The 144,179-nt window shown below is 39.8% G+C and overlaps 5 protein-coding genes and 2 non-coding genes across 10 annotated transcripts in view; 2 read left to right on the top strand and 5 right to left on the bottom strand.

Moving 5' to 3' along the window:
• Nucleotides 1-21,992, bottom strand: part of maml3 (mastermind-like transcriptional coactivator 3) — a 112,989-nt gene extending 90,997 nt beyond the window's left edge. Inside the window, exon 1 of the mRNA XM_042430477.1 lies at nt 20,289-21,992. Coding sequence (XP_042286411.1) covers nt 20,289-20,666 — 378 coding nt within the window. The 5' untranslated portion in view covers nt 20,667-21,992. The remainder of the gene's footprint in view (nt 1-20,288) is intronic.
• A 28,721-nt stretch (nt 21,993-50,713) lies between these two features.
• scoca (short coiled-coil protein a) lies at nt 50,714-55,679 on the top strand. Its single transcript, XM_042432946.1, has 4 exons — nt 50,714-50,844; nt 52,536-52,607; nt 52,723-52,803; nt 53,782-55,679. The coding sequence occupies exons 2-4, from the start codon at nt 52,589-52,591 to the stop codon at nt 53,922-53,924; spliced, it is 243 nt and encodes an 80-aa protein (XP_042288880.1). The 5' UTR covers nt 50,714-50,844; nt 52,536-52,588; the 3' UTR covers nt 53,925-55,679.
• On the bottom strand, nt 54,682-65,604 carry clgn (calmegin). 2 transcript variants are annotated; one of them, XM_042432926.1, is made up of 15 exons: nt 65,341-65,604; nt 62,482-62,754; nt 62,316-62,389; nt 62,105-62,163; nt 61,598-61,739; nt 61,341-61,422; nt 60,900-61,092; nt 60,596-60,785; nt 60,387-60,500; nt 60,149-60,305; nt 59,542-59,757; nt 59,292-59,408; nt 59,052-59,205; nt 58,808-58,965; nt 54,682-57,265 (listed from the first exon to the last, which is right to left on the bottom strand). In XM_042432926.1, exons 1-15 carry the CDS (start codon nt 65,587-65,589, stop codon nt 57,191-57,193), a joined length of 2,253 nt encoding a protein of 750 aa, XP_042288860.1. In that variant the 5' UTR covers nt 65,590-65,604; the 3' UTR covers nt 54,682-57,190. The 2 variants fall into 2 exon arrangements, with proteins under 2 accessions (XP_042288860.1, XP_042288867.1); XM_042432933.1 differs by having other exon boundaries at nt 58,808-58,959.
• Nucleotides 65,605-66,196: 592 nt separating this feature from the next.
• On the top strand, nt 66,197-71,515 carry exosc9 (exosome component 9). Its single transcript, XM_042436593.1, has 12 exons — nt 66,197-66,369; nt 67,044-67,138; nt 67,652-67,771; nt 67,992-68,094; nt 68,194-68,331; nt 68,548-68,630; nt 69,766-69,898; nt 70,046-70,134; nt 70,234-70,380; nt 70,487-70,668; nt 70,780-70,858; nt 70,991-71,515. The coding sequence occupies exons 1-12, from the start codon at nt 66,304-66,306 to the stop codon at nt 71,052-71,054; spliced, it is 1,299 nt and encodes a 432-aa protein (XP_042292527.1). The 5' UTR covers nt 66,197-66,303; the 3' UTR covers nt 71,055-71,515.
• Nucleotides 71,516-71,794: 279 nt separating this feature from the next.
• trnaq-cug lies at nt 71,795-71,866 on the bottom strand. Its single transcript has one exon. It is a non-coding gene; the product is annotated as a tRNA-Gln (tRNA).
• An 856-nt stretch (nt 71,867-72,722) lies between these two features.
• On the bottom strand, nt 72,723-72,796 carry trnai-aau. The gene has a single exon. It is a non-coding gene; the product is annotated as a tRNA-Ile (tRNA).
• An 18,997-nt stretch (nt 72,797-91,793) lies between these two features.
• On the bottom strand, nt 91,794-126,031 carry LOC121914004 (high affinity choline transporter 1-like). Of its 3 annotated transcripts, none has more exons than XM_042436935.1 (9): nt 125,973-126,031; nt 105,372-105,580; nt 104,999-105,112; nt 103,594-103,749; nt 99,159-99,307; nt 98,048-98,191; nt 97,642-97,795; nt 97,245-97,462; nt 91,794-95,693 (listed from the first exon to the last, which is right to left on the bottom strand). In XM_042436935.1, exons 2-9 carry the CDS (start codon nt 105,553-105,555, stop codon nt 95,148-95,150), a joined length of 1,665 nt encoding a protein of 554 aa, XP_042292869.1. In that variant the 5' UTR covers nt 105,556-105,580; nt 125,973-126,031; the 3' UTR covers nt 91,794-95,147. The 3 variants fall into 3 exon arrangements, with proteins under 3 accessions (XP_042292869.1, XP_042292861.1, XP_042292879.1); XM_042436927.1 differs by lacking the exon at nt 125,973-126,031 and adding an exon at nt 113,501-113,864; XM_042436945.1 differs by lacking the exon at nt 125,973-126,031 and adding an exon at nt 106,150-111,991.
• Between the last annotated feature and the right edge of the window lie 18,148 nt (nt 126,032-144,179).

The following is a 144,179-nucleotide window of genomic DNA, read 5'->3' as shown; positions in this document are numbered from 1 at the left end:
CTGGTGCCTTAGTGTAAACTTCACATGTGCTTAATTATTATTTAATGTTCAACTGATTAGTTGCTTCTTACAGTCTGTAGGAAGAAGCAAATACAATCATTGAATCAAATTGTGTTTGTGGGAACAATGAGATGTGTCATCTTTCTTCCAATCTAAATCAAAAGAATTCATTTTTAGTCCCCTACTGAGAATGCATCTGACTCTCAATAAGAAAGCGGAGCTTCCTTGAATGCACCACCAAGCAAGAGTTTTCAAACAGTCTGTTTGCAACTGCATACTCACATGACAATCATGTAACTTTAACCAAAAAATAAAGGACACTAAATACTCACATAATGATTTTGTTACTGCCATAGCATGGTACGCCAATTATTTTGAAGACTTATGGGATGTTTTAAAAAATGGCAGGTAGTACAGTATTCAGTATTCACTTTAAAACACATGGTTTAACCGGTCTCTCATGGTGACAATGGGTCTGAAGTTTATCAAGACCAAACAACTTTTATTGTTTTCTGATCTAACTTTCCAGAGTCTTGATGCAGTTCTTCTAGACATTTTTTGCACATTTTTGCCAGACTTTTCAAAACTTTTTCACTTTCTTTGCAACTCTATATCATGAAACTGCTCATCACTACCTCTCTTGATCCCCCTCTTGCATCTCTCTATCTCTATTTTTAGCTCTCTCTTTTGCAGATTAGGGGTCTATTTATAGCCCCCCTTATGTTGTCCAATAAGAGGGCTCTCTGCAGGAGAATGGCAGCGTCACAAGGATTCACACACCTCCCACTTGGCATCGGGCCCAACCTCCCTCCCTCTCCCCCGTCAGGTTCATCCCACCCTCTCCCTCTACTCTTTTGCTTTCCCCTCCCATCCCATCCCTCTGTTCTCCTCCTCCTCCTCCTTTCTGCCCCTGTTCCCCTCCCTCCTCTCCCCCTCCATCTATACAGGGTGGCTGCTGGCACTGAGCCCACAGCTTCAGTGGAAACTTTACACACAGGAAAGAGCCTTGCGTCAATCCCCCACAGCCTGCCAGAGAGTGTGTGTTTAAAAACTGCATCCTACTTACAAAAGGGGACAGTAAAGATTCAGTTAAGATAAAATATTCTCCACTTAATTTTGCACATACTAAAATAATTATTCCTCCAAATTGCATGGCATTCATAAACACTTTCTTCCACTCTCCCCTGGTAAACTGAGAAACATACAGACAGAGATGGACAGATAGGATTTGTTCTTCTTCTTCTTGACTTTTTTCCCCCTTTAAAAAAAGAGGACATTACATAATTCTCCAAACACTTCCTCTCTAAGCCGAGAGCACTCTGGCGTTTTATCAGACACACACACACACACACACACTCACACACACACTTGACATATCCAAGCAGACAGGCAGCCTGTTCGGGCTGTCTGCATCACAGTCGCTATGACAACGGCAGGAGAACAATCCACAAAAACAGCCACTCGGGAGGGGGGAGACAGAGAGAGAGACAGACAGACAGACAAAGACAGAGAGTGGGGGGTGGGAGGGGTGGGGAGGGGCTAATGGAAAGCTCATGTGTACGTGCAGCTGTACCAGCTCGGGCTCCATGCCATTTCTTTGCTAGATTCCTAAGTCTGTTTCCTTTACCTGCCCTCTTCAGGAAAGAAAAAAATCTCACAAACAGCAGAGTCACATTTCTTTTTCCCTTCCTTTGTGACTTTGTCTAAGTGCGAGTCACAGATAAACATGGTCAGAGGAAAAAAAAAAAATCATACTCATGACTTTTCTTCCTTTCTTCCAACACTTCTGGATCATTTTGATGCTTGGGGCATTCACATCTGATAATCAGTGCAGATTAGGCTGCAGAATGAAAAGACTCCAGACCAGAGATTATTGTGGCCGTCTTGACTACTCAGGTCCAAAGCAGTCAAAGCCCATGGAGACATTTTCAAATGTATGATATCACTGCAGGAGATAAAGCCAAAGAGTCACAATACAGCACCTACACTGTGGGGTAGTGTGGCCACATAAAGGGCTATACTGTAGTTTACTGTACATGCACTTCTTCAGAAATTCATCTCTGCACGTTCAGTTACTTTTTTCTTCCAGCATCATCTTCTCCACTTCCATTGCAATCCCACTGCCAGCATTTTTGCTCCACATCACAGAGTGAATGTAAATGTGATAATTCACTTACCAGATGAATGTACAACACAGGTAAGCTAGTTTTGCAGTGATGCTGTGACAGACAACTGTAAAGCTTATGCAGAACTAAAAATGAGCTACAATATTGATCTACTAGATTATTTGGAAAAATCAACTGAGAAACTGTAGATAAAATCACCAACCAGGAACATTTGATTTGGGCTAATGTGGCAAATTAAATACCGTATTTCATCAAACAAAAGACGGTAGTCAACTAAAAGTCGAGTCTGTGGCTGTGGGCGACACAAACAAATAAAGGCCAGCCCCAAAAACAGGCCAGGGAAAAACACAAGGGTGGATAAACTCCTGGTGCCTGTTACATAATGTGCATGCCAATTAAGCATTAATAGTAGTTACCTGGCTGTAACTCCAGTTCTATGAGTCTATGCGTAGCCCTCTGGCTGACCATCATGGAGATGGGAGGGGGATGGAGGAGATGCAATATCTTTTAAATATGAGGATAACGGCACATATTTTAATAATGACAGCAGCAACACTACATGAGTATGGGTAACCAGGGTAACTGGGCTAAGCCAGCCGGCACGCATCCATGAGCATGCTACCTATATGCTACAGCTAAATGGTGCACTGCTAAAACGTTCCAGGTGGAACTCAAGCGCCAGAATTATTGTTCCGCACGTCATAGTAAGTGGATTACCAGTAATGCAGTCACAAAAATTTAACAGAGCAAACGGAAGCAGATTGGAATACAAGGAGGCTTTGTACTAAAATATGAGCGAATATACTTATCAAACAGAGGGAATGAGAAATAAAGGCCTCTCTCTAATATAAGCCTGCTTCCAATAAAGGCCTGGTACCCTCTGCAGTTGAGGTCACTATTTGAGGAAAAACGGTAGCAAAGAAAAATCATCATACTTCAACACATAGGTGCAAAATCATATAAAAATCCAATAATCCAATAATGCTATAAAGCAGTCCTGTATAGTTCACAGTATAACCAATCAATCATTTGTGCTGTCTTTGATCCGAAGGTTGGCTTTCATTGTCCTCCAACTGTTTCTCTTCTCAGCCTTTCTCTTGAGTCGTTCATATCTTCTTTCTCCACTCCATCTCTTTATGTCATCAAGCCACGTTATGCATTCTCTTCCCACTCCTCATTTCCCTTCAATCATCCCTTCCAAAACCCTCGTCATCAGCCTCCTACTGGACCCTCTCAGAATGTGCCCCGCAAACTCAAACTTTCTCTCTGCAATCTTCTTCATAAAACACTTTTCTTCTCCCACCAGGTGCAGAATCTTATTACTTCACATAAGTATTCCCTAGCTGATCAAGCATTCTCCTGTAGCAGTATCTCAAATGCATTTATCCTTCTTTTTGCTTCCTCTGTCAATGTCCAGATCTCTGATCCATATGTAAGAACAGAAAGGATATCGGTTTCAATGATCTTTTTCTTTACTATAATACTGATGTTGTGCTTCACAGAAGTTCTTTATTTTCCAAAAAAGCCATTTTTACTTGTCAAATTCTGCATTTAATTTCCTTCAGACATCTTGGTAGATCCAACTTCCCAGGTATCTGCATTTGCTCTAGAGCATTTGCTCTAATTCTGAATCCTCCAATTTAATTTTGATCTTCTCAATTTCACCTTTTCCCATAATCATTGATTTGGTCTTTTTGCTGTTCATTACCATTCTGTATCTCTTGATAAAAACCTGATTTACAGCTTCTAACATTTCTTAGAGTTCCTGCTCATCTTCTTCCAGAAGAACTGTATCGTCAGCATACCTGATATTTGTCAAATAGACTGCATGGACTACATTTATATAGCTTTTCTACCAATCACTCAAAGCACTTTACAACACATGCCAACATTCACCCATTCACACACACATTCATACACTGATGGCAGAGGCTGCCATGCAAGGTGCCTGCTCATTAGGCACCATATAGCACTTTTTATCCAAGGCACTTTACAATGTTTTTAATACTCACTCACCCATTCACACATATACTCACACATCGAGTGAACAATTTGGGGTTCAGTATCTTGCCCAAGGACACTTTGACATGCGGCCTGGAGGAGCCAGGGATTGAACCACTGACCCTCTGATTAGTGGACGACCCGCTCTACCTCCTGAGCCACAGCCGCCCCAAGCTCTCCCCATTTTTTCTGCATAATTCTCTTCTCTTGTAGTGCTTCTTCGATCATCCTTTCCATGTACAAATTAATGAGAATTGGAGATAAGATACTTCCTTGTTTTACACCTCTTAAGATGTCTACTTCTTCTGTCTCTCCATTTCCTGTAAAGACGGCTGCTTTCTGGTTCCAATATAGATTTTCTATTATTCTTATTTCATGTGCTGGAATCCCTTCTTCTTTCAGTATCTCAATTAGTCGCTCATGGTTTACCCGATCAAAAGCCTTTTGATAGTCTATGAACACCATGTTAAGTTTTTTGTTCTTTTATATCATCCTCTCTCCAATTGTTTTTAATATGAAGATCTCTTGTTCCTTTTCCTTTTCTATAGCCCAGCTGGCATTCTGAAATCCTGCTTTCAATGACATTGGTGATTCTGCTCTTGATTATATGCAACAGTATCGTTGACCCATGACTTATAATACCTATCAGCCTGTGCTCTTCACACACATAAGTATTTTTCACTTTCTGCAGAGGAATGAGATTGCTCTTCAGAAATTCTTCTGGTATTTTTCCTGATTTGTAGATCTTGTTTATGACATTTTTGATGTTTCTTATTCCTTCTGGTCCTAGACTTTGAAGTAGTTCCACTGGGATACCATCTGCTCCCCATGCTTTTCTTTTGGGTAGCTTCTTTATCACTTCCTGAATTTCTTCCTCTGTGATTTCATTTATTTCTATGCCGGTTGTGTAATCTGTTTCTCGATTTGTCAGTGTTTCTGTCCTTTGATCTACATATAGTTCCCTTATATACTCAGCCCATCTTTTACACACGTTTTTCTCAATGAGCTGTCTATGAAATTCTTCCATTTCTTTACACAGGTTGTTGAAATGTTCTTTTTTTGCTTTTCTGCACATATGTTGTATCTCCTTTAGGTTTTGATACTTTCTTTTCTACATTTATTTTTTGCATTCTCGTCTTTGTTTCTTTTTTCAAGATAATAACTTTCATTCATTTTTGTTTGCATTCTGTCTTTTTATTACCACATATCTCATCTGCCATTTCTTTTGTGCATTTCACTGTCTTTCCATTCAGGTTGGTTATCAGTTTTAGTTTGTCATTTGTCATTTCTGTAAATTAGTTTCCACTTTCTTCCTGTTTTAATTCATCCAAGTTCCATTTTTTTTGTGACTTTTTTTTAACTTAAGAGTTACTATGACTGGGTTATGGTCTGCTCCAGGCCTTGCTTTTGCATTGCTTAATGAATATCTGTATCTTTCACTGACTAGTACAAAGTCTGTTTGATTTTTTGCTCTTCCATGATGTTGGTAATGATCAATTTTTGCTCTTTACAAAAGGATATTAAATTTCAGACTTTCGTTTCTGTCATCCAGACCAAAAGGTCCCACGATCTTTCCCTCTCAGCCTTCCCATTACTATGACATTTTCACTGAAGGTCTTTTTGCTTTTAATGTCTTCTGTTAGTTGTTCATAGCTTCTTTTACAGCTGATTCTTTATCAGCTGTTGGAGCATATGTTTTGAACATATTATGGTTTACTGGTGTTGATTTTATTTTTTATGCACATATTTCTATCACTGATGTTGTCCCATTCCATTACTGTATTTCTTGCTTTGTTATTCATGATAACTGCTACTTCACTGCCTTCAACTGTTGGTATGTCTGTCAAGTAGACTCTGTCTCCTTTCAACTGTGTCTCTGCGACTCCAAGGATGTCAACTTCCATTTTGTCCATTTCTTGCAATATGTTTGGCAATTTGCCTGTAGACATTGCTAATCCTTGTACATTTCATGTTCCAGGTTTCAAACAATCACCTGATGGCGGTGCAGAGCCGCCTGTTTACTCACAACTGTTCCACCAGGCTGGATTAGTATGGATGGTGTCCACCCTACCCCGTTTGCCAAGATCTGAAAAACTTTGTTGAACTTTCACCATGTTTTATACCAAGCTGCTTGATAACAGAGGAAGGCCGCAAGAACTACCTCTGCATACAGCGTCTAATTTAAGACAGCTGACCCCAGCCATTGTTCTTCTTTTTGAAGAATCTACTGCCTAGTGTCTATAACCACACAGCCATGAATTGAAACTTCCTCAAGTTGCCTGTAAAGTCATTCACTGCCTGCATTCCATGGATTCACATAATACTGATTGGAGGGCTGACAAGTACTACACCTTGCCCAAGGGTGATCTGAAGGCTAGCGGACGGCAGGAGCCTTACTTTCCTTTGGTACTGTCTGTAATCATGACACTATATTACTACTCATAAAGACTATAACATGTTACAGTATAACATGTATGGCAAATACATTTGTAACAGTTGACAAATTAACATCACCACATGGTATATTGTCATATCGCCCAACCCTAACCTCAGCAGAGATTATCAACTCGCACCACTCTTAACAACTTATAATACAATTCTAATATCTAAAAGAAGAAAAATGTCACATCCATAACTATAAAATGCCAGTGTGCCATTACTAGCACCACTATACTTTTAATAGTCCATCCTGTTGACTACAAATACATTTTGGGCAAGTATAGCCACCTGGGTATGTTCTGACCCATAACAGTGGCAAAGGTTCATGAAGACAATTTGACTAAGAATCTCCCGACCAATCCCACTGAACAACGCACATCTACACCAACATCCACTCTTGGTAATTCAAACAGAAATATGGTGCCGGTGTTTCTGGATGACAGTGAGGCAAATGAATCTGCAGACTGAACATCAGTCTGTCCGGCAGATAGTCACTTAAGTAAATAGGTGGTTCTGTTGTCAGCAGGCCAACACTGTTGGTACCAAACCACAACTCATCAAAAGGTAATACAAGTTGTCTGTCTTAAAGTTGGCTAGTCAGCTAACTCAAAAGCTTGATCTTAATTTTTGTGTTATTGTGATGTAAACTGATTGGGAGATTACATAAGCTTTGGAAGAAAACATCCACTATGAACAGAATAACTACCAATATGATCAGCGGTGATGATTATTCCCACCATGTCCTATATCAGAGCTAATCACTTGGTAGCCAGCATGTCAGCAGAAATATTTTGGTAACATAACATTATCCACTTTTAAACACTGAGGACAAGAAGCAAATCTTCCCCTTCATCAGCTGTGATCCAAAGTATACAGAGTATACATCTGAACACTGACACCTTGTCTTTACTGTGTCTCAAACCACAGCAAGTATTTAGCGTTTGGTCTGAGCTGCCCTCACTGGGTAGGTGTTGAACAGTCCTGTCATCTCAGGAAAAGGGTCCATTCCCAGAGTCTGCTTCCAGCAAAGCTTTAGACATTTAAAATAAGAGCATCTCTTTTTGCCTGTGTCTGTCTGCATACTGAAAGCAGCTTACATTTGCAGGGACCACATTGGGTTTTTCCAAACCCGTTTGCTTAGCACACAGGTGTAATGAACCGGAAAGGCAATGGTGTGGAAAATATACTGTTAATGTTCCAAAATATTTAGTGTATGTGCACAACAAAGAGGGACCTCCGCTGGCTGACAGTTAGGGTCCTCAGGGGCTTTCTTTGTTATGTTTTGTGCAGCAGTCATTAAGTATCCATTAAAAAACTCATTGGCTCCTTAACTGTCAACAAGCCAAAAATAAAACTAAAATCCTGCTGTTTTCTTGAAAAGGGAAAAGTGACAATTACAAAGCTTGAAAACGGCATAATCATTGCTCTTGCCTGTGTTCAGTGGAAGTGCTGCATTTTGAAACTGTTACAACTTTTTAAAGACTAAAGGGCATTATCACTGAAGAGTTTCAGCTGAGCTTTAAGCTGCTAACTCCACAAAGCTCGCATGACAAAATTCATACCACGTCTGACCCAAATCTGCTCAAATTCTTCAGGGAGATGTAGTTTTCCTTGGCTATTTTTGCTACACCACACTCATCTTGTGAGTTCCAGTGCTTTGCGTGGAACAACTGACGTGAACAGCTTGTGACAGCAAAGATCGGGGTAAACATCTGCCCATTTTGTCTCCTCAGTAGAGTCCACAGTCTCTGCCAGAGGAGACCGGAAGGTGGAGAGAGTCAGAACAAGAGAAAGAGGGGAACAGAGAGTAGGGGGTGAGAAGACAGTGTAAAGACTGACAAGCTGAAGAGGAAGGTGAAAAAGTAAGAGTAAAAGGTGAATGAAAAAAACAGGAAAAGATGAGGCACTGGAGAAAAACAAGAGGTAGTGTAAAGTGAGGGCAACGGAGAATATAGGAGATAACAATGAAGGACACAAAGAGAGAGAAAAAAAAACATTGAGGTGGAGGGTGTTCAGTAGGTTTGGGTTTCAAGAGCAATTCTTACTAAGTCTGAACTTAAATTAAAAAAAATCATGATAAACTATATTACTAGCAGTTCATATTCGTCATATTCATGATTATTGAACCTCACAAAAACATCTTGGGAATCTCCACTATGGTTCAGCATGGTCACTATTTCTAGAAGGAATGCAGTGACGCAGCAGTCAACGTTGTCTGTTTACATTCTCTGCATCACAATCATGACAAGGCAGTTCAAAGCATTAAAAGGTCTGGGTAAAGTCTATTCAAGCAGGTGAAAAATGTATAAAAAACAGAACAGACAAATGTGATTTATGTTTAAAATGTGGCATCACCTGTAAGGCAAATACAGTATATTGTACAGTATTTTTACTTCCAATAAAATATTCACAGACTTTCTCAGTCCACTTATACCTGTTACCTAAATGTTCTAATTTAATTACTCAATAGTAGTATAGCTATTGGTAAAACCCTGATAATACCCAACCATAGGAAGAGAGGGCAGAAAGTGAGTGTGGCTTTGAAAAGACCAGCTGGTGTGTTTCCTTGGTTGTGATCGTTGTTGCTGCTATTTTAGGAACATTCAGGAAGTGATGTACAGGCGGGCTGCTGACAGAGTATTCAGCACAAGCAAACACAGCTCAACTCATCACGAAACAAAACAAGTAGAGCTGAATGTTATACTAGAGCGAAGGTGCCCATAGGCTGGAAGAAAAAGGAGTGAAGGAGTCTTTATGGATATACATCTCTATTTGCTTTTTCTATTACACAACTTTCTTGAGTTTACTTTGGTGCAGTTATTTGAGCAAGGCAGCACTGTAGCTGCTTATCACAAGAGGTACCAACATTGAAGACACATTGTATTTGATCCTGTGAAAGTAACAGTAACAACTGTAACTGTCAGTTTCCCTGCTGCTACTTTTGATATGTGTCAAAGTCCAGCAGCCAGTTTTTATGAAGTCCTTCTGAAAGTCATTTCTGAACTTTTGAGCCTTCCTGTTCGATCACTCCATGTTGTTTGACAGCCCATTCTCAATCCTGGAGGAAACTGGGGGATGCACAAAGTTCAACAATAAAAAGGTCTTGATGGAAACCACCCACAGGATCACAACACCTTATACCTTCTATGATAGATTCGAGATACCCACATGCTAACAAAACACATCTCTGCCCAGGAAGGCTAAAACAGAATTAAGGATGTGTTTTGAGGGCAGGGTCTTGTGTCCACATCATGACCCAAAGTGAACCATCCAACATTATTAAAGTTTGACAAAAAAAACAAAAAAAAAACAAAAAACATTTTAACTCAAGGTCTACTTTAACTGAATCTCACGGTTTCAATGGATGGAGTTTGCTCAGTTGGTTGCTCATCTCAAGACTATAGTTGAAAGATTTGGAAAAAAGCTATTAAGTGGTCTCTGAGTTAGGATCTTTTTGGTCAAACTACTGTTTCCAAGGCCACGACTGAACCATGCGCAACCTTCTTACAGGGACAAAAAGGGGGCAGTGTTTCAAAAGCAGTGGTGCAATGATCGCCACTAGACGATTCATTTAGGCTTAGTATTAGGCAAAAAAAAAAAAAAAATCAGCTGACAATGGCTGCTGAAGTACCATAGAACTTCCAGCATGCAATCACCTGATGTAAATCAGTTATCAGACAGTAGCATAGCAACCATGTCGCTAACTGTCTGAACACAGTTAATATCCTCTCTCACACTGGCCTGCTCGGCCCCACTGTGTCCTCGCTCCATCTTTTTCCTCCATGTTGCCCACTGCAGTATTATCAGATAATGTGTTTTTCCCCCCCCTGCACTGCAGCCACTGTGGCACAATTACCCTGGCTGCTGCACTAATGGCTATTGATGCAGCTGAGGGCCACACACACACACACACACACACACACTTGCTCACGCAAACATTCATAAAAAATTCATGACACTGGCTCAGTAGGAAGGTGTGGGGGGTCTGGCCAGCCCTAGAAAGAACAACAAATGTCATTTAACAAAGGAGGAACGAGGCAGATGATACAGGTCTCGACATAGCATGCAGTATGACACATACACACGGAAATACACACAGATCTGTATGCCAACATGGAGAATCATTAGGTAATCTTAATATTGACCTGATACCTGCGACAGAACAGATCCGTAGGTACGTGTGCAGATCTGTGGGTATACAGTAACAGTCTGTGTGTGTTGCTGGAGTCTGTGAGGTAGGTAATTCCCTCTTAGCACAGGATTTCTCCCTGCCACCGACCTGCGCTGAGAGAGCTTTAGAGCACTAAGCCTGCTAGCTGAGACTGAACCAGGGATCACCGGAGACAAGGAGCAAGAGATGGAGGGAGGGATGGAGAGGGAGAGCAGAAGAAAAGCAAGGGTGGGTCTGAGTGATCTAGAGGAAAGAAGGGAGGGCAGATTATAAAGAGGGAAAATTAAAGGTCAAATGGAGGTAGGAATGGAAGGGTGAGGTGGGGAGAGAAGATGAACTGGAGAGGAAAACAAGAGAAGGGTCCTGGCTGGAAATTAGAAAAGGCTGATGTGTGAAGGGTGAAGGAAAACTGATAGATTTAGTGCTAGAAAATGATTTTTTTTTTTTACTGAATCTGAGTTTAAACAGACAAACTGGTAACAGGAAGGTCATGAGGTTGTTGCCTGACACCAACAGGAAACTGAAAAACACGCAGTAAAGAGGTGTTATTTCTCCACCACTACTGATGTACTATACATGCATTAGAGCTGAAAAAACAAAGTAGGGAATAAGGGAATCATGAGGATAAATAAAACATGTTATTGTAACTTTAGTATTAGTTTTATATTATTAATTTCATTCATTTTTTTTGTCTCAACCAAAATTATTAAACCAAGGCCTTGCTTAGAGGGTCATCAGTTGTGTGGAGCGAGGCCTTTTAAGGGGATAAATAAAGTTGCAATAATAATGTTCTTGACAAGCAAGGATACTAAAGATTTTATGTCATTTGGTAACATTTCTCATTAAATTCACCAATACACTGGACTCTTTAATTCCTTTAACAGCAAAATTAGTCAGATAGAGCTAAACAGCTGAATCTAGCAGTCACTGCCACAGCTTAGCAGCTGGCTGGTGGCAATTTCTGACATCTCACAGTGGACGATGCTGTGAACTAATGTCTGCTAACTACTACTTCAAAGTATGGTGCTACCACTTGACTGCAACTTTGAACAAACATGCTTAATACCCACATACAGTGTTCACATTTGCTGCAGACACACATGTTCATGTCAAGCCAGACATTAAACAAAACAAACAGTGTGTAGTCTCCATGTATCCAACTCAGGGGATCTCTTTGCATCCTCCTTCTTGTATTTCATAGTGTGTCTATGTGTGTGCACACATCCATAAAGGCATGATTCATTTTTTGTCCTCTTCAATTGTTGTACTATATACACTTATTATACAAATACAGACAATGGTGGTGCAGGGCGGGAAATTTGTTTTTGAGAAACCCTTCTTAGTTGTAATATTGTTTCCTCATTGTTGGTCACTAGGGCTGCAACTACCGATTATTTTCATCATAGATTAATTTCTTGATTAATCATTTCGTCTATAAAATGTCAGAAAATAGTGAAATATGCCTTTATGATTTCTTAGAGCTCATGGTGACGTCATCAAATGTCTTGTTTTGTCTGATCAACAGTTAAAATATAAAAATATTCAATTTACTACCATGTATGACAAAGACAAGCTTAAAATCCTCACATTTGTCAATCTGCAAATTCATTAGCACATTTTTTGCCTTTTTGCTTAAAAAAAAGACAAAAGCGATTACTATTACGATCAAAATAGTTGCCGATTAATTTTCTGAAAATTGGCTAATGGATTAATCAACTAATTGTTTTTTGTTCTTTTAATTCACTGGTATTCTGCAGTTACTTCACTATGACTAGTATTTAGGACTAAATCATATTTTCATCGCCATTGTGATGTGAACATGTGTGACAAACACATGGCGAAAGACTGCTAGAAACAGGATGAATAAGAAAAATCATTTTATTTAAATGTGCCATGTATTCACACTCAGCATGTGAATATTTGATCATCGGTTTAAGGTACAGACACTCCACCTCCGGCAAGGACGCACCAGGCCACTAAATGTGGTGACGTACTGCAAGTCGGGCAGTGCTTGGTTTTGGCTCGTCTGTTTTCAACATGACGTCTGGGTCAGAAACTTTCTCATATTAAAAGCTTAACAGAACACTAAAATATGTCTGAAAACATCTGAGGCAGGAAATAGGCAATGCAGTAACAGAAACTTGAGTCATATTTGATCAGCACTGCCCAGTTTGACCTGAGTTTAACGATTGTAATGGGAGACATAACGGTTATTTAATTTCCTTTATTTAATTGTTTAAGTTGTTTTCCCTCAGATATTTTTTTATTTCAACACTGTATGGTAAGAGATGTTTTTTTTAGTTTAGAAGAAAATATTTTAAAGGGAGCAGGGGAAATTAAACTTTAATCTCTTGTAGTTATAATGCCTTATTAAATTTAATATTCTGTTTAATTGGTTGGGTATTCATGTGTAATTTGTTTAATAAAAGCATGTTTGAAATAATTTATTTCATTTCTTTATATCTCATTCTATTCAGTTTTTGGGATCTATGTTAGCAGTGTACCTGTTAAAGCAGAAGGACATAGGAACTATACAGCTAATATGCACACTTCAATATTTAGCTATTTATTTATCGAAAGTCATCGCACTGAACAATGTTATTGCACATCAAAGATTTTCCTCCTATCGTGCAGGTCTACTAGTATTTAAAATATTTTTATCACCAGATGATCTGCTTAATGAAGTAGCTTAAGCAGAGGCTATAGGGAGGAAAAGTAAGGAAAGAGCAGGTGAGTAGGTGAGGATGGGCTGTGAATGGGCTCAAATGTGCAAAAAATAGAAATAGTAATTAATATCCAACATACATACATATAAAAAGTGTAAAAGAAAGTATATAAAAATTATAGTACCTTTACAGGAGTAGCCAATAAGACAACCCCCCCCCCAACAACAATATTATCAACACACACACACACACACACACACACACACACACACACACACACACACAAACTCTTGTGCTGGATCACAGTGAACCTTGGCATCTCTGATAACAACCTCATCCATATTTTACCATTTTGGTGTTTGTGTGCGTGTGTGAGTACATGAGGGGTGAAAGGAAATAAGGAACAAAGATGGCTTCCCACCATGCCAGTATCAATAATGTAAAGTGTAAACTGCCATTCAGATGAGTCTCTAATGGTGAGCTACCTATTGTACTCAAAAGAGCACGCTAGCGGCCTTATAAAAAAAAAATCCAAACAAAAAGGGCAGCACTAGCACACTGGCATCAAAGATAAGACAAAATAAGACACAACAGTCCTTCCAGTGGTTGTCTGTTTACTTGAGAACATTTTTTTTCCAGGCACTAAATTCTGTCAAGGATTAGCAAATGGCATTTTCTTGTAATTACTGAGGATATATTTTATATCATAATTGTGATGAACTACGGTCATTGTGGCTCATTCATATAATATTACCACTTGGCCACGGTATGATTGTGCTACTTCATGCACCACAACAACCAAAACTGATTCAAATATATATAAAATAACACTGAGAGGATTACCTGACAATTTACATGGATGGTACCTGGAAAAACAACACTGCCCTCTGAGAATGAGCAAAAGAACTGGCAGCTATAAAACATGTAAAACTGGAGCAAAAATGGCCTAAGAACTTACAACAAAATGAACTACAGGCAAGTCGATTAAAGGAGTAAGACAGTGGCTTTACCAGGCAGCTGCAGAGTGTGAACATGTGTAACGTATGTATAATCATGAAACACAGAGAAACACAAGCTGTAACAAAACAGTCCTTGATTGCTACAGCCAATCATTAATGGATACACACTCCCACTCAGGAGCTTTGACAATCAAGTGTTAGCAGGCAAATACAATGCAAGAAGTTGCCAAGAGATGAGAAGACTAAAAAACTAGTTGAGCAAATATTTGAGCACTGACACATGAACAAGGCTTTCTGCCATACCCTGTTAACCCATGGCTGATTATGTAAGTACAACTGTCTTAACATGTAGGGTGTAAGTATACATGTGTGCATGAGAGAGGTATTGCTAACTATTATTTAATACTAGTGTGATTAGCTTTGAGCTTTATTTAGAAGTAAGTAAAAATGTATAAATTGCACAGAAGTTGGTTGTTGCTCCAACAGGCTAAACGGAGGGAAAACGGCTCCCTCGCTTATTCAAGGGTCTGCGCTGAACGTGTGTGTGTTCCTGTAGAACATGTGAACAAGCGTGGGTGGAAGGGAATGTGGTCACAGCCGCCCCAAATCAAAAACATCCAGTGTGTGCGTGTGTGCAGGGACTGAGGAACAAGGGTGAGAAGAAATGAAGACATAAGAGTGATAGAAAATGGCACATAAAAAAGGACACAACAAGAGAGTGAAGATAAAGGGAACAGTTCGCAAGACACAGTCAATAAAAAACAGACGGAGACAGTTAAACAAATGTGTAATGAGTTGAAAACAGCATGTCTGTGATGTCACTGGTGTATGTCGACGTCACACTCTGCGTGTGTGCGTGTGCGTACTGGTGAGTGTCAGCTCCATGCCAGCTCAGTAGTTTAAATATAGTACTTGGGCAGCCGTCCCAGCTGACATTAACAATGCTATAGCCACCAAGACCATCTACGCTACATTAGCGCTTTACTAAAGCTGAAACCAGAGAAGTGGTGGTGGTGGTGGTGGTGGTGGTGGGGAGGGGAGAGAAGGGAGGGAAGAGGGAAGGCCTCGGATTCATGAAAACTCAGCCGCCCACACTCCGGCCTCTGCTGCCAAGAGTTGAGCAGGACAACAGTGAGTGAGTGTGTGTGTGTGTGTGTGTGTGTGTGTGCGTGTGTGTGTGTGTGAGAGAGACATTCCTTGGCGAGGTGGATGCCAAGGAGCGAGCAGAGCCGAAGACAGACTGTCCTGAGCTACTGTGTTTTAGTGGAACTAACGAGCCCCTCACTGTGCACGTTGGCCTCGCAGCTGTAAACTTGTTAGCGATTAGGTAATCAGATCTGACTGGATGTTTTGTCGAAAAGTACGGGTCACGATTCTGCTTTTAAGCAACATCGTGGCTTGTTGGTTCAGAGACACGTGCCAGAAACTAAAAGGTCACAGGTTTGAGCTTCGCTACAGCCCATGTGCTTCCATCTGTATCCTAACATACAAATCTGCCTGCTTATAAAATGCTGTTAAAACAACACAACTACTGGTGAACATGTTTGGTTGTTTGTCTATGCCCCTAGATACGTAGCGAAAAGTAGACAACATCGCATCATGTTAGGATACTGAGCACAGCCTCATTAAAGTCTGAGCAGAACTCTTGTGTCACTCTCTCAGTATCATTCAACAATTAAATGAGGAAAAAACAAGAATATGTACTTATTTCTCCACCAGCCGTAACCTCAACAGGTCAGAATGCAACACAGCCTGAGGATATGTGTTTTGTTTTGTGGTGAAACACTGTTACTGCAATCACTCATTCTCTCTCCACCAACACATGTAATGAACAAGTTCACACCTGCTCCCTGTGGGTTGTCAAATGTCATTCTGGGAAGATGAGCGCACCAAAAAAGTCAATTAGAGAGCAGCATCATCAAATAACCTTTGTAATGAAGCTAGCAGTATAAGATTATTGAAGAATGATTTTTCTATTTCTTTATGATTGGTGCTCCAATGGCTGAGTGGTCCAATTCACTTGTTAGCCATTAGAGTTGAGATTCAAACTCAGGCTGAGCTGTTGCACTGCTTTTCAAAAAGAGAACTATTAAAACCTTTAGGCAGAACTGTCTAAACCTTGATCCAACACCACATCCATTTCATGCTGATGTCCCCTGTTCAAATAGAGTCCAACAGACTTATCAATACACAAATATCAGTCTAGTTTTAAACACCGTGCAGTAATGGGTAATGGACAGGGAGTTAACAACACACCTTCAATTTCCCTCAAGGAACTATAATTATTGGCTTTTACAATGTGCCTGTAAGTTGGACACCGTCTGTTTGCTTCAAAACTATTATATCACCTTTCTTGCAACATTTGGGGGACAAATGTTGGAAGTTATGCAACATGCTAGTCTGTTCCAGGAGTTTTTAATATGGACATGAATCCTTTACTATCCTGGTGGTGTCAGTGCAACAGGATACACGGCTATTGGTAGAAAGCAAGAAGGTGGCCTGGTGTTTCCTGAGCAGCCCACTCATTATCAGACAGAGTTTGCAAGCGTTCATCTTGTGTGAGTGAATATCAATCGACAAGACATAACACCAATGCCTGCCTCCAAACTTACTTTCTGGCCTGTATGTAAAGCTTTCAGTGTTTTGAAGTTCCCTAACATACTCCTACTTGATGAGAACATCACTGTCCAAAAAAATGGTGGGAAAGACAGAATGGGCTCCCAGTATCTTTTCCTTTCTCAATAATAGTTAGGCTATAAACACAAACACACACTTTCCATAATTATAGGCTTGCCCCCGTCCCGATGTGGGTGTGTCTGAGAAACATTAGACCATGGCACAGTGTGCTGGGATGCATATGATGACAATACAAAATGTTCAAGAATATTATATTTTGGTCCATGAAATTGGTAATATATTATTTGCAAATTACAGGTATAATATGTCATAATTGGAGTACTATTTTCTTGTCATTTGGTTGAACACTGTATTACTGGTTCTACCTCCTAAAAACAGAAAGATTTTCACATTTTCCATATATTTATTTTTTGTTAGTTGAAGGTGTTCTTGAGACTCTCAAATCAACAGCTACCATATTGACACCAAGTACTACAGTGCGCAAATTTCAAAGTCACATCATGCAACGTGTTTCATTTCAGCCTTATAACCCTTAACCTCTTCATCTACAACTAAATCATGACATGTAGGGATGGTATCGTTAGGATCTCATCGATACTACTACTCTTATTGATACTCCTTATAGGTCCGGCTCTTGTGAGTGGAGTTTACCGCTGGTACAGAGGAGGGGCTGGTTTGGAGCGGGGGCTGCCATCTCAGCCAGTCATTGAGTGTACAAGAATTTGCCAAATTTGAATATATGTTACGAACTAAGATAAACAGTTCTGCTACATACAGACAGCTTTGGTTTTAGCTTGTTCGTAACACTTCGCTATTATCTTAACCAGCATGCTGTAGTTGTGAAAAACATACCAGCGGTGGACACTGCGGGCAAAACAGATGAAAATATCACTTTCCTACATGTTCACGCCTGTTGAACAGGTGGTTTGATAAAATACATAATAGATTTGTACTCGCAAAGCTTTCACAGTAATGAACGTAGCTGTTGTCAGCTCAAGAGAAACGTTATCTTTCACTTCACCTGGTTCACTGTGTCCACCACGGCCTCTCTGCTCTGCTGTCCGCTCTGTGTATGTGTGTGTGTGTGTGTGTAGGAGCACAGCCCCGCCCTCGGTCAAACACTAACACAGAGAGCAGAGGAGAGGACAGAGAGGAGAAGCTGCCTGCAGCGCTACCATAAGTTACAGCAAAACGTATAAAAGTACGAATAAAAGCACTGACATTAAAAATACCCTGGGTTCTTAACATTTTAGAATCGGTTCCGATTCAGGACCGGGTTTCAGGGGGCAACCCTAATGACATGAGCATGTTTGCCACTGCACTCATCTGTGAAACTGCATTCAAACACACCGTCTTCACACAGCATACTACTAAGTACAGTCTGTAACATAACCCCTACAGATTAAGGCCCTCTGGATATTTGTGTATGCGTGTGTGCATATGGTGTGTGTAGTTACATCAACAGCATACTTGGCTTTCCTAGAAACCCTGCTTCTGCAGTGACTACATACAGCCATCTAGCTGCAGCTCTGTTCTTCAGAGGGGAAGGAACAGGAGAGGGATGCTAGACTCTCATTTCCTTTCATCTCCTTTACAATTCATGTTTCAACAATACCAAGCACTTGAAATGTAGCATAAAAAAGGTATTAACACCCAGCTCTATGTATTTCAGCCACTGAATGCTGTGTGTTTGCATAGGAGGTGTCACCATCAGTGACTGGGAGAGGAGCAGAGGGATGCCACTGTGTCTTTAAGCAGTAATCCCTCCATTCTCGGAGCATTTGTTGCCGGCCATCTAATGGGCGGTTCAGTTTAATGTCCACAAGGGCCGCTGGGAGGTCCTGCACTATTAAAATCACTGCTGCTCTCTCAAGCTGTAGCTGGTCGGGCTTTCGTGGCTCTTAAATAACGACTGAGGCTGCCTCAGAAATTAAAGACATTCCGATTTTGCATTTCAAAAGGGGAGGAACTGGGCTCATTGCAGCAACAAAAGGGATAACAATGTTGACATTCCCGACATGTATCCTTTGGTCTTTTCTAAAGGAAACCGGAGCTTGCCCACAGGAGATGTGGTGTGAACAGGGGACTCTTCACAGTTTGCCGCTGTCTGATTCGTTCTCTCTCATGCAAACAATGACAGCCAAACATCAGGATATTTTCTTTGAAAATGACAAAATCATATCATTGTAAGAGCTGATCTGTAGACCTGCTCATCGATTTAAAAAACAACACAAACCAAGATCCTCATAGGACAGGCATCAGAAACCCAACAATCCTCCATATGATACCACTGCCCCCTACCAACAGGAAATCACTGTAGCATTCCTATAAATTCTACAGAGTTTACAGAGACTCAATTAGAAATATAGCATTTGTATTGGCTACGGTATCATTGCATCAATTTTGAAGGGACATACAGTGTTTGGTCATATTAAAGAAGCATCATTGTAAGCTTTATCATGTGATCAATGTATTATTTTGTGTTAAGCTTCACAGTTAATTAAAAAAAAGTTTCTCAGAGCATAAAAACATTCAGTAACTACTGTGGCAGCAATCTGAAGTAAAGTTCAGGCCTGGTGGCGGGTTACTTTCAGTGAGGAGGTGACTGTGATTAGGTTTTTGCAACACTGTGGGGACTGGATGTTGATTTTGACAGTGTGTTACAAAGGTTACAGATTAAGGCTGGACCATACACTGCTGCTGCTGAGAGCAAGGAAGCAATATTGCAACATTAATGGTGTCTTGCAGAACAATGTGCACCCAAAAACAAAGAACAAGAAAGGAGAAGTTGTTTGCATGCAAAAAAAAAAACAAAAAACGCCATCCTCCAGAAGTTAGTAAGAAGTTTCTGCGCTGAAAATCAAAACTTGACAATTAGAGGCGCCTTCAAAACTTCCAGCACCGATCTTGCAAAAGATCAAATATCAGCTGTCAGGCCTGTCATTTCCAAACACTGCAGCATTTAAGCTCTAGCAGCCTGTTTTCTACAACAAGGGGCTGGATTTCTTTGTAAACAAAAGCACTACTTGGCACCCTGGTTTGAAAAAGTGAAGTGTGTGTTTCTGAAGCAATTTCCAGCGCTCAGTGAACGTGTTTTCAACAAGTTTTCATAGTGGTGAACAAGTAGTAGTGACACAGCTTGCAGCTTGTTGGGTGTCCAAGAATACTGGGGACAGAGAAATGCAAGGGGGATGAAAGAGAGTATACTGAAGTGTGTGCCGTATTTAAGTGTGTGAGTGGGAGGGTTGTCTCGGGACTGTTTTGGCCGTGATTGAGAGCTCGTCCTTACCGCTATGAGCGTGTTATTCCTCTGTTCCGTGGAGGAGGCAGAGTCCGGGTCCGGTTGTTTGCTCTGCGGCTGCTTGCTGCTGCCGCTTCCGCCGGCTGACTTCTTGGCCCTCTGCTCCAGACTCCGCTGGTACAGGCTGACCGTGTCCCTCCGCTCTATCTCCAGCTGCTCGGCGTGGGCTTGCTGGTACCTGCTCTCACAGTTAACGTGGTGTCTCCGGCAGCCCTCTATCCGCTGCCTCAGCCTCTCCACCACGGTGCTGTGCTTAGGTATGCCCACCGCCCCGGCGGGCACCACGCTCCCGGCGGCCGGGTTCATGCTGTTGTTGATGCAGATACTGCCGTTGGGTCCGGCAGCGGGGGAGGCGAAGTCCCCCATCACTGGGCCGAGTGGCTGCTATTTTGGAGGAACTTTTCTCCCCGTCAAGCTCGTCTCCACCGCCACCACCTCCTCCTCCTCCGGCCACCTCCTCCTCCACCTCCACTACCTAGTGTCCTCTCCCTCTCTGTCCTCCTCGGTGAAGGGTCCCAAGCTGCCGGGCAGCGGACGGGAGGTACGACCGGGCAGAAGCCGCTGAAGTGAGCGACAACCGGGGAGGTTTAAAGGGCAGCGAGCCTAGCAGTCATACGGTTAGTTAGTGGCTCGCTTGTGACCGTTGCTTCTTCCCTCCTCGGTACTGTTTCAAAACAAACCGCTCCCGAAAACACAAATAACACCCGGCCAGAGTGAGACTCGAGCAAACCCCAAACTGAATTCAACAATAAAGCCGCTGCCACGCTGCTAACAACAACTCCGCTGGAAAAAACAACAACACCGTGAAGGTATGAACGTTAGCAGGCACTCAACGGTCATATACACACCAACCGTCCCGCGGAGGAGCAGCGGCGGCAGCAGCAACAGTCCACTCGCCGTTTTACGGTGTTGTCCTTTGAGAAAAAGTTTTGCTGCCTGAACCGAACGGGCTCCGGAGTTTCCCAGTGAACTTGCATCTCATATGGTTTTGGTTTGAAAGAAATCCCGGTGAAGATGTTGCTGAGTTGGGGGAAGAGCACAAGCGCCCTTGGTAGTCCGGTTGTGAGGCAACTAGAGTCACCCAGACGGCGTAAAACGCGGATATGGGAAGCAGTGGTGGAAGTCTGTAGTCACTGGCTGCCGCCTGCCACCATCACAACAATCAGGTCCTCTTCTCCACCATGCCAGCGGAGTGATATCAGGACAGGAGGTGAGTAAAAACCTGCTAGAGGCTGTGAGGAGCCCGCTAATGGACGGCAGGAAAACCCGGAGCGGAGTAATGTGGAGTATCCCGGAGAGGACCAGTCTAGTCCCACCTACGACCTGGCTTTAGTAACGTAAATAGGTTAGACTCATTTTACACCAAATCAGCAAACGAGGACAAAATAATCTGTTTGCTATTGGTGTAAATGGGTCAGCGCGGGTTATTTGTCCCATCTAGCTCCGCGACAAGCTGCTCATGTTTCTACAATAACCACGGAAGGAAAAGTTGTTTTTAAAATGTTTTTATTTAATGTGAACATGTTTCTTATTACATTTAACCAGTGGTGGAAGAAGTACTCCGATATTTTACTGAAGTAAAAGTAGCAATACCACACTGCGGAAGTAATCTGCTACAAGTACACTTTTGATGTTGCATATTTTAAAGGTGTAGTTCATTTTAATTACTTTATTTACTGCTGGGTAGCTTGTTATTTTCCTCCCAGGGATCAATAAAGTCTTATCTTATGTGAAGAGATTATTGATTATTCTTTGTATTATTGATCTGCAAAGTAACTAGTGAATAAAGTTATTAAATACATGTAGTGGAGTAAAAAGTATATTTGCTTCTGAATTGTAGTTGAGTTTAAGTATAAAGTGGCAGAAAATGTAAATATTCTACTAAATAACAAGTGCCTCATAATTGTACTTAAGTGCAGTGCTTGAGTACATGTACTTGGTTGCTTTCCACTACTGCATTTAACATAAAGATAGTGATGTACAGAGATGTATTTACAACGGATGGACAACACAATCACAATAATACATCACTAATAATAGTACAGATGGAATAACAGGCAGCACATGCAAGAGGTCAGGACAGGAAGTAGGGCAGTGATGTAGGCAGGGATGAACATGTTTCAATAACTGCTACAGAAGATAGTGTCGGTGACCTCATGAAGCTATCTTAAATCACTGGATAAACTGTTACACAACTGCACATCACATGAACTGATTATATAGTAAACTGACTATAGTAACCCTATGAAATGACACCATCATCTGCATGTCTGCCATGACACTGAAGCACAAATACCCTGTTTAATATTTTAATTTTAATAAAGTTTTAGTGGTTAAGCTATAAGGATATTATAGTAATACAATAAAATTAAATTAAAAACTGATTGCAGGATATTATTACCATGTTATTACTATGATTGAAGGCTATTATATTTATAGGTTTAGCAGTGAAGCGTACAAGCATACTACTTGTACATGACACACTAATGCACCCTTCACACACAAACTTAGAGGATTTCTTTAGCATTTAGTCAGCTCATGAGAAGTTAACGTGACAACTAAAATTTGTTGCATAACATGAACATTGATCATTTCTCCAGAATGTAGATAATTTTCCCAGAATTGTGAAAAAGATGACTCAAAAAAGATGCAAGAAATTAATCAGAGAATGCAAGGTTTGAATTTTTTTGTGGCGGATGAATCATAGCTGAAACAATTTAACCAGGAACTGATAGTAATGACATATTACAGTTTTTAAGTAGCCTCCCTGTGATGTCAGCTTTCATAGTTTCATGGTAATAAATCATCGCCAAGTGTTCATATAGAAGTCAATATGAGCATATGAGGAGAGATGCTACATAAACATTTTTTTGCATTTTTTAGCATTTTATCACTGAAGATGGACATTTTTGTCTGCCTCATAGCAAAGGTACAGTTACTTGGGTGTACATTTAGTCTCAAGGCTTTATTTTTAAAAGGTCTGGGGCAAGTGAGAAGAAGTTTATTGCATTTAGGTGTTTTTTTTTTCTATCAAGCATGACTGACAAAAGGTGCAACAGTAGAAAAAGTAGTTTCAATTCCTAGATCGCTACCATTAGACCTCAACAATAAGGAGAAGTACAGAACAACTGTGCTTTAATAATAGCTGTTAGAAATATACTTGCCACAGAGATGTACTAGGAAAGAAAATGAGAGATATGATTTTTATGTTTATTTCAGATGAAAGCACTTAAGAGCAAGTGGAGAGAGAAGATTATGGAGAAGGGGTCGCATTTGGTTTGGGACGGTGATGTTAGTTCCTGCTCGTTCTTCTATGACAACCATGTGATTCACCTTTTTATCCTCTTCTTCCAGGATCTGACATTTAGATAATAGTTTTCCATGGAATAATGATCTGCAATGCAGCGAACACGTGGCTGCTGATAGCTTGTAACATCGTGAATCACAGGCACTGCTACATTACACAGTGATTACACAATATTAAGTGACACTCCTCTTCCCAATTACAAAGTCAGCACCAATGAATGATCACAGGCATGCACACACACACACTTTCACATGCACACAAATAGACAACACTGTGAATCATATCCTCACAGCCATCAGCTCCTTCAAATTAAAATGACAAAATACATTGTTTGTTGATACCGTCAGAGCAACATATGTAAGCGTTTTCTGATCTGATGCCCCTATCGACAGGACATCATCATTTATCAGTGATTTCCAAATCTGTTACACGGTTGAAATAATGATCAGACTTTGGGCAGCTCCCTCTGGAGTCACAAACAGCTTTATACAACTCTTTTCACATATGCAGTGGTACTCCCCAACACCTGTAAACAGCCTTTGATGTGTAGAATTCCTCTATAAGTTCAGGGAAGTGTCGTAGTCATGGTTCAAAGAGACCAACGTTGACTGTCAGTAGGATACGGGAAACTAACAGCAATCTTTCATGTTGTCCATCCACCCTGACCTCCTCCCGCTGTGGTCTTTCTGGCTCTGTATTCATGTCACCTGACTTCCTCCTCTGCTTTCCCAGAGAAGAGTCATAATTCCTACGGCCGCTAGAAGACTTTGTCACTTGAACATAAACAAATGTCGTTTTAGGGCATTTGCTGAAATGACTGATGCTGTCATTTCTCTTGGGAGGAGGGTCTCTCACAAACGCATATGATTCATTTCAATGTTGTATCATAGTCTGGGCCAGTTCTCTCTCTCTCTCTTTTCAGCTCTCTATGTTTCTGTGTCTCTCTCTCTCCCTCCCATTTTTATTTTTATCTGCCATGTCATGTGGGAGTTCCACCCCCGACTGTTCAGGCCATATGTGCTCCCCTGTCTCTTTCGAACTATCCCTCCAACACACACATGCACACACATGTCCTCGCACACGCAGTCATTCAGCCCCACATGTACTTTGGACCAACAGAGACATAGTTACACACACACATGTACACAGTCTGCATGGCAATTAAAACATGAACAGCATGTGTGTCTGCTATCGCTCCATTGGGTGTTTTTCACTTATGTTTCTAGTTTTAATATTAGAAAGATGCTTTTCTTGCACCAGTGATCAAGATTACTTGTCAAACACAAATATGTGTCTGTGATAATGATGAGTGTTCACTTGATGGTTCACTTACAACTTTCTCCTTTTTGTTTAAGTGCTTCAGAACTTCTGCACCAAGTTTCTCCCATTTGACAATCTGGATGATCCACAAATGCTGCGTCTGCATTCAAAGACATTTTTACACCCCGTCTATGTGTTTTAAAGCCAGAAATCATTAATGTCATGTCAAGATAATCCAGTTAGAAATCTCTTACTTTGATGTCATTGACCAGTTGTTTCCAACCTTTTTTGCTTGCAACCCTTCGTCAGACTGATTTACCCCCATTGGTTGTTTAATTTGAATCATTTTAGAGGCCTAAAAGGGTAAAACTACAATATTTCACAAGAAATAAAACAAAGATTGGACAAAAAATATACATCATTGTGTGTATCAGAAATATGTTTTTTAGGAAAAACTGTCACAGACTAATAATGTATGTTCTCCAACTTCCATAACCACTGCTCAAACAATCAAGCTATGAACAACATTTTGAGGTACACAGGTGAAATGTTAAGTGAAGTGAGCCTCTCTTCCAATAATGTGCTTTTTAGATTTTTATATAAATGTCTCATCTGCAGATTTCTCTTGGTGACTATAACACATTAGTCATTCAGTGGCTGAGCACTGAAAGTCCCTTGACGAGTGCAGGAAGGGCTCAGCAGCAACAGTGGTTTGTTTAGAGTAAATAGAAGAAATAGAATAGAGATAAATAGAAGAAACTACTATGATTGGTTACCAAGAGCTGAATGGACAAAAATAAATGACTTACAGAAAATTAAACTTCATCATTTGAACATTCCAGGAAAAATGATTCATTGTACTAAATTTGTACTATTTGTCTGATTACCAAGTAAACTAAATCACAACAGCAGCAACAACTGCTTAAGATATCAACAAAATGTTAAAATAAGGGACCTCACATTCTCTTTTGATCGTGACATGACAGTGGCATGGAAAGAATAACAGTGGCAGAAGCAAGTTATTCCTACACTGTTTCTGACTGTTTCATCATTCCCCATCTGCCAGACCTGAAGCCATGAGGATTTTCTGGGAACATCTTGGCTTTCTCTTTGCTTTGTAGACGGAGCAAAGGCTTTGGTTCGCTTGTTGTTGTTCTGGGTTGAGCAAGGAGATGTCTCCACTGGCCCTGGGCAAAATATTGGCTCAAATGACTCTTGCTGGTGCTTCTTTTGACGTGCTTAGTGCACTACACCTACGAGAGAGTGATCCCTTGACTGAGAAAGTACCTTTTAGATTTCAGTAAGTGACTGAGGAATTGAAATTCAACAGTTGATTCTTCCACAGCAAACCAATGATTTTCATCTTTGGTTTATTACAAACACACTGGATGACTGGCTCTTTCACCAGTAAGTGAGAGCAACTAATTGGACATTTCTTCTTGACTTTCATTATGTATAAATCTATAAAATGTCAAATAAATTAGTATGGTAAGCCCGCAAACTACATAGTTGTCCACTTATGATAATATTTATAAACTGCTGGTAAGTTACATCTGGCAACATAAGTAAAAGTTTTGATATCTGGCTTACTACCACTAGTTATACAGCACTGCACTGTAGCAGCTGAAGCTAATGACGGACAAGCTCTGGCAAGGTTGAACAGCTCTGAATCCTGGAGGACCAGATTCAGAGCTCTTAAGGTGATAAGCTTAAAACAAAAGATATTGCAATTAAAAGTTAAAGTGGGAGATTCCAATTATCTGTTATTATCCACCAGCTGTGAGTCATTTGGTTACTAACTAGGTTGCTGCTAGCGTTAGCTGTCTGAAAATTAAAAGGCAATTAGTTACTCTCATCGCTCTGTTTCATTAAAAAGACACAATCCATTATTCATTTGTACAGAATTGACACAGAGTGGTGCTTACTTCTCAATGAAACCATCTTTGGCCAAGTGCAAAATAGTACCGACACCAGCGCATGCAGACAACCAGACAACAGTAAGGGTTTGGTTTTGACTCATTTAATGTTAATTAACTCCAGCTGTGTAAATCTGACAGTGACAGTTGTCATTACAGCAGGAGCGACAGTTGCAAAATAATTCTTTCACTTCTTGCAGCTTGTTAAGACATTTTTAATATTGTGTTATATCCTAATTAAAATGCGCTGTATGTTCTAGTTTAATATATAGTGCACTATATTCACCCTCCGCCATTTTATTTGTCTGAATTCCGAATGTGAAAATTCACCCAGAGACAAAGAGTGTCACCTGTGTGATTTGGATGAGGTTGAGAATTAAATGCATTTTATTGTCTACTGTCCATTTTATCACAATCTTAGAGTAAAAATCCTCCCCAGACATGTAAATACTCTGCTTGGAACAATAATAATGTGTGTCTGATGTGTTTTTTCACAAAAATAATTACCACTTAAAAATCCTTAAAATGACTTCTACTCCTTCTCCCTCATTAAACATCCCAAAGTCTATAAATATGTAAATATATTTCATTTGAAAAGTTTAACTGCTGGACACAAGATGTCTCCTACTTCATTGAAAAGTCACTTCTCAGTGTTTGTGCACTGAAGGCATCAGATCCTGCTTGTAGGCCCATCCCTAAAAATCTGATTTTCAGTGAGAACAGAGAAACTTTCCACTTTCAGCAGCTGAATGTGAAAACAGTCTTCTAGTGTCAAACTCTGCACATACATCATTCTGCACAGTCAAGCTCAAACATCTATCTGTAGGAGCAAGTATTTTTGAGTGGAGTGGGATTTTAAGCTTTTCCTGAAAATGTGTGCTGGACATCCATCTGTTTGACATGACAGATGAATGATTACAGTACATGTTTGACATAGCTGTAGTATGTAGTGATGTCTTGTAAGTCCATGTGGGCTGGACACCTTTTGGGTGTATGACACTTAATATAAAAATATTCATTCATTCATTCATTCATATAGTGCCCTCAAATATTTCCACAATGGAATGAAAGGTGGTGTCCATGGCATGTACACAACCCACAAGTCAATGCAATGCAAGGATAGATGTGAATATTAGCATTTAGCCACCAGTGATGATGTAAAATGATGATGGTAAGTATCAGAAAATCTCAATTCACTGCTCACTATAGATTAAATTACTTAGTGTCTATTATATAGGGGGTCCTTGAGGGACTTCCAGGGGGTCCCTAGAAAAATGGGTAATATTTTAATTTCACTATTATTTCATTGACTAGATGTTAGCCAAGTGAAAGTATAATGACAGAATGAATGACTGTTGTGGTGATGGGTTTCATACACCCTCTGTAATAAAACATCTAAAAGCAAAAATCTTACCATATTGGAGACCCTGGGACAAAATCTTATCCAATGGGGGTCCGTGGTCTAATTTGTGTCAGTTTAGGAGTCCTTGATGTGAAAAAGTTTGAGAACCATTGATATAGGGAGTAGTAAATAAGTGAAGGATTTTGAATACAACCACAGACAGATAATATTTGGTATAATCTATAGATTATGTAAGAACAAGACTAAAGGTCTTCAGAGAATATGACCTGTTGGTGGCGCTAGTAGAGAAAAATCAGAGGATCACCAAAGTTGTTAGGATTCATCCTCTGGGTGCCGTGGATATATTTACCAAATTTTATGGTAATCCACCCTATAGTTGTTGAGATTTTTCCGAATGACCGACCAACCGACCAACTGAGATTGCCATCCCTTGAGCCATGATGCTAGCATGGCCAAAAATGAACATTGCAGCTGTTAGGTGTACTAATTGGTTTACAATTTCTATTTGCAGTGGTTGTGCAGCATTATTCAGATTTCTTTGTGATCTAATCAGCTTTAGGCAATGCCCACATAAAAGAGGGAACTGCCATGGCTTAGCTTTTTCAGCGACAAACATCATGTTTTCCCAAGTAGCTTCCAAATCAATGGGATTTGCACTTTCATAATGAGAATAACTGTCGGCAATGAAACCAAACATATGTGAATCATGTTCAACTGGTTTGAACAACAACAGAAACGTAGTTTAAAGTTAATGTTATAACTTATTTTCCACTATTAAATTGTCCTTGTTCACTTTTTGCTCAGTTCAGATTTAAGACAAAATCAAAATCTGGTTTGCAAATATTTGACCTGACCTTAGTCTTACTTCCATTCTTTGACCAAAATCATTGTAACTTCCTCTTCTACTTCCCTGTGCGCCACAAACCATGACTACTTCTTCACATCACACTGACCAGATCCCCAAGCACAGGTTTGATAAAGAGACTCAGCTGTGTGTGCATGGATGTGTGGTGGTCGTGTATGTGTGTTTTTGTGTGTTTGAGTGTGTGGCTGTAACTGCTGCTCTGGTGCTGCTGCCCAGTCTGGTCAGCTTAGCGCTTTAGGAATGAATGGAATGTTGTTTTACACACACACACACACACACACACACACACACACACACACACACACACACACACACACACACACACACACACACAGCACAAATGAACCACATTCTCAATTACTTGCTTTTACCTATTTTTACTCTGTCTTCTCTGTTTCTCTCTCTCTTTCCCTGCTGCCATAATAGTGACAGATTTTCTTTTTTGTTTTATGTTTTAACATTAGATGGTTTCATTTTCCGCCCATTTTGGTTGTCAGCACTGACATTATGGGAGTGGGTGGTTGTGGATGTTTGCACGATTTCGGAGCGGGGGAGTGTCCAACTTCATTTTGACTCAGAAACAGCCATTGTTAAGTTAAAATGCAGGTTTCCCACCAGAAAAAAGCTACAGCCAGAGCTCTTTGTGATGCGCTAGGATCCTGTATACTTTAGTATCTGCCATCACAATTTAGATATATATACTACGCTGTGCAAAGGTATAATAGTGCTGCAGATGGCTTTTAACACTTGCAGTTAGCCAGTCATCCCTATTAAAGGAGAGAGTTGTTTTTGAGAAGGTAAAGTGATTATTAAGAGATGTTAATAACTGTTTTCACTGGATCTGCCTCTGCGTTGTGCACTTACACAAAAGCACAAAAGATCATTTGTTGTTAGCTCTTTCTTTTCTTTTCTCACTGTCATGCCGGTTTGTCTGCTCACGACTTCACGTGTGGGAGGTAAAGAATGAGTTTACACAAAAGGTACGGACGCACGCGCACACAGAGTCACACTCAGGTTTGAGAATGGAGAACTTGAAGGAAGTACGGAAGGCTGTGAAAATCAACAGGGCAAACAAAGATGTCTGTGTGTCTGTCTGGCTGCGTGTTTCTCTCTTTGTTACATCATAAACCAATCAAACAGATTCAGACCAAACACAAACATCCGCAAAGAAAATAAGGGAAATGTGTTCAATCTAATTTGAAGATTTCCTCCCACACTGACACCACACATCTCCTCTGCTCTCTCTTTCTCCCCTCCTCCTCCTCCTCCTCCTCATATTTTTCCATGTGGCCTTTCTGTCTTCCTCTGCGCTCACCACATCGACTTCCACAGCGTTTTGACATTCAGACCACGCTGTTCACCCTGTGATGACCCCCGACACACGCTCAGTGATACCCGTGGGGAGAAAGGGGCTCTCCTACCCTTCGGGCTCTTCCGGAGACTCCCCTGCTTGGAGTGACAGAGAGAAAAAGAAAGAGAGAGAGGATCCTACTTACTCTGGCTTTCTCTCTCTCTCTCTCAGCGGAGAGGTTGCCGGGCTGTTGCACTAGACCGTCTGTCTCTAAATATTTAATGCGCACAGGACTGCCTCTAAGAGTGAGATAAAGGGAGAATCAGGGTGGTTGATATATTGATGAGCCACAGTGAGGGTAGAAGATTGGATGGAGGTATGGAGGAAGGATGAGAAATGGAGGAATAAAAGAAGGAGGGAGGACAGAAGGATTTGAGAGACAACCTTGCTTAAGGGCACACTGACGGTAGTTAGTGAGGAAGTAGAGAGTTGCTTGTTTGCTGTCCATACCTAGATTTTTCCATCCTGTTCACAGGAACCTCTTAACTAGTCCACACTAATTAATCCTGATCAAATATTCCAATACTGTGTTTCCACATTGTTTTCTAAAACCTCACAGTCCAGACTCAAACGTGCCAGTTCATGAGCACTTCATCATGTAAGCATGTAAACACAAAATACAGCTGAGGAATGTCATTAGTTGTGCAGGTATTTGGTGATTAACCAAAGTTGGGCAATTTGAGCAATTTAAAATGTTGACCTGTGTGAGCAGATCACCAAGGTTATCCAATGGATCCTATGGGGGCCATGAATGTGGCCATCAACGCAAATGTTGAAGGCAATCCATGCAATATTTGGCAGAATATTCCAGCCAACAACACTCATCCCAAGTGCAATGCGGCTTGCATGACTAAAAATAGTGAGTAATATGTGGCCTCAGCAGTCTGAGTGACCCAAATCAAGTTGGTATGTTCTAAAAGTACCGTCTTTTTAAGATGAAATACTCTCTTTGTGTTTCCTTGCTGAGCTGTGGTGGAGGGATAGCAATGAAGGGGGAATATCGTACTAAAAAAACTGTAACTTGGGCTGATGCCCACTTGATTTGTCTAACACAGACTGCCACATGTTAGCTTCAGCTGAACTGTAGAATTCATTTTTAAACAGAACGAGGACTCTGCATTTTGTCCCCCATCATTTACATTTGTTTCCCCGGACACCGTTTCCTTGGCAAACTGAGGCGGAGGGATACATCCTGGTCATTGTATGTAGGTTGTTGCCGGGACACAACAGCAGCAATAAACTCATGCACTCAGGCCCAGACAAATATACCACTGAATGATCACAGTGACCAATATCTCTTTCAACATACATAAGGTGAGTACTTTGAACATGTTAGCATTGTGACTTGTTGAAATGTAACTTAGAAGTGTATCAATTGGGCCTCCAATTTATAGTGCTAAATTGGTTGTGCAAAATGAAATAGTGCACTTGGCAAGCTAGCTGGCTAGCTAGCTAACCAGTGTGTCAAAATTACTAGTTAATCTTTTGTAGTCTGAGCTGACTATAATACTGACCTGTATATATAGTCTGTTTCTATCCATGTACATATTTCCATTTTTACTGTATTTGCTATATTTGCTCATTTATGTTGTGAAGTTAATTGCCAGTTAATTAGAGACGAGTTGTCCGAGCATGTTGGATCTGAGGTGTGTGAGGGAAATGATTGTATGAATATGTATAAATGCTTGAGTGAACTTGTGAAAGGTTAAAATGCTTAGTGATCTTCATAAAAAATCAAATTTGTGCATCTGAACAGTATGTTACTGTGTGAAAGAGAAACAAAGAACATCTGTTTATTTTGAAACATATTCTGCCATGTCAGTTTGGGTAGAGTAGTCACAACAACTCCTAGAGGTTGGTGTGAAACAGATTAAGAAGTATGCACCCCACTGATGGAGGCTCACTCCTCTACAGCAGCTCGTATGTCTGTATTGAGTGTGAGTGAGCCATGCTCTGAGCATTAAAGAAAGTGTGACAATACTATATCAAGAGTTTTGTCTTTCCTCATTTAAGTCAAGTGCAAAAGGTGAATTGCACAATAAATGGGCTCGTCTGGGACGCCAGTCTCCTTTCACTCCTTTGACTATTCTCCAAACAGGCCAAATCTGCACAGCTGGTGAAGAGACTGCAAGTTGCCTAAGACCCAGGAAGTCAACCTCCCCTGAGAATAGACTGCCTGTGATGATTATACACAACGGATTGAATGACACAGCATCTTAAATAAGGATACAGTGTTGAAGACCACGAAAGACATCTGAGAGTTAAAAACATTCCATTAGCAGTGACGACCCATTGACAAAGGAATGAATGAATAATGTCAATTGAATGTCTAACTGAGTGAAATGAAAAGGTGAGATAGCTTGGGTCATGTATGATGAATGGGTTAAGGTCAAAGTTAAGAAATTCCTAAGTTCTCAGGATGTGTGATAATAAGGAGTGATAAACATGGACCAGAGACTTGTAGCTGTGGATTAAACACTGGGTTCCCTAAAAATGGCAGTTTTGGTTTGAGTCAAATTGAGAAATTACAGAAATGACTTGAAGAATGGGAACGGGAAAAAAAGAAAAAGAGAGCAAGGGTGGATTGGAAGGCATTTTTGCTGTGGAAAAATGAGGCAGAATATAGAGACAGACAATGAAAACAGATCTATGTTACAGCAGAACTTGAAACTAAAATGGGGGAGAGTTCAGGGAGACTTCCCTGATGAGGATTATCGTTATGACATGAGGGTTGGTGCCGAATACAGAACAGCTGTTGATGGATTGTGTGAGAGACACTTTCCAAAAGACCACGCACTGGGATGCTATGAAGGCATGTAAACAACAACAAACAGAGTCCGTCGCTGATTACCTTGTAATTCTGACTAAGGCTTTCACAGACAACAGTGGCATGCAGAAACCAGATAACCCACAGCAGGATACACCCTGTGAACAACAACTGAAGACTTGTTTCCGAGATGGCATGAATGCAGATATCAGCCATCAAGTACAGAAACACTGCACTGGGTGGGAGAGAGGTCACTTAAACACAATACAAGACCATGCTATCCATGCCAAAAAAATCCAGACATAAGCAGCAGCAAGAGTCTCTCAGAGCAAAGCAAGATTAACTGAGAGACTCCAAATAGCTCAGTTATAGGCCATCCACCCAACACAGCAGGGATGGGGTGGGGATCTTCCAGGGTCCACGCACTCTCCATAGGGCCTCATGGCAGAAATGAAGAGACTTGCTGGAATTGTGGAAGCCTAGATCACTGGGTCAGAAACTGTCCACAAGAATCGACAAAATCGACAGAGACACAGAGGCAGACAATGTCCCAGACAGGTGACGGTGAGCCACCCGCAGGGGGACTGGTACTACAATGATGAGGCATGATGGGCGGTGGAGCAAGAGGAGGCCATCACTTCTGGTGAACGCACTCCTAACACTACACACAATCATTTGGGATAGACAAACACATTCATATAACAAACATTTCAAAATTGCCTAGTTCTGAGGTAATGCCACACAAAACTTTGAAAATACGGGACAAAGATATCCCGTTTCTGGTAGATTCTGGGGCAACAGTGTCAGTAATAAAACAAAGTGAGTTTATAACTCCTACTAAATTGAGCGGTAGATGTTTTTATACTGTAGGAACACCAGTCACTGCAGTGAGAGATATACTACCACCACAAGTGACAGAGATACACTCAAACACTTTTCTATTCTCCAAATGCTGGATTTAATGTGTGCTCTAGGGTTAATTTTGTATTGCACCGAATAGAGCAAAAAGGTAACCAGGCAACAACCAAACATAGGCCAATTTATGCAAATGGCACAAAGCCAGCCCCTATACATCTACTAATGGGACCTGATATCAACTTGTCCGCGGTCTATTGCCTCAGAACTATTACCAACAGCACAAACACTGATGTCTGACTCCCACATGTTTATGAAACAGCAGACCTACGTTGCACGGCCAGGGTGAGCGAAACAGGGGAAACTGATTTTGAAAAGACTTAGTTCAGAAAGGCGCAGGAAAGTGATTTGTTAAGCAGTAGTATGTTATATTGGAATGATGAAATGTGTGCATTGCCAGTAAACATGACCACTGCAGTCAGTAAATTCTTCCACGTCCACTCGTCACACCCACACGTGTCACTGGCCAAATTTCCTCACAGGACATGGAAGGATTTAGGCCCATGGATGTTAAAGTGCTCATCAGGACTCAAATTTATAAAAAGAGAGGAGGAGTGCAATACTCCCCCTTACTAAAAACATACAGACACCCATTTGCGAGTTTGTTCACTGGGGTGAGATCTGTACATTTAACTTAGAGAAATAACCTCAAATTTGAATCTGTTTCCTCGGCTGATAATAAATTCACCTGAGTTAAAAGATGTACCAAACAGTCTGTGGGCTAACGGTAAATATGATGTGGGGTTAGTGAAGTGGGCATTGCCCCTCCAAGTGACACCTAAAAGCACTTACTGACTGTGTTAGCCACAATACCCACTAAAACCGGGGGCCGTTGAGGGGATCACCAGTGTTCAATAGCTTGCTATCAGCAGGAGTGTCAGAACCCTTATTTTTCCTGTCAGAAAGATACAACCGGAGGGTCAGTCTATTGAATGGCGGTTTGTGCAAGATTTACAAGCCTTGAATGCAGCAGTTCATGTGCGTGCCTCTGTTGTTCCTAATCCTCAGCCCATACTGTCACAGGTTCCTGCTGATAGCAAGTGGTTTTCAGTAGTAGATCTGTCTAATGCATTTTTCAGCGTTCCAGTACATCCAGACTCACAGCACTGGTTTGCATTCACATGGCAATGTAAAACCTATACAAGGTCTTGCATTCCTCAAGGTTTTATCGACTCTCCAACTGTATACTCACAAGTGTTACATCAGAACTCAGAAGATTTGGGTTTACCTGCAGGTAGTGTTTTCATACAGTATGTAGACGACATAATGATCTGTTCACCTACAGAGGAAACATGCAAAACTGACACAGTGACACTGCTGAAATATTTAGCAGAACATGGTCACAAGGCTAGCCTATCTAAATTGCAGTTTGTATCACCCACAGTGACTCTCCCTGGTCATGAGATCTCAGAGAAGGGCAAATTCCCGAGCCCTAAAAGAGTGGAGGCCATCCTTAAAATTCCAAGCCCAAAAACTAAATGTCAATTGATGTAAATTTTAGGCATGACAGGCTACTGCAGACAGTGATCCTCGCTCGAAGCTCCACTCCCAACCACAACACATGGCCTCAAACCGACTGACTGACTTGGACCCCAGACTCAGAGACAGCATTCACACGACTGAAGCAGACTCTCACGTCCACACCTACTTTAGGACTACCAGACCCAAACAAACCTTTTATCCAGACTGTTGACCAGAAAGGGAACTATATGACATCTGTACTGCTGCAAGAATTTGAATCAAAATTAGAGAGTCATAGTGGTTGAACTATTTTTCCCTGTGAGAAGAGGAACTCAGAAATTAAATGATAAAACCAGAGCCGATAAATGTGCAATTGAACTTATTTGCTCTCAAATCTTATCTTAATTAGTTAAAGACGTGAATGATTTGACAAATGTTATTGCAACTCTATATGGTATTTACCACCCACTCTTTGCACTGGAGTGAGCATTTGAATATCCTGAATCTTAACAATTAGGGTGTGAAGCTAGTCTACAGTTTTTGTGGAATGAATTGGATTATTTCTCTCTCATTCCTTTCAACCATCATGTAGCTGTCGAAACTGAAGATGATCTGCACAACCCAATCAGACGAGACTATTCTTTGTCTGTATGTACCGTTATGACAAGCTAGCAGGTCTCATTTTACGTTTGATGTCTCACTTCATGTTGCACACAGTCTCGTGGGAAACGGAGAAACATTCTGAGGAAAAAGAAAAAGAAATCCCTCAGAAATCAATGGGGCTACAACTCTGTGAGCTTTTCATGTCAAACTTTAAAAAGCTGAGTTCCAAAGTATCTTAGCAGAAAATATGTCCAATGCACATGATAGGAGCATTCTGTACGTGTGAATACAGTCCCTGCAGTGCTTCCATAGCCTGACATTAGACTCTGATGTGCTGCAATAACTGCTGCTGTTCATACAGGAATGCTATTGTTACTCACACATAAACACACATTACCACAGTGTTTACTCCCAGTGCATGGTGCCCGTGACGGCCTAAACCTCTGGCTGGGAAACAAGAAGTGGTGACCACACTCGCCGTGAAGGCTGGGGAGAAGAATCATATTGTTTTCTGCTGGAACAGCCGTTCAAGTAAAAAGCAACACATGCAGAGAGGATTTATGAAAACAGTTTGAAACCAGACTGAAAGATTTAAGAAATAAACCAAGATATTTTTAAAATTGCAACTGTTGTTTTTTTTTTTGTTTTTTTTTTAAGAGACAGACTTAATTTTCAAGAAAGAAGGTACTAATGAAGGAAAAAAACGAGTGTGAGAAAGGAAGACACACACAGAATGTGGGGGTGGACTGTTAATGACAGTAAAAAGGCAGAGAAAAATAATCTCCCCTGTAAACAATACAAACACACAAGCACACACACACATAGACGCACACTCACATGTGCGTGTCACGATCACAAAGGATGCTGGGTAATTATGCTAATGACGTTATAATGAAATGCATATGCCCTCTCTCATTAAGGAACGACATCTTCTTTCCTTTCAAAATATGTTAATTTCTTAAGTACCATGTACTCGCTGCTGAGACATACAAGGAAACACACACAGAGGTACACACACATGCACAATTATGACTGACATCACTCCTGTGCCTACAGTTGACTACATCTTTAACCTTACACACACACAAACACACACAGACACTGATATAACACAAGGCACTATTTGCATATGAGATTGATATACTGACGGACCTGTGGAAATGATGGGTTTTACATGGCTATGACATCAGACTTTACATAAAACAAACAAACACACACACATGCACACATACCTCACAAATCTACACAGAGGCCCATACTGGAAGTACATCTACTGTACAAGACCAACAAACACACATATGAGGGACGGACCTTAAAAATGAGAAGGTAAAGTTGAGGTTTATCAAACCAAGTGTGTTTTAATCTAATTATTCATGTCAATATTAAAAACAGCAAGGATTGAGGATACACGAACATTCTTGTACACACACACTGACAAATAACAATGTGACAGTCGTCTAAATTTAGAATATAATATGTGTTTATGACTTCATGGGTGCGTTTATGTCTTCGTGACACCATCGAGACATTCCGTGTCTACATAGGTCAGCTGAAAAGCTCACCCACTGACTGATGTCAATACCACAACCATGACCACACACACACACACACACACAGAGACACACACACACACACACACACACACACACACACACACGCTGATTCACCAAATATCCCTTAATGGTTGTTATTTGACACTTTCTTGCCATGTCATGGTGACGCAAGGCAAAGAGAAACATTAAATTCAACTGTTTTGTCTGTGCAAAAACAGAAAAACAGGAAGGTGGCCCACCTGCAGCTCTGATGAAAATCAGATCACTCATTTATCAAGATTTTTTAATCTAAATTCCTTGATTTGAAAGACTAATTTTAACAGTCTTGTAGCTTGCCTTCATCAGCACGGTAGAAAACTAATTGATGTACACAGGGGACTGTAAAATGTTTAGGAAGGTCGTCACAAAGATTAAGAGATCTTTGAGCCACTGAGGTTTGAAAGATTATTTTTGTGTTCTTGTGTGCTTCACTGTGAAATATGGAAAGTGGGTTGATAGAAAAGACAGTGGGATCAAAATGTAGCAAAGGGAGTAAGTTGCTACCTGCAAAAAACTTAAAGCAGCTATAATCAATATTTTTATAATAACAATGGATCAAATGACTTTGTGTGAAAGGTCGCCCTACTCTGCCCCCTCAAAGCATCTTTCCGCTCATTTTTTTTGGTTTTCCAGTTTCCAGTTTTTAGCTTTTTCAGCTTTAAAAAAAAGAAAGAAAAAAAGCTGTAAAACCCCACTGTACACTACATGCTCAACACCCAACAGTCGACAGACAAAGTTAGCAACTAGCTAATGATTATAGTGGCGCATTTAGCAGCTAAAGAGCTGAATATTTCATTCCACATGAATGCTAACGTTGCCCGGTCTTTGCTGGCTAGCTTACTCTAGCTAACTAGCTAACAAGTTCGCCAAATCAATGTAAAATGTGATATATCTGTGTTGTGTTCGCAACCTGTTTCCACTGCCCCCAAGTGGCCAAAGAAAGTAGTAATTGCAGGTATAAAGCCTCTATGTGTATAATTTTGATGTGATTATAGCATTCTTCAAATTATGGCATAGGTTGCATGAGTGTCCCTGGTTCAAATCCAGGGGACACTCAAGAGTTTTGAAGTCCTATACATAGAGCTTTAAATCGTGAAGTGAACCACTAACAAGATATTTGAAATGGCTTCAGCATGTCCCTTAAAACCTCTAACTCCATGGCTGGATTTGATGATTTTCAATATGCAAAACTATAAATAAAGCCCCTTCATGTTTAAAAACGCAGGCCAGTTCACTCAAGATCTTGGATTATAATTTAGTTGGCTGCTGTGTACTGCCATTGCCTCGCTTTGAAAAATAGGATATTTTTTGTTGTATGTGTATATACGCTGTTTCTTGTAATAGCGATCTCTGTCAGAGATGCAGGAAATGTCACTTAAGGATTCTTCCAGAGTGTGCATGTATCTCTGTGTACATATGTTGTAGGTGTGCATTTGTTTGTTTGTTTGTATCTAAGTGAACATTCATGTGTGTCAGTTTGTGTGTCTGAGCACATATTTTCTTAAAGAACAGGATGTGTATCCCCTAAAACTCAAAGCTCTTTTAGATAAGTTTATAGACAGATGAGTATCAGTTCAGTCACCCTAGGAGGTAAACTACTATTTGGTTGAAGTCATTCTACACCACGCAGCTAATGAGGGTGGGTGGATAAAGCCTCGGGCCCCTGACTCACAGAGGACCCTAAATGCATCCGTTGTCTATGTGCTGTGTTTAAAAAAAAAACCTTTGTACATTCAAAATGCCAGTTTTTCAAGTTGTGAGATGAACAGCCCTGTTTATGAGCTCAACAACCATGTCTTATTAAGTTTACTCCATGGTTTCCGAGGGAGTTCAATGAGCCAAGATATTATTAAATTGGTTTGATCCTTCTATCAAAGTAAAAATATGTAAATTAAAGTCAGATTAAGGTTTAACATGAGAAATACAGTGAGTGATGTTACAGTGGACGGAGAGATGTTGGTTATTCTGTACAAGGTTTGCTATCAAGCATTCAGGATTTTGCACTGTGTTGCGTGTGTCTCACTTGTACTTACATTAAAAACAAATGTGCATATAGAAGTTTTGTGAATTCTTTCACATCTGAACTTACATTTAAAGTACTGGATGTTATAGATAAAATAGAAGGGGAACTCCACTTTACACATTACAATAAGTTTACCTGTCATGGGGAGTAGTAGCTGTTGTATAATAGCTTCTGTGGCTCTGAAGGAAGCTTTCTAAAGTCTGAGAAAATTACCCTGATGATGTCATCAGGGTAATTTCATTTCAGACTTGGAGACTACAAATTTATAACACAAAACCTTGATACAAACTGGGGAGGTGGAGTTTGAAGGATATCGGCATTTACCAGGCAGGGAAGGTCTAGCAAAATCTCACTATCAAATTGCATTATGGCACGTGTAGGATCCAGGATTATTAGAGGTCGAGATGAACACGATGTCTACACCGAAAGTGTTTCAGAAGCATTTTTCACTCATCTGTGTCACATTCATCTGATGGAACATGTTGATATGTTTCTATTTTAATCAATACAGCCATGCACTGGCTCGTGTTTTTTGCACGTGTAACTGCAACCTGAGGCGTTTTTTTTTGCTAAGTCTATTTTCTTCCATTTTATGCAATTAACTACAATGATTGTGTGTAAAGTCAGGACATCCAGGACACTGTAGCATGGATTTTGGCTGGATTTTGCTCTGTCTGTTCCAAGTCTCCCAACACTAAATTGCTGGAGTACCCCTTTATTATAACTCTGAATTAATGCAATTACATTTGCAAACACTGGCAGTCAAATTTTGACATATTATTTTTCAAAGTAACATAAGACATTTTGCAGGTGCAGTGGTCAGAAAACTGCCAAATTGTTTATTAGGAGTAACAGTTTCATAAATCATGCCAAACATCTGCTAAATACAGACACATTGTACTGACGCTGTGATCATAATTTGATGTTAAGCACAAGAGATATGATGGGAATATATACATATATATTTCTTCATGTTCTATGTATTTTATCATGTAACAACAAAATAATCATTCATGCTAAAGAGTGCGTCCTGGTCTGGCAGACTCTGGAGCAGGTGAGGCTGATAGCAGCTGCAATCCTTCGCCGCTGATGAATCTCTGTCCTGTGGTTTCTGGCAGGCAGCAAGTCAAAAGAAATGGCAGTTCAGAGTGCAGACAACTACTCCACTCGCTCAAGTATTCTTAGTGTGTGTGTGTGTGTGTGTGTGTGTGTGTGTGTGTGTGTGTGTGTGTGTGTGTGTGTGTGTGTGTGTGTTCCCCCCGCAGAGCATGTGTGAGTGGGATGAGATTGAGGCAGGAAGAAAAGAGAGAGGGAGAAGGGGGAGAGGAGAGGAGGGGAGGAGCAGTGGGGGAAACATGTATGGTGGAGATCGTAAACTAACACTGTAGCCTTTCATGGCTGCTTGCAAACCCTGGAGTGGACTTCTACTGGAGCAGGACAGACAGATTTTACTCAAAAATTCACTGAATCTGTGTCATGTAAGTACATAAAAAAACTCAAGTATTTCCTGGAAGGTTTTTGCTCATTCCTTCAGTGAAACACTAAAGAAGAGAGAGAGGATGAGACAAAACACTGATAATCATTCAAATGCCTTGTTTGCTGGCGAGCTGCTGAATATTTTAGAGCAATTCAATTAGTCCATGGATAAAGCTACAAGGCGGGACAAACACACACACAGAGGCAAACACACACAAGCACACACATTTAGCATCACAAATGGACACCGTTTATAATGACTTGTACACACACACACACACACACACACAGGCACATTGAATGGGAAAGCTGATTAGTTCTATTAGTTGGAGGCTGGTGACCCCGTTTGTAGAGTTGCATAGTTTACGGACACATAGTGACATTGTGTGTGTGTGTGTGACAGTAAGCTTCACATACACCTATCATCTTCATCTCCACCTGTTGCAGTCAAGTCTGGAATAAGACCACAGTTCAGGGTGTTATTTCTTAATGGGAATAAAGTCAGAATTAATTTCTGTTGTCGAAAGTCTTACAACTGATTCTTTGTCTTTGTTGAGGTTTCTATCTTTGATGAAAGATTTTCCCAACTTGTTTTTTTTTTCAGATAGAGGGGAATGATTATGGCTTTATTTATTAACAAAGTTAGAAAGGAAAAGTTCAGCATTTTTGGGAAATCTGCTTATACATTTTCTTATCATTTCTAGAGTTAGATGAGAAGATTGATACCACTCGTACAGAAAGTATGTAGCAGGAGCCAGCAGCCGGTAAGCTTAGCTTAGCATAAAGACTGGAAACAGGGGGAAACAGCTAGCCAGGCTCTGTCCAAAGATAACAAAATCTGCCTCCCAGCACCTCTAAAGCTCACTGATTAATATGTCGTATCTCGTTTGTTCAATCCCAACAAAAACAATTTGCCGTTTTTTGTGAGCAGTTTCTGAGCAACCAGCAGAGACTTCAGGAAGTTACTGTGCCTGGCAAAGAAATTAGCACATGACCCCTGTAAAACGGCAATTTGTCATTTTACACTTTTACATTTACGGATTAAACAAATGAGACATAACGTGACATAATATCCAAAGTGTAAATGTCTTGGACTTTCCATCCATCTCACAATTGTATTAAATATCAACTTTACAGGTAAAATGTCAAAATCAGCCAATGGATTTTCTTTTTCAAGCCATACTGCTTGTAAGCAAAAAGGGGTTAAAGGTCAGATCTCAATGTTTACGTTGAACTGTGACTCTGCAGGCTAAAATTACACACAATTAAAACTTCTAACTTGTACACCTTCTGCACCTTGAGGTTTATTTACACCATATAAGTGTGTGTGTAAACTATGTGTTACATGTAAGTGAAAATTGATGACTTTTCTCGTTCTATCCTCAAAAGATTTTCCTAATTACTGTAAAAATATGAGCACACAGCAGTTTGTTTTGAAAATGTCATAAGCATGAAAAGTAGGTGAACAACTGACTCAACAAATGAATGAATGGAGGACCAAAAAATGTATTAGTTATACTTTTAGGACCCTTACAGAGACGTTCATACTTTTCATTGTAGAGATCAGAGGTCACGACACGGGTGAAACAGCCTGTTTAGTTCTTTACTGACACTGTGTCCCAATTCACACTGCAGAGTTATTCTAAGTTGGTTTGGAGTATGAAGTGTGTTGACTCTTGGAACGGGACAAAAGCAGCATGCAGACTAAATTAACTTCATTCTGACAACTGCTCCTTGCTAAGTTTAACTGGCTTTGTAAAGCTGCAGTTTGATTGATGTCAGTATACACACATCTTGTATGAATACTATAAATATCAGTATAAAGTACAGTGTTGGTATGTAGTTTGGGATTGGGGGTTATGTTCATGTTGCCATCGAGATCAAAAGAGCAAATCTAGTGAGGAGTAGAGATGAATGTAAGTGAATGATGAGATGTTCAAGTCAGAAGACCATTTGAGACATTTACTTTAACTTCAGTCACACAAGTTAAGATTCTTCTTATCAAACTGTCTAAACTCACAGGATTTGTTCTCCTGCTCATTCATCAGTCCCGCCAGGATTTTGGACATTTTCTCTTGAAAGATTAATGCAGCAAACTTGTCTTTTTTCATTACATTTTTTGCTTATTCCCAGAATAAAAACAACTAGAATATATTTTAAAGAATATGATTATTTTCAACAACCACCCATCTCTTTACAGCTGTTCTCAACTTAAAAAACTAAAATCTCAAAATCAACCAGTGGATTTTCTCTTTCCAACCATGTTGCCGTTATGTGCATCTCATCAGACACTGCAAAACTTGAAATCAATATCTCAATTTTTGGGTAGAGATGGAATTGTGCATGAGTGAAAGATTATATACATTTACATTAAAACATCTACATCTCCAACTGGTGGTTCAATTTACACAACGTGTGTGTGTGTGGTTGGGGGAGGGAGGATGGGGGTAACTGCATTGCAACTTGATTGTGTTTAGAGAATATTGGATGACAACAGTGCTGCTGAATTTAGCTTCCACACTGCAGATATTCACTGTAGGACTCATTCATAGACATGCTCACACACACACACGCACACACACACTGAGGACGCCGCATAGGGGGACACAAACATGCTGATGTGCTCACTACCGTAGTATCCGGGAGATGGACAGATGGACGAGCGCTCTTTTACAGCCTCTTCTCCTCCCTGTGTGCGAGTGTGTATGCATGCATGTGTGTGTGTGTGTGTTTGTGTGTATGTGGTATGCATAACACTGGCAGAGCATTGGTGCCAAAGTGGGCATCTGGTCTGTGGACTATCACAGGGGAGAGAGAGAGAGGAGCGGAGAGAACAGTCACACCAATACACACACCCTCCTCTCTCTCTCTGTCTCTCTCTCTCTCTCTCTCTCTCTCTAAAGCTGTGGAGGCTAAAGATGACACACAACACAGATCACACTCTGTTTCTACTATGTTGCACCGCAGGAACAATTTAATAAAAAACAAAAAAGAAGAGAAAGAACACACTGTTTGTACATTTTGACCAAATAAACAGTTGTGCATTTAATATACAAATAGAAAGGAAAGCAGACAGAAGACACACACACACACACACACACTGGGGCCAGAATAAAGGTCACACACACTTCGTCTCTCAGTGGCTTCATTTTTTGCCAGAAACAAGCTGTGGTGTGTTTGTGTGTGTATGTGAGTGTGTGTGAGTGTGTGTGTGTGTGTGTGTGTGTGGTGTGTATTTCAGTGGACTGCTTCCAGGTTGTGTAGGGGTCAAACTGTGACACCTGAAGTACCGCAGGTGTTAGAGTCTCACAATGGCCATGAGCACGCCACTAAACATTACATACACACACACATCGCCACACATCACCTGTGTAAGAAATATTCAGATCCTTTACTTAAGTAAAAGTACAATACAGAAATGTAAAAATACTCTTATCACAAGTAAAAATCCCACATGAAAAATCCTACTTACATATGTAAGTATTAGCAGCAAAATGTACTTTAAGTATCAGTATTAAGTACTCATTTCATCCCTCTGACTGATATATTATTATATATGACATCATTAGATTATTAATACTGAAGCATCAGTGTTAGAGCAGCATGTTACTGTTGTAGCTGCTGGAGGTGGAGCTAGTTTCAACTACTTTATATACAGTTAGCTAGTTTAGTCCAGTGGTTCCCAACATAGGAGTCGGGGCCCTCCAAAGGATCACCAGATAAATCTGAGGGGTCGTGGGATGATTAATGGGCTGTTAACAACTCATAGACATCTGAAATGTGACCCCGACTACACGCTGCTTTTTGTAAGACGTCAAAAGCCAAAAAGGTTGGAAACCACTGGTTTCATCTTTAACAATGTGTTTATTTTAAAAGCTTGTTATATTATCCATTGTGTCAAATCTTCATCTGAAAGTAACTAAAGCTGTAAAATAAATGTAGTGGAGTAGAAAGTACAATATTTCCCTCTGAAATGTAGTGGAGTGAAACTCTAAATGATGAAACATCATCCTCTACAAGCCTGTGAACTTTGGACCCTAAACCTTTGCTCTCTACTCGCCTCTGAGTGATAATCGAGTGTTTTGGGTGGAACCACAGTTCTAGTGTCACCAGCCATGTTTTTTTGGCCGTGTCATTTTTATACTGTCTGAGTGATAAAGCTGATCTGTGATCAGCTGCAAGGCTCAGAGGGAGCTGATCTGGCAGCAGTCTGAAGGTAAGGTTTGGATTATCAGCAAACTGTTGCGTGTTAATGGCTATCCCTTCCCCCTGAAATTGTTCCCATAAATGTCAGTTTCCTCCCAGCTTCATGGGGAAGGTGAGTCACCCACACATCATGTGAACACACACAGACATGCACAAAGAAATATAAGTAAAAACACACTCAAATATGATTGTCTTAATGGTAAAATGACTCACTAAATCACCAACAAATTTGAGCATGAACAGATATACACACAAACACATGAATACAGACACTCAACACACACACACACACACACACACACACACACACACACACACACACACACACACACACACACACACAAACACACACACACGCACACTCACACACACATATACAGAAAACACATTGTCTTACAGGCAACAAAACAAAACCACACACTGCTGTAATTCATACTATCTGCACAGTAAGTAAGTAGTTATTTTCAGCTGGCTAGACTTATACCTGACTTGACTTGGCTGCTAGAGTGTTGTTTTGTTCTTTGTATTATTATGTTATATTATTACATATTATTTTGAACCCTTCCCAATATTATTAGCACATAATGCTAAAGCAGCATTTCATTAGTAGGTTGCCGGGCGTATACAATGCAGGACTCGGACACTGGAGACTGGATTTCACATCCTGACTCTTACATGTGGTTAGTTTAAGGAAACAAAAGCACTTTGGTTATAGCTAGAAAAAGTTTTTCAAGTATTTATTCATAAACCAAAGTATTGGACAAATTTAAAATATAAATATATAATATATATAAAAATATAATTTCTAGTAGAAAGGGCTGGATTTACTATTACTGCTTCCAAAGTTGACACTGAACTTTCATGGTCAATTTATGAGCTGTTTTTGTGCTTTGTGATGGGACCTATTTCTTCTTTCTTCTATGGTACAACTATAAGACAGTTGCTGCGTGATATAATGAAGATAACCAAGGAAGTACCTCTAAAATAGGTCTAAGTCTAAGTAAGACTACATCTTAATTACTAAATCATTTTTTTCATAATCAAGCTGCCAGCGTCAGTGGTTTAATTTCAGCATACAGTGTGTGTGTGTGTGTGTGTGAGTGTGTGTGTGTGTGTGTGTGTGTGTGTGTGTGTGTCACTGCAGGCTGCTAGAAGCCGGATCTTGATGGAGTCTCTGTTGCTGCACTGATCTGCAGTGTTCAACATTAACCACCAGAGTGCAGGCTGCACCCACAGACCATTTGCACTGTGCTCTACATTTTTCTATTTTATTTCAAGTTATCTCTACTTATATAAACAATTCTTCTGTTTGTAACCTTGAGTTAATTTGACCTTTTCTTATTTGTATATTTGACTACAATGTTATAATGTGACATGTTCTGTTTACACATTTCTTTATTCTAGTATATACATTTTTTGTTTTTATTTCACACTTGCTTTTCTAATGTAAATGTATGTTTCCCATAAATAATAAAGCCCCTTTGAATCAAACTGAATTGAATCTAATGAAGCTAGTCTCCCATTCATGTCCTCTTCAGGCATTTTAGGTCACCACTGTATACAAGGCTTTGGTTTAAACTGGTTAAAATACACCAATTCTCATGACAAATTACTCAGATCCATGTTGTTCTGGGTTACAAATTTGCAAATTTATGAGAAAAGATGTAAGAAAAATGCAGGAACATTTGAGTGTACTCATGTGCCCTCATTAACAACACACACTTACTTTTCAGGTTAATGTGTGACCAGGTGTGTGTATGTTTGTGTGTGTGTGTGTGCACATGTGGTCTTTATGGCTCCCTTTCACATGAGGTTACTGGACCTCAAAGTTTGACCCACGATCGTTTTCCTGCGAGGGCTGTCTGTGTCATGTTTTGGTCCAGTTGTTGCCATGGTGACCCATTCCCATGACAACCCTGTAACCTGAGCCGCCAGTCAGGTTGAGCAGGTAACCGTGACGATGTGAATGATTCAAGCAGCAGGTGTGTGTGGAGGCAGGGCCAAAGGACAAGAAGAGAGAAAGAGTGAAGAAATAAGAGCAAAGTTGAAGAAAGAAAGAGACAAACGCTGGATGGCTCAGACACTAATGATTGACACTGTGAGATAAAAACAAAAAAAAAAGAAAGCAAGCTGGAGGAAGAAAAGGAAAGTCGGGCGATGGAGGCCGAGGTGGACGAGGATGATGGGACGTTCACTAACATCTCTCTGACAGACGACACAGGTAAAGCCTCAAGGGACACATCAGCCCTTTGATTTCTTTTTTTATGTGAACACAACAAAAGGCGGCAGAGTTTCATATGATCTGGAGCTTAAAATTAAGAGTTCCTTTTCTTAAATTCTTCTCAATATGTAAGTCTAAATCAAACCTGAACACATGTATACACTGTTCAAAGTTCAAATTTATCACTGCATTATTTTTTGCAGGAAATGTCAGTGCATGTGGCAGACCGTTAAAGTGACTGAACAAAGGGCAATGAGGCAGAAAGTAACAGCTTGTAAAACCAGAGCGGCTGGGACATGACTGAGGTGTGGCTCCCTACAAAGCTGCATTGCTTTGTTTTGATCTATACTACACAAAGACATGTGTGACTTATTTACTATATCTGCAATTAAGCTGCATTTATACCTCTTCCTAAGAAAACATATACTCTCCAGCTTTTTCTCACAATTGCAGCAGAGTATATAAAGTAGACGTAATGATAATCAATCTGCAAGCTATTAACTGAGGATGCACAGAGAAACATTTGTAAGCATTGAAGAAGTTTTCAGACCAAGTAAGACCAGAATCATGAGCGTAATCAACATTTGCAGGAGGAATTGTGCATCTAGACTTCCTTTCCTTTCTATAGTCAAAGTTGTGCACCTTCAGTTTTATCAGTTTGTATAGGAAAAAAGAGCAAAATCTGTCAGATTTGACCTGGAGTTTAAGTGTAATCCCACCACTGTGCCGTCAAAGACATATCAAGCTACTTCGCTGCGTGGTCCAACAGCATTTTTCGTTGTCTAAAAGACTTTAACAGCAACACATGTATCAGTCTACATAAATCTGTTGGGAGGCCTGAAAGAAAAATGTGCTTTTGGGCCCCTGTTGAACCCCCACCTCCTGCTGCCTTGTGTATGTAGGCTGTCGCCTCCAAGTTCCCATTAAGACCAGAGCACACAGCAGATTACACATGACAGTTAAATCATATGCCTGAAGATCCAGAAACAAATGGTGGAAGAATACTGCCAGGTTTTCTGCGTGTCAGTTAGTTTGTCGTTTCATTTGATTATACACAAATGTATACACCATGTGAGCGCAACATAAACTAAGATAATTCAAGTGTTAACGCTGGTCAGATGATGACCCGAACATGTGGAAGTCTGTTGTTGATAAGTGATCTTTTGCGTCCTTGAGAGCCTAGAAGCTGTTAGAAACACTGGAGAGTATCAGGAGAAGAGTTTTAAGTTGAAAACACACAAAAAACTAGAAAATTAGTCTTGCAAAGGCTCGACAGGCATTTGCTCAGAACACGTGTCGTTTCAATGTAAACTATGCAAGACATGATGAGAGCTCTGTCTTTCGTTCATCAAAAGCTAACCCTTCGTACACCAACACTGGACATCCACACACTGACTGGGTCATTATTTCACTTTGCTTCCAATTTTCAAAGAATAAGTGTGGTTGTTGTTGTTGTTGTGGAAATGTCAAGTTATCTCTCAAACTATCCATCAAAATTAGTAATGTTCAATTTAAAGTGAGACTATGTAACTTTTTAAAGAAGAAAAAATACATTACAGTGAATTTCATAAGCAATAAAAAATAAAACAATTTTACACATTTAGGAGTTTTGCCTCTGCAGCCGTACTTGCTCTGGTATGACCAGTAGCTTGTGGCAGCTAATGTTTGGCAAGCTTTAGATAGATATTGTTGTGTAACTGACCTTAATGTTTCAGCTTCCTGACTCTCTACAGTATTTTCAGCCTTTATCATAAACCCAGAATGTGTTGATTCCCATTAATTGTGAAAAGTTACATAGTGACGCTTTAAATAACTGTTCACAACTGAGTGTGGAAGTTGATTCTTGACTTTGGACATAGTAAAATAATCTTAACTCAAGTCCAACTGCTAGCATTTTCCAGAGCTTTCAATTGCTTCTCATGGTCTTCATCAATTCTAAGTTGACAATGTCACAATGGTAACTTTATTAATGGACGGTTGAAAGTTAACGTAAAGATTATTTTGTCAAACTGTTTACAAGCAACGGCTCTCTGATTAGTCTGACTTCTTGCGGCTCTGGTTCCAACGATTGTCATGATGCTTCTCTAAACTAAATGGTGAAAACTGAGCTGGTGAGACGTAGTCTGGACACTATACAAACCCAGGACTGAGTGCTCAAATCCTTTTTTCCCAGCCTCACAAATCTTGACTTGGAGATTGATTACAGCTTGGATTTATCATGTGTTCAATCATAGCTTTGTCATTGATATATTGTCATTCATAAAAGTCAGAAAGTACATCCTTAGAAATGGATGACTGGATGCGACAGATTGGGGGTTCAATGTCTGGGCACTTTCAGTCAGTGATAACTCACAGGGTTTGGGAAACACACACACACACACACCCAGCAAGAAAACAAACGAGAGATGAGAGTGAGAAAAAGATGGAGGGAGAGTAGACTGGTCATAGAAGGCTATTGGCTGAAGCAGCAGCGTCCCCGGGGTTTGGTTTGGCCAACAAGCAGCAGCATATGGGCTGCAAGGATACCACACACAGACATGTATATGCAGTATATTAATGTTCACACCGGCCGGAGACCTCTCCATGCATGCATAAACACAGATGGACAGACAGAGAGCTAGATGCACAAAAACAAACACACACAAAGGTCTGGTGGGAACGACATTGCTGGTCAGGTTTTCATTGCCAACTGTGCTATGACGGTCTGCTTATGTGTGTGATTTGCTACCAGGGGGAACGACTGAACGCCTGAGCATCTGTTAGTACTGCAGCAAGTGTGTGTGTGTGTGTATGTGTGTGTGTGTACCGGGTCTTCATCATGTTGTGGGGACTTGCCTCCCTTATGGGGACAAAAAAGCAAGTCCCATTAACGTGAATCATTCATTTTAAGGTGAAAACTCGGTTTAAAGTTAAGGTTAGTTTAGGGTTATGTTAAGGTTAGGATAAGTCTCCAGGAAATGAATGTAAATCAATGTAATGTCCTCTGAAGTGATGGAAACACGACTGTGTGTGTGTGTGTGTGTGCGTCTGTGTCTGTGTGCTTGTGCTCCCCCTGTCGGTCGGCGTGGTCACGTACACACAGTGAGCTCGTGATGACGTTGATGGGTGAAGTACAGCCACCACCACCTTCATCATCATCATCATCATCATCACAGAGCCTCTGTGTGTGTTTACAGTGAGACTCTCCGCTTAACGGAGGACACATTTTCTTGCTTTGGGTGAGTTTGAGCACTGACACATGTGGGCTGTTGTGTTATCGTGAAGAATCAGAGTCGCTAGATGTTCGGCAGCCTTTACAATTCAGTTGGAAGCTCAAGCTAGCGAGCAGCAGCAGTTAGCCTGTAATATTAGCAGCACTCAGTCTGTCCGGCGACACACTTTAAAATTAATTAATGCTGAAAATGAGACCAGCTAACCGGACTATTGAGTTTCAGTTGCTTTTGTGGAGAGACCAGCTGTTAACCTCCCAGTTGCTGTTGAAGCAGTTCGCGTTAACATGTATGTTGCAGCTCCGTTGGCGTAGTTAGCGAATTAGCTTTGTGGCTAACATAGCTAACGCGTCCATTATCGGACACGTCCCCGAGTGGTCTGCTTGCGCCGATTTTACCGGTAAACTTCTCTGACAGCCTTCACATTAAGCAACCTGCTGCATTATAGTGGGTGTAACAATTATTTGGATGTTCAGTAGCGACACATACAAGTTTTCGGACTCAGTTATGAAGTGGACATGATCTCTGTTTACGGACATTTGAGACACAGCTCTGTTTAGCCATGCTAGTAAAGTAGCTGCAATGGTTTGGTTTCCTGGTGTTGAAGACAGAAATGCAAGATGTCCTATCTACGAAAGACGAAATGACGAACAATGATGGGCCAGAATAAAAATAGTTGGACCTTAAACACCCTCAAACAAGGTGTCTTGTCCGATAATACAACCGATGCTCTAACCGTGAGATTTGGTGCGCTGACTTAGCACATCAGTCCGATTTTTTTTTTTACTGTGCGCTGCTGTTGTGTATTTGTGGCTGTGTTGGCAAAAATCACGAGATTCTTTGAAAGTAGACAGACCCAATAAAGTTTCTTATTTAAAGAATGTAAAGAGCTGTTGCGGGTTAGCAGCAGCAGCCAGGGTGCGGTGTCTGCTCCCACCCAGCTCAGTCAAGTTAATCACCATCATAACGAAGGGACAACACACCTGAACCTCTTAGCTGATAAAACATGATCTGACGTTGACTGGCACTATACATTACATATACACTTAGGGCTGCGCAATATATCGATAATATATCAATATCGTGAAATGAGACTCGATATCATCTTAGATTTTGGATATCTTAATATCATGATTTAGCATAAGTGTTGCTTTTTCCTGGTTGTAAAGGCTGCATTACAGTAAAGTGATGTCATTTTCTGAACTTACCAGACTGTTCTAGCTGCTCTATTATTTGCCTTTATCCACTTATATCCACATTACTGATGATTATTTATCAAACATATCATTGTGTAAATATTTCTTGTAAGGTCAAAAAATATTGTGATATTTGATTTTGTCCATATCGTCCAGACCTAGTTACACTGACATGAGGATAGTGTCTTAAGAGGGAGAAATAAGATCACTAAAAACAATTTAAATCTGAACTAAAGGCCACCTTGTTCACCTGGCATGTTTTGCAACATTTTATTTATAACATCTTTATGTATTAAATACCAGGAAGACAGTAATGTTTGGTCATTCTGTTGAAATTAATGAACACGTTTGGATTCATTATATGCTGCACACTGCACACATAGAGCTCTAGTATCTGCTCTTCTGTTTATGATCAGAACCATATATAATACCAGGAATCAGGGTCACTGTCATGTTATAACATGATACTGGCAGATGTCACCAGTGTCTCTCGTTCTTTTTCAGTGGACGGTGGATCTGCAGCCCTGTATACTAAACAGGAGAACGAGCTCTTCATCATGAACTGCGACATAGACGGTACGTCTGCTCATGTGTGACACTGTCAAAGAATTTGTGTTGCATCATGAAATAATGATTACACAATGTGTTGCAGTTGTGTGTAAATAGAGTCGCTGTTTTTTGTCAATTTCAGGAGACATGGAGAACCAGGTGGAGATGGAGGAGAAGACGAGGTTAATAAATCAGGTCTTGGAACTCCAGCACACCCTGGAAGGTAACACATACAACACTCTCACGCACAACTCATCTTCTTTACTGTTGGTGAGATAAGTTAAATAAGACATTTTCTTTTCACGTGTCATTTCTATCAGCTACACGTGTATTTTGTGATCTGGATGGTGAAGCAGTGCGAACCTTTCCATCGTCACTCCATCACAAAGTGAATGAAATAATGAAAAGTATATATTGAATACTCAAGGCTCATTTCTCTCTCCGTCTCTCCTTCACACACTCCAATATCCGCACATAAACCCAAGGCTTTGTTTTAGGCTGTGGCTGGCAGATTTTGGGCATTACATGTGATAATAATCTAAAGCATGAAAATCCCACATATTTTTTAGATGGAAAAAAAAAATCACTAAAACCGATGAGTGAAGTCAGATTTCTATGTGTAAAAGGTGCTATGAGTTACATTTAGTTACATTTAAGGCCTATCTATCATGTTGATTGTCTTTTATACTTTAAAAAACCTTTACTAAACACATTTTCTTTAAGAGTTTGAAACACAGATGTAAACAATGCAGGTTTCAGTCAGCCAGTGGAATATTGCACAAGAGACAAAAAAGGAGCCTGCTGATCACAACATTGCTCAGTAGCGCTACTAGTGGTCAAAATCTCCTCATGATAAACTCACTCTATCTTAATGATGTAATAAACTTGAGTGAAGCATTCAGTTGTTTATTGGGTAAATATTTTCAGTCACATTTAGCAGTGTGAGAAGAAAACAGACTGAGCTTCACAAGTGGCTGCTCACTTGCTGATTTTCTGCTGTTTTCCTTCTGCAGAGCTTATGTCGTTGTTTAGAAACTTGAAGTCTTTTATCACCTAGTCTTCAGTTTCTCAAAGATTTAGCAGTCACATTGTTAAATAAAAGCCAGAGGTGGAGGATTAAACCTAAGACATGACGAGTGGATATGATTGGTTTATTCAGCTGTGTTTTAGCTTTCCTTTCTCTTTTTTTTTTTTGCTCCAGATCTGTCAGCGCGGGTGGATGCAGTCAAAGAGGAGAACCTGAAGTTAAAGTCGGAGAACCAGGTCCTCGGCCAGTACATCGAGAACCTCATGTCAGCTTCCAGCGTCTTCCAGACCACCGACACCAAGAGCAAAAGGAAGTGAGGTTCCCTCAGGAAGAACCTGTAGTCCCAGGCCAGCAGCTGGGAGGGGAGATGCAGCGCACAGACGTGGAGAGGGGTTTGTTTTCTCAGCAGACTTGGGGTGTTTTCTGTAACCATTTGCACTCACATATCTGAGTCAAAACTAACAATTTAATCAAAAGCATAAACTGACTTTGACACTCAGAAATAGCTGATTAATGTAACGTTAGTCTGGCCCCAGGTCTGTTTTACAGCAGCTTCCTCTCCACACTACAGACGAGGTAGACATCACCCTTTAACCACTCACACTAAAACATAACCAGAATATGTAAATGAAGTGGTTAGGGGTCATTTGTACCTTGAGTCTCTTCTTAACGCTCGGTCAAAATAGAATCTGTAAAATAACTTCTTAGCTATTGTTTTACCTGCTTGGTTTTCTGTTTGAGGACAGTTCAGATTTTCTGTGGTTCTCCCGACCTCCTGACTCAGTGTTCCCGACTCAAACTCCAACCACCTGACATGCAAGTGGGCCAAAACAAACCATAATATATATATTATGTAATATTTCAAATACTGTTTAACTGTGAACCTCATTTTCAACACTGGTTTATTATTTATTTTTTGTAAAGTATTTTGTACGTCAGCTGGATCTGAGTTTTTTGGTCTTGGATGTCATCATGTGTCAAACAGCATGACTGTATCCCTTCACCTTTAAAGCTGGCAAACAGTATTACTGAAAATGGAAAAAAAAATGTATTTGAATGGCATGTATGGGTGTCTTTTTGTTGGACAGGTTTGCATATCTAATGAAATGTTATTAAATCAATAATACTGTATAAAGCTGCTGAGAACTTTTTAACAACAGTAGGTGGATACTAGATGCATTCAAGTACCATTGAGAGCTCAGCAACTATAGAAGTAAAAGCACAGAGAAACTACGAGTTGTGTCGACTAGAAGTTTAGATCTTAATTAACATCAGTGATGTTTTTATTGCTGACACAAGATTTTCTTTCTGTACTTAAAAGTATTTGTAATCATTTAAATGTATGAAGTCACAAATGAGTATTGTGGCCCAAAGCATAATTGAACACAACGACAGAGGAAACGGTGGGGTCATAAACGCAGCTCAGGTCTTTCCTGGTTGAATTGCAGGACGACAGACAAACACTGCATATTGCTTTTGGTGTCCTCATCCTGTAACAACCATGAGGGGGGGAGGGGGCTGAGCGGGCTAAAGAAGACAGACGAGGGAAGAATAAGACGCTCTCCCCTTTAACTGCAAGAACAAAAGCAGTTAAGAGGCCTTGAGTGCTATTGATCCACTCTGCCAGGCCTTCGCTACATCGCCTGCCAGAGGATGGTATGACCGTAAAATGTGCTCTACAGCAGAACGGAGGGTGTGTCCTCTAAGACCGCTGCTGCCTCAGAGAGAGGGAAAAAGAAAACAAGAAAATTTAAATTTGGAAAACGGTTTTATTCCCTTTAAAGTATCCAGTTGATGTCTGGAAAGTAGTAATTCATGTATAAACATTGAGTGACTTTGGTGCTGTTTAAAAAGGGAGGAATTGCTTATATTACAGGAGGCTATAAACACTGTATATGCTGTAATTTAATGGCGTTATTTTGATATTTTTAACAGTTGTACAGTATTTCATTAATTTCTGGCATGCTGTCTATGCCCAACCTACACACACCCTGGTACCATCTTGTCCTGTGTGTAGACACCCTGCACCTTTTGCTTTTAAATGTTTTTGTTTTAATAAAAACCTAATATCACTCTTTTCTCTGGGTCATTTTTCACCTATACAACCTAAACATGAGCATATCTGCATGGAGATTCTTCACAAAATGAGAAAAATGTGCCTTTGATCAGATGTCTGACAACAGTTTTTGTATTAAATAGTTTTATTTTCAAGAGCAATGTACAATTTGCAAACAAATGTAAACAGGGATATCTGCCAGCATCTGGCAAGAACGTGAACTACAAAAGCTTGAGACAATAATAATAATTAAAAAAAAAACAAAAACAAATAAATTAGCATCAACATTTTCCCCAGGCAACAATCTAGGGTCAGAACTCCAGCTAGTCTAGATATTTTGGGAAAGCACTGCTGTGTACTGACTGAGACATGTCCAGCTGTTTTGCTGCAGAAACCCACGTTTATTGTGTCTAACTGACAAATGATGGCCAAGGCGTTCAAAGTCAGTGCTTTGATCATAAACTTTACTCAGGTAAAACATTTCAAAACGGACCTAGGCTCAGAGTAAGCATATCATATTTGAGAAAACTGCTTCAAGTCACCCAAAACACTGCATTATTAAATCTTAATTCATACTGGCATAAAACAGATTTGAAACAAAACCAATAAATATGGTTATCAGTGCTAATCCTCAATCCTTAAATTGCTATAACTTAGTAAAAAACACACAGAAAAGTAACTAATACTCCTTACAAACTACCTAAAATCTAAACAGAACATCCATTTTTTTTAAAGAGGTAATCTTTTAAACCTAAGCTGAGGCGACTTTTCCCGCTGAAATGTCCCGACACGGCAGTAACATCTCACACAGCCTTTCCTCACAGCCTGGCATCCTCTCCTCCTGGCCTGTTCTTGAAACCCCAACAACTTCAAACAAGGAAGGAACTTTGTCAAACCGTGTCCTCGAACATGTTCTTTAAAACAAAGGACACAAGAATAAAGTCTAACTTCTGAGATGGAGCCCCTATGATATGCTGAAGTGGTATGAACGAGCGGAGTCGACAGCAGCGCAGACGCTCTCTGCTGCCTTCGCTCTCGGGAGACAGACTGACTGGTAGATCTACGATGGCGTATATTCAGAGAGAAGACTTGACAGCACAGACGGGGCGAACAGGAACAGAGGTGGAAGAGGCGGGGCTTTTCAGGCTGACAGGTATTTTGACAGCAATGGATAAGAGAGGGGAAAGAAGGATGCTTGAAAGCTGAGGATAAAGGAGGGAAAACAGCTAAATGCACAAAATCTCCAGGGGATTCATCTGACGGGTGAATGAACAGAGACGAGATGAGGGAGAAAGGAATGATACAGGAAGTGGTCGGGGGGAAGACTGCGGACCTGTGATGGGTGTAGCCGAGGGATGGAGGGAGACGTGTGGTGGGGCAGCCGGGGTGACTGCAGGCCACCAGGTGGTTTGGAGGAAACACATGCTGTTCTGCTCAGAGAGAGAGAGGGGGGAGCAGCAGAGACGGCCCTTCCACCTCCTCCCCGTCGGGGGAGAATGGAGACAGTAGGCGTGGGGGATCACCTCTTCAGTCTTTCCGTACCCTCCTCTTTCTCACGGCTTGTTTGTGGCTCTCTTCGGCGACGTCTCCTCCCTCCTTCGGCTGCAAAGCGGAACACAAGAGAAGAAGAGTGAAATTTAACGGTGGAAACATAAAACATCACTCTTGTGTTTAACACCATCACCAACATGTTTACAAAAGTGTCAACAGGTCAACCCCAGGTTGGAGGGTGTCTGGAAATTTCATCAAATCAAATTTTATTTTTTAAAATACTTTTTCACCATAATTTAAAGTGTAAGGACTGAAAATGAAAACAAGAAGAAGAAGAAGAGGTGCATTTCTCACTAGTACAAGGACACACAGTGTCAGAGACATCAAGTAGTCTAAACAGAAGGCAGTCTGCAGGCCGCAAGAGACGGGCTAAACTTGAATGTTTGAATAAAAATGAATGTACAATGTACAGTTGGTATGTTATTTATAAATACATGAGTTGCTTAAAACAGTACACCAAACAGCAGCATGTAAACAGCTCTTAATGAACAGAATGTATTCATTAAACCTGCATCAACTGATATTTTGGCCACTTGGGGGCAGCGGAAACAAGCTGTAAACACAACATTGACCTACCTTCCTCGTTAGCAGGCAGTTGCTTATTTACACAACCAGTAGAAAAGCAGCATTAGCATCCATTTGGAGTCGTGTTTATATCCACCTGATGAATGTACGTCAAAAATTCTCCACCAAACCCCTGAGGGAAATATCAGGCTTTTTAGCTGCTAAATGCTCCACTGTGTTCACCAGCTAGTCGCTAACTTTGTCTGCTGTTTGTTGCTGGGCAGGTCGGGTACAGGGGGTTTATCAAGAGATTTTTTTTGCTGGAAATGATGTTGATGAGAGCAGTGATAGTGCGGGCCGGAAAACCGAAACCATTTAATGAGGCTAAAACGATATGTAGAGCTGAGAGGAACTGCATAGTCGGGTGATCATTTTCTGTGGGTTTGTCATTTGATCCATTGTGTGCAGCTTTAAAGTCTTGCATTTAAATAATCTGAATATATTTTAAGAGCCTGCAGAGACCCTGTCATTAGGTTACATGAGGCAAACAGTACTTTTAAGTTCCTTCTAACAAGACAGTATGACGCAAACACATAAATCATGATAAACGTTGGGAAACTAAATACAAAAACATTCAATTTAAACCCAGAGCTTAGAAGCTAAGACCTCAGCATGAGAACAAACTGCAACCCTACCATGCAATTTAAAACAGGTGTGGCTGACTTTTTCCTTTCTTAATCAGGTATAAAGATTTTTATTTTCACTTAAGTTTCAGTAAACATATCAGTTGTCTTATTTTATAATCCAGTTTGTATCTATGAACTATGGCATGAACAAAAAATGGAAAAAGAATCAGAGTTTCTGCCTTCAATAAAAAGATTCTATTAATGTTATTTGATTTAACAATGAAGCTACAATGTGTCTAAACAGTGGAACTGTGTAAAGATTAAGGTAAAGTGAAGCGAGGAGAAAGTGGGTGGTGAAATCTGAGGATCTGGTTCCAGGTATTAAATCCCAGAGTGAGCAGGAGCCTCACATATCTCCAGACACCATCAGCTCATGCTGCTGTGCAGATTAAGTGCCACCAACCTCATCTTCTAATGTTCTCTCAGGAGCTTTGCTCTCCTCCTCTTCTTCCTCCTCCTCTTCCTCGTCTTCTTCTTCATCGTCATCATCTCCCCCTAGATTGTCTCCTCCTGCATCAACACCATTGTCGTCCTCCTCCTCCTCCTCAGCTTCCTCTGTTGCTTTTTAGAGAGGGAGAGTATCAGAAACAGCGCAACACTAAAAAGTACAACAGAAGTGTGTGTTGTCCTGCGTTTGACCTTCTAACCTGCAGCTGGTGCGCCTTCTGTAGCCTCAGCTGCTTTGTCTTCCTTATCTGCTGCTGCCTCCTCTTCTTCTTCCTCCTCCTCCTCCTCCTCTTCCTCCTCTTCTACATCGGCCCGGGGCAGATCCACCTTCTTGTAAACGTAGTCATCGGATTTCTGGGGCACAAATGTGGAGATGGGGGTTTAGAGGGGTTGCTGGGACGTGGTCAGAAACATAGAATAAAAAAGGAGGTTTGTGGTACCTTTGGCCAGCAGAAAAGCACAGCCAGTCCTACGGGCAGGCCTACTGTCAGTATGTAGATCACCCAGAGCCACGGTCGTTCCTCTGCTGCCAACATCAGCTGAGCAAAAATCCCCGGCTGGTGGAGTGAAGGACAAGAGACGCAGTGAGCATTGTCTAACAACTGAGGTAAATTATGCACATAGTGTTCATGTAAATGTGTGTGAAGGTGTTGTTTTATGTTCTTGTTGCCCTCACACGACATCACTGACCTCGTTGGCGCTGGCCACCAGTTTCTTCAGCCCCCAGCTGTCAGAGGCCCAGCGGTCGGCCACCTCCTTGTGAGAGGTGATAATGAAGTTGTCGAAGTAGATATCTGAGGTCATGGACCACAATTCCAAGCCCACGGCCTTGAACGGGGTCATCCTGAACGGCTGCAGGTCCTCAAAATAGTCAGGATTATCGATCTTACGCGGCTTCCAGACTCCCTTGGGAGAAGACAAAGAATGTGGGGGCAAAGTGATTAGAGGGAAGAAATCACGAGAGAGTTTCAGCTGCAGAAAAGCAGAAAACATCTTCAACAGGACACGTCACACAGCGTGTCACACGGTGAGTAAGCAGTGTTTTGGCTGAGTCATGTAGTGTGCACATGATCTTTTATACCAAAAAACAAGAATCTAAGAGTTACAGATACATCAAATATCAAAGTGTGTCAAAACAGACACCACAGCTCAAAATAACCACAAAGTGAAATAGAGAAGAACAGAAAACCCTCAAGTCCAATACTACTACTGCAGGTTTGCTATTAATAAGGATATTTTTCTATTTGTTTTTTTCCTGGATCCTTGTGGTAAAGTAAAACCTTTGAGCAGCTGTTACCTGGTAGTTGGGGTTGTCCACCAGAGGAGCTTTCCACTTGCCCTTGTACTGAGGGTTGTTGATCATGGGTCGCTTCCACTCCCCACAGCCAGGGGCCGTCTCACAGGCTGGGTTAGGAATCTGTGGGGCCTCCCATTCTCCGTCCATCTCCTCGTCCCTGCACACAGAGGAGAGCTGTCAGGCTGGATCATTCCTTGGTATAAATAACAATTCAAAGACTGCTTGTGTATTTGTTTACCAGTCTTCTGGTTTTTCTGCGTTTGGGTCAGGCACAAACTCTGCTTCGTCATCCAGCCAGCCATCTGGCTTCAACGCATCGGGATCCTCAATCTTTGCAGATGCATCTTCATCCCTGAGACACACACATTCAGGTGTCTTATTAATGTCTAGGTCAAATCTAAATCACACTTGCAACAAAATCTAGAAAAGTATGAAGTTTGTAGTCACCAGTCGTCAGGCTTGACAGCCTCGGGGTCAGGAATCTTGGCCCTCTCATCCCAGTCCTCCGGCTTGGAGTCATTTGGGTCATCTATCTCTTTGGGCGGGTTGACTGGTGGCACCATGTCATGCAGAAGGCTGCCACGGCTCACGCTGGACTGGTCGATGAACATCTCGTAGCTGTTGTCTGGGTTCAGCACTGAAGATTGAAATTAAAATTTATCACACTTCAATGAGGCATGTTTTGAGTAAAAACAATCACTATTAGACACAAACACACACAACATTCTCTCTTTCTAAACTGTCTCTGTACCCAAAGTATAAAGGTGAGTCTTTTTGTCGGTGTAGAACTTCTTGAGGTCCACGTCGGCCCTCTTTGCATGTTTCTCTTCCGTATCTTTGTTCAGAGGATTCAGGTGGCGGAAGATGAAGTGCAGCTTATAGTCCTCGCCACACTTGTCAGGTCCAAACATGATGGTGTAGGGTGTACGGTCGTGGAATTGTTCCTACAGGGCAGAACAACTCAGAGTAAATCTGACGTTTGTTTAGCTCTAATCCACACAAGCTGTTTACATTTCTACCAGACAAACACAGGTAGTCTCTGTGTAGACGGATGAGTAGTCGTGGGTTCTGTTTATGTCGATACTAATTCAGATAATGCACTGTATGCACTTGCTCTGATGTAAGCTATGCACAAGTAAAATTCCATTTTGCACCCGATAATTGACAGTAGGAGGGCAACATGTATACCCACCAGAGTGAGATCATCAGTGTCTGAAAGCAGTTTGATATAAGCTCCACCACAGTCGATACCATCCTGGAAATTTACCTCATACCTAGAATGGAAATACAACACAAACATGAAGATGCAACTGTTGATCATATTATTTTCAACAGTTTTGTTGCCTGTATGATAAAAGAAAACATACATCCACTAACCAGAGCAGCTGTTGGAAAAAAAATCAATTTGTATGAACACTTACAGGAGAGATTGTGTGTGTGTGAACTTACTGTACAACCAGAGGTTCATCCTGGAAGACAAAAGGTTTGTCCAGCAGGGCGGCGATGGCGTGGTGTTTGGCCCTGGACTTGAGCACCAGGCCCTGGTCTCCTGGAACCTTGTTCTCCTTCAGCTGCTCCACAGCCCACTTCCCTGCGATTAAACACACAAATAACAGCCATGAAGTCATATTTTCATGGTTAGAGCTATCATTCCTATGGGTTATGATAATATTTTACCTAGCAGCTGAATAGTTAGCTTGAAACAGCTTTAGTATTATCAAATAGGCATCACAAACACTGTCAACGTGTCTCAAGCTGAAGCGCTGTGACTGCATATCTCAGCGATCATACTGCCAAGTAAAATGTTGTCATAACTAATGACACTGGTGGCCAAATAAAGAATGCACAAATAAAAGCCAGGTTGTAAATATCTTGCTTTGAGCTTATGGGCATCATGTAAGAGATAAATTCCTCACACACATCTGTATCAGCAGATGTGGGGTAAAAGCTACAAACCATCATATTTGGCGATTTCATCATCTGCGTCCCCCTTCACTGTCTTGGACAGCTGCCATCTGTGGAGATCAACATGACAGAACGCTCAGCTTCCACATGACAAAAGTTGCACACAAACAATCACATCACAGCCACTGATTCTGTAAGTTTATCCTGCTCACTCGATACTGTTGGAGAGTCATGTATCTCAGCAAGCACCTCATCATCGTACCTGTCCAGCGATCCATCATCAAACGTCTCTGAAAAGTAGACATCTCCGGTGGGAACAGGAGTCTTGTATGTTACCTGGGGAATGAAAACATGAGATGCATTTAAATCTACATATTATATTCAAATCCCACTTTTGACCTTTACTTGACCTATGACTCATTCCTGACCTGGAAGGACACATTTGCATCAGTTCCAGCATTTCCGCTGGCCGTGCCCGTGCCGTCTGTCTCATCAGAATGCTCTTCATCCATCACTGTTGCATCCTCCTCCTCCTCCTCCTCCTCTTCTGCCATCAGAACCTTCATTTCCTCCTCGTCTAAGCCCATATCTTCATCCAGATCTGACACGTCCACCTCCGACTGCTTCTCCTGGGCAGCTACCGCTGCCACAGCCAGGGACAGGAGCAGCACGCGCCACACCCAACCCCTGTCCAACTTCATCTGTAGAGGGGGAGGCGAAAGCAGGAGGGTGAATGGTGTGTGAGATAAGAGAGTCAGGGATGAGCGTGGTGTGAGCAGAGCAGAGGACGAGGGTGTGGTGTGGGAGGACGAGGGAGGGGAGGGGGATGGGAACAAGAGGCAGGTGTGAGTGAGATAGATGTTATTTATGGAAAGCAACGTGTGTGTGTGTGTGTGTGTGGTGGTGGTGGGGGGGCGTCAATGATATAAATAGATACACAAGTGCATAAAAGGGACGAGAGATTGAGGGTAACAGAAAAAAAACAGAAGAGATGAAGGTCACATTAGTACAGAGTGCTACTTGAGATGGGACCTGCGTTATCAAATCACATCCTTATCTCACATTTTTCACACTATTTCCTTCTATAAAAAAAAAAGTCTGCCCCCTCTTTGCTATAAAGCATTCCCACCAGATAAACACACTGAGACAGACTCCCTCTGATGCCAGAAGCATCATGCCTCCAAAATCTAAAGCATACAACTAGCCGCTTTAGAGCCTTTTTTTCTCAAACATCTTTATTAATCCTAATTTATAGCAGTACATGCACAGGATTACAATCTTGGTGCGTGTCCTAATATGCTTTTGAAACCCTAAAAAGATAATCAGCTGGATAACGGTACAATTCAGAGATCGGTTACACCAAACAACAGCCTCAATGACCTCCTATTGATCAGGCCACATCAGCTCACTCTTCTTCAAAGCAGCAGGAAATGAAAAGCACGACTGGAGACGGCACAGCGGCACGCTTCCCTTAATTCCTAATCAACTTTAACTCCCATAGTGCTGCTCTTCTATTTGCTAACATCAGCGTGCAGGAGGATCAAAAGGATTCATGATGAACATAAGGGAGAGATTAAGAGCCGTGTTAGCTTTAAGATGTTGTTGCTCTATTTATTTGTATTAATTTGTTTGCATCTTTGGTCTGAATGCAACAATTTGTAAGAAATATGAGCTATGTAGCATGCAAGAAGAAAATGGATTCTGTTATGAGAATATACAAAACATGTATATAATAAAAAAACTCAGAAGCTTGATGCAGTTGTTCAAATCAACATGTCTCAGAAGTGGGAACAACACACTCCGTAATTCGACTGAGCAGCATCTTTTGGCCGAACAGAATGCAGTCAAGACATTATGTGGTCACATTCACAGCAGCAGAAGCATTGAGGGCCTTCAATGAATTGGCTTCTTGACATTAAAAAGAATGAGTCAGAGCTGATTCTCAACCATCCACATCAGGAGTCGAAGCCGAACAGACTGTTCTTTATTTGTGTCCATAAAAGAACTAACTCTTGACAAATGTTTAAACCACTCTGACGTGATCAGCCTTTAACCTTTACTTTAACTTCAGAGAAAAGGCCGTTGCCTTATGCGGTGTGCCCATCATGACAGCCTCAACAGAAGAATGAACTGTTTGAGGTGCACACTGTCTCAGCTGAGCACATCATACCCAGCAGCCTTCCTGTTCTACTGTACAATTTCATGTCTATAAAGCCTTCGAGAGATGGTGAATGAGTCAAGGGTTACAACTCTGTAGAGGGGATGGAGGCGGAAAAAGGTTAATTCATCCATTTCAGATAAACTGGAGCTAAAAATCAATATCGCTCTGACATAATTATTAGGAGGTTGGCCTTTCAGTGAGTCAGCTTTAGGCTATTCCTTCATGAAACCGACATCACAGCTTAGCCTGGCATCTGACTATACAAAGACAGCAAATCAACAACAGAAATGTGGAGCAGTACTCTCAGCAACCAGATAAAAACCTGAGTAAACTAAAAAGAACTGCAGTGGCATCTTAATAATATTTTCCTGTTGTCAATAAATAAAGGTAAAGTCTCCCTTTGATGAATTAAGCTAGTTGTGACTGATGTTCAACCAGGTTTCAGTTGCCACTGGCTTTAACTACACATCTCAACCCATCATCATTATCAGCCTAGTGTAGGTAAAAGGTGACTGTAGTTTCTTTAAAACACAATTTCACATCGTATCTATGTTTTGTGGATGCCATAGCCAGTACCATTTCCCGTTGAGCTTAACTTCTTAATGGTAAATATAATTGTCATGTTCTCCCAGCAGCAGAGTGCATCCAGAGCTCTTTAACACTGACACAGTTATGGTCCAGGTGTACTGAGATAGCAGCCCTGACCAGCCTCTGGTTAACATTTAGCAGTGCCAACAAGCTCTTATTTCATTTTCATCTGTCTGCCTGAAACGCTCAGCAGTCCAAAGAGCTGGAGAATACAAAGAAGAGGGTCCCAGGACAGGGCTGTGGAACTAACATGGCTGCCTCTGGACCCTGCAGATGAATATGCTCCGCTAAGCTAACCGTTAGCTGGCTGCTGAACCAATCACAAACAGCCAACGTGAGCAATAACATAAGCTTAGCTAGTAAACTAATGGGCTTATACAAGGGACCTGCTAATTAAACACGTCCTGGCATTGAAAATACAAACTGCAGCTATTAATTTTAAAACACAGGGTGACCGAAAATGTCTCGACTGCATAGCAACGGTTAGCTCGCTGCATTCGCGGCGGTGGAGGATGAATGAGCGCAAGTACAAACACACCTTGCGCAGAGAAAATCCTCGATAGAAGCTCCTTCTCCGCAGTGAAAAAAAAACACAGAGGGTTTTTCTTGCGTTTGACCCACTAAGAGTATCTCCGAGGCCTGTTGTTGCAATTGGAAAAAAACGCGGTTGACAGTTGGAGATGGTGGATGGTGGATGACAGCTCGGCCCGGGATAACGGAGCGCGGCTGATGAGAGCCAGAGAGAGTCCTGAAGCGTACATGCGCACTGCGAGCAGATGCGAGGCATGAATGGTGCCTTCACGAGCTTACCGATACAGCAGGAAATGTGAGCGAAAAGCCAGAGCGACGCGAAATACAGAGGTGTCAGATATACTGTACCCACAACATTAGCACACTTTTCGAGCATTTCACTTGAGTAAGTAAATGTGCAATACATTGTATTCATTACTGTAGATTTCAACAGGCGGTATATACTGTACATAACCACCTACTACATGTACATAAAGTAACATGTCACTAATTTAATTTTGATATTTATCTCAGCACTCTTCACTTCTTTGCACTATTTACATCCTGTTTACAGTTCACATAAATGGTTGGCAGTGACATGCGTTCACATATAAAATACAATAAATAAACAGTCAATATTTTAAGCGTTAAAAGTCCCGAATTACGAGCTTACAATGAGCACTTTAAAGCATCAGAAACTCGTAGGATTTCAGAGTAGAAGCATTTTCAGTAAATTATATTGAAAAGTACTGCACATGACGAACGACGGTCTGGCTCAAAATACATAAACACTAGTAGGTTCCTATAACAGACATTTTTTACAATAATTATAAATAAGACAAGTAAAGAAATCTTTCGCTCCTTTTACTATGACACGTTATTCGTTTCCGGGGTAGAGTTCACAAAATATTGATGGCGGCCACATGCTTGTGGCAGTGCGGTAGTGAATGAAATAGTTGAAATACTGCTTAAGAGATACAAAACCTGCAGTATGAAAGACACACCGCTGTCTAACTGTGAGCGGGATTTCTTGCTCAAAGCCATCGAAGAGAAAAAGGTGAGAGCAGCTTTCTGAACATGTCGCTTGTTTCTGCTGTTGTGTACTAACAACACTGATGCTCACCTCAGTCCTAACTGCACTTTAGACTGTATTTGTAAGAAACTCAACGACTCAACGATGGACTGTTCAACGTTAGAGTCCACTGAGGCAGTCTTCATAATGTTGTCAGTGGACTGGATGATTTTAGTTCATGAATTCCTGTTTTTAGAGAGACAGAGAGAGAGAGAGGGGAAAATACTTTATACACACACACAGACACGCACAAAAAGTCCTATGTTAAATAAAAAATAAGTAGAATAAAAAATAGATTTTTAAACTTAAAGGCAAGATATTGCTATTAATGTGCAGATTAAATGTAAAATGTCCATTGTGCATTGCCACTCAGTGGAGGAGTCTCATTGTAGATGCTATTGAGTTGGGCAAGAATGACCTCCTGTCACAGTCCTTATTGCAGCAGAGCAGAAGACACTCTGTTGTCTGACCAGTCAGTTGTGTAGGGGGTGTGTAGTGTTGTCCATTATGTTGAGCAACTTGTGCAACATCTTTCTCTCCACAACCAACTCAAGGGACTCCAGTGCAGATATTAGTTTATTATTAGATATTAACCAATTCTATATTATCTATATTAGTATCTACATAAAGTGCTGTTTTGTTTTGTCCTCTGTCTGCAGCGTCTGGATGGACGGCAGACCTATGACTACAGAAAGATAAAGATCACGTTTGGGACTGACTATGGATGCTGCTTTGTGGATCTGGGGAAAACCAGGTGAACCTGTGGTCAAATGTTTTAAAATATTTTTTATGCTTTCCCTTAAATTTACCCAGAACTAACCAAGGTTAGGTAAAAACACACTGTGCACTGTTGAAGAGGTTTATATACTGTGTTTTCAGTAACTATTTAGATACAATATGTAATTTGTATGGTGGTTCATTCTATATCAGATGGATAGAAGATTCCTTATTGTGAAATATTTAGAATCTTTGGAGTATCTTGACAATAATTTAAAATACTTTTTGGAGGGTTTGAACTATGCTTGTCTACTCAACATGATTTTGTAATGCTGGGTTAGTTGAGTTGAGGAGATTAAAGAGCATAAAGCCTTTCATACAAGACACTGATGCTGTGCAGAATTTTGGACATGCTGCATGCAAGAGAAAATCTTCCATGACCTTCAGAATGAGCACAATGCACCTAAATACATCAGCAAGTTTTGTATTCATTGAAACTATCAAGTTATATATGTTGTGATTTGTAAGATGAATGTGCTGTACTGTACAGGGTCATGGCTCAGGTGTCATGTGAGCTCGTGGCTCCTAAAGAGAATCGACCAAATGAGGGAATCATGTTCTTCAACATAGAGCTGTCGCCCATGGCCTCGCCAGCATTTGAACAGGGCAGGTGAGATAAAACTAAAGAGATTTTCTGCTAATGCCTCAGACAGATTAGATGTAACTTATTCCCTCTTGTTCGCTTATATTATGTCTCTTCACATTTGATCATTTTAAGCTTTTTTTTGATGGAGTTGAGGGACATATTAGACTAGAACTGTGTCTGAAACTTGGCTCATTTAGTTTGTGCAGAGAGTTTAAATCAGCTGTTGTTTTTTCTGCCTCTCCAGACAGTCTGAACTGTCAGTGAAGCTAAACAGACAGCTGGAGAGATGCTTGAGGAACTCCAAGTGCATTGATACAGAGTCCCTGTGTGTGGTGTCTGGAGAAAAGGTAAAACACACACACTCGCACACACACACACAAAAAAGAGAGAAAGGAGCCTTATCCACTGTGATGATGAAGATGATTATCATGTGTGTGTGTGATCAGGTGTGGCAGATCAGAGTGGATGTTCACATGTTGAATCATGATGGGAACCTGATGGATGCAGCCAGCATTGCTGCTATCACCGCTCTGTACCACTTCAGACGCCCAGATGTTGGCATCCAGGGAGATGAAGTCACTGTGGTGAGTCTGCAACGAGGCAGCAGGTGGTGTCTCTGCTTCACTGAATCTACTGGGAAATGTCTGTGCGCTGTTTTATCTGGGCGCCAAAACATCTTTTTATTATCAACACTAAATCGCCTTACTGTTATATTGCACCACAGATACCTCCCATAACAGCCATGTTCTGATATACTACGCTCATGTTGTAATTGTGTATTTATTCCTGTGCTCCTGTAGTACAGTCCAGAGGAGAGAGACCCTATTCCTCTGAGTATCTACCACATGCCCATCAGTGTCAGCTTCTCCTTCTTCCAGCAAGGGTGAGGAACTACATTTAAACACAAGACAATCATGTGCATGTGTACATATATGTTGTTTCTTCAGACAGTTTGAATCCACTATGTTCACCAATAGTATCAAGAATATACTGAGTATTAATATCTGTCCAGACTTCTGAACCTGCTGCACATATCTCCCATTTTTTAGGGAATTCAAATAATTATAGTATTATTATAATTAATATTTATATATATTTTCTTTTTATCCACCATGTATCAGTGCAACTGTATCAAGCAGCAAACAGCAAAAAAAATCATGCTTACTTGCAGTTTTATATATATGTCTCTTGTCTTCTCTCCACTCATGACACACATTAAAAAAACAGGCTCAGCTTTAGTAATAATCAGAGATTTTTTTTCTTGATTTTGATGACACTCATGGTGCTAACTGCTCACTTCATCATTTTACAGTTGGTGTAAGCATAATTCAAACACTATAATAACATTTATAGGGCTGCAACTAATGATTATTTTCCTTATTAATTAAACTTCCCATTATTTTTTAAATTAATCACTTTGTCTAAAAAGTGTCAGAAAATTGTGAAAAAACCCCCCCAAAACTGCCCGTTTACAATCCAAGTCCAAGGTGACGTCTTTGGATGTCTTGTTTTGTCCGATCAACAGTCTGAACCCAAGATATTCAGTTTCAAATCTTCACATTCCAGAAGCTGCAACCAGCACATTTTTGGCATTTTTCCTTAAAAAATGATTAAATCGATTATCAAAATTGTGGCTGATTAATTTTCTGTCGACTGATTAAGTGTTGAGGCTCCAAACATTGAACTACCATTACTCTGAGACAATTTACTTCTTGCTTTGCAAAAGGATTTTTCTAAGGAGGGAGGGACAGCAAATGTAAAAGTTCACATGAAGCTGTCAGTTGAATCACCAGAGTATGTGGTGAATATTAGGTATTGAATAACAAAATAAATCGTCTGCAGTCATTATAACAGCGATGAGTTACACACTGTAACACAAGCAAAAACAACACATTCGGTTCTACATAACAAGTGAAATTTATTGTCAGTTTGATCATCTAGTGGACTTTTTTGTAGCTCAGTTGTCTCGTTATGAACTCCCAGTCGTCTTCTCTCTGCGCGCCCTGTTCACTCTGCAGGACCTATCTGCTGGTGGACCCCTGTGAGCGGGAAGAGCGGGTGATGGATGGCTTGCTGATGATCGCCATGAACAAACACAGAGAAATCTGCTCCATCCAGTCCAGCGGAGGCATCATGTTGCTTAAAGAGCAGGTAAATATTAATATTGTACAGTAGTGCTATTATCAGGGTCATTATCCTGTAAGAAAAGAATTAATTTGAGTGGCGTTAATAACAAGGGTGAAAACAGAAATGACAGAGTTGTTCGACTGATTTAAGTGGTTGTCTGTGGTGTTGCAGGTTATGAGATGCAGTAAAATAGCCAGCGTCAAAGTGTCTGAAATCACAGAACTCATCAACAAAGCCCTGGTGAATGACAAGAAAGCCAGGTGAGTAGTAACATCACATGACCACACTTCACTTATTTAACTGTCCTGCTGTTGTCATTAGAAAATAGATAAGAGCTCTGTGTTTTTAAAATTTTCCAGGAAGGCTGGTGGTAGGTGTGGTTTTGCAGAGTCTATGCCTCAGGAGCGAATCACAGCTCTGAAAATGGACGAGACTCCAGTGGAGATGACGGATGTGACAGAAACAGCCAACGACATCGTCCAGAAAGCCGAGGCCCCGCCTCAGACGTATCCTTTAGCAACAGCTCCGTCCCTCTGACATAATGTACAATCTGTTTTCTCCTTTCCATTTGTGTCACTTTGCCACTGCAGAACCCTTAACCACATATACTAGGGTGCCGTCCCCAGTGGTGCCCGTCCCAGGCGTGGGTCTGGTAGGGCAGGGGCTGCAGAACACCTGGGGACTGGAGGAAGACGAGGATGAAGAGGAAGAGGATGATGATGGTGATGAGGAACAGGAGGAGGAAGTGGCAAAGATGGAAGAGGAGCAACACGGAAAGGAGCAGAGTAGCGGAGGTTATTTAATTTTTAATTTAATTTATGTTATTTAAAGTTATCTTAGTTTCTCTGGCTCTGAAGATGTCTTAAATAAAAAATGATAATTGAGCCTTTGTGTTTCCATTAAAGGAGATGTGGTTGAGATATCTGACAGTGAGGAGGAAGAAGTGATCATACTGCAACCGGAGACACCACACAGAGGGCCCAAGTAAGTGCCCCGGATGTCTTTTCTGTGTTATAGTGATTATGGAGGATTATAGGCAGCAACAGATGAGATATGCACACTTGGCACAAAGATTATTATTTTATTTGGTTAATGTTTTTTTTTTCTTGCTCTTAGAAATGCTGGATCCACTGTTGACCAGAAGGGGGCAGCAACATCCAAGAAAAGACAGAAAAAATGAAAGAAGCTCACTACAGCCAGAGACCTCGTAGACAATCTGTTTATCTGCAGCCGTGCCACACTTCATGATGAAGACTCCTGACCTGACTTAATATGATTCCTACCTGCTATAAGCTGAGAATTGGGATCACATTGATGTTGCTGAAGTGCTTCAAAGTATTTGATTCTTATTGCAAGAACACAGAGTTTACTTCTTCATTGTAGCCATTTGGATCAGTTTATGGATTCTGCTTAAAAATATACAGAAAATGCTTTGATGGGTGATATATTTTAGCAGTGAAAGCATGTAAAAGGTCACATCTTTGGATAAGTATGATTTAAAGACAACATTCTCAACCACTGTTGAGTGTTTATCAGACTTTCATATTTCAGTTAGGTTTGCAAAGTGGTATATTTTGTAAGAAAAAGTGCTGATTGTGAATTAATCTGAAAAAGGTAAATAAAATATTTTTTTGTACATTATCTGGTTTGAATAACAATGTTTGGGATTTGTAAAATGCAATATGAAATCAGAGAGATTACTCTAAATACCTCAGATTATGATTATAATTGTTGATCTACACCACTGCATATTAAAAAACAAGATTATCTGATTGCCATCAAATTCAGTATCATTAAAATGTAAACTTATCAAGACATAATATTACCTAGTAGAAAATGTAAGTGTGTCACTGTGATGTGAAGCAATGTTTGGCTCTCTCTCTTGCAGTAGAGCGCATATAAACATGTGGTTAAAAATTCAGGTTCCACCGAGATTTGAACTCGGATCGCTGGATTCAGAGTCCAGAGTGCTAACCATTACACCATGGAACCATTTCTGCTCCCCAGCTCTACTTATATGACTTATCAAATCAACTACGGTCAACAGCTAATGATATCGTATGTGGTTACAATCACTAATTGGGCATTTCATATTCTTTTTGATCAATAATTACTGTTTCCACAGACGTTAACGTAACTCAAGTTAATTAACGTCTTATTTCCCCCCCCACAAAATAACGTTAGCCTGACAGCCAAGCAGCAAGCTCCAGGTCTGAACAGTGAAGCCAATGCGGAAGTGCCTGCATCATCCATGACCTAAATTGATTAATGAATGCTTTAGGGCGTGACTACCTTGTGATTGACAAGTCGCTACCAAGGCGGAAGCATTGGATAAATTACGTATATTATGTATGGTAACCCCAGATTGGAATAGGAGGACAGGCGTAGCTGTCGCTATTTTAGTGTGTTTCCAGCCCATGAAAGTTAAGTGTAACATTTTAGTCGCGAAAAACTCTTCTTCAGTGTTCAGTTGTACTAAAAGACCCTCTAAGGAGTCAGCTGTTCAGTTTTTTCCAGCAAGTACATTTTGTTTTAAATCTGTTTTCACCAGCCAAAATTAGCATTAGCGTTATTACAGTTAACCATGGAGAGCAAATACGCGTTTTAAACTTTAACCAACCCAGCTAGCAGCTAGTGTAAAGGTTAGCGCCACCCTCTGGTCCAAATATGGTCACTCCTGGCTCCAAAAGTCCAAGATGGCGACGCTCTGAATGCCGAACTGGAGGCTTCAAAACAGTAGTCCACAAACCAATCGGTGACGTGACGGTGGCTACGTCCATTAAAGTAAAAATGACGGAATCTCATGCTAACGGCGCTAATGAGCTAGTACAAGAAAGAAAAACTCAAGTGGCCCGTACGGGGATCGAACCCGCGACCTTGGCGTTATTAGCACCACGCTCTAACCAACTGAGCTAACCGGCCACGAACTTGTCGCTTGAATTTATTATTTATAGCCTATCAATATATCCATCCTATTAAAATGACTTAAGTCATTTCATATGAGAGTAATGGTACAGAAACTGTGTACAAAACTACTGCACATATAAATTGGTGAATTCCACAAGCTGTTTTTTCCTTCACACTGACTACTTTGGAAAAACTTATTGATAAAATGGAAATTTAAGGCTAAATCACAATTCTTGACCCACAATTTTATCAGTCGAACGTTAACCGTTTCTGGGATCCTGATTACTTTTCACTGATGCCACTGATGCTATGCTGTTACTACCTTCCCGGGGTCCATGTGATATTGGGCAAAATCTAACATTGCTGAAAGAATGGTACAATAAACATACACTCATAACACACTACAATGTTTATAACACACTACAATGTCGCTGTAAGCAGCGTAACGACAGTTCAAAGTGTTTATTAACGTACAGTATTTGTCAACAATTCTGATATGGAATACTGTATCATTCAAAAAGGTGTACTTGAAAACAGGGTTTTGTATCTGTAACAGCAGTTTTGTAAACATTATGTTTGTAACTGGAAAATTCTGTGCTGCAAGCTTGCATATATATACTTGCAGGCTGAACATTTTGGTGTCTGCCTGCTAACCCTGTTAGGCTGCAAGGTTGTGCATTCAGTTACAGGCCTGCAAGCCTGTATTCACGACCTGTGAGGCAAAAACACTTGCACGGGAGTGTGTGCACACGCATACAGACTTTGACATGTTAACTGCGTGTTGTATATTTTGCAGTCATGTTCTGTACAATGAGCTTTGTGAGAAGGAGGGATGGGACCTTAAAGTCTTGCCCAATCAGCCTTGTTAGAGCCACCACAGAGAATCCAATTTGTTGATCATTCTTTTCTCAATCATTTTTTTCTGTATTGAGCAATCTTTATGTGTTTGTTACCTCACTCTCTGCTGGTAAGCTAATGCTAACATCACTAACATTATGTTGTCAGTATAATCTTTATTCTTTATTCTGTCCACATTTAATTCATTCAGTCTGGGGTTTATATGGATACAATGAATACAGTAGATTTTCAAGAGGTAATTTTACCTGGTTGTGTGTGGTCCAGTAGGATCTTCTAGCTAGCAGCTACAGGCAAAAAATAAAGATGCTTTATTTTTTCAATTTTTATATGCTACCTGCAGGCAGTAAGTGTTATAGCTGCATTTTTAATAGCCAGTGTTTTCTTGTGTTCTTTGAGTTTTCAGGTACAACTTTTTGAATGACATAATATTCCATATTCTGACAACATTTTGAAAAAACATACCCTATATATATATTTTACTATATTGTGATTCATTATCTATTTATACACCAGCCTCTACTTGGGTGCCCATGACTTGTTGACAAATAATATTAGCAATGAATAAACATTTGGCTGATATCTGCTTACAACTACATGTGTTATAAACCATTTATTTGCAGTTTTATACTCATTACAAATGCTAGGAGGACCCCAAATAGCCTAAAGTGTTACCGGAAAAAAATATGACAAAATAAATTTGAATAAAACAGAACTGAATCAGTAAACAACCCAGAAACATTACGAAAGACAAACCAAAGGATAATTCTAAGTTAGATTATGTTACTTAAAATATATTTCAGCAGTTTAAAGGTCTTTGTAAAGACCTGAGGAGATTACGTAAACCAGCTTTCTTTGTTCAGATGTCTTGCTGACAGATGAAGATGACAATGCATTCTTTTGAAATTGCATTTTCTTGAATTGTTTTATTGTTTTATATTTTCACTCTGTGTTTTCAGTAGTACTACTATAAGTAATGTGCTTGATGTTAGCTGTTTCTAATCTGAAGAGATATGGAATGTCTTTCAGATCATTTGTTTTTGGTTTAGAAAGAGATTGTAGACTGAATTTCTAACTCTAACTACAGATGTAACTGATATAAGAAATACAGATGCCTATAACCAAGAAAGCGAACTACTTACTTAATCACTTGCAATGTCTTAAAATGGGTCCAGAATCTAATGTGATACTTACAAACACCTACACCTCATGTTTTTTTTGTTTTTTTTTATCTAAATCCACATTACACAATGAAACACACTTTACAAGAGGCATACAAACAGCTTGAGTTGAAATGCAATGTACCAGTGTTTACTCAGGTATGTAATGCTGTGATTTCTGTCCTTGTGAACAGTTAGTACATAGTGTACCAGTCACATTCCCAAAGGAGCGCTTACATATTTTCCTAGAAAAAGGAACAATACCATGTAACCACTACAGATTAAACTAACCACACAGTGATTTGTTAGGGTGTACAGGGAAAAGGCAGTTATAGTTTATGACACTGTGTTGTAAAGACAGAAGTAATCACAAGCTTTGGCTCTACAACTGTACATGATGATACTTTCAATCTTTTCATTTTGACAGATTTTTTTGTCCTTTATTTACTCTCATTCTTCATCATTTCATTGTAGGGAATTGCTATCTTACCATATATGGTGAGAAAGCTTATCCTCTAAGGCTGGAATTATGTGCATTAGAGTAGTTTATAGATTTTACCATTACAGTAAACTTCCATAGTAATACCACAAAACGATGATTGGGATACAGCGTGACGGTGGAAGAAAAGACAAGGTTTTTATGGTTCCTACCCTTTCTTAATACAAAAATGTGTGTTTTCAAGGCAACGCTGCAAAGGCGACTGGCCAAAGCCAGGAATATAGGTGAAAAGTGACTGAGACGTGGCTGAGAAATGTGCTTGTTCACTTTTCTGAGTGTTTCATCATTTGCACAAAGAACATTTCAGAGAGGTAAGATTGTGTAACTTGTTTTAGAGTGATTACTTCTGGCATCACAAGCATGTAAGAGACTTGTGAGGGTGCTCATTCACGGGCTCATCACCAATAAAGTGACATTGTAGGTTTCATAAAGCAGTGGTTCTCAAACTTTTTCACATTGAGGACCCATAAACTGACATAAATTAGAACATGGACCCCCATCTGATAAAATTTTTGCTTTCAGATGTTTTATTACAGAAAGTATATGAAACCCATGACCAAAATAGTCATACATTCTGTCATTGTGTTACTGACGGATGAAGTTATAGTAAAAATAAATGATTCCCCTTTTTACTGGGGAGCACCTAGAGCCCCCTCAAGGACCCCTGTGGGTCCCTGGACCCCACTTTGAGACCCACTGGCATGAAGTGATCAAACAAGATGTAGGATCACCTTAAGTGACACATGGTCAGTACGTATATAAGGGAAATCGAATAATTCCAAGAAACATTCCTGATACCAATAACACCTGGTAGGGGTTGTTCAGAGAGGTGGCACCTAAGACTTCTGTCCACATGATTTAATTCCTATTTTGTCCTTAAAGGATGCCATGAACGGGCTTCCTCATGGTCTGGCATGTTTACACATGAAACAGCATGATGGCATGGGTCTTCATATAGGGGGGATGTGATTTGAAAAGAAGTTTTAATATCGGTGGCACAAAGATGGCAAAATTGTAGCCTTCACTCTGTTGTAGAGGATCACTCACCTTCTTCTCCTTCAGCCACACTTACTAAGAAGCTGAGGGAGGTCAAGGAGCAAGGACATATTTCTGTCCCAGGTGTCAAGCCACATACAGCACCAGTCAAAAGTTTGGACATTTTCTTATTCAAGTGAATGGGAAGGTGTGTCTAAACTTGACTTCTCACAGTTGATAGAGGGTGTTCCTTCTTTGGATTGATATTTTGTATGTGGCCCCAAGCACAAGATGATTCATTAGAACAAGATCTTGCTCAATTAAATCCCCACCCTGTTCTGTGAAAGGTGGTATGGGGATCTATGTTAACATGCATGAAGATACAATCTTCTTCTTTATCGCAATGGATATTTCAACAATCCAGGTGCAACACTGCCTGTCAACTGCAATGGTGCTCCTGTGGGGTGAGATCGAAATATTATTGATATGATATTGAAAGTTATGATGTTCTAAATGATGTATGGTTCAACAGGTGGATGGAAAAAACCCAGGCACATTACTACATAACTCACAGCACAACTAATGGTAATGGAATCCATGGCTCACCTCATGATCACCAGCTTGACATGTCATAGATGTGCAAGGTTTCATGTCGCCAAAATCAGGAAAGCTATCTTCATGTTTTCCCTGGAAACCATAGTGTTTTACTTCAAATCAAATGAAACAACTTTATTTTTTACATTTTGTTTTCAAAAACAAAGAATACAGTACATACTTCCCTAATGTATCTTTTTCTACTTTACAGGTTGCATAGAAGCAAAGACACAATAGGCTATGAACAAGAAAAAAGTATTTGTCTGACGATTTAGTTAATACAAGTAAACAAGTAAAAGCCATAAATGCTATAAGAGTACTAAGATACACACATATGTACCATATGCAGCAGAATTCAACGTACAACAGGAAACAAATGGCAAGTGCTTTCCAATGTTTGATCAGGTTGGGGTAAGTCAAAGCGCCCATCCCTAAACCATTTTCATTGACCTATTTGTTTAGTTTTGTCAGACTCAGACTTGCATCAATCAATATTTCAAGGATTGGTAATGTCGGTTCATCACTTTGTGTCCAGACTGAAATATCTCAACAACTATTGGATGGATTGCCATGAAAAGTTCATGTCCCATTCTTGTCCCCCTAATGATGAATTGTAGTAATTTTTTGTGATCCCTTACCTTTTCATCTGGTGCCATCATCAGGTTAAAATGTTACTTTGTACAGTAGCACTAAATATTTAATAAATGATTTATAACACACTATAATGTAGTTATAAGCAGATATAAGGACATTTTCAAGTGTATTAATGTACAGTATTTGTCAACAATCATAACTCTTCCTATGAAGACATACTTTATATTAACACATCTGTGTTCTACTATGTTGTTGTCAGTATACATACTAACTAGGGATGTCAACGGTTAACTGTTAATCGGTTAACCGCCAAGAATATTTTTGACCGGTTACATCGATCTATAGGTAATTGGCGTACTATAGGGTTGGCTACTGAACTCGGGACGAGAGTGAGTGCAGCCCTGAAATAATTTTAAAAAACACACATTGACAGGAGCACCAACCCATAGATACAAAGAGACGTGATGGATCCTTTTTACCAACATGCACGGCAGCTAGCAGCTAGTTACCATGGCTGGCATTGTTAACATAGCTATGCCCTGCTGTGTGTAGCCCTCTGTTACTGTGACTAAATGCATTAAAAACACTTTGAGGTGAAGAAGGATGAGCTAAAAGTCAAGCTAACCAGGGCAGACAAACTGGACAGTTCTCAAACGGTAGCTACATCACAACTTTTCTTAAAAATGAACCCGTTAGTTACTGGTTAATTGGTGTTGGTCTATCGAAAGCAAAATTAACCTAAACTGACATCTGTAGTACTAATTTATATATGCTATCATTATCTGTTTTTACACAAGCCTCCACTTTTAGATGCCCCCAGGACAAGCTAATGTTGTTGACAAATGCATTAAAAAACACTTATATCTGCTTATAACAACATTATAGTGTGCTATAAACCATTTATTAAATGTACATACTGCATATAAATGGTAAATAGGGGGACTTGTCACCCTTCGTACAATACTGACCAAAATACTGTAAAAGCTAATGACATTCCAGCCTCAGCTTTACTTTGTGTTTAGTGCTATCAACTAATGTTAGCATGCTAACACACTAAAAATAAGATTAAACATGTAAATATTATACCTGCTAAACATCAGCATATTTACATTGTCACTGTGAACATGTTAGCCTGCTGACTAGCATTTAGCTCAAGGCACTGCTTTGCCTAAGTTAGCTGCTAAGTGTGGCTGTATCTTGTTGATATAAACATTGAATCAAATGATACAAATACAAATATTTTTGGCCTCTTTTAGCTCGTTGTTTTTTCCCCACACAGGTAACAGGGTTATTCATCTGAGTCTGTGACAGATGACTCCTGTAGTCAAAGCAGGCTGAATCACATGCTGTCTTCCTTGCAAATTACACAAGGAACACAAAATCAAAGCCAAAAGAACCAATAAAAGCTGGTTACTACATCTAGAGAGCAAACCTTTATGGAGGAAACCAATCTAAAGCAAGGAAAAGAGAGACACAGACCAGAAATAATGCATTCAGGTAGGGACTAAGAATATTCAAGAATGAATGTGACCCAAAATCAAATAATGGAATTCAGGCTTGATTTGAGCTGGCAGTATAAGTGAATGTGGCATCTTCTCAGATTATTATTGAATACAGCACTAATAAATCAGTGACAGTAAATCAGTTCTGTTTAAGTAGATGTGTCCCTATCAGATGAAGGAGCTTGTCAGTTCCAATTGGAGCAAATGCAACATGTAAATTTATTCACAACAAGGAACAAATGACATAAAATAAAGCAAATACACCTGTATGGTCTTGTATTGTCAGCCCGTAACATGACAATGTTGACCAGTTGCAGGTTATTGCAGGAACGTGGCCGTGCAAAAATGTTAACAATTCAGCTATCCGGACTTTGCACACTGTGGTGATTAAAACCAGCTGTGGTTCCTCTTTGTGGTCATAAACCTGCCATTTTAGCCTTGCACACAAAACCAAATTTTACTTTAGAGTCTACTGCCTGTCTGAAGGTGGCTAAGACTGAGGATTTAGTTGTTTCACAGGCATGTCCATACTTGGGATCAAAACATCTCCTGGGTAGACACTGGAGACACGTGCACGCTCCTGTGATGGCACAACCAGATCAGAAGTGGAGTTTAGAGAGAGTGAGACAAAATAATCCGAAGACAAAAAAAGAGACCACAAAAGACATTTATTTCAACATCGATTAGTTACACAAATATTCACTATGGCATGATGACAGACTTTTGTCTCACAGTGTATCCAGACACCATAGAGCAGATTTTTAAGTGAGTTTTGAAGCATCAGGATCAGTTTGTGAAACTAGTCTGCATTTTCTCAGAGGAGAGATAATCATCACTCTTCAAGGGTGGCTCAAAGAGTTTTGAATCACTTCTGACTCAGCCTGCAAAGTTTGCATACCATTTTCTTGGGTGACGCATTTAAAATAAACATACAAAACGTGACATGAAATCTCCTAGGGTTGTGCAATCTTAAACATTGTCATGTTATACACACATACACACACACACACACACACACACACACACACCGACTGGAAAACACACCCTATACAGCAAGATATACACATAAGCCTGGGTGGTTTTCTTGTCCCGTCTAAACAGACTTTTATCAAACGAATGTATCATCAACAAACATCTAAACTCTACCAGGGCAAGTCTTATACACAGAGGTGTGTCAGTGTGTTACGTAAATATGTATGTGAAATATCTGGCTGTGTGTAGAGGAGGAGTGGCATCACAGTTTTCTTTAGTGTGGAATGGTCTAAAGTCTTAAAAAACTTGACCTATTTGCTTACAGGTGGAGCGAATACACAATCACAGCAGCACAAACAGTAAAATCAATTGAGCTAATCGTGTCTCACCTTTGAAGCAAGTGAGTCAACTGTGGATGTCATTGAAACTCTAAGATATTTGATACTGATCATTACAACTGATGCACACCACCCAAAATATGTCTGCACGTGCATTGCGTCGCTTTAATCAAGAGAGGGAAGCAGCTTCTGTGTTAATCATCAGTCTGGTTTATCATCAATGTGTCATCGTTTGTGCATGCATTTCTAGGTCAGAGCTCTGGCGCGTGCACATGTTTCAGAGTCGTGCTCAGATCAGAACTTGTTATGATGCCTCAGGAAATGGCACTGAGAGAGCAGAATAAACTCTCTCAGCCACACCACCGTTGCCTCAGATTTTGTTCCAGTCATATCAGGCACACTTTAAGGTGGCAATGTTGGCATGGCTGTCTCCTCTTAACGACTACACATGACTTACTGATATGTAACACTGCCTAATTTGTCTTCACAAAGTGCTGTGCGGCTGTGTAATGTCTCCAAATCCCTCTCCTCCTGTTCTCTCCCCTAAATTCAGGACTTCATCAAAGGTTTGGTGGGTTTTTTTTGGTCGTCTCTTCTGGCTTCCTGATAAGGTACAGCTAGTGCAGCTGCATTTTCTTCACACAGGCACTCAAGGCACTCACACACACACACACGTGAATGCCGGTAGCTCAGTCAGTGGAAAAGTACTGGACAAAGCTGAAACTGTGACTGCGCACCAACCCTCATCACTGCCATCAATGCTCTGACACACAAAGCAATGGCTGCCTCCTCAGTGTATTGAATTACACACAAGGACATTGTGTGAGATCAAACTTGTTATTTGACCACTGAATGCATAATCAGTGACACTAGTACAGCTTTAACAGTCATTACAGTGTGTTTGCATGCTTAAAGGGGTTAACACAGCTAGTTTTATACTGGGGAGGCCTGGCTCATGTGTACCCTATGCAGCATGTAAAAAGATACAAAAATGGCATAATCAAGCACAGGAAATCCTAACATTTAGCATGTTGAGAACTCAACAGTATGGGCAAAAGACAGCGTTTCAGGAGCAATCCATTACTAATTGTGTTAAACCTGATGAAAAATGTAATAAAATAAGCTGAAACAGCTGACTGTGATATTTCCATTAACTGTGGATTAACTAATGTCACATCATTTTTGCAGAGGGAAGTGTGGTTATGTGATTTCTGACTTAACCTGGAGTTTTAGAGCAGCCAGATAAATGTAAATGCCTCACTTGACTTTGTGCCCTAACCTGATTGTTAACAGTAATGTGTTTTTAGTGTGCATGTAAATACCTGCAGTTTAAAAGATCATTCAAGGGTTTTGCATGCCCATTATACTTGGATTATATTTATAATGTTTACATTGGACTATTTTACACCTAATGACCTCTGCAAAAAGCCAATGTTCAGTGTCAGTGCATACATCTTTTGCTATGTTTAGGCTAATTTGATTTGTTTAAGTTACTTAGTTAAGTTTGTTTGCTTGATTACCTTGCTTTATTTTGTTTTGTGTATATTTTGCTTAGGTTTTTAGTATAGCATTTCCTTGATGTGGCAATTTTGATTTTTTTTTTTGGTTTTCCTTTCCCTGAGAAGAGTTTCACTGCTGTGGTGCATAGATGCATATCTCTGATATTGTAAATAGTAGTTATGTGTGCATGTTGTGAAATTATTAATCAGTCTAGTGAATTGACCACACTATCTTTGTTTTCTTTTGCTTTTGCTTTCATAATTTACACCCTTTTTTCTGTGTGTGTAGGGAGTACGTGTGTATGGTAACTTGTACCAATATTAAGCTTTCCCCATTTACAAAACGTAAAAATGGGGAATTTTAAATAGAACAAATTTCAAATAAATTATTGTCCATTGTTAATAGTTTACAGTTGTAATACTTGTTTGAATACATTAAGTCTATAATAAATCATATAGTATATATAATAAATATATATTTAATCTATAATACTGTATTTTGTTACATTTAGTTCCTCTGTCTTAAGCAGAAGCTGTTACTTTGAAAGGAACTTATTTAGATTTTAAAAAGTTGGGGTGGGATGGCATCTACAGGATCAGGTGGCAATTACCAGAAATCTTGCTAAACAGTTGGGTGCATGTGGGCAAGACCTCTATCCTATACTGTACTTTGCATTACTGACTGAAATTGGGGTTTGGGATGTGTTTTTCCTTTCTTCCATGCTGCCACTCATTTCCATTGATTTCCACAGTATACAGTATGCATCATGTCTTCCTTGATTTTGAAGAAGTTACATAATTTTGCATGGTAACACAACTTTTTAAGTTAGTTTCCACCTGCATCTCCACCTGATAATGGCACTTCCACCAATAAATGAACAAATAAAACACAAAGAGCATTTTAACACTTCGCAGTTTAACTTTGGATAACAGTCAATATATAGGGCATTAGTAATTTGTATAATCAACTAAAACTTCCCAGCACTTAAGTGATTCACACTTATTACTCATGGTATCACCCATCATATGAATACCCAGATTGTCTGTGAGTGAACATGACAGCATTTCAAGTCAAGACAGAAGGTCCAGCTAATTGGACTAATAAGGGCTGGTTTGGGACAGGTTTCAAAAAGGACTTTCTCCCAAAAGGAGAGATGGCATGAGTGTGTTTCTCTCTTCTCCCAGATTAAGTCCTAGCTGGCATGATGACTGGGATGTCAGGTCTCAAATGACCAGGGTGGGTGACATTTCAGACCAGCTGCTGAACAGCAGTAGACAGAGATAGCCTACCGGGGCATCACTGGGACAGGACCCTAGAGAAATGAGGGTAATGTTTTTTCGGAGAGAAAAGGGGAGATTGGAGTAAAACAAGGGGAGATTGGAGTAAAACTGAAAAAGTGAATGACAGAAAACACAAATTGGTGATAGCATTGACTCATAGCTGTTTGGCCCATAAAGAGGACATTGTCTAACCTTTGCTGAATGAGAAGTAAATATAGCCGAGTAATAAAGTGGATGTAATTCAGCCTGAATACACATTAACTACATGAAGCTGATTCAAAATGGCATGGTGCCCGTGCAGAAGAATGTTTTTCATGCATGCTAGCATGCTAACATGATATTTCTACATGTTTAGTTAGCTAAATAACTGGCTAATGTTAGCTTTTAGATTTAACTATAACATGGCTAGTTATGTAGCGAATTTGACACTGAGCATTTCACCATTCTGCTTTCACACAAATACTATGGCTGTCAGATTAACAACATTAATAACTTTTGTTTTACTTCCAGGGCAACAGAAGTATTTGTTGCTACACCTTTCTAAAACTTCTTGTAATTATTTTCCTGTCCAGTCCAGTCAATCTTTTCATTCTGTTTAGTTTTAAAGTTTCATTTAAATGATATTCAAACTCTAACCTCCACTGTACCTAGAAAGAATATGTGAAAGTTGTGTGACATTGGTTTTCAAGGGAAACTATCTGCAGTGATACCTATTAGCTGGGGAACAGCTATAATTAAAAGCAGCAGTAGGCTGTCCTTTGTTTTGAAACATGACCGTCTCCCTCCTATATAGATGACCTGTTATGAATAAAGTGAAAGGGAAGTAAGAGCAGAGTATTTTTCCTCTCACACTGGCTGGTTAAAGTCACTAAATTACTGTCTTTAGTGCCAAACTTAAACATCATCATTGGCATTGCAGGCTCGGAAGACCATCGATTTCTTGAGCATTAAAGAACAAAGCTGCTGGTTGTTTTATGTCACTTTCAGCATTTATCATTATTCTTTTTAAGAAGCCCTAAAAAAGATCCTCTCACTTATTTTACCCCCCCTGCAAATATTTATCAGAAAACCATATAAGCTTAATGTTCTGCCTGCTTGAGAATTGTGTGTTGAAGAATTTCCAATAAGCTAAATATAAGTGAAATCTCGATTTGAGAGGCCTAAGCTGAGGAAGACTGACACCAAAAAGAGCAAGCACCAATTCAGTTGGCGATATTCGTTCAGCAGTATTCTCCTAAACTTTCCAGTCCGTGACAAAGTCAAGTAGACTATGCATGTAGAAGCCACTCAACATAGCTGGTTGTTTAGCCCTAAGCTCAAATGTCGTCTAAGTGGCAAACTCCTGGATCAGAAATGATAAAACCAAACTTAGTCACACAAGATCATTTGCACTTAAGCAGTCTGTATTAATAGTTCTGTTTGGGTGTTGATGACCACCAGTCAAAGTGCTGGTCTTTGTGGCAGCGGGGTTAATACATGTATTTACAAGTGGTTCCTAGTGTTTTTTTTAATACGAGTATGTCGCCTGTCTCTTAAACCAAACTGCTCTTTTCTCAATGCCTCCAGTTTCATATACAGCTGTGCTATATTATTAACTGTATAGACTGTATTTACTGGATCTTATAGAAATGCCATAACTGCCACTAGAGGTCCCTACATCTGAATGGACCAGCATGTTCAGTTGGGAACTGGTCATCACCAGAACCATAAATTAGCTATTGCAACATAAAAAAGTACATATATGATTTATGTTTCTCAGTAGTGGGCAGATTAATTAATAATTTAGTTACATGAAGCTGTAAATAACAATTAAACCCAAAAACATCAATAGTAGCCTACTGTTGTATTGTAGTGATCTAAGAGTATATTGTGAGATGGAATAGCTTGTATTTATTTTATTGTAAAAGCAAATTATTTAACAGTAATATGATTTAGTAATTGATTTGTGAGAATACGCAAATTGTATATAAATGTCTGTCCATATAACAATTTTCAATGAATATTGTGTTAAGTAGTGAAATTTCATAGAAATTGGAAAAAAGTAAAATGCAAAAATCTGTTTAATAAGCTAAAAAAGCCAATTTTCAGTTTTATCATTTGCTGAATGAGTGAACAAGATAACACAGATCAATATTTTGTGGTCTTACTTGGATCAGCTGTGTATCATCAGTGTAGTTTAGTTGCAGTTCTGCTGAACCTGAGTTTGTTTTAACAGGGCAATCACCTCTGAAAACTTAATTAAACTGAAGCATTAAACCACAGCTAAGCTACTGACTTAACTGCTAGAGCCTTGATGTTGTAGTAGCTGATATTTGGAGACCTATTGAAACAATACCTCAGGCCATATACCCAAGTTACCATTCAGACTTACAGCAACAAGCCAACAGCATTTTTCAAGCCTCATCTTCTCCCAGTTTAGCAGTTAAATAGACCTATATGGGGAAAAAGACCAGATCCCAGGCTCTGTCCAAGCATGTTAAGCTTTGTTGTATCACCTGGCAAAAACAGTAGTGGCACCTCACAAAAAAAAATTATGTAAAAATTGATGACACCCGTCAATGGTATTTTTTTCCTTGACCTGGGACTCAACATGTTTGGTGAACTATTGAACAGGAAAAACAGGAGTAGTCCACACTGGCCTCCTTGCCCAGAGGTATTGTCTCTATTGTGTCTCAGCTTTGACTGTTCAACATAAAGTTCATCCCTTTTACTCAATAAAACAAAAGTAGACCAAGCACCCCTCTCCCCTGATCATAATTGTTATTTGAACGGCTCATTTGAAACCCTGCAGGTTGTTTCCTCTAACCACATGCTCTTGCTTGGCTGGTTGACACAAAAGAATAAAGTCATACTGCCCAGCAAAAACACTCATTCATGTGTTTCAAGTACATGGAGGTCTTCATTGAAACTGCATGACTGTTTTGGCTTAGATCCACCAAAAACATTTTATCTTTCCAAGTGAAAGGACTGACTCAAGTTTGAATGAAGTATGAGCTTAAAGAGCTACTTGGAATCTGTCTTTAAATGGAAAAATGTCTTTTGCACATTATATTTATTAAATAATAAGGATGATGGTTATAGTGATTAGACATTATATTTTGTTGTGTTGACTTTTACTCCAGCACACTGGATATTAAATGAAACCGATTATGAGCGTAATATGACTTGCATCCAGAGGTGAACAATGGGAATGAATTCTATCACTATTCACAAATTGGGTCTGTATAAAAAGGGTTAAGTACAATGTGAACATTTATAATCACCCTTTAACAGGTTCATTATGATATCTATAAAGAGGGGCTTTGTATTTATAATGTAGACAACACATCTTCATAATCAAATGACCACATATAGGTCAATTGTACCTGCACTCCAGAACAACCCATAGGAGCGTAAAATGCCGCTTTCCAAAATAGGAGTGCAATATGCCACTTTCCAAAATCACTCTTAAAAAATAATTATGTTGTTTATGTTTACCAACACTGTGGTTATGGTCTGGTTAGGTCTAGACACAAAACCGCTTAGGGTTAGGGTTGGGGAAAGATCATGGTTTGGGTTAAAATGATTACTTGAAATGTGGTTTCTACTTAAAAATGTCCCAATAGATCCATGGTAATTTATGTACTCAAATCAGTGTAAATATTTTTTTTTCACCTGACATCACACCTACTCAAGGATAGACTATCTCTTGATCAACTATAAGTTTCTTTCTTTAGAGACACTGCGACTATGCAGCAATTTTAATATCTGATCATAGCCCCCTTTCATCACAAACATATGTCCAGGACCTGGAAATTTCATAATACGTTATTACCTAGCAAACCTTTTGTTGAGGACATAAAATCTCAAATACAGTTCTATCTCTCAACAAATAACACACCAGATGTTTCTAAAAGCAAGATCTGGGAAGCATTTAAGGCATATAGTCATGGGCAGATTATTTCTCAAAAGGCATTAGCCACATGAGTGAGAAATGAGCACCGTAAAACTCTGACAGATCAAATTCTCAAACGCAATCAGCAACATCTAATTTCTCCCTCATCTGAATTGTACAAAGAAAGGCTCTCCCTCCAAACTGAGTTCAATCTCCTTTCTACTTCAGAGATGACTAATATGATGACACAGGCTCATCATAAACTCTATGAACATGGTGAAAAGGCAGGCAATGTCCTTGCACACCAAATTAGGGAATCAGCCACTTCTAGATTAATCACAAAGATTCATACTAGCTCTGGACAAGTAAGTCAAGAGGAAGAAATTAATGATGAATTCAAGCATTTTTATTCCAATTTGTATTCTAAAGAATCAGCTGGAGGTCCAAAATTAATTGATAGTTTTTTCTATAAATTCAATATACCTTCCATAAGTCAGGGAGATCAGAGCAACCTGAGGGAGACATTACCATAGAAGAAATACATCAAGCTATACACAACATGCAATGCTCGAAAGCCTCAAGCCCAGATGGGTATATGGCAGAATTCTTCAAAACATTCATAGAACATATATCCCCCTTGTTACTTGAAGTATTGTTGGTTTCCTTAATACTGATCACCTCCTACCAACATTATATCAGGAATGTATTTCTGTGCTCCTTAAAAAGGACAAAGATCTGCTCAACACAAGCTCATATAGACCATTGAGTTTTCTCGATGTAGATGCAAAATTGCTAGCCAAGATTTTAGCTACATGTCTGGAGAGATTGCTCCCAACAGTAATATCTTGGGATCAAACAGATTTTATTAAAAATAGACATTTATTTTTCAATCTTCGGTGATTATTAAATATTATTTATTCACCCAGCACAAACCCTCACAATCCCAAAGTGCTAATATCTCTCAATGCAGAGAAGGCTTTCGATAGGATCGCATGGGACTTTCATATGTCTCACCTTTAGCTTCCGTTCATATGAATGGGTTCAGATCTGATTATTTACCTTTAAGGCGCTCCACCAAACAACGTTGCCTTCTCTCTCCACTCCTTGTCACACTATCGAGCTGCTTGTGGTTTCTTTGTGTGCTTCAGATACTTACACTGGAATCATCAGGGGAGAGAAGGAACATAAAGTGCCATTATATGCTGATGATCTATTACTGTACATTTCCAACCCTTCAACATCCATTCCCAAAATTATGTCCATTTTATTGAGTTTTGGCAAGGTATCAGGGTATAAGCTCAACCTTTTCAAAAGTGTTTTATTTCCCATTGCCCAACAACAAACTCCTTCTCTCCCTTTAAACGTTTTAAGTCAATTTTGATACTTGGTGATACTCACTTTCACCAAAATTTTCTCTGATTGATTCAAACAGAACTTTGTAAAACTTTTGAATGTACAAAACAAGATTTTGTTAAGTTGTCAAATCTCCCCATCTCACCAGCTGGCCAAATTAATGCAATTAAAATGAACACCCTTTCTAAATTTTTATTCTTATTTCAATGTATTTCAATTTTTATTAATAATACTTTCTTCAAGAACCTAGATAATAATAAGACAATAATAATTTTCAATTGTATTTGGAATAATAAGACCCCCCATATAAGGAAAGACTTTTTACAGAGACCCAAGTCGGACTACCTCATTTCTAAATGTACTACTGAACATGCAGTTTATGCGCACTCTACTTTTGCCTACAAGGTCTGATGCCTGCTTGGCTCTACATTGAAAAAAATGTTGTTCCTCATCTTCTTTATCAAGTTTACTCTTTTCGGAACCACACACTTGTATTCTACAAACAGTCCAATAGTTTCACACTCACTTAAAATTTGGTCCTCAATAAGAAAACATTTTGGGTGGCATTCTGTCTCTCTTCAGGCTCCTTTAGTTGCAAATTATTCATTTACTACATCTCTCTAATGCAATGTTTCAGATGTGGCACAGAAAAGGCATTCACTCCTTCAAAGATCTTTTTATTGATGGTATATTTCCATCATTTAAACAGTTACAAATGAAATTTGATCTGCTCCACACACATTTCTTCAGATATTTACAGTTACACAACTTTGTCAAACAAAACACTACATCCTTCCCAAACATTAAATAGTTCACCAATGGAATCCATATTTTTGTCAAATACTTTGATTAAAAGAGGCACTTCCATTATTTATGACACGCTTTTAAGATTGACCACCTCCTTAGATTATCTAAAAACAGCCTGGGGAAACAATTTAGGAGTAGCTATCACAGAAGAACTATGGACAAAAACTCAGACACTGGTACATTCTCGTACAAATCTGTGCTTAAACTGTGCGTATGAACGTTTTAAGCACAAATCTGGGATTCATCAATATGTTCTTCCTTAGACCATGCGTACACACAAATCATAAATGTCCCATGGTCATGTAACCACAATTATTTAAAAAATGATTGGGCCTAAATCTACAACATTTAAAAGTGTGAAATTGCTAATAATACACAATTTATTTACTAATTATAAAATTAATAACTAAGATGTTGTAATCTGTAAATCATAATCATAAATGTAATGAAATTGTTAAATTCATTACTGAAACTGAACTTTGCTCAGTTGATCAGTTAGAAATAATGCAGGGAGGAATAGTACAAGCAGAAACAGCCACAGTGATGATAATGTTTGATGAAGAGCTGCAGATGACCAGCACACCTCCAAGGGGTAAACAACTTATTTTACTTTGCCCTGCTGTGTAATGGAAAAACACTCACAGTGTGCCAGCTTTACTCAAGTCATGGCTGGCGTGACTACCTCAAAACAATGGAAAAATGCCATAATGTTAGCTGAGCGGGGGCAGTGAACGGGCGCACTGTGCTTGGAACCGATGACCATATAAAGAAATCTGTCTTGAGCCAACATCAGCTCAGGCTGAAAGTAGAAAAAACCATTGGAAACCGAGCATTCAGAGCAGTCTTTTTGCTCACAGGGATTGCTTCTACATACGTTTACCACATTATTTTACACTTTGGCCACGTTTAATATGAACATCCACCTGACATTGTAACAATGTGTATATATATATATATATATATATACACACACACACACACACACACATACATATACATACATATATACATACATACATATACAGTGAGGAAATTGACACTGGCCTCTGAAGTGTTGCACGCAGATGTAGTTGTGGTGTGCACTACAGTTTACATTTAAAAGTGCCACAACAAAATTCTATTCCCAAAAAATAAATAAAATAAAATGCAACACTTTTCCAGGAGTACTCCTGGGGAAACACGTCCCCCTCATGTGCTGTCTCAGTCACCAGTGTGGCAGAAAAAGAAATTATGATATTGCAAGAGTCTGAGCTTGGCACTAATGTCAATTTTAAACCGCTGTATGGTTGTAGATTCTTTAAGTGCTGATAATTTCATACTTTGTTGACTTTTAAAAATGCCTGGGAATCAAGAAAGGAAACTGATGTTCAAACAAGTTTGAGAGTTTGAGTAGGTGCACCGGATGTCCCTCTTTACAGGATGCTGCAGAATCACTTTTCTAAAGACTTGCAGACTTGATTATGATTGGCTAAGCTCAGAAAATAATGATGTTTGAAAATTAGTTTTCAACTGTTTTGGAAACAGTGGATTTACAGAATATAACCAAGCAAAACCATGAGCATGGTTGCATGAATGTAGCTGGTCCTTGAATATTATGCTATAATGAGAGCAAAACAAAATCCAATTTATGATTTAATTTAATGTCTTTTCCTAATTCAGACCTCCATTTTTACTGTTACATCCTCAGATTAAGGTAAACAAAATGATTATAGCAGTACATAAGAGGAAACAGTTACAAAGGAAGTTACACTGGCAATTCAAGTCAAAGGTAGGAAGGTATTAATCATGGTCTCATATAACATATGGCCACAATGTTCATATCCTCAAAATTGTAGGGAACTAATTAGTGATTAAGCTTCAGCTTGTTTCACTTAAGGGCTAGTAAAGTTTATTCTAACACGGACAAAGTTACAACACAGTTTTCATTTTAAACAGTATAGAGCCTGAACATATCAATAAACACTTACATATAGAGTTGCAAATGGTATAAGTGGATAATCCCTTACATGTCACTTCGGGGGACTGACACATTATCACTTGAGAGTTTTCAGGGTAACATGAGTCAACAGTAATCGTTACTGCATGTGCTTGGCTCTCAAACAGTTAAATTGTATACAATGACTATTAAAAATTGCTTGCAACAGTACTGACAACAGCTTTGAAGCTTATTCATAGAGATAAATTAAATAATAATTCAGTACTAGATAAAATAGACTCTGAGTGACATTAATTTATTTCCAACACTGGGACAGTGTGTCATCAGCTGCATGTTTTGGTGGATATGTCATTGTACAGGCAACCATCTCATGTGAATTATAGCTTCATAGAGTGGTTTTATGAACACCAGGATGAAGTGGGGCACCTTTCATGGCTTCTCTTATCACCAGATCACTTATCCTTTTTAGTTTTGAGCACAAAGTGCATAGTAAGACTGATTTCTTTTTGTAATACAGTCAATATTTCACTGCACACACTATACTTATACTAAACTAATACTTAATGTATTATGTTCTTTTTGCATAATTCGTTTTTTTTCCTCTTAGTCCAACCATTGTATAGTTTTTACTACCTGCATAGTTCTAGCAGCTTGCCCACCATTTGTAAAGTTGGCTAAATGTTTGGAAAAACAATTTATATTTACAACTTTTCCCGGCAGGCATGTGTGTTGCTTAACTCATATAGATGATTTAGACCACAAAGAAACAGTCATTTGGTTTCAGCATTTATTCCGACAGAACATCACCCCATGGGGATTTACATTAATCGATTACAAAGTAGGACCTTGCCAAGTGGCAAGAAAGAACAGCCTTCACGAAAGTTCAGTATACAAACGCAGTTAATGACAATCAACATGCATAATAGTATAAAACCAAATACATATTAGGGGGAAATAAAATATATAATTCACTACCTATTTATATTATAAAACTAACAACTGTCCAGTACTTTTATAGATGACATCTGACTAACTTAGCATGGAAAATAAAACAAATCTGCTCAAAAGTGATAAAAGTGAAACGCACGGATGACAATACATGTACATACAGTCCATTATGAAGGCGTTGCCATCCTTTGCTATAGTGTGGACGGCTTGCTGAGGACTGAGTGTTCCAACATATCATGTCTGGAGACAGTATGTAATTTTTTGGACAAAAGTGTTCACTCTGATTTTACTTTCACATAATAGCATGTAACATTTTTTTCCTGTGACGTGTGCAGGAGGCACATCTGTTCAGAATCACTGAACAAACATGCGAGTTGTCATCCAGTGATCTGAACATGAAGGTGATGTTCTACATTTACATCTGCAAAACTGAAGGTATTTATTTGACTTTAAACGTTGCCAACTTGAGATAAAATTTCCCCTCTGAAACTCACAACGCATAGAAATCGACTTAGATAAAAAATAAAAAGTGTAAATATACAAATCATGATTAGGCTGTACAGTACAAGAGTATAATATTGGTAGAAATCACAATCGCACATAAAAAAGATGCATGCATCGTGTCCTGCATGGGTACTGTTTTGAGACAGTTTGTTCTGTGCGATCAGTCTTTGGAAAATGACATTCATACAATATGTTTTGGATAAAAGTCAGAATCATAGGTCAAAGTTTTGTATACTTAAAGCCAACATTACAACTCCATGAGGTATTTGAACAGTGACTAGAGTATACATCCATTTTATGATGTCCAGCAAATAACCGCCAACAGCGGGGTGAAACCAGTTTCCAGTGATATTTAAGGCTACAGTATGATAGAGGAAGGCTTTCTGACTGTCACTCATTAGTGAGAATCTCTTTGCATAACAAATTGCAGGCTCAGTACAACACAAGATAAATTAAAAAAAACACAAGGGTCATTGAACAGTCAGTTATCTGTGTAAAATCTGATTAATAAAGAGGAGTAAAATTTGTACTGTTGTGAATCTTTCGTGATAATTCTCAGATAATTCTCTTAGCTGCAAACCTTTCTACCACCCCAGAGAAAAAAAAATGATCCCACTGTAAACTACAACTTTGCATATAGTATATTACAGAAAAAAAAAAAAACTATACAGTACAGACATGCTGAAAAACACCTCTCTCTCTCTCGAGCCTTTCCAGGCTGAGAAGAGACAGAGTGAAAAGGAGGAGGAATGGGTGAGGAGGAGGAAAACGAGGGAGATGTCTGGCGTTCTTTCTCTCCATGCAGTTGTAGAAAACCGCTACATTCAGTTATATCATCTTAGTAAAAATTGCAACGGAGGGGAATGGGCCTACAGTAACTGTGGCATGCTGGGAGATCGAGTTCTGCAGCCTTGCCTCTCCCTGCCGCTGTTCACAAAAACGGGTAAAATTAAATAGACATTAGATCAAAAATTATTGAGCGATTAAAAAGCCTGACATAGTGTTTGTTTCACTTTTGTCCAAGTGTCGTTGGTTGCCATTTGTGATTTTTAGTATTGCTTGGACAGCAAAGCCACCAACAATCGCACTGCAACCCAACTTGGAGCAGTCAGACAGGGTGGGACACTCATCCGTACCTGGGTGGGTTTCACACTTTGTCACAGTGTTGTAACAAGAAAAAAAGTCTTAAACTTGCTGGTGTCTGTTGAGCAGTATTTGAGTGGTGAAGGTTTACAGTTACATGTAACTGTAAACCTTCACATCTTAGATATGTTCACTTAACTCTGATTATCTTCTCGTTTCATACATATTCATTTTTACAAAATTGAGATCCTTTTGTTTTAGGAGTGTGGACTTTTGCAAAACATACATTTAGGATGATACACAATTAAGCAATTTGGTGATCAGAAAGAACTACTATCTGTCATTTTAAAATAAAATCATGATTGGTGTGTAAGCAATGATTCTTTGTATAAGTGTGATATTTCACAAGTTAAAAACTATATTATCATCTAGCAAGACACGCTACATAGAAGAGCTGGAGGCAGCCGATCATCTGAGAAAGGAAGAGATCAGATCACATTCAAACAGATTGTTGATAAAATGTCTTTAACAAATGCGCCGTGGAACAGTGCAGAACGTGCGCTTGTTTTTTGTTCTTTGGGTGGCATTTTTTATTCTGGTGTGAAAGAGAGCCCGGCCATGCTGCACATGGTTGCAAATTGTTTGCAGAGGTTCAAACTGAAAGAGAAGCTAGACACACTTGCAGCAGTACAGTACAGTGTTGTGAGACACGTTTCCTGCCAGCAACACCTGGGCCGAGCTGATTAATAATTATCTAGTAAAGGATGAGTCAGATGGCTTGTTGCATTCCTGTTTCTGAGAGTGACACAGTCTGATGCTCTCTTTTATGAACAGCAAAAGCTTATAAATAATTACACATTTTGTTAAAAGTGAATTGTAAACTATTTTATCATCACTCTGTTGGACTGATTGTTCCTTTGGGATGAAGTCCATTTCTTGTGCAAATGTGTTTTTGCTTTAAAGTGTTGTTGGTCTTTAGGAACAACAAGGAGCAGACGCATCCGTCCTCTGTATTTGGGTAGTATCTCAATCTATACAAATGTACAAGTCTGTTTATTTGTTGTATTACTTAAAATTTAACTTTGTTAAACTTCATCACTTATTTGACTAGTCCTGTTGTTTTTTCTAAATGGAAGTGAATTTAAATGGCTCGAGTGTTGAACTTGCCTCTGGGTTCTCTCTGTGGATTGCCTCCATTTCAGTGATGTATGAAGATATACAGTATAAAGCAACACAATCTCCTATTCGTTCTCAGTTAGATTGTTGTATAAGTTGGGCCTATATGTATGTAAGTATCTTCACTGTATGCTATGCTGACTAATGGTTTGTTTGTTAACATAAACTAGCCAAGTAGCCTGTTTTTACTGTATTCTCTATAGAAGACAATGATGAAGTAGTGTGCCAGAGAGCTCAGATCACACTTTGTTAATAAAGGTTTTATATTATTGCCACAAATTCACTGTGATACTGTACAGAATCTGTACTCAATGTCCAGCCTTTGCTGTTGTTCCCCCTCTGTGAACTCCTGCTTGGCAGGCGAACATGTCCGCCTCCAGCCAGAGCCCATCTTCTCTCCTTCTTCGTGAGCCTCCTCAGCAGCTAGTAGTGGTGTCCAGTAGCTGCTTGGACACGGAGGGTTCTTCGTTATCAGAGTTGGTCCTCTTGTCCTCTGTGGCTTTGGCTGTTGGTTTCTGCTTGCGTTTGATCTTGTACACATCCCACCTCTCAGACAGCAGGCCCTTGTTGAAAATGATGGATGCAAGCCAGGAGAAGAGCAGAATGGAGACGAGTGAGATGATCATGATTGCAGTGCGGAAGGGGAAGAACTGGGTCAGCTTTCCCTCTGCGTCCAACCGGCAGCCGGGGAAGCGGATGGCGGGCGGGAGGCCGATGAGGGGCTCGCCACTCAGGACCCTCATGATGATTCCCATCAAGTAGCCCACAGTGGCTCCGTAGCCGTTGGATACCTTGAAGAAGAGGATGCAGACCAACTGAGGGAACATGATGGTGTAGGACATGTCCACACCCACCAGCCAGAAGACCAGGACACTGCTGTCCAGGAAGGTGAGGGCAGTGCCAGCCAGACCCACCACCACCACTGAGATACGGATCACCCACTGCATCTCACGGTCTGACGCCTGAACCAAGAAACAGAAGACAAACACTTAAGTTTCACATCACACCTTTTTATACAATGTGAGGATCATCTCTTCTTGAGGCCTCTTCAGCCAAGAGACCCTCTCACAAAGGCTACATCACTATAACAGACTGAGTGTGAACTGGCCCATTATATGGAACATTCCTTGGGGGTGAAATAATGAAATAGATCATTGTTATGAGAGGGCAAACATCATAAACAAGACTCAATCTGAGACAGTGGGCATATTGTACAGTATGTACAGTATTGTAGAGTCAATAGCTGCTTTGTTGCAGCCTCCAGCTTGTGTTGTCAGAGTACAATATAATGATACAGTCTGTAAATGTCTTGGTGTTACCAACACAAGATCCTTCATGATGGCCATGAAAGGCATTTTATTCTCAGTGGATTATTACTGTAAAAGAAGGCAGATTTATGATGCTTAAAGGAAGATAATGACATTGCATAATGGTCATCAAATGGTTATAGTGGTGACTTTGTATTGATTGTGTATTGCACTTTCATAAATTTGGGGGAATTAGAAAATCAAAGCAGCAGAGGCCAAGATATCCTAACTTTTAGGGCAACACACATGATGGTGGCATTGATATGTGACAGTTCTCCAGAAAAGCAGCAGTTTTATCACGTATGCTTCAAGGACTGGCAAATCCTGACTACCATGCCTGGACAGCTTTGGCTGTCTATACCAGTTATTCTCTGATTATAGAAAGCTTCCTCCAAAACACAAGAAACATTATACAACTGATTTCACATACAGTGTTAGCATATAAAAAATAGTATACTGAAGAAATGCAAGGTTAAAAATAAATAAATAAATTAATTAAAAACAGCATCTAAAATGTGCAAGAACTACCAAACAGAGGTAAAAGCTAAACTGCAGTGGCTGCAGATGATTAAAGTTAATTGATGAGATAGCCTTAGCTATAGCTAATTTATCCGCTACCTGCTTCAACTGAAAATATGTGTTGATGTAGCATATTTTACAACTAGAATTTGTAATATCACATAAATAAGGTTATAACAAAATTTAATTATAATGGAAAGAAAGTAAAGACATTGCATAAACTAGACCTGCTATACACTAACTAGCTTTGCAGAGCAGCAGTAACTGCCGTCTTTGCAGCCTCTGACTTTAATGGAGTTCACATGATTTGATGTGGCTGAGCTACATTTAAATTTACATATTCAAATGTATTACGTAGCTCAATAGTTCAAATGGACAAGAAAGCTGATGAAAAAACAAGAGCATGTGATGTTTGATGTCTGCAGATACTATTTCCCACCACCCCCAACACATCCTCTGGATAGTCCAGAGTGCAGTATCTAAACGTTTTTTCATAGTTTGTGTAATGACTGTAATAATCAGCTATAAAACATCATAAAATTAAGGTTTTACAACTTTATTACATAGTATCTCAACCGTCTCAACCTCTCTGTTTCTGTAGTTACTGCTCTCTGCCATTGTAAGGCAGTACAGTAATATTTGGTTAAGAACATACATACTGGCATCTTTCTTCTCTAAAATTCTCACCTGCTTCCTGATGATGTTCTTGTAGATATTTGAGGAGAACAATGAGGCAGAGGACAGCAGGGCTGAATCCATGGAGGACATGACAGCAGCAGCTACAGCTCCAATACCAATGACGGAGATGTAGGGGGGTGTGAGAAATTGCAGGGCAATGGGGAGGATGGAGCCTGCCTGGTCACGATCATATGGGGTGGGCAATCCATAGAGGGTTGAGTTCCAGTCTAGGAGGATGGATGGATGAACAAATTTGATTAAGAGCAAAGGAACCTTGACTGTGGGGAAATTTATTTGAAATGATTTTTTACCATTTCAAATATAGAGATCTATGGTCAACACAGACACTAAGCCAAATAAAATTTAGCGTAACAATTTTCCAAATCTGTAAGTTAAGAGTGGGTACCTGTAGATGCAGCCACAGCTCCAACTAGCACAGAGGGGATACCCAGCACCAGGCAGAAGGCTGAAGAAGCAAAGCAGGTCACCTGAGCCTGGGTGTAAGACGAGGCAGACAGGATTCTTTGGTAGAATGCCTGGTAGGCCAATCCGCCCAGAGCCTGGTACAAACACACGGTTCAGACATGATGACAGGAGTCAGTTTTACACAGCAATGCAGGACCAGAAAGAATAACCCTCTGCTGTTGTTATGCTTGGCTGTTTTCTCATTGAAATAAGCCTGATAATTTAGCTGCTGGGTTAAATTTAATTTAACTGCTGCGAGGCAGGAGTTATGTAAATACTGCATAATTTGTATATCAGATGACATTTTGTACTCCCTGTGTAAGTGTATAATGTCCTCTCCCACTCACCAACAGCATGAAGTCATCGAACCACTTGCCGGCCTCATCAAGCTTCACCGTGCCTACCCAGGGAGCCTGGAAGGTCTCGTTGTAGGCCGTCAGTGAGATGTCCAGAGAGTGAGGGTTGGTCAACAGGAAAGGAACACACACCCACTGCATACACAAACACAAAGACATCTAATCTGATTATGGGCCCAGTGGGGGAACTGGAAATTAGGAATCTGAAACTAGAGTTGGAGTTGAAACTGCAATTTCTGTGTTGTTGGTGTGCAGCTCTCTTATGTCACATTATGGTTAGATCTACATAGCTCTCATTGGTTGTGCATTATCAGTATTTTATTGTCAAAATAATGTAATCACAAGATCCATTTAGTAGCTATCCTGGAGCTTTTTAAATCATATCCCATGATCCTCATCAACTAATGTAGTTTGGCTCAGTTTTCATGGAATTTCATGGACTCTGAAACTCAACTTTTCAGTTGAAATAGACAAGAAATCTTCAAAGCGCACAGAAGAAAATGGAAATTTCATGAAAGGAACTTGCCAACAGTCAGTTAGCAAGCTTGTTAGCTTGCTGAACTTTTATCCCCCTCTTAAATAACTCTTTATTGAATTTAATAAAAGGTACAATCCTCAGAGAGCTATTGTGACAGCTGTTCCTGGCTGGCTGCAGTGTTAGCGGTTAGCTTGTCAGCTAAAGTAGTTAGCAGGTCACTAAGTTTCTAGTGCCACATACTAGGAATGTTGTGGTGCCACTTTGTGGTCTTTGAGCAACAAAAGCTTTATTAGCATGTCAAAGATTTGAAAACTGAGGGAACTTCAAATAGACTTTACTGTTTTCAAATAAGCTAGTGAAATCAGTATATGCTTTAGTTTAGCAGGTAATTTAATCAGCTAGCATAATTAATTAGCTAGCAAGTAACTGTAATAGACCTGTAATAAATTTGATCCCTCTATTCCTTCATCCATTTTTTTCTACTATGTACTTGAGTGAGTAATCTGATCGGACACATACTTGAATGATGTTCATCATTCAATGAGTGGAGCTGGAGCTCTAAGGTTCCCTGACCTAATTGTTCAAAATGGCCGCTGTGTGAAGGGGTCGATAAATGTTACGCACCAGGCTGACAAAGATGAGGATGAGCTGGATGACATCCGTGTAAGCCACTGAATAGAGCCCCCCCAGCAGTGTGTAGATTATGGCCACCACTGAGGAGATGATGATGGAGTAGATGTAGGACAGGTCCAGGATCACACTCATAGTTCCGCCTAGAACAACACAGCAGAGTGATGAACACCGGAGGACTGAAAGAGCCAAGTCCTCAAGCAAGTTGTCTAATTCACAGATGATTGTTGCTACAGATACATGCAACTGCCTATGTGGTGAGTTTAATTACGTGTTTTATTAGGTTCTTAGTCTCTGTTGTTTTTAAAATCATTTCTCTCTCACACAGACACACACATATACATGCATCCACTCTTATGCACTTATACTTTACTTTACTTAGAAGCTAGTCAATGACATTGTTGTGTTATACTGTTCATATGCCTTAAGCAGTATTTCCCAAAAACATTGACAAACAAATGACACTTTAACCAACAAAGAGCAAACATTGCTAGTCATTTAAGTCAATAAAGTTACACTTAAGCATGTGTGTTTTTGGCTTAAACCTTTAAAAAGCATCCAAGAGCTAAGATAATGCAACAAGCCAACGTAAAAGTGATAATGCTAAAACTTATAACAAACATAACTGTACAAAAACACGTAACAGAAGCAGCCTATTGATTGTGACTGATTGACTCCAAAACATTCCTTTTTTCAGCCTCTTGGGTGAATTACAGTATCACCTTTGTAATAACAGATACTGATAATTCTAAATTAATTAATAAAAAATCAAGAAAAAGGTAGAGAGAAGTGTCTTCTAGTAGTGAAACAATTGAAATTTTATATTAAAAAAATAATAAGTAAATGTAAACAAGTGAATTAAAAAAAAATCTTGTTACTCAAACAAGGCAAGCAAAACGTCACTACCTTCACCGTCTCTTCTCCCACATTGCCAGGGTCCCCCCAGCCGCAGCCTGCAGCCACACCACAACAATGCCCTTAAACAGAGAAGCGTCAGATCGGCACCATCGATCGCCACTCCCCACCCCGCTGACCTGTCATCCCCCTACTGATCCTGCCACCCCCTTAACCACCCTGTCCTCAACTTTCTATCCTCTTGTGTTGAGATGATGCTTTCCTGACTGTTTCAGTTTGATCTTTCATCCTGTGTTTGACATTTTTGATATCTGATCTGTTACACTGAAAGGTTTTTGTCACCCTATTTGATACATCTAATTGGTCATATTATCTAAAATAGTTTTTGTACCTTTTCTACAATTCTACAGACAGACTAACCTATCACGTAACAGTTAATACAGTTACTATAATTACTGATTGCCTGTTCACACTTGGCACTAAAATGCATCTAGTTAGAAAAGCTCTAAATAAGGTGTGAATGCACTGCAAACACACTCAGAACTCCACATTTAGAGGTAGTAAGTGATGCCAATGTAAACATGACCACAATAACAAATTAACTTTGTATGACAGATCTCTAAAATGTCACTCTTCAGACCTTTTATCACTTTTATTTTGAACTTTTTATAGTTTTGAAGTTTTGTAGCTTTGCTGTGTTTTGTAGTATACAAATACATTTTTTAGACCAGCAGTCACAGTCTCCCTCCAAAACGTCTTCAAATGTATCCTGAAATCAGTCTTAACACAGTTTTAGCTCAGTCGAGATGCATTCTGATACCAGGTGTGAACTGGACCTGTAAGATCCAACAGAGCCTTAGTGTTGTTGTTTGTCCTATAACTTTTTATGGCGGGACATAACGCAACATAATCACTGTATCGTAAATCATTCCTGGGTGGTCTGCTTTCCAGATTTAGTGCCAGATCTCTTATCTGTACTGTGCTGAGCTGTGCTGTTCCCCACTGTGCTAAATTTAGGAAAAGGAAAGGTGAAATGAGATTCAGGGGCCACTGGGGCTTAATAGACAGCACCACGGATGGACAGAGGGAAAGAGCTGCCTAAATATCCCCCCGTGTTGTTTTTAGATCCTCATCCCACTTTCAAAACTCATGCATGTGCGTGTGCACACACACATATACACACACATATATACACACACACAAACACATCCCTTTTCAACCTCTCTGTACTGTCCCCGATTCCTTCCCGGCAGAAATGTGACCATGACTGTGTACTGTTGATACTATATGGCTGACTGACAGCACATGGAGAGTGTGTTTTTAAAAGTTAAATCCTTTCTGGCACTGAACCACCACACACACACACACACACACTTGCACAAGCAGGCCATGAAGTTTAGTTTATACTCCACACACACACACACACACACACACACACACACACACACACACACATAAACAGTCTCCCAGCAACAACGCCCCTGCGGGTCAAATGCTCAGCGCACTCTCTGGAGTGTCAAGTGTTTCTGTGTGTGTGTGTGTGTTTTGTGTGTGCATGTGATGCCAAGCACACGCAGGGGATGCATTACTGTCCCAGAAACAACGACAGGAGGTTTTACTGAGGAGTGAGGGGTCCCCCGATTCTATATTGGTTTAATATGTTTGGACAAAACTGTCTCAGAAACATTCCTGCCTCCCTACCAGTCCTTTTGTGGAGCGTCAGCACAGCTTGCAGTGCTACCTTGGTGACTCAAACACTGTTTCCCCTCAAGTCTTTTTGAACATCATTTTACACACATATATTATTATTATTATTATTATTATTATAATTAAGCATGTAACCTTGTCAATCAGTCAGACCCTTGGCACAGACAATGGAAACGTCTCTAATGACACAGCAATCTGGTTTGAATAATTGATCACCTTTCACAATCAACAGGCTGCTCGATGTTTAACCCCCTTTTTCAAATAACACTGGAAAAGAAAACAGCGTTAAAACACACACAAGAAAACATTATGTAAACACGCGCGCACACACACATACACACACACTTTCTCTCTGACACAAACATCCACGCACATTCACACTGCAGAGCACATACACACTTGCATTCACTTTCAAAGGCCCCCATCTCACACACACACACACAGACACAGACACACACACACACACACAGAATTAAACGATCACTTTCAGATTATAGAAAGAACAGTAGATACAATGGCACCAAATTTAGTAGCTTATATAGAAACAACTAGAGTACTACTTGTATCACAAGGACACACTTTAATCTTTAAATAAGTTATCTTGTTGTTCTCAATGATTATAGTGATAATAATCAACTGCAACAATTAGTTATTTTTAGTGACTGACCCTCATTGTGCTTTTATACTAAGGGTCAACATTTGTGTTTTTCATTTAAGCAGAGGAGCAAAGACAAGCGTTGACAGCATCTGGGTGGCTTTATCCATATTATGTTTTATGGGTACAGTAGAAAAATAAATAGAAATAAATTAAACTAATTATGTCTAAATTCATGTGGAATACCTGTGATTAAAGATATGAAATAAAAAAGAATGCATTTTTTTCTTGCAACCCATCATTGTTGTTAATTGATAGTTTGCTAAGCCCCGCCCCACTTAGTTGCTGTCAGGTTTTACATTCTCGTACATACTCACTCGTTGGTAATCGATGTTGAAATACATGGATATGGAAATAAAGAAACAGCATACAAGTATGATAAGGACAAATGTAAGATCAGAGTAGTATTTCGTTCTAACATAACCCTGTTTGGCTGCTTACATGCTTGTTCATTTTTTTTTCAAACACCACGTTTGCACTTTTAACATTACAAGAAAAAAAAAAACATACATCAGCTCAGGACTACCTGATGTGTCTAGCAGACCTAACGCTATTTCAGTTGAACTTCCCAAGATCAGATAAAGTGCAGGACAGAGCTACTAACATTTATCCTTAACACAGTGTGTGTGTGTGCTAGTTGAGAACAGGGTTTTCTAAGCTAACCCTTAACCCCCCAAAAACTAACATGTTAATAATGTGCTCCTTGGGTTTGGAAGTTTGGTTAGTTCTGCAGCTAGTTAACCATGCATGCTAACATTTGCAGTTTACAAGCATTCATAAAACTTTTGGTCTTGTAATATAAACTGTTATCTACTGAACTAAAGAAGCTAAATCAATGGTGTGGTCAAAATAACAGAAACACTTGACAATATAATGTAATCATTTACAACGGCTAAGTAATAAATAGTTGATGAAAATGATATTGACTGTGTCAAAAGAACGTTGTTATTGATGTTTATAGCTGTAGCTGTGGTGGGGATGTTAGTATTATATTGTCAAGTGTTCCTTTTATTTTTTTCTCATCTGGTCACTTCCAGTACATCACTGACATGATTCTGTTGGTGCCAAAATGCACCAATCATCAACGTGCACCTGTTTTCCTTCTCTAGTGTTCATGCACATTGTGTACCCAGATTTGTGGGTGCCTGCACGATTGCATAGTGTGTGCACACATTACAGTGCCAAAGACTGTTAGAGTGTGAAGTAACTTACCCAGGCTGACGAGTGTGCGTGCCACCCACAGCACATCGGCCACCAGTGCAGGAAAGATCAGCGCACTGCTCAGGAAGTTCCCATACTTCTGTTGGAAAGGGTCCATCATTGTCACATAGTTGTTCTCTCTCATGGGCTTGGCAAAGAAAAAGCCACCTGGAGTGAAAAGGAAGGGATTAGCGAGAAATCAGTCACTCTTCTGGAAATGATGTGGTCATTTCGTTTAAAACATGCCCATATTTCAATCATTTGAAAACCCAAATGAGAGAGAAAGGAAGAAGGGGAAGAGGGGGAGCGGGATAGTGAGGGAACACTGCGCGTGAACAATAAGAAAAACAAGTGTTCCTTCCAGATAACACAATAAACACCTTCAGCTGAACTCATGGGTCCACTTGCCCAACAATGGATGCAAACAGAACAGGGAATCTTATATTTCCTTTGGGACTTTGGACTTTCCATTTCCCATAACTCTCACACCACGCAGGCCATTGTGACACTGGACCTGAGCACTGATGATATCACCTGCTGCAAATGTTTACAGATGAATAACTCAGCATGTCAGTTCAGTGAATGCAGGTCTCTTCAGTTCAAGTCTCTCGGTGAACTCATCCCTTTGCACCTGTTGCCTCGAGTTACCATCCAAAACTGATTTCTCATGGACCTATTTTTAACGTGAGCGACACTTTTATTGGTGTGTGGAGTCAGATGGGGGTTGGGGGGGTTGATGTTGCATTAGGGGTCAACAACACCTCAGCTCGGAACAGACTGTGAAGTTCATTTTGATGTTATCTATTGCCTTTAATGTATGTGGAAACACTGAATGGCTTAATTTTTCAGTTGTCTGGAATTGGTCCTGCATAGCAGGTTGTGTTGGTTGCTAAAACACTTACACTGCAAATAACATTGCTACCAAACCAGTAGTGTGGATTTGTAATGCACTCAAGTGTCATTATCCCACATGACTTTCATTAGCTACTCAGTGTAAACACAGGAAGCATTGAAAATAAAATGTTGACAACAATCTTTCCTGACCTCACCGACATTTAGCTTAGAGACGTGAAAAAGATCTCGCAGGACCAAAGTTTGCATTTAAGTGATGTTTTCCAGTGTGGGAATGCTATTTAATATGTGTCCGGATACCTGCCTGTCAACATCTAATTCTACTGGCATTTACTGCTGCCTGGCGGTATTCATTTCAGACCCTGCATATGAGACCATTACACCTTGTGTACACGCTTTATGTTTGGCTTCATAAGCACAGTTGTATCCGATTTAATTTGATCCAGATTGGAATCAAGTTACATCATTCGAAGAAGTAGAAGAAGAATAAGAAGAAGAAGAAAGTGTCGGCGGTGCCAGGATTTATGGTTCATGGTTAAGGCTTGTGGTCAGTGGTGTTACTCACCTAAGAAGAAGGTCAGGACATAAGGCACAGGCATGAGAGCCCACACTGCGCCTAATGTTGGGTTGTATGTTGCTTCAGCTATACCCAGGATGAAGCCTCCACCCACCCATGTAGCTGCAGAGAGACAAACACATCTTAAAGGAGAAATATGACACAGACTCCACACTAGCTTGTGCAATCCACTGACTTCTTCATGCATACCAAACAACCACTCTTTTTAGACACACCACTACTTGACGTCAGTTATCACTTGCAACTTTTTTTCTCTCAAAACAGAACATATTCCAGTATTTATAATCATAAACAAATGGGAGAGACTTAAAATGATAAGCTAGTGTCAGAACTAAACCCCCGATCCCCAAGACTGCTTTACCTGTAAGAGTAAAGATGCCGACTAGTAAGTTGATGTTGCGTCCGGCCAGTAGCGTTATCTCCATGCCGTCTCCCGTGCACTTCTTCTCCTCCCTCTTGGAGCGCATGGATGCCCAGATGCCCGTGCCCAGGATCAGCAGGTAGAACACCGCCATCACCACCAGACCCGGTACATTCAGAGCCATACTGAACTACTTCTGTGTGTGTCTCCTGTTGGATAGAAAGAGAGAATAAAGAAACATGAAGATCTGAAGTGCTTACAGAAAAAAAGGTAACAATATGGAAATGCTGTTTCAATGCTACAGTACAAAATGCAAAAAAACATAACAATAGGTATTTGCTGTCATTTACTTTTTGTGTAAAAAAATATTTGTAGGACTGGAGGGCAAGCTGGCAGGGTAGGCAAGTTCTACGATCATTCTGACAAACAAAAGGTACATTCATCATGTGCAGAAAGCTATAAAGCGCGGATGATAAACAATGAAGAGATAACAGTAGCGTATATTCAAATCAATGAAGAGGGGAGGGTGAGCGAGGTGGAAGATAAACTCTGTATGTCTTCTTGGAGATAGAAAGTGAACAGAGAGTAGGCTGCAGGGGGGAGGGGGGGAAAGAAGAGCAGCAGCATCTCGGATGACCAGGCTCTACTTGCTTGGCAGATGGGAGGATTGGGTGAGGAGGACAAGAAGTAAAGGTGGAGTGGAGGTCGAAAAAAAAAAAGAGGCAAAGGGTGTGAGGGATGGAAGGATGAAAAAAGAGAGAGGCGAAAGGGGTCTCACCATATGCTCGGCAGCACTGACAAGATGGCGGACAGTTGTTGTCCCCCCTCTTCAGTGGTTGGACGGCCCGAGTTTCGACCCCAAACATCGGGAAGTGAACACAACTCAGAGCCATATTAGTGCATACATGTGTGTGTGTCTATGTGTGTGTGTGGTTACTGCGACTGTGTATTCGACAGATGGTTTCTAACAAAGGATTAAAAGATGAGAAAAGCCTTTGCATATATAAAAAAAGCGATAATCTTTTAACTGCTTGTTGGCACCTACTTGCTGCCACTTGCACATTGACATGGCTTATGTTGACCATACTAAACTGTGTTAATGCAGCCCAGGAAAACCAAAGGACTCAAGACAAGGTTACTATCTAAATTATCACAGTAGGGCAGTTTAATAGAAAAATGTTTTCTTTATTATAGATAAACTCAATTATCATAAACACAGCCATCATTTTCATAGAGAAAAACAAGACTTGGCTCCCGGCCAACGCAGTGAAAAACACATTTGTCATACAGAAAGTTTTGGCTCGACTCATAAAACTTGAGGAAGAAAGAATGCATGCATATCCACTTGGGATAATAGGGAGAGGAAAAAAAGGAAATGTTTGTGAAAGGAATGGACTGTAAAATACGGGGTTGTATGAATGTGTGTGTGTGTTTATGTGAGGGAATGGATGCAGGGCTGGGGTGGAGACGGCTCTGCGCCAAAGTCAACAAAAGCCTGAAAAGCTCACTCACATGGCCCATGTGTTTTTCTGTGTTCTGTAGGTGTGTGTATGTGTGTTTGTGCACTCTGTTGCAGCCTTTAACATACCAGGCATTGCAGAGTTCAAACTGCATCTTTATGTTTGATTATAGCGCTGATATTTTCTGCCCATACAGACTTAAAAAAAACAAGTACTATATCGGGCCCTGTAAGAAGTTATAGGTAACGCAAATGCAGTGTATGCACAGTACAAGGGGGGAAAAAAAACAAAGAAGTTGCAACATTTCAGAGCAAACTTTCTACTCCACCACATTGATCTAGCAGCTGCAGTTATCAGCCATTTTGCAGGAAAACATGTAATGAGCACATCAAATAGGCTGGGTTATTAGAGTTAATGTGACAGACGTGAACTTGTTGGCTTCAAAGCTGTTTACAGCAGTATTGAAAGCCATAAAAAATCAAGTTTCAGTGGAACTGGCGGTACAACCCTTTCACACTACAAACAAATAAACCAACAAACAAACATGGAGTCTGATATCCCATCAATGCTTGCTCTACTGACTTCCACTGCCAGACAGGGCGGGAACATCCAGCAATACTCAGAAACACAGCACTGTATGATACACAACTGGTGGTACAGTTCATTTTTGGTGGCTAACCACCACTGAAATCACCAGCATTAACCTCTGAGAGAACAATTAACGTTTGGAATTGTTCCAGGGACTCGTAAAATGTTTATGGGGGCTTATGCAACCACAGGGGTGGCTGAATTCCCTGTGGGCTGCTGTTTTTTCTTGTCCGCTTGTAAAACAAAAGAACATTCAACAGGGAATTGTAGAGGACACTGTGTCCCAGTCCTGTGAATTCTGAGACATTTCCTCCTGTGATATTTGCCCTTTTGTAAACATCGTTGTTTTCTTCAAGTTTCATTAATCGATTTTTTAGCCACTTGAGAGAAGAAGAACTCCAATTTATGCTAACAGGCACAAATCCCTGACGTATTATTTTTTTCCTCCACGCGCACTCTGCAAATACTATTCTGCCTCTGACTGGCTCTGACCCTGATATTATTACCCTAACCCAACCAGTTTCACTCCCTTTACCTAAACCTGACCAACCCAACCAACAAAGAGAACGGGTACTAGCCAATCAGAGGCAGAGTAGGGCGGGTCTTTGTGGAATGCGGGTGGGGGGAAAAAAAGGCATCCCCGACATATTATTGCCTAATAAAGTTGTTTTGGCCACATGCCAGTAAACAATAGTTTATTTACTCATTCAGCAACTATGGAGCAAGTTGTATCTTGTACACAAGATCAACGTAAGTCCAATATTCACACTTCTTTTAGTTTTTAGTCCACACTAAACATCTTGACAAAAATAACTTTAGTTTGCTAGCTAAACTTTAGTTTGCTGCTCTCTTCACCTGCTCCTGCTAATGTTGTCTGTCTGCTGTTTGTTGCTGGACAGGTAGTCTATGTAGTGATTTCTGGTTGAACACAGATGCCTGTTGCTGCCAGAAATGAAAGTGATGAACAGTGAAACTGTAAAACCAAAACTATGAGCTAAAAGAGGCTAAAATGCTCTGTAGCACTACTGAGGTGGCGATAGTTCTCTCTGGGTTTTTTGGTATATGTAGTCATTTGATTCAGGGTAAAAAATTGATTAGTGGAGCTTTATAATACTGGTGAATTTCAGTCTCCTTAAAATGCTTTACTCTCTGTATAAATCTTTTCAGCAAGGCAGGAGTTTCACAGTCCAAACTATTTTAGTGAGCCCCCTCTGTTCTTTGTAACAGTATGCCAGATATTTCACAAAGTGGAGAGAGGCCTACAGTCCCTCTGTAGGGATATGCACGATACTTATTGACCTATTTTTGAGTGGGGGGAAAAAAAGTCCTGTTATATGTCTGCCTCCCTCACTACACACACACACACACACACACAGACACGCTTTCCTTGCAGTATATTGAATTTGGACCTCGCCAGTGATTGTGGATCATCTGCATTTCCTCAGTGAGGCTGGATATACTTATGTTACTGACCTCTGCTTGAAACACAAAATAGGAAAAAGGCACTATGTCAAATATTTAAACTGATTCAGTCACACTTAATTTGCCACACACTAAATGCTCCTTATGTTTTTTGTAGTTATTCAAGGTCTGGATTCAATACAAGTTGAATTTCTCCCATATTTGCAATCAGCCAAATCAAGAAAAATGTTCTACCAAAAGGATGCCAAGTTAATATTTAAGTCATATGTGCTGTAGGCAACTCCCAGTCAGGCCACAACTCTCACTGCAACAGTGCTACAGTATAGAAAGAGTCAATAAAACCTGATGGGTTTTCCTTTTGAAACACTTCTGACGGTCTAGTAAAGCACTGATATTCAGAGTAAAGTAAGGATTCTTTGTCAGAATAATACCTACGTTCATATTTAAGGAGCTGTGCCCTCTGACCTTAAAAGGCCCTGCACACCTACACAGATGTTCTCACTTCACACTCGCTGATTAGACCTCTGCTCAGGTTGATGCAGAGTGGAGCTATGTTGGAATCACATGAAATCACTGGACTCCATGGATTAATAAGGATGATAATGGTGTAATTTGGTAAAAAAGAAAGGTAAATGTGGTGGAGCAAAAGTTTTGTGCCTCCTATTACTATGGTAAAGATGGTTAGATGGCTTTCCTCTTGCCTGAGAATAAACTTTGGAGTCAGAGGTTACATGTCAGGGCTCAGTGTGGCTCTGAGTTTGAGCTGTAGCAAAAGAATAGCACCATAATCAATAAGCAAAATTCAGAAAGTGGAGGATAAAGGTGTTACCCATAAAGCTAATAAACACAGCAGCTTTAAAAAGCCAGAGGCTAAGTGAGAGATCAACTAACACCTTTTGCTATGAATATCATTCATATCAAAGTTCATGTTAAATGTTGGCCTGATAAATTCATTTTCATACCTGAGGTGAATTCAGTTTGACACAGAACACAACACACTCAACGTATGACTCAACAAGGTGTTGTATGAAGGATATGTGTAAACTGAAACTTTTCTTTGTTTTTCCACTTAAGGTCAAATACAAACATTTCTTCCCCCTTCGAGCGTGTGTGGAACTAGAAGCATTGGTCTCACATCCTGTCCCAACACTATCAGTTGACTAAACACATGTTTATCTCTGTTTGACTTGCGACCACACACAGCAATAATGTTTTAAAGAAAGCTATAATTTCCCTGCTTTATCAAGCACACACATTAAACTTGAATAACCTCTTCCAAACTTCCACATCATAAACAGTGTTGGGAAAGTTACTTGGAAGGTGTAAAACTTTAAACATTACACATTACTCATTGAGCAATACCATTACTTTACTCATTACTCAACAGAAAAAGCAATTGGTTACATTACTCATTACTTTACTTTCGTTACTCAGCTGTGGGTTCTGTAAAAATGGGCCGTTAAACAATTAAAAAGCCTCCACAACCACATTACATCTTCTGGGCTTAACAAGTGAGAGGAGATATTCAGGTTTAACAAGTAGTGATCCAACAGTTTGGAGGTATTTACTGACCATCAAGAGCTATCTTAACATTAACCCCAGTGACTGCATGAAGACCCATCTTCACAGTAAAGTTGCATTTTTCCTCACATTCCCCAACTCCGACCTACACCAGCTGATTCCTGAATGTAGCCTTATCAGCGGCTAATGTTAGCAAACCAGCTAAGAATGTAAATAATATTTTGGAGTTATTTAGAGTCACATCACTCCTCTTTTGGTGGCGGCTAACTGCCTCCAGCGTGGAACTAAGCCGACCAGTCTGTCCAGATCAAACTGATAAGATGGCTAACAAGTCGACCCCCAAGTTGTCGATGTAATAGAGTGTTTCTGGGATTAGTAACTGTAATGTAGTTATTGAACGTCAAATTTCATGTTATGTTAAAAAAAATCATGTTACTGAAATGTGTTACTACCCAACACTGTTCATAAACGCTCCATCAATGTATGATCGTCAAGTCATTTTCCTGTCGCTTACATAATTTACTTACTCATCACCAGGTTAACTTTACATAACTCTGCCTACACAGCTCAAGAATGAATACAATGCAAGCACATTAACAGATACAGGAAGCTGTAGGGCCTGTCTCTCTGAGTGTATCTTCACATATACTGTAAATTTTTATTTTGCATGTTGTGCCATCACCAAGTATAATCAGTTTCATAATTGGTCTTTAAGGTGATAAATCAGTTTGATAAGAAATGTACTCCTCGTGTCAGGTGAGTGTAGTTTTAAAGATATAGTTTTAGTTTTGTTTTTCTGACGTTGTGGTGAAAACCAGAAATAAACCCCGGTAGAAAATCCCTTCCACATGCAGACCGCACACAAGAAAAAAAAAAAAAAAAAAAAAAAAAAAGAGATTCAATTCATAATTTAAGCCACCAAAAGTCCCTTTAGTTTTCAACTTTCATTCATGAGAGTTCCTTACAAGCTGAAAATCAAGCAAAAAAGCCAACAAAAATCAACAACATGCATCACCAAACTATACTTTGATGTATTTACTGGTTTTCTGGTAGTTGCTTCTCACGCGATATTGTATTTGAACTGGTTTCTGTTGTTGATGATCCACACTTTCCTGTCACAAAAGTTTCAGACTCTTCTATGTTCCTCACTCAATTAAGAATTCAGAATAAATGTTAAAATAAACTACAGAAATAACTTGTTAAAAAAATAATGCTTAAAGAACAGTCTTAGTTTTTGGTTCCCATTAACAAAATGCAACTCTCAGCGTACGAAACTGATTTGACTGTCAAATGTCTTATGTCACCAGGATAAGAAGAAAACCCTGATGTGTGAGGACTTGTATATTTAGTGACTTTTCTCCTACAAAGCAACAACGATTGAATGTTGACAGTAGCTATAAGCTGCAGGTTTGACTCCGCCTAATGACGTTTGAAGTCTTTGTGCTGGAGGCTGAATATAACCTTTGGCTGTGTTTGGATGACAGAAAGCAGGCACAGGATTGATTGTCTCTGTGCCTAAAGTATCTCCAGACATGAGTACTTTCTCTGTCTAAATACTCTATGTGGTATTCTCTTTCATACAGGTGCACAAGTGTGTCTTGGCACAGAATCAGCTGCAACTCTATTTCTATGAATACCTACCCTCCCACCCACACACCTCCCCATCTCCCTGCCTCTCAGTACTTTTCCGTTCAGACAGACTCTTCTGCGAACTGTGTGTTTGTTGCCTGCCTCCTCTCCATCTCCACCCCCTGCAATCTTTGCAATCTTGAGTGTTCACTGACATTGCTGTCTGCCATAAGCGGGTAGTATTGAACTGAGTGCAACTAGTAACTTTCACTCCAAGTCTACACGTTTGTACACATGCACTTTTACACATGCTATAAAGCTTTAAGAGTTCAGGTTGATGTTAAGTGCCAGTGAAATGTGATCTCGCCATGCTCCAGATACAAACGTATTATCTTTCACAGAGAGGAGAGAGAGAGGAAGACAGAGAGAGGACCAACAGAGAGATCATGGAAAAAAAGAAAAAAAACTGTTTACTATCTCTCTCCTTTCACTTTTCTACAGTCTTAATATGGACAATTTCATTTGTACGGCCCACAGCACTTCAGAGATAAGTTCTCTGGAACAGATGCAGCCTTGAATTAGAACTTTTCTGGGAAATCAAACCAAGACAACTGCAAAGATGAAGCAGTCACCGTAAACATCACATTAATTTCTGCTGTTTCGTGGTTTTTGGAAAGCACTGAACTAACAAGAACATCAACTAGGAAGTGAGTCAGCTCTCAGGGGCCAAGGCTGGAATGGCATGAATGAGAAAAGGTAGGGTGACCAGTGAGGAAGTCAGATTAAAAAAAAAAGTCCACGTGGTGAGGTCTGCCAGGAAACACCACCATGGAAAAAAACATCGCCGAGAACCAGCAAATTTTAAATTAAAATTGTAAAAAACAAAACAAACAAAAACTTTTCATCTATAGTGACATACATACAAAACCCTTTTGGGTTATGATTCAAAATAAATGACAGTCTCAGCATCCTATACAGTCACTCAAAAATGTCATTCACTTATACATGTCTCCATACAAGCCAATAAAATGGATTTCTAAAGACAGTATTATTTACAGCATATATTATAACTTCATACCAGGATATTATCATTAAAATTTAATTCAAAGCATTTTAATTAGTCCAAGACAATCTGATACCACTTAATGCATATATACACACCGTAGTCTGGCCATGGTCTCAGCCTGCGCTACTTCTCTATTCTCAGACCAAGTGCAGTGGAAAATTACAGCTTATCAAAACCATTGATAGAGAGAATACAGAAAACAAAGATAGCAGCTGTTGTCACAGACGAAAAACCTGCTTTGGCTTCGCAGTAGTGCCCCTCAGGGCTATTTCTAGGATAGGTATGCACCCTCAATTTGCCTGCGCAAACATCACAAACTTGGAAAACACACACACACACACTCACACACATGCACACAAAACGCTTGTGCCTCTGGACTTTTAAAGATGTAGCTAAGCATCTATGCAAAATCAAAGAGATATACATAAAGTAACACCATGAAAACAAAGAAAAATCTTACACAGGAGATGTGAAGTGAGCACATTCAATGGTTGGATACATACCTAGGTTTAACAGTACTTGTCAGTTCTTAGTGATGATGTGAAGAGGGAACAGAGGCTATTCTCACAGGACAGAGAACAAGGCCAGATGATAAATTCAGTCCAGGACGAGAGAGGTTCATGCGACAGTCATCCACAGTGTTGGGGAGTGACAAGAGATGGAGGGCAACACAAAGGAACAACGGGTGATCTTCAGTCTCTTAAATTAAATTAAGAGGGAATTGAAAAAAGGTAAAAGTCTATTTTAAAACTGTTTTTAAAAGTTTTTAACAAAGTGTTCTGCAGCATAAAGGGAGAGGAGTCAGAGTAGATGTTCAGAGCTCATGAGGCAGGTTCAATGAAGAATGGAACTCTCTAGAATCAGCGCTCAGACTTCCCCTGGTTTTAAACCTCACAGAGTGGGAGGGGTCAGACAGTACACAGAAGAAAGGGAAGCTGCCATTTCTACCGCCTGATTGGTGACTGCATCAGACCTCCTGTCTGCAGCCAATTAGCTGTGTTCAGAATGCAGGGCAGACCAAGCCCCTGTTTTGCTTCAGACCACATGAGGATGACTTTGGCTGTAAGACAGCACTGGCACCTCCATCTGCTCATGATCAGCTCATTAACAACCCCCCCTTTCTCTGTCTAACTCTGCTTCTCTCTACTGAAACATCTCTTGCTTGTTTATCTCATTCTTTCCCCCCTTTTATCTCTTTTTAACACCCCTTTCTACTATCTTCAATTTGTGTCCTTTTTCTTTATAGAAACATTTAAAAAATCTCTTTCTTTATTCCCATGATGACTAAGACGTAATCAGAAATGACTCACTACTCCTCTCTATATCTCACCTACCTGCTGTGTTTCACAGTGACTGTACAGCCAGCGTGACAGATGCCACCAGGATCCTCACACGCCCGCAATATGTCGAGAAAAACATCTCCTCCTCCAGGCTGCCCCAGCTTTCTGCCGTGTCTTCACTTTTATTGGTGTGTGCTCATGTGTGTGTGTGGGTGCGCACAACTGCCTCCTTGCCCAGGACTTCCACAAAGCTTTGCTTGTTCTGTCCATATGGTTTAGTGTATCAAGCATTTAGTAAATCACATGGGGAAAGCAGGACAGAAACTACAGGGAGGCAGAAGTTGCAGTGAAAAATAGCCATGAGTTTGGTAGAAAAAGTGCTGTGCTCATCAATTTAAAAGGAATCAACTGTGTATATTTCATATACAGAGATCAAGTCTCCCTTGATCTGAATGCCTATTTCTGCAAAAGAGTCTTTGTATGGTCCATTTGAAGTCATCTCTCAGCATGTCACACGCAGCCTCAAAGCCAAATATTTTCAGACAAATTTCACACATTCTCACACTGGTGGGGAAACACATAACCATTTCACATTCAACAAAACTGACGTGTGAATTTTTGCTTCTTTCTAGTTGCAGAGCAACTAGGATTTGCAAGTTTATTGCCTCAACATTCTCATGCCAACTCATCATTTAGCCGCAAGATTTCAACAGACACAAACATATAATGTACAAACCACCATGACATACATTAAAAGTTGTTAAAATGATAACCGTACTAGTGACTGAAAACATCCACACCGAGTCATTGTTATAAAGCTGATCCACATCATGAGATCAAAAACCACCATCCTGTTTTTTTTTTTTTTTTTAAACAGACGATGAAATTAGAAAGAAAAAAGATCCTGACCACTTCTTCTTCATTGAGAAAGAAAAACTTGTCACAACTGAATACCACAGAGAATTTCAATACCGACCGTCAACCTCATCTCCTGTCTGCAACCACCCTCATCTTCCCTCATTTACAATCATATAGCAGCTTGTTTTTCTCGTCTGCCCTCTTTCCTCAGCTTGAATCAACAACGAGACGAGCTGTGCAGGGCTCAGGCAGTGCTGTCCCTTTAAGAGTCCTCTTCCTGTACCAAGAAAAGCTCTGCTTTGAGTGTGTATCTGTGAGTGTGTGCCCATGCACACGCTATACAGTTTGTTAGTTCTCTGCTGTACTGTCTTGCAAGCTTTCAGGCTTCAATGTTCTTTGCTTGTTCTCTGTGTGTCTCTCTTGCTGTTGATTTATTACTTTACATTTATTTCTTTACGTATTTTCTGGCGTGTCTCTTTCCCTTTCTGACTTCAAGCCCTCATACTCACAGACAGAACTGGTTCCCATCGAGTTCCAGATACATCTAGTTAAATGTTCATAAAAAAATGTTGGCTGGGTTTCGTCACCACCCTGCAGTGACAAAGTCGACAACCATGTCTGGAACTTTAATCTATGAGTATGATTTGTAGGGAATATGAGGATGATCAGATGAATGATATAGTGACTCCTATGGCAGTCTCTATAGTAACACAAAGCCCTCCTAGTGGCAACTATGACCTCTTAATAGTAACATAGGTAATCATAATTAAAAATTGCAGAATAACTGAACATTACAATTTGTCACACTGCACAGATAGATCTTAGGTTTGGTGACAGAAATGTGATCAAGCTACAACTAAAACACAATGATCAAAGACAAAAGACAACACAAGAGTAAAACTGTGACTCAGGGAACTAAAACTGGAAGTAAAAGGGAGAATTTTGACCAAAATGACGATATAATAAGGCTGATATATTGAAATAGTCTTCTAAAAATATCTGAAAGCACTACAACATGGAGCCTTGGTCAACACTTGCACATGCCTCTGGAGCTGTGGTGTGTTGGTTGGATGGAAGGTCCAGTATAGTCACTTGGCCCGTGGTGGGTTGGAAGTGGAACGGAGAGAAAGTATGACGGAGTGGAGTACTGGAAGTAGACTTGCTTGAATGACACTCAAAGAGCGTGTTTTTATGAAGGTTGATGCCTTCAGAGGGCGTTTGAACAATAGGACTACTCTTTGAGTTAAAAACAGGAGTGGCCACTGGTCTATCATCTGTTAAATGTACACAATGGAGATTTTCATCACTAGGAAGTACAATGGAGAACTGTTTTCTTAGTTAGTTAGTTAGTTAGTATCTTGTGCATGGGCACGCACAAAGGTGACGGAATAAACACTCTTGCAGATGGCTTCACACTATTCTATTGATCAACAAATACTGGCAGTAATGTACCAAGCAATGCATTAACAAAGGCAAGGAGGAAAAAAGGGTACAAGCAAAGCAAAGCAAAAGCTGACCAAACATGTCTTGCAGTCCCCACATGGCATCTCAGAGAAGGTGCATGTCAGCTATGGTGTAGCTATGGAGAACTAAGTATGTAGCCATGCAGGTACAGCACAACTCTTAAACACAGAAGCTTAACAGTGGTATAGTTTGTTTTAAGAGCAAGATGTCCTTAGGTAGTGAGAGCTGAAATAAAATTCAATTCAGATGCAGCTCCTGCACCAATATATTCATCTTAGCCTGATCAACTGCAAAATCATGGAGGCAGCATTTGAATCGATAAAATCATGATTGTGGGAGGCATCAGTGGCCCTGCATTTAGTCTGCTTTACTCAGTGAGATGTTGAGCAATCACCGTCTGCACATGGCCTCCAAGCTGAGAGGAGGTCTAATCAAACCATATAAATGAAAAACACCTGTGTTGGTATACAGCAACTCTGCATGGGCTTGAAATTGTATAAACTATACATGTTTGTCAATGAAAACATTTGACATGTCATAGCAAGTTTATACTATTGTACTTGGACAATGTAAAGTGGAGTTACAACAACTTCCTGTTTAATGCCCCAAACATAGCATTAAACAGGAAACATTGAGTCATAGTCCTATGACTCAATATTGACATGTAGATGTGTTCAGGCCTGGATTCCAATCAAGCATGAGAAATTTGGGGCAGACTGGAAAATGTAAAGTGGAGTTACAATAACTTTCTGTTTAATGCCCTAATGTTTTGGAAAAATTGACTGGCACGCCAAGGATGTTCCATGGAAACTAAAAAGTGTCGCTCGGGTTAAATATCTAGGAGGAGTTTGTTAAAGTACAACACCTGTAAATGGCTTCACTTTGCAAAAAAAATGCAAGTAGATTCAAAATGGCTGACTTCCTGTTGAATTTAGGGTCTGGCGCCAAGAAGCTTTTTTTAAAGTCTAGAGATGTTACATATGCCTATCAAATTTCGTACATCTATGTCAAATTTAAAGGTGGGGGCTTCTTAGTGCAATGACTGATATTCATGAAAATGTATAACCTCCATTAAATGTATTGCAGCATTAAAGATCCACTTGTGTAGCACCACCTACTGACAATGGGAAGTCATCCTCATGTGACAAACATCATCTGATTTACGTGAAATTTAGATGATGTGGTCTACACATGATATACAGCAACATGAGGCATAATTAGTGGGTGCTCTCTAGCACTATATAGTCAACACAGGAAGTGATAGTTATTGACTACATGCAATGTCAAATATTCATGAAAATGTATACCCATGTCAGTTGTCCTCTTGTTAATGTATTGCTGCATTAATATTTCATTTATGTAGAATTGCCTACTTGCAACAGGAAGTGAAGCCTAAATGACAGATAGTTCATCAAATGTATACACAATTTCCAACATGTCATCCCCAGCGCCACGTACTGCACACATAACTGCATGACTGTGGTGCACCCCAATGTCAACAAAGGTGCGAGGGCCCGATCATCGCTGCTTGCAGCTTTAATTTTTAAATGGGTTTGTGTTTGCATCTGTTTGGGCTAAGAGTTGTGGGGGCTGGGAGAAAGTTGCAATACATGACATTCAGCTACTAGATGTCGCACTATCGCACCAACATCTCGCCAGTGCAGCCACCACAACAAAGAACAGAGAAGCTTGGACAACAACACACACAGAGGGAGCGTGACTTCATTCACTGCTCAGGTCGCCATTACTCCACTATATCTTTACATAGCTAATAGTTATTTGCTGATATCTGGTGAGGCTCAGTGCCATTTATTGAACCTTTAAGTGCAAACAAAAAGGTACAGTCAAATGCTAATGATGTGTTTGGGAATGTGAGAAATAACAGGCAAATTGAGTCAGATCATTTAAAGAAAGTCACCAGACAGTTTTGTCAGTTGTTGAGTTAGGATCTTCTTGTAAATTCGGCAAAAGTAGCCTAGTTACAGTAGATGCCTTCTTAACAGCAGATAACAGCGCACACAGTTACTTTTTCACTGTGTATCAGCCTTGAACTGGCAGAAGCTCTGTCCCTCTCATTCAAACAAAATATGCCTACTCTATGTTTTCATGGTTACACCATTCCATCAAATGGAAATATTTTCGATGTCTTGCACATCATTTTAGACACACTTTCCCAAAAAATCAGCCTGAAAGCCTGTTGGTGTTGATGTGCTGAGAATAGATTTCTCAAGTCTGTTTCTTAAGTGATGTCGCTCTGCTGGCACTTCAGTGATTTTATCAACAACAGCAAACTACATCCTTTAAGCTAATGCACATAAATAATGGAATAATGATTAAAATATAAATAAAGTATATTTAATCAAACACTCCCCAGTCAAAAGATGTTTAAATCAGCATAAAAAATACAAAGTTTAAAGTTTGTGGTTAAAGCGGTAAAGTAGTCAGCATTGATTTATGAATTAATATGATTGATTCTGACAGTATCTGTTGTCCAAAGCTTCTCCTTCAGGTCATCAAATCTTGCAGCCATCTGACGGCAGCAGGACACATACTGTGCGTGACTTCAGTGAAAACTAGGCTTGTCCGTTGAATTCCATTTTTTTTAATATTGTTGTCCTTAACACTTACAGAGGTTACGAAATGTATGTCAATTGTGTGTTATATAAGTGATTATGGCATAAAAAAAACTACGCATTTGACTGTCAGATGAAAAATTTTCAATAATAAGTGTAGGAGATAGACCCGTAACTACACAAGAATAGACAATGCAACAGACAGAATATGAGGACTGTGATGTCCACCACCTTTTTTTTTTTTTAGCTTAAATAAATTGATTATGACCTGTTAAACACTGAAGTAATTTAAGTTGTAGTGTTTGCATTTAAAGAAGTCTGTGACGGACTGTCAAGGCACTCTCCAAAACCTTGTTAGGCTCTGCTGCTGGGTGTAAGCCCCCTTAATTATAGTCAAATAGAGAGTGAAAATACTCCTGCACACACAGGAATGGACTCTGCATAATTATTTGTCAACGTTTCGGTCTTCTGACCTTTCTCAAAACATTTTGAGACAATGTCTTGAGAAAGGTCAGGAGTCTGAAACATTGTGTGGGAGTATTTTCACTTTCTGCTTAAACTAGATTTTGTCGTTGAGCATTAATGCTTAATGTTTTATCTGTATTGTATGATTTTATCTGTGTTGTATGATTTGGTCAATTGATACTCAGATTTGAATGTGAAATCTAACATTTTCAGTCAGTATTAAGACAAAAGGAGTGCAAATATAAATAGAATTTATTGAAATATGAACTAGAAGTTATCATAGATTAACACTCAAATACATTTTAAATAAAATACAAAAAGATGGACAATACTTAAAAATAAAAAATAAACTCAACATTTGTGATGACAGTCAGGGCTACGTTAAGGCCTAACAAAATAGGTCCTAAAGGCCAAATTCAAAAAGCAGTGACACTGCCAACTGTAAGCAGTTCACTGCATTTGAAGGTGGTTTTTAAGGCTTTTAGCAAATGTTCTTAAAAACATATCATTTCCCTCGTGTGAAATGAACTCCATCTTTCAAAAATAGCCCAGGACGGTCATCTCTAATGTGAGGGACATCTGGCACGCTGAGGTTGCTTTGCATTGTCTGCGTCTCTCTGGGCACCACACCGGACATAGCTGTCACCAATGATCCATACTGTGAATATGAGAGGAAAATAAATAAGGGTAATAAATGCTTTACGTAATGAAAAATATAAAGTCAACTATAAAGGGTGGCTCAGTTTTTTATGTTGACAATACAATTATGTCACATCTGTAGGATAAAATGGAACAAGTGCGCAACACCTCGAAATATAGATGACAGTCCCTGAATATATTTTTTTGTCCTTTGAAGACAGACAGTTTCATATCAGCTGTCTAAAGTCAAGTAGCCAAGACTGGTATGTTCAGTTTATGCTGTGTGTAGCAGACGTGGTGGAGCCATGACCTCAACAAGGTGATGTACTGAAAGAAATGAACATCTTGTAACAAATACAAAAGTGCATTACTTTCTCAACAATCATATCTAGATAATAATCTCGCACAGCACTGTCGATAGCAGTGCACACAAGTTTCAGTCCCCTGCTGACTTCTATCAGTGTCAAAACCATAAATATGTGCACTGTTTGCAATAGCGGTGTGGGAACTATAATCTTTAATGTAAGCCATTATGCACACTGAGAATCGATCTGCAGATTTTTGAATTTGCCACAAAATTACCACAGTTATAGATTTAAAAAGCTCTGAAGCATTTTAAACTTGTGTAGTATAATCTCAATAACATAAATCATTATTTCAAGTTTTGTTTTATAGTTTCAGGTTAACTTACCTCAAGTAACATAAGCTGCGATGGTAATGGTACCAACTGGGAGCAAGAAGACCACAGGGTTAGCCACATAGCCTTGCTTTGTTAGCCAAGCTTGTTTGCCTTAGCTAGCTTGACAGCTTCGAGCTAGGTGGGCATGTTTCAGGAACCAGGCTTCATTTAGCCCGCCTCAGCTTCAACTCTTTCCTCATTTTGGATTAGCCGGGAGTTAGGTGGAGTCAGGCACTGCCAAGATGTTGATGGCTGGGGCTTCCCACTTTAAGCTTCAAAACTGCCCTTCAGAAACCAATGGGTGACGTCATGGTGGCTACATCCATATTTTTTACAGTCTATGCTCTATACACTTCAGACTGGTCGGTTAGAATTTGACATTCTGCCTGTTATGTGGGAGACCACGGATTACCCAAACTCTTTAATCCTGTGTGTCATGAAACTTCGTTGTTGGAAGTTTTTTAGCAGTTCATATTTTATTGTTGAAATGCCTTACAGTGCTAATACTGTTGCATCACATTTTGCAATATAATGGGATAATTTACAACATGAACACATAGAATTAAGACGAAAAAGCATTACATTGATGCAATCATATAAACAAAGTATTTTTTAAATGATTTATGTCTTTAATATATTGTTAAAAAAACAGCAACACGTTATTGCTGCAGCAAATGGCTTGCCCAATCTGTCTTTCACTTCACACCCACACACACATACACACACTGTTCATAAGTCTTGTTGTGTGTGGAAAACATGAGAAACAACTTTTGCTAAATGGAAAGTTGGATGAGCCCTGCAAACCTGACATCTCCTTCATGGAAAAGCAGAACATATAACCCACCAGTCTGATATGAGTAGGAAGTGTGTGTGGTTATTTTGTAGCAGCCTGGTGTCATCAACAGCACTGTGCTCTGGTGCAGCACTTATCAGAGGCTACAGATTTACCAACCTATCAGTCCTGCTGCCTTCAGATGTTTCAGAGATTTAATGAACTGAAGGAGAAGCTTTTCATACAGTACCAAGCAGCTGTGGACAACAGATATTGTAAGAATCACCCACATTCATTTATAGATCAATGCAGATTGATTTACTAACTTTCATGCTTTAATCACATTAAACATTATTTTCTGTGCCAATTTCGTTTGGAGAGCGTTTAACTGCAATAATTTATATTTTAAGCATTCATTCGTTATTGCAGAACCTCTACAGCAAGTATTTAGTTTGAAACACATACACCTGATAAACTAGTCTACTGTATCAGTAGTCTATGTGACACTCACAAAAACAAAGGGTATTTATGAGTTAAATAATCCATATACAACTAAGTTTTTTTCTGCTTGTCTTAAAGGAGAACAAAAACAAATTTATGACCACCACATAAGTACTGTTCAGATTATCCATTTTATGTGCTGTTATGATCTTTTATGGGGTGCTACACTATTTTTCATTACTGTTGCTGGTGTTCTGTTGATATGTGCTCTGTATTGTATTGACAGCTCTGTTGTCGCGCCCAAAAATCTATGCAAACTTGCTGTCAGGCATGCTGTTGAGACTTTGGCTGATGGTGAACAGTATCTTAAAAATAATCTTTTCATTGCGCTTTTTGATCTGTAAGCATGTAAATATTTGCATGTACATACTGGCTTTGCTGCAGAATGTAGAAGTTAGATGATAATGGCGTGCAGCGTGTTATCTTTAAACAAATGTAGCTAGCTTATTATAATGTGCATATGTCATAACGAGCAAGCGATTATCAAAGTTTTTAGTGTAGACTGATTCATATGACAATATTAAAGAACGAAGAAAGACTACTTCGACTGCTCTCCCCTTCATTTAAGAATTCCGTGACATGCTGTCATTGGGTAAGTCTACCTATTGATTCCATGTAAGTCTATATTTATAAAAATTTGAATTTTTCTCAGGTGGGCTTACTTGGTACAGTGTGAAAAGAAGCACACTGCTTGAGCCAATTTGACATGAGAATAACTTAAGTTAAGCCCACTTCAGTGTGAATGACTTAAGTTGATTGTTCACAGAATTTTCTTTGTATTGTTTTACCTTACTGACATAATGAGCACATATATTTGTCTGCCAGTGTTATCATAAAAGTCAATTTGATGCTATTCACTACTTTTAAGATGGCAGCATCAAAAGTAAACATCAGCTAATGTGCGCCTTTATCTTTTATTTTCAGTAAGAAAGATGACATCAAAAAGAAAAAAATACAGTACATGTCCACCAAAATGTTTACCAAAAAGTTATTTTCTTGTTATAATGAGATATGTATCATATTATAACAATACTAAATACGTGTGTTATCCCTTGTCTGTATAGCTATGGAGAAAAGGTGGCAAGAAACATTTGACTTCCTCTCTCTGAGAACATACCCATCTGGGTATAAATCCTAGAAATGAAACCTTAGGAGGTATGCTTCCAAAGTCACACTAAAAGGTGAGTATCTAAATACATTCAAATGTAGCTAGCATTTTGGTAAGATAGCTCTTTAATGATTACAGTTCTTTAATGAATGTTCACTGCAGAAGGAGAGGTCTTCTTTGGAAGCAGAAGAGCCATTAAATCCAAAGAGGATGCAAGAAAGCTCTTCAAGGAATTTCACTCCTCTCCAATTGTGGGATATTCGGGCATCCTGAAAACACACACTGCAATGTGCTCCAGATTTTACTGGCTTGGCATATCCATTGATATTAAAAAATGGGTTTGTGTTTGAGTTATTTTTGAGTTTCGTGTTTTTGGGTTTTATTAACAGCTAGTTTATTAAAGGTCTTGGAATGTGATAAATGCCAGAAAGTTGGAAAACCACTGACTGCTGCACAGTATATAAAGGTAAATGTGTACAGTAGTATCCTGATATTATACAACAGCTATTAATAAAGAAGTATTGAAAATGTAAAAGGAAATATATTTGTTGTACCTTGATAGGTGTCTGCTGTCTGGGAGCTCATTGGCATTGATCTGACAAGACCTCTCTCAAAAACTGTGAATGGCTTCCAGTATATTCTAACAGCCACAGATTACTTTTCAAAACAGGTTGTGGCTTTCCCATTAAAGACAAAGTCAGCAGCTGAAGTTGGACACCATATCTGCTCTATTATTTATAGACATGGTTGTCCCAAAAGAGTCCTCTCTGATGAGGGAAGAATTTGTAAACGAAGAATGTGTATTTTCTAAATACCATTGTAGTAAATACAATTCAGGAATGATTCCTTTCCTTTTTTTACTGTAACTGTTTTTTGTCTCAGTTCAACAACATCCTTTGTAATATTTCGGGTATTGAAAGAAGTGTCACAGCTGACTATCATCCCAAACCAATGGCCTGGATGAGAAAAAATGACAATATAAAGCAGCAAGATTTTTTCAAGCTCTAGCAGAGCTTTGTGACAGGCTTGTCTCATTAAATTACTTTTAACATTCCACTCTCGTTCCTGGGAAAGGAACTGTGGATAACCATGGATAATTGATATTATCCACATATTCAATCTATTACTATTTATTCACTATTGATATGTATTTCATTTGATTAATATCAATATGTTATGCAGCGCATGGTTGGGGCAAGAAATTTGGAACTATTTCTGAGAGAGGCTTAATTTTGTTTGTTTATCTTGCGTTTCTTATTTTACATCTTAGAGCTCTCACAAAATTGGTTAATGAGAAGCAGAACAACTGGGATGTCTTCTTGGATGCTATGTTGTTTTCATTAAGATCAAAGGTCCACACCACCACAAAACACTCCCCTTTTCTTCTGATGTGTGGGACGGAGGCAGTTTTCCCCTCTGAGGTTCCTGTTGACATGCCGGTCAGTTTGTTTCTGGAGTCCTTTAAAAAATTATCATAATGGCTTGTGGCAAGATGAGTACATTTTCTTCACCAGTCAAAGCTACAGCACAGTATATAGTACAATTAATTTACAGATCTCTCTTTTTTTTTTGCTTAGTTGCTGTATCCAACATAAATTGCACATAAAGGTTATTTTGTTAATTAACCATTTAACTGTTAAGTTAGCTGCCACAACAATGTTTCAAGATAGTGTGCACATTTCTAGAAATTTATTCTAGGATTCTATATTTTTAATCATTTTAATCTGGTTAATTATTGGTAATATTATTTGAAAATATCCTATGTGATTGGACTATAAGAAATATTTTGTAACAGCACAAAATGACTCATCGATATAAATTCAAATGACAGTGTGTAAATCCTTGATACTGCCTATGGCTTTATTCTGAACAGCACTCTGTAACCAACAGCTAGCTATTTAAGAACTCAGAGCTCCTTTAGGTTTACATTCTCAGACCCTGTGACCCAGTTTTAAATATTTAATACAAGTGAGCCATGCATGTTCAAGTATTTCAAGGACTTTTACATGTAAATGAGCATCCGTTACATTCAAGCCCTTGCCAAACAAGTTCACACAATGCTGATTAATAAATCTCTAAATCTCTCTGTATTTCACAGTATACAGAGTTTTTAAATCTGTTGTCTGGTATGACATGTCCATACTGGTGCACTGGTAGTGATGCGTTTAACATCAACCAGCAAGGATTTGTTTCCCCTCAGATTTGCTGGGGAAATTATGTCATGTTTGGTATCCTGACCCATCCTGATGGGTGCTTGGCCCCCGGGTATCTTGGTTGGACTGCAAGGCATACTGTGTATGCATAGCTAAAAGCTGTTGTAATTTTCGCTGTAGGACTGTTAACATGTCACTTTATTAAGTTGTCACTTTATCACATTGTTTGTTTTGAAGCCTCGGGCTTGGCATTTTGACCGTTGCCATCTTGGATTTTTGGAACAAGAAGTGATAAAAAAAGTGACCATATGTGGACAAGAGGGTGGAGCTGAGCCTCATGTTAGCTGCTAGCCTGGGCCTTAAACCACACTGGAGCCCAAGACGGAAACATGTTATAACCAAAGCTTGTGGTATGTGTTTCCTCTAACCAAGACAGTGTCGTACTGTGTGTGTTTGTACACTTTCTGTGAATGACCCATTTACCTTAAAGCTGACACCTTTCTTGAAGGTACACAAACTCACATCCTCAGATTCAGCTCTCTGTAAGAAAAAGTAAGAATACAATACAATAAGAATACATTGAGAAGTCAGAGCAAAGGGATCAGGATGCTTGAAACAAACTAGGTTGTAAGACATATTGTCCGACCATGTCTTAAGGCAAAAATGTTTAACCCTGGTTCACTCAAAGCTCATGTGAAAAACATGACATCAAAGCCTCCTCCTGGCTGCATTTCACTACCTTGGTGATCTCTTTCTGAGAACTCTGTCTTCTGTGTGTCTTTGTAATCTTGACGCAGTGAACTGTAAAAACAGGGATAAGGACACATGCTTGTTTAAAGTTTTTCCTTGAAGGCATTTATGGCGTTATGAACAATGGTTGTATATATGAAAAGAGACAAACAAGTAGTTGTGGTATGAATGAAAAAAGAAAACTTGAGAGAGAATTTCAAGCATTCTCACCTAATGTCGGCGTGACGTGGGTGTGCTTGTTGGAGAGTTACATAAGCTGTCAGAGGCAGCGCCCCAGGACTCTGTTTGATGATCTGACAAGCAAAAGTTTGAAACATACTGAGAATGCAGGGCTCCAGTGTCATCAGAATATGAAAAATGTCACAACAATTAACATTAATCTTTGTTTCAATCTATATATTCTAGTTTAAAACACAACTAACACAACTCACTCTTCTTCTTGTCCTTGGGGTAATATAGTGTCGGTTTTTGTCTGACACACATCAAATGTCAGCATTGCCTTTCACCTTGAGATGTTCACATCTCAAGCACTGAACCTAAACAACTGTCTACAGTATCCTAGCATCCATATTAAATCATTACACTAGAATGAACTTATCAGCAACACACTCCATGTCATCCCTGATATCATGCTATCTGGGTCACTCAGCCCTCAACTGACAAACGCGTCACCAATTTTCAAACTTGTTTCCACATATTAGTAATGGAGGTAGAACATCTATAATGCCCACAATACTTGCCGATGTTGTCTTGCTGCAGACAGCTGTAGCCATAGATACAAAGCACTAGAAGCCATGTGTCATACTGACTTGACATTCCAGGATGGAACCATAAGGCAGCCATTTTACCTGGGTCCAGTTTTAAACTTTTAAACCTATGGTGAAAGAGGCTTATGTTGTATTTATAATCCTTGTATTTTTCTACCAATACACAAATACTATTTTTTATTCAAAGTAATAATTAAGAAAACTGGGCCAGTCTAGACTGAACCAAAAAAACAAAGATTCTTGTAGAATTTTGATTATTATAGCTCTAAGAGAACAAATCATGCTTTTAATCATGAAGATAATCTCATTATTGTGCATTTATATTGCACACAATGATTTTATTTATCAATTTTGCCTGAATTTAGAAATCTTAAATAAATTTCAGTATTATGGCCTATATTGGCAGGCAATTAGAACCAGAAACACAAGAGGGAATCACAGTTACTGTAATATATTAATATATTTATTAATATCATAAATAGTACATAAGGCAAGATATCTTTCTCTTTCTCTCTCTCTCTCTCTTTCACACACACACACACACACACACACACACACACACACACACACACACACACACACACACACACACCAGCTCACTGGCAAATACTTCTATTTTGCTTTTTTTTGGTCAACTGGCATGGGGTTTATTTTTTGTTTTGTTATTATTTTTGTTGATAAAGCAAGTTTTGCCTTCAGCAAAACTCCTGATAGACTCATCAAAATTGTCTTTTATTCTTATCACAAGGTATGGACATTAAATTTAAGATGATAATGCAGAGAAATTGCAGGAATTTTGCAAAATTGCAAGGTTGACCTGAACTGATGAAGTACAAATCTCCCTCTTCTGACTGGATTACTTTACCTGATCAGGACATGGATTATTTTTTATTCGCTTTACTAAATGGACAATCATGTAAACGAACAAGGTAAACTGACAACAAGTGATGTTAATATATGATGACTGATTGCAGGATTCAAGGCGGCTAATTTTGGGTTGGCTAGAAGTGGTGAACATGTAACATTAAATGTGACCCCTCGGCCTTGAATAACAATATGTTGGCTGATTGTGTGATTGGTTAGTGATCAATGTTGCTGTCAAGGATGTGACTAACCTTACTGTTGTGTTGACTTGCCTGGGCTTCACTTTTTGTGTAGAATGTAAAGTAGCCGGCTTGCTGGATTTGTCTTGAGATATTATGAAATATGATTTAGGAGTGAGGACAAACACTTCTTGTCGTTAACATGTATGTTTACACTTGATTGACAGCTGCTTAGCGGTCAAATGTTAGGGTAATATTAATAACTTTGTTATAAGATTACTAAACGTTACCTTTGATCTCTAAGTTAGCGTAGCTAACCTTAAAACAATGTTTGCTGGTTACAATTTATCTGTTTAGCTAACAGATCAATGCTGTTAAGAGCTAGCAGTCAGCAATAACTTTGACTTATAACTCAGCTGGTCTGTTACTTGGTGACTTAACATTAGCTAACGGTAGTTAGTTCACAAAATTTTTGTCGTTTTAGTTGACCCCTATGTAAAAAAAAAAAATCTCTCATCACTGTATACTGACGTGTGGAAAGTGATGCCAGCCTCCCAGTTTGATGCTACACAGCCAGTAATAATTGCTGCCAATATCCCAAGATTTATGACATTATGTCACATCTAGTGTTCTATATCTATGGCTGTGGCAGCCTAGTTTACTACCTATGTACTACTATATAAAATCATCATGAACATTGGAAGAACTACGGGGGGAACTACAGAAGAATCTGACTGTATTCTTTCCTCTCTCCACCTGAGGACTTCACAGCAGTTCTGTCTGCTATCAGAGCTATGAGAGTCGAACAACTTTCCCATATAAACACACAGGACACTATAGATTACTTCTCATTTAATATGACGTGTCAAAGTTGAAGCAAGCCTACTGTAGCTGGCCAAGCAGCTTGCTTGGCGGCCTGCCCTGCAGCCACAGAAGATAAAAGACAGTCCTGGCTCTGTCTGTGACTGCTTGGCAAGCGGATTTGATTGGTATTATGTGTGCTAAGCTGTCCAACAATTCACCACTGAGTGGTAGTTTTTGTTAGATTCTGCTGTCAAAGCCAGTGCAGAGAGTGAGTGAGCTTGAAATTCTCCTCAAAGATAAACAAATCAGTTATTGCCAACAGGAAGAAAAAACCCAGTTGACCACTGGCAGGCAGTGTAATTATATGTCATTTGCAACCCAAGGCTGGCATAGCAGCTAATGGTAGTCAGAAAACAGGGCTATGTAGGCCAAATGTCAAGATCCCTGATAATGAGGCTGCCTGAGCAAAAAGGCTGTGAGGAGAAACAAACATGAAACAAATTGATCAATTTTATATAACCTTTTGTAAAGAAATTATGCTGATCAGTCGTTGAAATGCATATAAATAGACACAGTGTCTCTGGACAGGAGAATTGGAGGAGTTTTGAAAAGGGAGGCTTATTGGACCAGCATCTTGGGCTTCATATCACCTGACTGTATGGGTGACGAATTCAGTCTCACTCTGCAATGTCTACAGATAAGCAATCTGAGCTGCACATGCCACTGGGCTGGGTGCAGAGTCAATGCCAAAAGTCCAACTTTAATACAGAACGTCACCACACAAGGTCGGGTTTGCAGTGAATGGGGTTAAAGTTCGAATTCAAGTTTGGTTGTGAACGCAGCAGCAAGGTGTAAAATCCACGCTGTGCATAACACCCAAGGTAGTGAGGTTCAGTGTCATGTCTCTCTTGATTGGAAAACATTAGTTCAACCTGGCACAAAGTTGTGTTTGTTGTGAATTTATTGATTTGGTATTGGTATTGCTTTCCAGTTCGACACTCATGACTTGGCTCCCTGAAAATGATCAAATTGCATGATTACTTCACTTATTTTCATTACTTTTTTACAGGAAAAAGTATAAATGCCAACATTGTCCATGTAGATATGGAATACTGACAGTTTTGGATTCAATTCAACTGAGAGACTTTTTCTTCTTTCTTTCTCATAGATTACTTATGTATGGTCTATTGTCTATCTTTGATCTGTGAGCGCTGTTGAGGTGCCACAACATGCCTGACAATAAATGAAGTGAACTAATTTTGGCTTCAGCGTTCCATATTTTGCAGCCACTCCTTGACTTTAAAAAAACATGCTGTGTTTTGCAACATTACATGCTGTGGCCCACATTTCAAGTTGCAATGCTTATTGTGTTTGTACAGCTTTATCTGCTGAGCACAAACTCTCCCTTTCAGTAGCTCAGACCAATGACCAGGTAAACAACTCACTTTCCAAACTGGTTTTAGAGCTTACACTTAAGAGCCTTACACTGTTGAGGTGTGTAGTCTGCTTTAATGGACCACATAGACCACAAGCACAGACTGGTGTTTAATCCCAATTACTGACCAATATGAGACAGTGTATGTGCTAAATGACACCAAATATACTGTTTGTCCACTCTAAGTAAATGTAGTCTGTTTATCACACACACACACACACACACACACACACACACACACACACACACACACACACACACTTTACCACACCCTCGACAACCTCTTGTAAACCACACATGCAGAAGTACATTTCCATTTGTCCAGCCCTCCCAGCAACAAAAGCTGAGCAACGATAGGCAAACATGTCTAACATGAATGCTAATAACAGATCATATACAAAGACAAATATCTTGTACAGACAGATGCTTTCATACCTGAAATGAGCTCAGGAAGATTTTTCCAAATAATGTCTTTGCTACAGCATGTTACTAAGTATACTGTAGAAACAGAGTTTGCCATGATGTTTATTTGTGCTGGAACATTGACTGTAGATTTGGAACAGTACATATTGCAATTGTAGGATCAATTGCTTCATCTAGTCAAGTTTATGTGTATAAATCAATATCACATACATAACCCAGTGAGCTTTACACTAACAGGTCCAGACTCATCCCAAGTTCTCTAAGATGACAAGGAATCCCTTAGGGTATACAGGGAAATGGAACAACCTCATGAGGAAGAGGATTTAAAAAGAAAAGGATCCTCCCTCCTTAGAGTGTCAAAATAGTTTCTTTTAGGTTTTTCTGAAATATTGAATGTTATTTGTCATTTATTTACTTGCCAATGACATTAGTTGTAATTAAAGCTGCAAGCAGCGATGATCGGGCCCTCGCGTCCTTGCGTATGTCAGGGCTCGGCGCTGGTGAAGGGCTTCTGTCACGGGCATATAGATGTCCCCAGACCTGGGCTGTTTTCAGACAGTGCAAGGGGAGAATAACGTCACATCCTCAATCACCTACTGTGCCTGCTGCAGGGGCTGCTGCATTGAAATGTCGTAGGGGGCGCTATGGAGCCAGTTTTCATCACTGACTGAATATTGGTATTTAGACGTGTTCAGGCTGGGAGTCTTATCAAACATGTAAAGTTTGGTGTAGACTCGAGCATTTACACTAAACTTATAGCAATTTCGCCTGTCATGGCGAAAAATCAAAACTCAACGCCACGCCACGGCCACACGCTTCAATGATAACTAAATTTTTGATAACTTTTGATCACACACTGGTGTAGATGACACACACTGATTTTGAAGTCGTTACGATGAATTCTGTAGGAGGAGTTTGTTAAAATACAAGGTATGCGAAATGGTCAAAAAAACGCGAAAAATGACCACTTTTATCAAGATGGCCGACTTCCTGTAGGACTTACAATACGGCTCCAAGAGGCTTTTTTGTGCGTCTTCACATGATACATAAGCCTCCCGAATTTCTTTTTCCTACGTTCATCTGGAAGGCGGGGCTACAATTTTGAAATTTTAAAGGGGGCGCTGTTGAGCCATATTGTCACGTCTATGCAAATGACCTATCCAGGATTTTAACTGGTGTCGCTCCAGACATGTGTGCCAAGTTTCGTGATTGTAGACCCATCCCTTATCCCTAAAATACAGCATCATATTTCATGGCGAAGGATGTGTCGCCATGGCAACGGCGTTTGGTCATGGGTCATGACCTGCCCAATGTAGCATCACCAAGGTCTTACATCTTAGCTGAGTCAATTTCAGGTGCATCGGCCAAATTTCCTAGGAGTAATACAACAAAGAACGACGCATGATACTTCCTGTTGCACTCTGGCCCGTCGGGATCAGATCACACTTTTTAAAAATGAGGGATATTTCTTACAAGTGTGGTGTGCTTTTATTTTGAAAGTTTGATTGACATGTGTACTGTCAGGTGTGTAGAGACAATAAGTAACTGCAGCTGGACACAGAATAATACTCATATATTTGAATGGAGAGTGTGAGCGAACCCACACCTTTTTGAACATTTACTGCTTCCACATAATTTTAGATACAAACTTCATTTGAACTTTAAATGAGTCACGAGACTTTGACCTACAAATCTTGAATTTACATGTGTTTTCTATCTTTTATTGTTTTTGAGATATTAGAGTGTGAATTTTAAGGTCTTTTCTTGCTCCTCCTGTGATTTTATAATGAGTGTGTATTGCGGAATGTTTCAGAGCACTGAGGGAGTGACATCACCAGGAGCAGTTGGAGAGGATGATTTCAGAGAACGCTTCTCGTGAAATATCCTCATAAATCCCATAACTTTGGCCAAATCCTACATAAAAATCACATTTTTTTGTAGGAATTTTCGTCGCGAATCCATTGATACAGGTTTGAAAGTGGTCGGACTTATAGTTTAGATGCCAGATGCCCCAGTTTGGCACAAAGTCCATGCCCAGAGATTGCCTCCCCATTGGTTTACATTGTAAGGTGTAATGTCGCACTCCAACTTTCAGGGCTTACTAAATCTAAACCGTTCGAGTTATTACAAAGTTTTTAATAACTTTTGCTCAACACAGTGTGATAAGTCATGTATTAAAGTTTGAAGCCGATACCATTAACGCCCTCGGAGGAGATAGCGTTTGTTCGGGGGCCAAAATTGGGGCAAAGTCTTATTTTGAAAAGCTGATTGCAGACTTCCTGTTGGATTTAGGTCAGGGGTGTCAGCGTATGATTTGTAGGTCTTGATGAGACGAATAATTGAGTTTTGGTTCGATCTCTCTACGACATTCCTACGGGCCGTGGCGGCCGTTTTAGATACATAGGTGGCGCTAGAGAGCACATTTTGGCACTTCGGGGGTTAATTTTTACATTTTATCAAATTTTTCACCAGACCTGATGTGCGTGCCAAATTTGGTGAGTTTTTGAGCATGTTTAGGGGGTCAAATTAAGGATTGAAGTGGCGTATTAATAAAGAATAATAAAGAAACAAACACACGAAAAATTAAAGCTGCAAGCAGCGTTGGACGGGCCTTCGCGCCCTTGCGCACAGCGGGCGGCAGCGCAGTCAGCTAAGCTTCTGGGAACCAAGAAAACGTTTGGAGATGATCAGTGTGAGAGTCTTTTGACACATAATACTAACCAGTGTCTCTCTGTGAGCCCACCCCTCTGCTCACAGACAATTATGGATTATGAAATCAAAATATTGTTAACCTTAATCAATAATTCAGGCACCAACTGTAGGATCTGCAAGGAACACAGTTGATTATTTGCTATAATTATCAATTATCAATAATAAATAATTATAACAAATAACAGAATTATTAATATGAACTAACAAATACGAAGCACCATCCCGAAACCGGGACCAATAACCGAACAAGGTAATCTCATAAATGGGAGTTCACCTAGAATGTTAATATCTGAGAGATAATCATTCAAGGGTGAACAAAGAAGGGTTGAATTCGAGCTCTGACTCCTTCAATCAGCCACTTTTCACAATATGTTACCAATAATGACTAAAGAACTTCTCTTTAAAGATATAACAGTGTTAATTAAACTCAGCAAAATTAACAAAGTTAACAAATGCTTCATTCAATAAATAGCTATTCTAAAATCTAATTCTACCAAACAAAACACAAACAGCTTTGCACAGGGTTGGACACTTGCAGGTTGGACACTTTTGTCCGACGTTATCTGACCATCAGATGTGCAAAACGATGTCGGTGCGTGTATCTGTGCGCGCGTGAGTGTAGTGTTAGTCACAAGAGGGAGTAGGGAAAACGATCGTGAGAGAGAGAGAAGCGGTTCTTTTTCCACAGAGAGCGCAAGTACGGACAGCAGTCTGTAACGCACGTTGTCTGGTTTCAGATCGACAAATCAGTTTACTTTCTCACTCACGGCAGCACAAACACAGTAGTCCCGAGCGGGACAAACACAAAATAGTCTAGCGTGGTGAACACAACTAACAGGCAGCAAACAGGCAGCAGCGGAGCGTTAACTGCAGCATGACCGAAAGAAGCACAACCAGTTAGCCTCTGCTAGCCTCTCAGCTAACCCCGGCTCTCTGTTTAGATCCAAACGGAGCACCGAGTCCCGATTTGTTATTTAGGTTAAAGCCGAGAACAGGCAGCAGCGGAGCGTTAATTGCAGCATGATCGAAAGAAGCACAACCAGTTAGCCTCTGCTAGCCTCTCAGCTAACCCCGGCTCTCTGTTTAGATCCAAACGGAGCACCGAGTCCCGATTTGTTATTTAGGTTAAAGCGGAGAACAGGCAGCAAACAGGCAGCAGCGGAGCGTTAACTGCAGCATGACCGAAAGAAGCACAACCAGTTAGCCTCTGCTAGCCACTCAGCTAACCCCGGCTCTCTGTTTAGATCCAAACGGAGCACCGAGTCCCGATTTGTTATTTAGGTTAAAGCGGAGAACAGGCAGCAGCGGAGCGTTAATTGCAGCATGACCGAAAGAAGCACAACCAGTTAGCCTCTGCTAGCCTCTCAGCTAACCCCGGGTCTCTGTTTAGATCCAAACGGAGCACCGAGTCCCGAATTGCTATTTAGGTTAAAGCGGAGAGAATCAGCGGGTCTGTCGGCCAGCTGAGTGAAGTGAAACCTGCGGAAAAAAGGAATGTAAGTAACTTCATTTCCTCTTTCTCGGGGGAATTTGAGGACGCTGGTTGCAGCAGCGGTCTCTCTCGGCTCCAGGAATGTGTTCGGGTGAACACGGGAAAAGTCTCGTCTCGTCCGACGAGGGGAGTCTTCGATGAGGGGAAAACATGTTCGTGGGGTAGTCAAGCTAACTCACAGGGGAACAGGAGTTACCCCGAGCTCAGTGACATGGGAAAGACGTGTATTTCGGGCGTGCTCGCTTATAAAGGGGTGGTGATGTCATGGCTGTGCAGGAGCGTCTCCGCCAATGAGGGACCGATGTTGACTGCTCCCTGCTGAGGTGTGAAAATCGCAAAGCATCCTTGGAAATGGAGTAGATGTTTACTTTACCCATCCCCCCCCTCCCATTCTCTCTCTCTCCCTCACAGTTGGAAGGACAGATTTTAAACTGATCTTCTTGTGAAAAATCCTCATAAATCCCATAACTTTGACCAAATCCTACATAAAAATATCATTTTTTTGTAGGAATTTTCGTCGCGAATCCATTGATACAGGTTTGAAAGTGGTGGGACTTATAGTTTAGACGCCAGATGCCCCAGTTTGGCACAAAGTCCATGCCCAGAATTTGCCTCCCCATTGGTTTACATTGTAAGGTGTAATGTCGCACTCCAACTTTCAGGGCTTACTAAATCTAAACCGTTCGAGTTATTACAAAGTTTTTAATAACTTTTGCTCAACACAGTGTGATAAGTCATGTATTAAAGTTTGAAGCCGATACCATTAACGCCCTAGGAGGAGATAGCGTTTATTCAAGGTCCAAAATTGGCAAAAAATGGTACTTTGAAATGGACATTGCGGATTTCCTGTTGGATTTAGGTCAGGGGTGTCAGCGTATGATTTGTAGGTCTTGATGAGACGAATAATTGGGTTTTGGTTCGATCTCTCTACGACATTCCTACGGGCCGTGGTGGCCGTTTTAGATACGTAGGTGGCGCTAGAGAGCACATTTTGGCACTTTGGGGTTTAATTTTTACATTTTATCAAATTTTTCACCATTCCTGATGTGCGTGCCAAATTTGGTGAGTTTTTGAGCATGTTTAGGGGGTCAAATTTAGAGTTAAAGTGGCGTAATAATAAAGAATAATAATAATAATAATAATAATAATAAGAAACAAACAAACACACGAAAAACAAGAGGGTCTTCGCCCTTTGGGCTCAGGCCCTAACAATAGGGTCTTCGCCCTTTGGGCTCAGGCCCTAATTAACTTGTGTAGAAGCAAAGTTGTCTGTCATTCAAACCCATCCATGCCAACTAAACTCACTTTGGTGTGATTGGTAGAGAACTAAAATCAGAAGGAGGATTAAAGGAGTTGAGGGAATTTTTTTTAACCTAATCTGATATGAGAAGAAAAAATTGTTATTGTCCTAAATTTCTTAACTTTTCCTCTGTACCTTCTCCCATTTCGTCCACTGCCTGACGAAAGCCACTTGTTAATCTTTGGCCAACGGATGTCTGAAATCAGAACTTTGGGCACACATTGTGCCAGAACAGCTAATTGGTTGATCAAAGCTTGAGTTGTTTGGATGACCGAGAGGAAGTTCTTCATTCCAGTTAAGACCTGCCTGGCACTCGTGTGGACAGGAACTCGAGGGAGACCAGATAAGACAAAGCATTCCAACATGTTATTGTAAGTAACTTTACAAATAAACATGCATTATTGAGTGGATTATGAAGCACTCTGTGCCCACAATGCACAAAACAAAGGCAGAAACTCGTACTTGCCCTTCAGATGGTGAAATCTGCATTTTTATTTATTTATTATTTTTATGATAATATGCACTTTTTTCATTGTTGTTTTCCATTCTTGTTTTTGTTAAATACCTGCACTGAATGAGTTATTGAGTAATAGTGAATGAAATGATTCACTTGTCTGTTAATGACGTTTGCCAGGGTATTATTCAATAGATGCTGCAAGTAAATTGGTGAAGTAATGCTCTGTGTATGTCATGGCTTTAAAGGTAACTTAATGCTAAGTATTTTGACCATATTTAGATTTGAACATTTCAGTCTACCTCTCTCAAGAATTTCAAATATAAGCTTAGGACCTGTCTGATGAACCAAACTTAACCATTTGAACTGATCATATCTGATTATAATTGGCCTTTCTCTCCCTCTCTGTCGTAAGGAGTTGACTGAACACAAGTTTGCTTCAGTAAGCATGCACACACGCTCCTATGTGCACACGCACACTCACTTGCACACACACAAACACACTCTTATACATTACACCAAATCACACACACCCTCATTACATTATTTTATCTGTTTTGTTTCTTTTCTTGGTTTGTGCTGCCTACTTTATGTTTGCTTTTGATTCTGTGGTTGCTTGTTTGTTTATTTTTGTAGATCACATGACTTTTGTATCTGTTTATAATGTGTAATGAGGAGAGATTACTCCCATAAGCCTCTAGGGGTTTTCTAAATCTCATGTGCACAATTTGTTTCTTCTCTTTTCTTGTGTTGTTGTGTTTTTACGGTGCAAATAAATAAATTAAAAAACAAAACAAAACAAAAAATGTGACACAAAGGCTACCATTTAGAATTTATTTTTTTCCCAGTCTGAACATAGTCATTTTTTATACATACACGGACACACAAAAAAGAGACAGATACTTAAATAAAGCAGCTAAAAGGTTTTTTTTCCTGCAATTTAAAAAGAAGGCGTAGGCTGAAGCTGCAGCTTATAATGCTGACTCTTATAACATGTTATGTGTAATCTCAAAAGGTAACTTCAAACAACAAAACAAAACAATCAAAAACTAAACAATCAAAACAAACAAAAACAAAACAATCAGGACAAAACAAACAAAACAAATCAATAATAACTTACATATGTCTGTTTAAACTTACTAAAAGTTTAACATGTTTTCTGTTCCTCACTACAGCTGTTCCATAAATTAACTCCTTTGATTGTAATACGATATTTTACATTAGTCCTCACTAATTGTTTTTTTGAACACACAAATACCTCTAAAGACATGTTGACTTTCTCTCATTTGAAACAACTTTTGGATACTTTCAGGTTCTGATTGATTTTTAACTTTGTACATAATTTGAACCATTTTAAAGTCGACCAAATCCTTTAATTTTAGAGCCTTTAATTTAATAAAGACTGGGTTTGTTGGTTCTTTATAAGTGGTTTTGTTTACAATTCTTATGGCTCTCTTTTGAAGGATGAAGACTGGATTAGTGTTTGTTTTATATGTATTTTCCCACACTTCCACACAGTAAGCTGGATATGGGACTATGAAGGAACAGTATAAAGTATACAACGAGCTTGATTCAGAAGATCTTTAACTTTATATAGTATTGCAACAGTTATAACCTTATAATGACAGCAACAGTACCAGAAGTGAAAATACACTGAACCACCTGGCTTACTCTACCATGCACGAGAGAGAGAGAGAGAGCTCACAGTGGAGTGTTTTTCCATGACGTCTCTGGTGTGTGAGTGTGTTTCCTCTGTCACACAGAGTACATGTACTTCTGTTCAGAGACCTGCCTGTAGCAACTTCTAACACTTTGGAAGGGATACATAAAATCAAAACTGCAGATGGCACTAGTGAGGTGATTGTGAAACGTTGTTCTTTGTCCAAGTTTAACCTTAGAGAGCATGTTTATCGATACGTAGGATTTGAAACAAATGAACAAACAGTATGCCCAGAAACTGATGAGGAACATTGTAAATTTTGCCACATTAGTTGGGACAAGTCTCGAATTGGAGCGTTTTCCTCTGTGTCATCAAACCACAGGGGATATGAGCAATTGTACACCTTAAAGCACATACGAGAACAATGATGCAAAACAGTCGTGACACGCTTGTCGTGACGATGTGGAAGTTGCGCAACATCATTAGCGGTGATAAAGAGGAAACACTGCACTTAAATGCCATGTCAAGTCAGATTGTGGTGTATTAAAACACTGTAGGAATATATTTCTAAAGCGAGGTGTTATCAGTAATAATACTTCCATAAATATTTCCATTGTTGCAAAATTCTAAAAGCCACCTTTCAGCCACCTCGGCCCCTGCCTGAAGAGAGCTTAAAACATGAGAGACATCAGAGCCAAGAGGGAGATTCTTCACCTCACATACCAACTGCCACCTGTGAGGATTCACCTTCTCCAACCCCTCAAACTCCACTCAGGTCACCCTTCTCACCACCCCCTCCTCCCCCCTCCTCAAGTAAGAGCTGGTTATTGCTGGGACCAAACCACTCCCAGGACAAGCCATAGCCCAGTGTGCCGGTAGCTTTCTCTATGCCTGTGCTTGATAGGTAATAGAAAAAGAATTGTGCACTCTAATCAAGTATCAAATCTGACTAATTTCTGAGAAAACAGGATGTGCTCGACTGATTCTGCAAATTTATCAAATTTAACATCCTTATCTTGTCAGCCACAGCCTGTTGCTTTGGCCGGCAATTCACTTTAAATCAATGATTTCCTTATGAAGAGCAATCATGATCTCATGTTTTTAAGTGAAACTTAAGATAACTAAGATAACAGCAGTGCAGCAGTTCTTACTGAGTCAGCACCCTCCCAACTTCAGTTTGATGAGTGAAACTAAAGTGCATAAGAGAGGAGGTAAAATTGCCATTTTGTTTAATGATTCCCTTCAATGCAGATGAATTTTTGCATCTTTTGAATATGTGGCTCTTCAGTTGAATTTCCCTTCTTGAGCTATATCCTTTAACATCTACAGGCCACTTAAATACTGCCCTAACTTTTGTGATGACTTTGCTGAGCTGTCTACAGTCTTGACTTTGACGGTAGTTATTGTGGGTGATTTTAACATCCATGTGGACCACCCTCAGGACAGCAGCATTAAAGAACTGTGTTGTGTTTTTGATAACTGTGGACTGACTCAGCAAGCCCACACACATCAAGGTGCACACTCTGGACTTAATCTTCTCTAAGAGTCTGAACATTTCTAAGGCTGTGGTGACTAATGTTGCTCTCTCTGATCATTCCTGTGTTTTCTTTGAGAGTGCTATCTCTGTGCACACAAATGCTCAATCAGAGGTAATCACAAAATCAATGAAAACACCAGTGAAATATTTATTCATGCTTTCTCTTACACACCTGCCCTCTCTTGGGTCTCAGTTAAAGAGCTTGTAGATATTTTCAGTTCCAAAGTTACAAATGCTAATGATCCCATTGCACCCACTAAGGTAAAGGTGGTCTCTGGTAAGAAAAGATCTCCATTGTGAAATGCTACTCTGGTAAAAACTGTAGAAAAAGAGAGTGTTGAAAAGCTGAACGCAGGTGGCGAAAAACAAATCTCCAGGTTTTGTTATGACATGTAGTCGCTGAAGTTTTGTCCACTAAGTCATGCAATCAATTTGACTCTTGAATTTGATTTCTTCCCACAGGCCCTGAAAACTGCCGTGATCAAGCCACTCTTAAAAAAGAACAATCTAGACACTTCACTAATGAACAATTATAGGCCCATATCAAACCTCCTGTTTTTAAGTAAAATCAATGAAAATCCAATCAGGATTTTGACCACAGCACTGAGACTCTTGCAAATGTCTTGAATGACATCCACTTTAACACAGACAGTGTCAGAATTTCAGTCTTAGTATTATTGGATCTAAGTGCTGCATTCTACACGGTTGACCACAACATATTATTAGACCGACTGGAAAACTGGGTGTGACAGTACTAAATTGGTTTGAATCCTACTTAAAGGACAGGGACTACCTTGTGTCTATAGGTAACTACACATCTAAGCATACAAAAATGACACGTGGAGATCCCCAAGGCTCCATTCTGGTGCCTTTTCTGTTCAACATCTACATACTCCCACTTGCTCAGACTATAGAAAACAGCAAATATCTTGCTATAATTATGTAGACACACAAATTTACATAACTATATCACTGGGACTTTGATCACATACAAGCATTGAGTAAGTGCACTGAACAAACCAATGCTTAGGCAAGGCAAAATTTCCTTCAGTTAAAAATAAAACTGAAATAATTGTTTTTGGAGCGAAGGAAGAACAATTAAAAGTCAGTTACCACAACTCAATAAAGTTGTCAAAAACCAGGTTACTTAGGAATTGAACTCCAATGCAGACGGCAGATAGAGTTAAAGGTAGAGTCAGTGATTCTAATCCAATTCACTTTTTGTCAAATTCAGCAAATATCTCCTCATGGTCTGCTAGCTGTCTATTCTCTGTGTGCGCTGAAAAAAAATCTGGTGTTCATACACAGCACTGGCTCTGTAAATGGGCATGTAAACACAGTGGCTTGGAGCGAGCCACACAACTCTACCTCAGCCAATCAGCAACATCTGGTGTTCCTGCTCATGCACAGGGCAGGAGGAAGTCATCAGAGCAGCTGTCTTTGTGAGGAGATGATAGTCTCCCGTCTCAACACCTGTTGAATGGTGGGGGAGGGCTGGTGAACTGGAGAGAGAGAGGCTGTGGCCACATAGAATGTGTTTCTCACAGTACAGATACACTTCCATTTTATTGAATGTATCAATCCACACTGAATCTGAGACAGTCTCATGGGGAACCCCCTTATTGAAGCGTAATCTGAGCAGGCAGCTGTTTAAATCACACAAATATCCTGCTGTATATGTTTTCCACTTATTAACTGTGTCAATGAATCAATAAAAACAAACACTGTCGATTTCTTCCTGTGGAGCCGACACGAAAACTATTTTGGTTCAGTAAATTTCTACTGTCAGCCAGCCTGGTGAAGGCAGTTCATCTGGCCACTGTCCTCTCAGATCTCCAGGAGCTGCAGCTGACAGACGGCTGCTTCTGTGGACAGAGACACTGAATGCAGGTCAAGTGAGAAGTGGGGAGGTGGAGCGTGTGGACTGACTGTTGTACTCACAAGACAATTTTTTTTCCTGCCCATAATAATGTGTGAGAGGAACAGAGGTGACTCTACAGTTGATGCATTGCATCCGCCATATTTCTCTTTCAGTCATTGCCTTGGCAATGCCAAGAATTGGGGGGGCGGAGCTTCTGAAGGAGCACAAAAGGAGGGCTGTATTTATTTGGATGTTCAGTCCAAATATAAGCAATCTTTCTCCAGGATGACTGACTCTACCTTTATAAGGAGTTTTCAAGGACAAGGTCTTTCAACAGCTGTCAACAAGTAGGCCAGTCAGATCAAGCAGACACGCATAGTAGAAGTGGAAGATAGGCAGAATGTTGGCAGAGGATAGAAGCACAAACAGGTTCTGACAGAGAGGCAGAGACAGGTTTCAACAGAAAGACATGACAGGCTACAAGACTGCATCTGACAGATGAAGGGAACTGGCCTGCAGGGTATCTGTGGAATGTACAACTAGTGCTGTGCAAAGATTTTCAGCACTTTAGATGTTTAGATTCTTATCCATTATGTAACACCATCAGGGAGGTATCTGATGGGTCCCAAATTTATTCTGCAGCATGACAACGACCCAACACATCCAGCCAGAGTCGTAAAGAACTATCTCCAACATCTCCATCAACAAAAAGAACAAAGAGTCCTGCCACAGATGGTTTGGCCCCCACAGAGCCCTGATCTCAACATCATGGAGTCATTCCGGGATTACATGAAGAGACAGAAGCAACTGAGATGCCTAAATCCACAGCCACAACTGTGGCAACATCTCCAAGATGCTTGGAACAACCTATCTGCCCAGTACCTTGAAAAACTGTGTGCAAGTTTTCTGAGGAGAACGTCTGCTGTTTTCAAGGCAAAGCATGAACACACCAGATGTTGATTTCATCTGAGTTTTTTGAATGAAGATTATATTACAGATTATACTGTTTAATGTCCGGGTAGAGAAAACTGGCAGCATGAAGAAAAAGATGGTTTGTTTGTTTTTTTAGCCTTGCTAGCAGCATAGCTGTAGGGAGTGCAATGTCAGTCTTTCTGTTAGTTAGTCCACCACTTTGGTCCAGACTGAAATATATCAAACAACTATTAAATGGATTGCCATGAAATTTGGTAGACATTTTGAGTCATCAGAGGATGAATCCTAATGACGTTGGTGAACATCTGACGTTTCCTTTCGTGCCATCATCAAGTCAAAGTTTTAATTTGTTCAATACGTTGGTTCATGACCAAATAATAACATTCCCAACATCCTAAGCTGTATTTAGACTGTACACACACATGTCAAAGTGTCTAGTGGGGTTAAGTAGGTCAGTAGTCTACATTTCTCTCTTGTTAGAGGGACACCCTGTACCTTAGCAAGTTGTAATAATTCTGTTGACTTCTGTAAAGCAATACAAAATAAGCTCATTTTAACTGTCAGACTACAGGATAACTTGCATTTGTGTGTTTGGCTATGCCACAACTCAGATTGGGTTTGTGGTATTATTTGCACAGGGCTATTGCAAGGGACAACATTACATTGTACAAGTGATCATGATATTGTTTCTCCCCCCCAGAATTTAGTTAGGAACACACTATTTAGCTGGAGCCATGATTTACTTATTTCTCAAATGTATTACATAAGACATGTATTACATGTCTTCAGTGGCTTTAAATATGCCTCCCATCAAAGGCTTAGTCATCAAAAACTTGAGAACTATTTCTGTTTCTGAACCAAGGGCCACAGCCTTGGTTACATGCTTGGTTTTAGGATCTTTTGACACCACTCTCACCACAAAGGAACATGTGTGTCAAGGGTTCATGTTTATATTTATGATGCTGGCCTATAAAGTCTTCCTGTTCTGAAATAGATTGACCCATATGTTGGCTTAGAGGCCTTTTTAGGCCCTATACAACCTCATCCATCTGTGCCAGAGGCACATGGTGACAACCTCATGCTGACAAAAGGTCAACTCTAGACAAGTCATTAAGTAGATGACTGTCTCTTTGCAGGTTAGACAAAATATTTGGCTTATTTACTACACTAATGAGGAATGTCCGTAGTGATTTGTACTGCAGGTAAAAAGAGTCATCATTTACATACCGACCTAATTTGCAGAACCTGTTTTAAATCACAGGTCAACTGTGACACAAGACCAGTTGCTTTTGAAGAGGTAAGATTAACTGCCCTTTAAGGCTTATGTTACACTAATGTAGTGCAATTTTAGCTCACTGGCATGATTTTTTTTTTAATCTGAAAATGATTGCGTAACTCTGAGAAGAATGTTCAACTCTTATCAGTCTCTCTGGTGCGTAGGGGAAAGCCTTCTCAAGGGCAAGTTATGAGAGGTAGTTTCTGTATCATAGTCACAATAGACATCGATATCCGTCTTAAT

Source organism: Thunnus maccoyii, chromosome 2, assembly GCF_910596095.1.
Source record: "Thunnus maccoyii chromosome 2, fThuMac1.1, whole genome shotgun sequence".
Lineage (NCBI taxonomy): Eukaryota > Metazoa > Chordata > Actinopteri > Scombriformes > Scombridae > Thunnus > Thunnus maccoyii.
The sequence above is the reverse complement of the archived record's forward strand: the minus strand, read 5'-3'. Positions and strand labels throughout refer to the sequence as shown.

Bases quoted from the DNA above. Each gene is read 5' to 3' on its own strand.
- clgn (XM_042432926.1), bottom strand. From the start codon at position 65,589: ATGCCTCGCATCTGCTCGCAGTGCGCATGTACGCTTCAGGACTCTCTC. The intron at 62,164-62,315 runs GTACGATGATGA...TGATCTCCACAG, and splicing joins GATGATGGATCGCTGGACAG to ATGGCAGCTGTCCAAGACAG. The intron at 57,266-58,807 runs GTTGGTGGCACT...TCCGCTTTGCAG, and splicing joins AGAGAACATTAGAAGATGAG to CCGAAGGAGGGAGGAGACGT.
- LOC121914004 (XM_042436935.1), bottom strand. From the start codon at position 105,555: ATGGCTCTGAATGTACCGGGTCTGGTGGTGATGGCGGTGTTCTACCTG. The intron at 103,750-104,998 runs GTGAGTAACACC...TTTTCACTCCAG, and splicing joins TGTCCTGACCTTCTTCTTAG to GTGGCTTTTTCTTTGCCAAG. The intron at 95,694-97,244 runs GTGAGAATTTTA...TTCTTGGTTCAG, and splicing joins AGAACATCATCAGGAAGCAG to GCGTCAGACCGTGAGATGCA.
- scoca (XM_042432946.1), top strand. The intron at 52,804-53,781 runs GTAACACATACA...TTTTTGCTCCAG, and splicing joins ACTCCAGCACACCCTGGAAG to ATCTGTCAGCGCGGGTGGAT.
- exosc9 (XM_042436593.1), top strand. From the start codon at position 66,304: ATGAAAGACACACCGCTGTCTAACTGTGAGCGGGATTTCTTGCTCAAA. The intron at 68,095-68,193 runs GTAAAACACACA...GTGTGTGATCAG, and splicing joins GTGTGGTGTCTGGAGAAAAG to GTGTGGCAGATCAGAGTGGA. The intron at 68,332-68,547 runs GTGAGTCTGCAA...GTGCTCCTGTAG, and splicing joins AGGGAGATGAAGTCACTGTG to TACAGTCCAGAGGAGAGAGA.